Consider the following 144,179-nt stretch of genomic DNA (forward strand, 5'->3'; position numbering starts at 1 on the left):
TAAGCTGTAGTTCGTCGTTCCCAAGGTGTAACACGTAGCGATGTGTGCTGCCTCGGGAACGACGAACAACGTGCATCCTGCAACAATCAACGATTTTTTGAAAATGAACGACGTGTGAACGATCAACGTTAAGGTGAGTATTTTTGATCGTTAACGGCCGTTCATTGGTGTCACACGCAACGGATGTGCATCACGGAGTCCGTGACTCCGGCGATATATCGTTATATATGTCATTGCGTGTAACGGGGTCTTAAGTTGTCATTCTCAGCAATTTGCAGGTAAGTGCAGTAATGGCCTCTGGCTCTCTATTTCATGTGCAACGAAGGTCTCTATGGCCAGATACCCTACGATTTGTAAGTAATGCATATCATAGCCATAGTTAATACTTCCCAACTTTTGAAAAACAGAAAGAAGGACAAATATATAAGGCACACATACCAGAGTAAATTTTGACCATGACTGTAGTCACATCCACTATTTCTCTCTCCTCTGGCAAGAGGAGATGTCAGAGGGGCAGTGGCAGTGAGGGACATTCAGATGATTAACCATGACTGCAGGGTGTAGACCCAAATCCAGGACTGTCCACTGTGTCTAGGATGGTTGCGAGTAGATATTAGAGGACCGGAGTCCCTAATCATGGGACTGCAGTCTGTGGTATGGCTGTGGTTCATTGGTCTATGGGTATGCTTCTTGCTTAGGGTGCGAGATGTCCCGGGTTCACATCCCATACAAGCCTTATGCTTTCTTGGAGGGGAAACCATTTGTTTGACTATATGTACCGGGTTGCTGGACAGGTGGGTGCAAATCGCTTACCTTCCAACATCTCAGGTGCGGCTTTTGATTAGTCAGGACTGAATCTATGTCATCTGTGCTTCCTGCTAATCTTTAGTTGGGACCTGGAGATTTTGTTTTTGTTAATTCATTCATAATCATAGCAGCCAGAACGTTCCCATTTTTACGTAAGCTTCACTATATGACATCTCGCATTTATGTGTCTGTAAGGCCATGTTCGTATGTTGCATAAATACTGTGTTTTTTGTTTTCTGCAGGTGTCCACACCAAACTATGCAATAACATCTATATATATAATTGCCTTATTCTGTCTGTCTGTCTGTCTGTCTTGCTCCAAAATTCTGTCGTTACCGCGACAAGCGTCTCATTGGCCGCTCGCCTCGCCTCGGCTCCGCCCCTGCCGCACGGATTGGCCGCTCGCCCAGGCTCCGACCCCCACACGGATTGGCCTCTCGCCCCGGCTCCCTGCACGCATTGGCAACTCGGCCACACCCCGCCCTCCTCACGCATTGCGTGCTCGCTCTGGCCCCGGCCCCTTGCACGCATTGGCAACTCTGCCACGCCCCGCCCCCCTCATGCATTGCACGCTCGCTCTGGCCCTGACCCCCGCACGCATTCCCCGAACCGACACGGAGCCCCGACTCCCAGGTGAGTGCTGTACCCCCGGGAGCCCACACCAGTGTACGCCGGCAACCCAGCCGACACATACCCTCGCATTGCTGGGGTTGCCGGTGTACGCTGGTGTGGGCTCCCGTGCATGCGGGGGGCGGGGTACGCTGGTAACCATGCTACATAATATTACCCGATGTGTACCATGGTTACCAGCGTACCCCGCCCCGAGCAGGTGAGTGCATCAAGGTCCTGCAGCGGCGGAACACACACACACGCACACACATAAGAACAGACACACACACATCAGATCACACTCACACACACCTCACACACACATCAGATCGCATCCACACACTCACAACATCCGGCGATATCGCTTGCTTCTCGGCGGCGATACTGTGCGTGCAGTGACCTTCCAGGACCTGCCAGAGGATCACATTGCCGGAAGCATGTGGTATCTCCGGATGTTGTGAGTGTGAGCGCGTATGTGCGATATCGTCAATGTGTGTGTGCGTGTATACGATCGGGTGTGTGCATGTATGCGATCGGGTGTGTGCATGTATGCGATCGGGTGTGTGCGTGTATGCGATCGGGTGTGTGCGTGTATGCGATGTGTGCGTGTATGCGATCGGATGTGTGCGTGTCAGCAGAGGAGCACTGCGTGCAGCACAGCTGCTGGGACTGCCCACCGGAGGGCACAGGCAGAAGTGGGGTGTGAGTGTATGGAATCAGATATGTGCGTATATACTGTCTGATGTGGGACTGTGGAGCACGATGGGGAGTGCGCAGCATGGGGGATGGAGCACGATGGAGGGTGCGCATCATGGGGGATGGAGCACGATGGGGGGGTACGCAGCATGAGGGATGGAGCACGATGGGGGGGTGCGCAGCATGGGGGATGGAGCACGATGGGGGGTGCGCAGCATGGGGGATGGAGCACGATGGGGGGTGCACAGCATGGGGGATGGAGCACGATGGGGGGGTGTGCAGCATGGGGGATGGAGCACGATGGGGGATGCGCAGCATGAGGGATGGAGCACGATGGGGGGTGCGCAGCATGGGGGATGGAGCACGATGGGGAGTGCGCAGCATGGGGGATGGAGCACGATGGGGAGTGCGCAGCATGGGGGATGGAGCACGATGGGGAGTGCGCAGCATGGGGGATGGAGCACGATGAGCGGTGCACAGCATGGGGGACGGAGCACGATTGGGGGTGCGCAGCATGGGGGCCGGAGCACGATGGGGGGTGCGCAGCATGGGGGATGGAGCACAATGGGGAGTGCGCAGCATGAGGGATGGAGCATGATGGAGGGTGCGCAGCATGGGGGATGGAGCACGATGGGGGGGTACGCAGCATGGGGGATGGAGCACAATGGGGGGGTGCGCAGCATGGGGGATGGAGCACAATGGGGGGTGCGCAGCATGGGGGATGGAGCACGATGGGGGGTGCACAGCATGGGGGATGGAGCACGATGGTGGGGTGTGCAGCATGGGGGATGGAGCACGATGGGGATGCGCAGCATGGGGGATGGAGCACGATGGGGGGTGCGCAGCATGGGGGGCGGAGCACGATGGGGGGTGCGCAGCATGGGGGCCGGAGCACGATGGGGGGTGCGCAGGATGGGGGATGGAGCACGATGGGGAGTGCGCAGCATGGGGGATGGAGCACGATGGGGGGGTGCGCAGCATGGGGGATGGAGCACGATGGGGGGGTGCGCAGCATGGGGGATGGAGCACGATGGGGGGTGCACAGCATGGGGGATGGAGCACGATGGGGGTTGCACAGCATGGGGGATGGAGCACGATGGGGGTGTGTGCAGCATGGGGGTGGAGCACGATGGGGGATGCGCAGCATGGGGGATGGAGCACGATGGGGGGTGCGCAGCATGGGGGATGTAGCATGATGGGGGGTGCGCAGCATGGGGGATGGAGCACGATGGGGGTGCACACCTCCCCCCAAAACACACACACACTGCCACACGCGCACCGCACAACACACCACACACACACTGGGAACCACAAACATCGCCCTACACAGACACCCACACACACAGACAACGCCACCCACACAGAACACCCAACACACAAACACCGCAGCATACACAAATATACGCACATACCGGACAACACACACACATTGCACAAAACATACCTCCCCCCAAAACACACACACGCACTCCACACCCACACAAACCGCGCAACACACACAGCACCACACACAGACAACACTGCAGACACACAGCGCTCCACAAACAACGCAACACATACAACGCAACGCACATATAACACCGCTCTTACACACCCCCACACCCAGACAACACCCAGAACATTTACAGCGCCCTACACAAACACTGGCAACTACACACAACAACATCTATATATATAACAAAAATCATACATTAACTACACAATAACTTCTAGAATACCCGATGCGTTAGAATCGGGCCACCTTCTAGTTTTTCTATAATTATTGCATTTTTGTATCCTTTTTTATACCATTTCCCCATTATTTGATGCTACTTTGATGCAGAAGGGAAGCAACGCTTTTAATGTGGTTTTTATTGTACAGAATAGATTTGATTCTGCATTTAAAAAAAGTAACTGCAGTTTTTTCCATGCATTTTTTTAGGCTACACATAAAAGCCTCTAAAAAAAAATCACAAAGCAGCACAGATCAGCTGTGTCCCTACACGCAGTCCACAGTTTTCATGAATTCCCAGCCACTTTTCTTGGGTAGTTAAAGAGCAGAATTTCTGTGCAAAAAAAAAAAAAAGGACAAAAAACCCCACAACATTTACACTACATATGAACATGGCATAACTGTCCAAGCAAAGTGGATGTGATTTCAGGAAATCTCTGCCCTCAGTGCATCTAAAGACACCGATGATGTGTGCGGTTTTAGTGCTTTTTCTCTCCAAACGTCTATGGGAAGTCTAAAAAAAAAAAACCACAAACAAAAAAAAAGCTGTTGCATTTTTAAGCACCAAATCAAAGTTTTTTCTCTACTGTTAAAAGAGCATTAAAAATATTGCTTCACATCTGCATTCAAAATGCGTAAAATAAGGGGGAACACGTATAAAAAAAGATAAAAAATGCAGCATTTACGCTACAAGTGAACACGGCTTTAGCATTACATTTTTATCAAATGTTTTATGGGTTTAATAGAGAAAAAAATCAATCACGCCATTTTTTATGCCATTTACTGTTCATTTACTTTTAATTAATGGATTTCTTGAAGAGGAAGTAGGGTTTCCCTTTGAAACGCGCAGAACTTAACCACTTCTCATACATCACCAGTGTATTGGAGTTACATTTATCCACAGCAGCGCAGTTCTTTTTCCACGATTATATTCTGGTTCCAGTGCTTCTTTTTTGGCCTTAGGGCACATGCATCCTGCAACAGCTGTACTAGGCCTGTATTACTGGTTGTGTGTCACTCAACCACACCAGGTGAGTGACCAGCTCTCTTAATTTCTTCTCTATTTTTTGGGTAAAACCCTATTACGCTTGTCTATCCACATTGCTCTAAAGTCATCTCTACCTCCTAAATCAACTCTCCCTAGACTGCTTCCAGAGGACAGTGTACCTGTGCCACCCCCGTGTCAGCAGCCGGGCTGCTCGGATCCGGATCCGCGGTGGCTCGAGGGGCGTCCGGACCCTGGGGTCGTGCGGCCACTCGAATTAAGGGTGTATTTACAGGGGGTTGTGTACTTAGAGTTTGTGACGCCACCTGTGGTGTGTGGTAAGGTGGAGTACCACCGCTGCGGCTGGGAGTACCCGGTGACGTTGGATTGGGCAGCCAGGTGTTTAACCCCTCCACGGGTAGGGGAATGCCCCGGGACTCGGTGACGGGAAGCGACGTGCCATTGGGGACGTAGGGGTCACTTGCGTACTCACTCAGTTCATAAAGCTGACACCGACAACTTAGTAAACCAAAGTTCTGGACACTGCTGCGGGGGAGCACGTTTAGGTCCCATTTCTGCTGGTATTGCCTGTTGATCTGTGATCTTGGAAAGTCCTATCCCCCTCGTTGCGCTAGTACCCCGATTTTGGAGCGGGTGGAGAGCGGATCTTGAAGGCTCCGTTCTCGTCTGGTAAATTGTCAGGTTGCCTGAAGTTACTCCCTGACCTAGGCTCCATGTACCCCGTCATGCCCTGGCCCCAGCCCGGTGATGGTACAAGGCCGCCGGCTGTCCTCCACGACAATGCCGTGCCCCTTGTCATAATCCCCTGCGACCGGGGGTCCAGCTCCTACCAGGCCCAGACCAACGTCTGCTACCTAGTACTTCCAAGGAGCCCAGCTCCTGACCTCCTCTCTCTCTGAGAGCTACTTCTCACTCACTGTCTCCTGGCACTCCTGACCTCCTCTCAACCAACCCCCCAAGTGGGTGACCCTATTCCACTCAGGCCGTCAACTGGTGTGTCTGGTGGGTGTGGTGCAGAGTTTTCCTAGGATTTTGATTAGCTGATTTTGGCAACACCATAGGTTAGGGACCCACAACCAAGGAGGAGGTGGATATTGCACAGAAGGGCAGATTGCACAATACCCTGTGATGACCTGATAGGCCAGGGCGTCACATACCAAGCATCGCATGAACGGGTCTTATGAGGTCGGCCAATCACAGTAATGCCAGTATCAACATGGCTATGGCATTACCATGTATGCCAAACAATCCCCACATATTAATTGACTGTCTAAAAGCCGCAAAACATGCAGGGTGAGGACTTGAGCATGGCGCTCGAGCACCCGTGAGGATTGTTGGAGTAACAAGCGTACCTGAGCACACTAATGCTCAATCAAGCATGGTGCAGTGGCGAGCATGCTCGCTCATCACTAGTTATAACCTCTCTTGTCAGAATCAGCTCTCTGGCGGATTCTCAGTTAAAGGGGTTGTCTCATAAAAATTAGCAACTTTGTAATTTGCCTCTCTGTTCTCAAGAATTAAGGCACTTGCAGTTTCAGAGGAGTCTGCAACCTAGGCAAAAAAGATGTGGTACTTGAAGACTATGTGCTTAATACTTTAAGGCCTGCTCGTGTCGTTATGAACCTTGCTGGATCCACTCAACCTTAGTACCCCTGCATTTCTCTCATGCTGCACATGCAAAACGTCTTTTGCTCTCAACATTCTAGAGGGCTTAGTTTGGACTAGTGGTGCAACCATGCTGCTGGTCTAAACTGAACATCTTTGGGAGAACACCGCCACTGGCAAGGAGGGAGCAGTGCAGTTCTGAAGAAAAAATATGAGACAAACCCTTTATCCCATTCTAAAGTTAATACTAGTAGTATTCAGTACAACACAAAGAATATAAAAGTTAAATTGTGCACTATTTTTAATGAAACCCAATTGCAAAAAATATTTTTAGCCAACAACACATGCAAACAAGACAACTTTGAAAGAAACGTATCTGTATCCTTTAATCACTTAATAATAAATATAACAAATTTGTAGAATTGTCCATCAACAATAGTTTCAATTAATTTAGCCAGTAATCTAAATTTGTCAAAGAACATATAAAGAAATATAAACAAAGTGCAATTTCACAATACATTTGATTAGTAAAATTGATCACATATTCTTAAGACATTATACAAGGTGATTATTTTTTATTATGATTCCAACTTTCCTGAAATGTCAGACAGGCTCCTGGAAAACAGGGAAAACTTCGAGAAGAATTGTCAAATCGCCTCATCTTTTCAGTGCTTCCGGGAAGATTCCTTGCGTTTAGATGGATCCCCTGATGTCTCATTTCAAGACGCTGGCAAGCATAATTTATATACTGAACATACCATAGCATAAAAAACTTTAAGCTGGTGCTACACGGTGACTTCAGCTGTGACAGAGATCATGTGGCCAAAGATTTCTCTATGCCCCTACTACAGCGCAGCTTAATGCAGGCTTTATGCAACTGGTCACATTTGTGACACCTTGTGCGACTCCATTCACCTGCATTATGCTGCAACATATTACCGACATAGGGCTACCTTTGGCTTCGTGACTTGCAATGTTGCCAAAATCGCCATATATTCCCAGCCTTATATTTTTTGCGCAAACCATAAATAATAATTTCTTCAAATCCTTTTGTATTTTGACATGAGATGATTGCAGCTGGGACAGTAATGGTCAATATCCTTACAGCTGTCCATGAAGAATGGAATCAGGCAGCATCCTAACCAGCAACTATGGAAGAAAAGAAGAAAATACAATAAGATAATAAATAATTCCATCATTCAATCATAGATTGGTAGAGTTGGAAGAGACCTCAAGGGCCATCGGGTCCAATCCCCTACTAATGCAGGTTATCCTAAATCATCCCAGCTATGTTTATCCAGCTTCTGCTTGAAGATTTCTATTGATGGAAAGCTCACCACCTCCCGTGGTAGCCTGTTCCACTCTCTGTCGTCACTATCAGAAAGTTTTTCCTAATGTCTAATCTGAATCTCCTTCCTTTTAGTTTCATCCCATTGTTTCTTGTACACTTTTGTGCTAATGAAAATAGGGTAGATTCCTCTGTACTGGGACTACTTTTCAGATATTTGTAGACCACTATTAAGTCTTTTCTCATCCTTCTCTTTTGCAAACTAAATATTCCTAGTTATTTTAGCCGATCTTCATTTGACATGGTTTGCAGACCTTCTACCATCTTGGTTTCTCCAATATATCTTTCTTGAATTGGGGCGCCCAGAACTGTGCACAGTATTCCGGCTAGGGTCTGATTGGAGCAGTGTACAGGCGAATGATTACCTCTCTTGATCTAGACTCAGTGCTTGTCTTCCATACATCCCAGAATTTTGTTGGCCTTTTTAGCTGCAGCATCACACTGTTGGATTATGTTGAATCTAGGATCTACTATTATGTCCAAGTCATTTTCCTGGGTGCTATCATCTAGTTTTATTCCTTCCATACTATATATGCTTTTTACATTACTTTTGCCCAGATGTAGGACTTTGCATTTGTCCCTGTTAAACACTACTCAGTTTGCCTCGGCCCATTGTTTGAGTATGTCTAGATCCTTTTGAATTTGCTCTCTTTCCCCTCTAGTGTTGGCTACTCCTCCTATCTTAGGGGTACTTTACACATTGTGACTTCGCTAGCATCGGCTAGCGATGTCCAGCGTGATAGTACCCGCCCCCGTCGCACATGCGATATCTTGTGATAGCTGCCATAGCGAACATTATCGCTATGGCAGCTTCACACGCACTTACCTGCCCTGCGACGTCGCTCTGGCCGGCGACCCGACTCCTTCCTAAGGGGGTGGGTCGTGCGGCGTCACAGCGACATCACATGGCAGGCGGCCAATAGAAGCAGAGGGGCGGAGATGAGCGGGACGTAAACATCCAGCCCACCTCCTTCCTTCCACATAGCCGGTGGATATGGATAGCATATGCATAGCCGGTGGATAAGGAGATGTTCCTCGCTCCTGCGGCTTCACACACAGCGATATGTGCTGCCGCAGGAACGAGGAACAACATCGTATCTCCTATTGGTGCGACATTATGGAAATGTCCGACGCTACACAGATCACCGATTTATGATGCTTTTGCGATCGTTTATCAGCGCATCTAGGCTTTACACTTTGCGACGTCGTTACCGGCGCCGGATGTGCGTCACTTTCTATTTGACCCCGACGATATCGCAGTAGCGATGTCGCAACATGCAAAGTACCCCTTAGTATCATCTGTGAATTTTATTCCCAATAATTCCCAATAATTGCATTGTTCAAATCTTTTATAAAGATATTAAACAGCACTGGGCCCAGGACAGGGCCTTGCGGTTCCCTGCTTTTAGCTTTCCTCCAAATTGATGTTCAGCCATTTAGTATTACTCATTGTGCCAGATTATTAAGTCGGTTGTGAATCCATCTAAATGATATTTTGTCAATTACGTACTTGATCAGTTTTTCAATGAGGAGGTCATGTGATACCTTATTGAATGCCTTACTGAAGTCAAGGTATACTATATCCACAGCAATCCCCTGGTCCAACCATTCAGTGACTTTGTTGTAAAAGCAAATCAGGTTGGTCTGACAAGATTTATTAGTCATAAAGCCATGCTGGCTCTGGTTAATTCACTGAAAACACAGATCTTGGGTGAGGGTTTATTCCTCTGATGGTTTTGAACATATTATTTATTGATGACCAGATACAATTCCACGTTTGATGAAATGTTGAACAAATTCAATTCTGCAATGGCTTTTTGTTTTTTTTTTTTGTTTTTTTATTGCTTTCATTGTACTGTATACGGGACCTGGAAATATGATTTCATGGTCAGATTAGTTCGATACAAAAATGCATCGATTTTTCGAATTTTTTTTTTCTATTTGAGTGATGAAAAAAATTGTTAAAAATAAAAATAAATATTTTTGCTTTGGGTCTGTTTTTCAAGACCTATAACATTTTTATTTTTCTGTTGCTGGAGGGAAGTGAAGGCTTGTTTTTGGTTTTTTTTTGCATAGTAGGCTGATCACTTTGAATGCTTACACAGGTCTGCACAATTAAAATTCTGTGAAAAGTAAGAGATGATTTTTATAGACTGTCAATCACTGAGCTCAGTAAAAATATAAAAAAAATTCTATCACATACAGTTTTTTCACAAACCCTGATTCCATAGGTTTTCTTGAACTATACTTTGACCTCTTTGTGTCACCTAAGAAATGTAAGCTGCGCTGTGATTGGTTGTTATCGGAATTAAAGACAGTTCAGTTTTTTTAGACACAGTGTGGTAGTGTCCATAGCAACCAATCAGAGCTCAGCTTTCATTTTACCTCAGCATTATACAATCTGAATGCTGCACTGTGACTAGTTGTTAAGAGGAGCAAAGGCAGATTTTCTTTTAGAAAAACTTCATAAGAGTGTGGTGTTGTGTGCTCACCACAATTCCTTTCAGTATAAAGTGGTTGGGGTTGATTAGGCTTCTGTTTCTAACAATGTGATCAAAATGGCTACAAGGGCGTGTCGTTACATATATACAGTGTGTCCAGCCATATCCTGTCCACCGCCATTAACTTGAGAACGGCGGCAGCTATAGGCATAGAAGTGTTGTCTAGGTATAGTAAAGTAGCCATGCGCTACGCAATGAAACCACCTATAGCGCCACCTGGTGGAAAACAACAGAGTTAGCATTTTTATTTCGAAAATGGAACGACAGAGAAAAAAAGTGAATTACAAAGTTGTAGGGCATCATCAATTCAATACGAATCTACACCTTGCATACAGAAATGCTATGATTAGAACGTGTAAAACTCACAAGGCTGCAGACGTAAGCGATACCTCATGGAGACCTTACTACAAGTCATTGGGTATGGTGGCTGCATGGAGTGGCCTCCATGCTCACCTGACCTGACCCCATTTGACTTCTTTCTGTGAGGTCACATCAAACAGCAGGTGTATGCGACCCCTCCACCACCATTGCAGGACCTACGACGACGTATCACAGATGCTTGTGCAAACACGTCACCTACCATATTGCACAACGTGCAGCAAGATACAGTATGCTGTCCGGAGTTCAGATGTGCATTGCACTGATGGTGGCCACTTTGAGCATAGAAGTTAAATGAGCGCCATATGCGTGACCAGCATTCAATGTTTTGGGGGGGTCATGGGTTTCATATCATAGCATTTGTGTATGCAAGGTGTCAATTCGTATTGAATTGATGATGCCCTACAATTTTTTAATTCACTTTTTTCTCTATCTCGTTCCATTTTCAAGATAAAAATGCTAACTCCGTTGTTTTCCACCAGGTGGCGCTATAGGTGGTTTCATTGTGTAGCGCATGGCTACTGTACTATACCTAGACACCACTTCTATGCCTATTGCTGCCGCCATTCTCAAGTTAATGGCGGTGGACAGGATAAGGGTGGACACACTGTATAGTTGCATAGGTTGAAAAAAGACCTAGGTCCATCTAGTTCAACCTTCCTCCATCGATTATACATTTTGTCACTAAATCATTTATAACCAACAATGTTGTGTGTACTGAGAAAATCATCCAGCCATTTTTTAAAAGCTGTTATAGTATCTGCCATTACTACCTCTTGTGGTAGGGTATTCCACAGTATGGCTGCTTTAACTGTAAAGAACCCTTTCCTATTAAGCTGCCGGAATCGCTTTTCTTCCACTCCCAGTGAATGCTCCCTGGTTTTTAGTATTGTCTTTGAAAGAAATAAGTCATGCGCCAGTCCTTTATATTGACCACACATGTATTTATACATATAAATGAGATCTCCTCTGAGACGTCTTTTTTTCTAAGCAAAATAAATCCAACTTTTTCAACCTCTTATCATATGGGAGGCCTTCCATTCCTTGTAGTAGTCTAGTTAACCGCCTTTGAACTGACTCTAAGCACTCGCCCACCCCAGGGCCTTAGGTGACTCGGTATCGGGCCAGACTAGTCCTGGGTAGTCAGCGGTGGCAGGGACCGACTCCGTGACCCTGGCGGGGTCAATTAATGTGGTGATATTGGGGGAGATGGTGATAATGTTTATATAAGATTCATGACGCCACCTGTGGTACTTTGCAGCTACGGCGCCGCAGCTGCTGGGAGGAACCTCCGGGGCTGCTGTTATGGCAGCTGAGGTGTTTCTTGCTCTGCACAGGTAGAGCGGGTACCCCGGGGCAACCTTTGGTGCTTGGTAAAGTCTATGGTGTTTGTGGACAAGGTGCAGAATGAATCAGACGACACAGGGCTTGCAGTTAAGGTCTTTTACTCACTGTTTTCTGAATCCAGGTGCTAGCAAACCGGTTGCCCACCGTATGCTGGGATCCACTGTCAGGTGCCTCTGCCGATCCCGGGTAGTTCAGAGGTCAATACCGGTGCACCCCTCCTGTGTCTCTTTCCTGAATGACTTCCTAGCCTTGACCGTTGTAGTTGTGCTGGTCTTGGCCTCCACCACAGGGCCTGAACAAAGGGAGCTAACCGCAGTTGTATCTTGCCCCCTTCACAGGGGATCTGTGGCAGGTTGTGGCCCTGGGCGCTTGCAACCACCCCAGGCCTCTCAGTGTTACTTTTGAGGAATTGTCTTTCTTCCCTCTGTCTGGGGACCGTCCCCGAATGCAGCCAGATTCCTCCCCACCCGATCTTTCGGTGGAACAGGCCACGAGCCAATATGCCCTTACGTGGCCCTGGGATCCTTTCTCTCTCGGTGTCACCTGGGCCTAACTAGACCCCAGGATCTCCACCAGGAACTTCCTTCTGTCACTTTCTCCTCAGACCTTTCTCCTTCACTCTCCTGTGGTAACTACCTCCCTCTCCTTCTCCCTCTGCCTCTCCAGACTTGACTGAATTTGAACTTCCTGGTTCCCTTGTCTATCCACACTTGCTGACTCCTCCCACACACCCACTGACTAGGCCCCACCCACACTATTGGGACCAGTAATGGGACTTACGGCCCCATGAATACATCTATGGTGGTTGCTGCCACTATCCCTGACCCAGTGTATGCCTACCAATTGGTGTGTGCAAGTTTAGTCTGTGGACCGGTAGGTGACTCCATTCTTACCCAGGATGGGATATCACACCTCTGGCTGAGGTGCAATATCTCTGTGGCGACGGAAGCCTTAGGGGCGCTACACTAACATCTGAATTTCTTTTTTAAAAGGCGGAGCCCAAAACTGGATCCCATATTTCAGATGTGTCCTTACAAGTGACTTATAGAAGAGTAACAATATGTTGGGATCACGGGATCTAATCTCTCTTTTTATACACCCTAAAACCTTGTTTGCTTTAGCAGCTGCTGCTTCACATTGAGTGCTGCTGCTCAGCTTATTTGTAGCCAGAATACCCAAATCCTTCTCCTGTTCTGTAGTCCCCAGTTTACTTCCATTTAATGTTTACACAGCTATAGGATTACTCTGTCCTAGGTGCATTACTCTACATTTATCAACATTAAATCTCATTTGCCAAGTATCTGCCCATTCTGACATCTTATCCAGATCTTTTTGTCATATTGTACTATCAAGGTCTGTTTTTAATACCCTATATAGTTTGGTGTCATCAGCAAAGACTGACACTTTACTATCTATCCCATCCACAAAGTCATTAATAAAGAGATTAAAACTAATTGTGCCGCCCCTGCAGCGGTCGAACCGCTCGGATCCGGGGGTGGTTGCGGGTGGCTCGAGGGTCTCCGGACCCGGGGGCTCGCGGCCACTCTAAATAAAGAAGGGGGAATTATTTACAGAGGATTAGGTAGTTCATGACGCCACCTGTGGTGTGCGGTAACTGAGAGTACCGCCGCTGCCAGTGGGAGTACCCGGGGTGATGGAATGGGGGCAGCCAGATGACGTTACCCTCCACGAGTAGCTAAGGCCCCGGGACTCTGGATGGGACTGGGATGATTGCAGGGGGAGCAAAGGCACGCTGGAAGCAGGGTATGATCAGGTACTCACTCAGAAGGAAAGCAGACGCTGACAACGTGGTAAACCAAGTCTCTGAGTGCTGCTGCCCTCTTGGGGGAGCTCGTCCGAGTTCTGTCCCTTGCAGTACTGCCTGATGGTCCAGAGCCTGCCTCCGTGCAGAAATTTTGGTAGTGTCCAAATGGCCCGTAAGCTTGAAGCTGTCCGGGCCCCGCTCCCCACTTTTTGAGTGAAAGAGCTGTGCTCTCAGGAGCTCACACTTGGGATTTCAGTGGGCTGCTTTGGTTGGAAAGCCCCATCTCCCTCGTTGCGCTAGTGCCCCCGATCTCTGAGCTTCGTGGGGACAGTCCATAAAGGCCCTAGCCTCCGCAGGTTAATTGCTGGGTTGCTTGAAGCCTCTCCCCGACCTAGGGTCCAGTACCCCGACGTGCTTTCGGTCCCAGACTGGCTATTGGACTGCAGCTGCTGATCGTCCTCCTAGACCAAGCCAGGCACCCAGTCCCAATATCCCGCGACCGGGTCTCTGACTCCTCCGGGTCCAGACCACCGTCTGCAACCCAATATTCTCCTCCCCAGGAGCCACACACTCCCTCCTAGCTCCTCACTGCTCGAGGGCTACCACTCAACTAACTTGTCACCTCCCACCTCCCTGCCTGATCTCTAGGTGGACGGCCCTATTCCAGCTTAGCAGCCCACTGGTGTGCCTGACAGGGTGTGGTGCGAGAAGTGATTGGGATTTTTTGATGCTGATGGAGGCAGTGCTGCAAGTTGGGAACCCAGAAGTAAGAGGGGTTGAGTCCTGCACTAGAAGATAAAGAGCTTGCAGTACCCTGTGATGACCTGACTAGTCCAGGGGCGTTACATAATCGGTCCTAGCACAAATCCATCTGGTACTCCACTGCTGACTATAGCCCATTTAGAGAATGTACCATTTATGACTACTCTTGGCTTCCTATCTTTTAGCTAATTCCTTACCCACTTGCATATAGTTTCCCCTAGTTTCTGCTTCTGGAGCTTCATTACAAGACTGTTATGTGGCACAGTATCAAATGCCTTTGCAAAGTCCAAATAAATCACATCCGCTGCATTACCAATATCCAAATTTGCACTTATCTCCTCAGAAACCCAACATGTTGGTTAGACACGACTTATCTTTCATGAATCCATGCTGGTTATTATATTATTCTCTCTAATATATCATTGCATGTCTTGTCGTAAAATGCCCTCTATTCACCCAACAACGTTTGCTACATTTGTGGTTATTTTAAAAGAGGAGAAGAAACGAGTATATATGCAATACAAAAACTTTATTGATCACACGCAAGGACAGCACAAGGCTAAAATACTACCGAAATATCAATACATCAAGGGAGGTACATGGTGTAAAATTAATATTTAATATCAAATTTTCCTATCAATCTCAAATAGCCGTGGGAGAGGCAAATTTGATCAAAACAGATCAATCTCAGATAGCCGTGAGAGAGGTAACCTTGATCAAATAAATCAATCCCAAATAGCCGTGGGAGAGGTAACTGAGTCGACCATCAAGGCTTTCGATAGGGGGTTACTCTGGTGCCGGGACTACGGATACTTTACTGTCGATGGGGTTATCACAGGTGGCGGTCCCGGCTTCGTGCCCTGGGCGCTCACTCTGTGGCTGTGGAATGGGGTACAGGGATGATTTTGGGGATATACGTGACGCCACCTGTGGTGTCTGGTAAGCGGGATACACCAGCGCTGCCCGCAGCCGGCCTCTGAGGCGATGGTGACGGCAGCTTAAGATCTCTCAGCTCCCCACAGGTAGAGCTATTTTACCTCAGGGCGGCGGGTCACTGACCAGGAGGGAAGCGACCGAGCGGTGATGGCTGCCTTCTTCTCTGACGTCGCAGGGTCCTGTCGAATGGCGGAGAGATGACACACCGAGTCCACATCAGCTTAAATAAGTCCTTTTTACTAACATCTGGTTTGTTTTGCACAGTACACAGAAACAGTTCGGTTACCAGAAGGCCAATGGTCACAAATTTCGGAGGAGATTTAATGACAGAGTCTCTCTCTGAGGTAACCTTTCCTTTTCTCTTTCTCGGTCCCTGCTCTGAGGGCTCTGTGACTCCCTCTTTAACCCACTCGTTAGTCTCGTCACTGGTTTTCCCAGGGGTCTGATGCTGCACGGTTTCTTTATGTATCCCGCAACAGCGTTGTGAACTCGGCTTGGGGTTAGTAGTCAGACTCTTGATGTGTACCCGGACTCATCTTATTTAAGATCCCAGGTTAATGGTCAATGGTTTGGGGATAAACCTGACAAACCTCCTCGGTTCCGTTATACCGGTATCGACCTGAACTCTTCAGCCGGCTCTCGCCAGACCTAAAGCATCCCCTTTCCGTCTGGGTTACCCCTTTTCCTGTGTCTTTCTTTTCTTTCAGGGTACCCTCGCTCAGGACGTCGGGCCTATGTTATTTCTAGCCCTTCTTTCAGTTATCATTTTACTCTCGTCTCTGCTTGTCACTCTTTACTGACTGACTGTTAACTGACTGTCACCCAGTCGTCCTGGCAACCATGTCGCGTCTCACTCTCAGCTAGGCTCCACCCCCCTATGGACCTACTATATAAACAGTCCCAGGAATATGAAGGTAGGGGCTGCTGAGTCAATGTTACTCAATCTAATATAAGGCTCTGCATTTCTTCTCTCTTTCACCTGTGACCAAAGAGCACTGCACCTTTCTGTTAAGGTGCTGTATTCCCCTGTAGTGCCTAACCACAGGGGCGCCATATAACATTGATCAAAAAACACTCTCAGATAGCCGTGGGAGAGGTCGTTTTGCTCAAATAAGCAGAACAATGTAGAACAGTATAGAAAAAACAATAGTAATAGTAACATGAGTCATGGTCCATAATATGGTTCGATGGGGCTGCTATCATCAACCACGCAGTACCGAGGGGAGTATGACCCACGCTACAAGTAAACATAGGATGGATGTAAGATCGTGACAAAAATATACTGTTCAAAGTAATTATCAGTCTACCTGACCCAAGGTGTACCACAGGGGGCAGGGCAAAAAAAGCCTGGATGGATCACAATGTAGTTGAAATAGATAACGTGCAAGTGCGCATACCCATACTAACATCACAAGTGTGGTAAAACACTATGAAGGGTTAAAAGGCATTGCCCAAAACATAAGAGAGATTGAGATAGAAAATAAAAAATGCAGAAGTCCTAAGCCATAGAAGCACCTATGCACACATACCCAATGAATATGGATTACCACCAATGTGTGCATAGGTGCCTCTATGGCTTAGGACTTCTGCATTTTCTATTTTCTATCTCATTTTCTATGTTTACTTGTAGCGTGGGTCATACTCCCCTCGGTACTGCGTGGTTGATGATAGCAGCCCCATCGAACCATATTATGGAGTCTGACTCATGTTACTATTACTATTGTTTTTTCTATATTGTTCTACATTGTTCTGCTTATTTGAGCAAAACTACCTCTCCCACGGCTATCTGAGAGTGTGTTTTTGATCAATGTTACCTCTCCCACGGCTATTTGTAATTGATTTATTTGATCAAGGTTACCTCTCTCACAGCTATCTGAGATTGATCTGTTGTGATCAAATTCGCCTCTCCCACGGCTATTTGAGATTGATAGGAAATTTTGATATTAGAATATTAATTTTACACCATGTACCTCCCTTGATGTATTGATATTTCGGTAGCATTTTAACCTTGTGCTGTCCTTGCGTGTGATCAATAAAGTTTTTGTATTGCATATATACTCGCTTCTTCTCCTCTTTTGAATTACTTTGAGCAGTGCAGACGCGTTGCCAGTACAATTATGCTGGTAGCGTGTCCACCGCTTGTTTATTGGGAATTGTATTCATAATTTGTGGTTATTTTGTAGTGAAGAAACAAGGAAGGAACATTATGGACTTCGTTAGAAAAGTGTATTATGTGTACTTTGGTGTAAAACTAGGTGATCAGGACAAGTCATGGGCTCCATATGTAGTATGTTCTGTTTGCGTAAAAGAACTAAGATAGTGGTCTAAAGGGAAGAAAAAGAGGGAACCACAAAAACATAGTATTGACTGCTAGTTTTGTATGTGCAACGTGGACATATGGGCAATGCTGAAAAGGCCGGTTGGTGCGAGCAAGGTGACCTACAAACATGGCTCAGTTACACCAGTTCTGTCAGGAGGAATGGGCCCAAATTCCTACCAACTATTGTGAGAAGCTTGTGGAAGGATATCCAAAATGTTTGACCCAAGCCAAACAGTTCAATGGCAATGGTACCAAATACTAATGAAATGTATGTAAACATTTGAATTTGCAGAAAGTAATAAAAATGCCTTAAACATTCTCTCTCTCACTATTCTGGCATTTGGCAAATAAAAAAAAGTTTGGTTCCTAAATGACCTAAAATGGGGAAGATTTATTCTGATTTCATGTCAGATAGTGAGAAAAACGTGCAGATGTGTCTTTTTTGATAGTGTATGTAAACTTCTGGTTTCAGCTGTATATACACAACACTGTATATACACTACTATGATCTAAAAAGAGTAAATTTCTCCCTAACAATTAAAATTTACACAACTATTGTTCTCTTGGTTAGACGATAGATGTTTTTTTGCTTGACACAAATTTATTACATGTTATTGTTTCTTCAGAATTTCTTATTACTCCGGATATTTGACATTAAAACATTTCAACAAACATTTCTTATTTGTGAAAACAATTAAAGTATTGGATTTTTTTTTTACTTCATATCTGGAATCAGCACCTTTCAATTGGGTAAGATCAGCTAAAATACTTAGGTCAGCAAAACAATTTTTAAATTTAGTCCAATGAATTATTAGTGTAACATACTTGGGCTGGAATACTCTTTAAAAGCAATTTTTTAGCGTTCTCTTTTTTTCCATTATCCATGCAGGATTAATCATTTTACTCAATTTATTTTAGAACTTACCCAAGTATAATTAGGGTGCCAAAGATAAGCCATGTCATGAGCCCCGATTTAGGTTCTATACGTGTCACTATGCTCTGGTGACACACAGGACATGTGCATCTTACTGGCGTATCAGCAAATGTTGCCCCGATGATCACAGTTGGCACGACAGGAGTTGTAACTGCTGTGAAGTGAAAGATATAAATGTATAAATATGAAAGAACTTTTTACATAGAAAGAATAACACTAGGACAATAGCAGGAACACAGAGCTGTTATCGCAATCACATCAGTGAGGAAACTACATTAGGAAAAGTTTCTTCAGTGGGTTATAAGTAAAAACAGAAAAGAGACATTGAACAGGCCAATGTGTGTGGACCTAAGTATGAGCACAAATCCAGTAGAAACTATGGTGATCTGATAAAAGAGATCCTGTACTTGTTAAGTCTCTTCATACAAGACATTTCAGGGTGCAGCAGGCTCCTTTGTCAAGTAAAAGAGACAGATACCTAAGCTTTGGGTTTTAAACATTACAAAAAAATGAGCCAATACTGCACAATGAAAATTGTATCAGCCTCAAAAGAATAAAACACAATAAATTACATTGAAAAAAAAAGTAATGAAGGCACTTAATATTTACCCTGGTCTCGGAAGGAAGCCCTTAGTATTTTTACGGTAACCAAGTAACATAGGGCTGCGCACCTGCACTTGGTAGAATATGCGCATGCGCGCTGCATACTCATATATAATTGCAAGAGAACCGGAACACTGTCTTCTCCAGCTAACTAGGAAATATAATGGTATGTGCACATCAAATGGTGGGGTTTGCTTGAATGCCAGGATTCTAACTGCAGGCGCACATAGAACGATAGGATTGCCTAATAAGCAAAAGACATCAGTGCGATTTGTATACCAGGCAGAGCTACCAGTGCGTGAATGTAAACACTGAACAAGTGTCTCTGCCTATCATCAGAACTATATATTGCAGAATAATATAAACTACCGTCTGAGTAATTTACACACGGTATAAAGTCATTGCTCACTGTGTTCTAGGGACGCGGTAAGTGACAGCTCAGCCACAAAATAGATTGCAGAGGTGTACTGATCTGTCAGTATTGTCCAGCAGCCAATCACAGGCTGCACCTGCTGGGCTTTCTCCAGGTGCCACCTCTCAGGGTGATTGCTTGGCTTTTCAGCTGGCTGGCAATGGTCAGGCCCTTGTCACTCATAGATTTGCTCTGTGAGGGTGTTTCTTTTTGCTGTTCTGATATTTTGCTGCCTGACCTTGCCTTTGATTATTCATTTGCCTAGCCCCTGAGTCTCTATCTGCACTGTTTTGATCTGGACTGTTTTGATGATGGATGGTGACCTGTTTACTCTTTTGCCTTACCCCTCTGCATTTGATGTACACTCTCAGTGTTTGACCCTGGACTTGACACCTCTGTCTCACAGCTTGCGAATTGACGATAGCCAGCATCACTATACAACTATCTGAGTGATATGTAAATCTATGCTCTGAAGGACTCGGAGCAATCGCTTGAAGTGCAAATTTCCTATTATCATCATAATGGTAAATGCCAAAAAGTCTTTTTTTTCTCAACCCTTGAAGACAAATGAGTGTGCCGAGTGCTAATGTGTGCTAATGTGTATCTGGGGGTCTGGAGAGAGCTGCCTGCCAGAGGAACATTCAGCTGACAGTAATATCATGTGTAAGGTCATCTTAACATATTTTAGAGATATCTGTGAATCACCTATGTTGCCTTGTATTTTTCACAGACATAACGCATACCCATTATAGTCTGTGGTGCAGTTCAGATTTTCGTGTTTTTTTTCTCAGACCAAGTGCAAAACCAAATTCCCTAAGTCAAGTAACAGATCAATATTACGCATACAAATCTATGGGTAGTTGAAAATCACAGACAGCACTCAGTTGGCTTATACTTAATCCTTAATAAATCAAAAGGATTTAAAAATGTTGTTTCCATTTTTTCATCATCTGCATTAACATGTCTATCCATCATGTTTTATTCATAATACCATGTGTTTTCTTTCTTGGGAACTGCAATTTCAATATTGAGGAGTGTAATTACCTCTTAGAGCCCTTTCTTTAGTGCTTCTTTTAATTGGAACTTTGTGGAACCCTTTCTAGAAACATTAATTCAAAGAACCCAGTGACTCAGTATCAGATAACTTAATGGAGTCTTTCAAGTTTTCTAACAAATTAGTTAGAAGAAAAATGAATACTAATACAAAAAAAGAAATTAGACTGTGTGCACAACTATCATATCACTATCATACAACTATCATATAATGTGTATTTTGTATGATAATTTTATTATTTTACAACTACCAAAGGTTAATAAACCTGAAACCTGAATATTTAAGAGTCAAAGTAAGGTTTTGTATTTCTTAGAATAACAAATATGTGCAGAATAATTGGGCAACTATCAGTGTGCAGAATTATTATGCAAATTAAATGAGAAAAGTAAATTTTCTCATCTCAGTTGTTTGTTTTCATATGTTAAAGTGAGAATAATAAACAAAACTCAAAATGTACAAAAATAAATTAGATAGTTTTACAAAAATATCAGTAATCATCCTGTCTGTGACTGTTTTCCTTCCCTGCAAATCTCCTATTTAAGAGGGGTCCACAAGTTTTCAATAGAGTTTAGGTTCGTTGAGGAAGGGGCCGGGTCTTTATTCTTTCTATTCTTTAAAGGGGTGGTTCACTACTCTGCAATAGTGGCCACAGCCCTGTAAAACTATAAGGGAACACTTTTTCTAAATACCTTGTTCTGCCAATTCTGCCTCTGAGCGGCGCTATTGTGGTCCGCTCATCCCCATGAAGTGACCCCCCTAGACTCTGTGACCTTTGAGATCCGGTGATGTCACGTCACCTTCCAGTTGACCCAACATAACCCAGCCAGGCCCCAGTCCAGTGATTGGGCTGTGGGCAGCATTTCACCGCTCATCAAAGCCCAGGATGTCGCGCATTCTCTACTTTGCTGCAGCGCACCACAAGCAGGAGCAATGCTGGGCTGTGACGCTGGATGCGAAACACCGCTCACAGCCCAGTCACCTGCAAGTTACATGACATCACTAGATCTCAGAGGTTACAAAGCCCAGGGGTCACTTCATGGGGATGAGCGGACCGCACAGCGCCGCTCAGAGGCAGAATTGGGTGAACAAAGTATTTAGAAAAAACTTCCCTATCAGTTTTACAGAGATGTGGCCACTATTGGAAAGTAGTGAACCACCTCTTTAACGCTTTTTACTGGCAGACAAGCAGAGTGCTTCAATTACTGATCTGCATAAAAGTCTTGGTTTTCTTTAAAGATGCTGACTTTTTTCTGTTCCACTGCTTGAACAAAGAAGTGTCTTCTAAAAACAGTCAATAGGTTTGGGAGTTGATTTTGAGTCCATCTTCAACACCAAAATGTCCAAGCTCATATTTAATAATGACAGCCTATAGCAGCACCCCGCCTTCACCTTACTGGTGTCCGAGTCAAAATGGAGGTTTGTGCCCATTACTGATCCAGCCAAGGGTCATGGGCTCATCCATCTGGTCCATTGAGAGTCACTCCCTCTCAATATTCCATAAAATCTTTTAAAAATCTGTCTTCAGATATTTGTTTGTCCTGTTTTGACATTTCAACTTCTGTATCTTGTTTAGGCTACTTTCACACATCCGGATTTTTGCTCTGCGGCACAATACGGCGTTCTGCAGAAAAACCGCAACCGGCTCTTGTAACGCCGGTTGCGGGTTTTTTTTGCATAGACTTACATTAGTGCCGTATTGTGCCGCAGGGGCTTGCGTTCGGTCCGGTTTTTGCCGCATGCGGCAGATTTAGCCGATGCCGTGGCCAGATCGAACGTTCCCTGCAACGTTTTTTACTCCGGCAAAAAACACCGCATCCGGCCGCTGCGGCGCATTTTTCAATGCATACCTATGGAGGCCGGATGCGGCGCGATGCAGAAAAAACGCATCCGGTCGCCGCATGCGGTTTTTTCCACTGCGCATGCTCAGTAGCATGCCGCAACCGGAAAAAAACGGACGGGCCGCATGTAAAAACTTATGCAACGGATGCGGTGTTTTTGCCGCATCCGTTGCATAGTTTTCACAGCCGGATTGAGCTGCAGTGCTCAAACCGGATGTGTGAAAGTAGCCTTAGTGGTGGTCGAGTTTCTTCCTTCATTACCTTGGCCATATCTTTGAGCACTGATCACATTGCACTTATGGGCCTTCCAGAAAGGCTGCAGTTCTGGAATATGGCAGCCCTGGAGGATAATGGTCTCCTGATCACTTCATTTTTAATTCTTCTCAAATCTTTGGCAGTTAATGTGCGGCTTTTTTTCTTAACACATTTTTTGTGACTTTTTTGATTATTTGCAACATAGCTTTTGACTGGTGATGGGCGAATCCGAACTACGAGTACAAGCTTGCCTGGCAAGCTCGTGTTACAATTCGGGTCCAGGGGCTGTAAAAAAAAAAGCTCATTTTTAAATGTATTATTATTTAATTTATTATTTAAAAAATATAACAATAGAAACACAACATTTAAAAGCAAAAACTGACTTTGAAAGACCCAACATGAATCAAAACCTTAAGTGAACAGTTTATTTTTTAAGGTTCCCGAAAAAGGATATTCACCAAAAAGAAAGTCACCAACCACATGAGCAACTCCCAGAACCAAAACAAATTTAAACTTAGTATATATATTTTAAGGAGAGATGAGGAATCCCTCCATCAGAAAGGACTAAAAAGAATTTCTTCAAATGAGTCATTTTGATGCATTCATTAGGATCAAATAACATGTGAACAAATTAGAGCTAAAAATATTGTTTCAGAGACTTCTAGGAGCAGGAAATCAAGCATGGACTCATTTTACAGAGGCTTCTGTAATCAACTTCAATGATCTAGCAAATATCTTGTCCAAAAGTGACCATCTTGGGAGAAGATTTAGCACCTTGCACCTTTCTAGACTGAGAGAGCCTGGAATTTATATACCCTGGATTTCTAGTGTGGTAATAAGCACAGACAAATTCACTTAATGGCCGACTATCTTGAATCCAGCAGAGGAGCTGCTCCTGACACCAGCACACCAATTTGGCACAGCTTCCCTTAGTGCAGGGCTTAAGGCATACCTCCCAACTTTCAAAGAAAGAAAAGAGGGACAAACTGTGTGGCGCGCCACGCGTGCGCCGCGACGATTTTAGGCCACGCCCCTAACCTCACCCATTTCACAACTAGTCACACCCATAACCACTCCCCATCCACACCCATTCGCCCCACTGAAAATAAAACTGTTTAAAAAGTAAAAAATATACACATATTTGGGATCGCCATTCAGAAATGCCCGATCAAAATACAAAATCAAATAATCTGATCGGTACGCGGTGTGGCGAGAAAAAAATTCCAAACTCCAAAATTACGGTTTTTGGTTGCCGCAAAAATTATTTAATATGCAATAACAGGCGATCAAAACTTAGCATCTGCGCAAAAATTGTATCCCTAAAAACGCTAGCTTAAGATGCAAAAAATAAGCCATCAGTGAGCCCCAGATCCCGAAAAATGAGAACGCTATGGGTCTGGGAAAATAGCGCAAGAAGCCCAATTTTTTGAGGGACAAATTTCTGAATTTGTTTAACCCCTTAGATAAAAGTAAAAGTATACATGTTTGTTATCTATGAACTCGTACTGACATGAGGCGTCCTACTGACCTGTCAGCCTCACCATATATTTAACACGGTGAATAAAATATCCCAAAAATAATTGAGCAATTTCACTGTTTTTGCAATTTCACCACATTTGGATTTTTTTTCCCATTTTCCAGTAGACTATATGGTAAAATGAATCGTTTCATGCAAAAGAAAAACTCGTCGCGCAAAAAACAAGTTGCCATATGGCAAAATTGCTGGAAAAATAGAAAAGTTACGGCTCTTGGAAGAAGGAGAGGAAAAAATGAAAAATCTCCCGTGGTGAAGGAGTTAATAAATGCAATTAGAGAAGACTTATTGTTCTGCTGTAATCATGGGAAGCGTTACCATCACCTCTCCACAGTGAGGTCAAATGAAGCTGCAGAATCACCAGCAGGAGCAGTCTGTGATCGCTCTGAGTCAGCACACATCAGCGCTGCGCAGAACAGGCAGGTAGATAACAACTACTGGTCTGTGAATTCTTAGCCCCTTAAGAAAAAATTCCAAAAGTCCTGGACGGATAACCCCAATTAACCAACATCGCATTATTATTTGTGCTATTATTGGGGAGATAATACCTGTCACTTTAAGGCTATGATCACATTGTGTTTTTGCCAAACATCAATTGCTCCATCGGGGCCTTCTGTGTGAAGCCCTAAAAAATAGGATTTTAGCATGACCTGTGAAGTGGCTATTGACTTTAATAAGGCAGACCCAGGACCCAGGAGAGCTGAACTGGTTGGGCAGCCAGGAAAGAGCAGAGCTAAACTGGTTGGACAGCCAGGACCCAGCAGAGCTGAACTTGTTGGACAGCCAGCATGGAGCAGAGTGGAAGTGTTTGGGCAGCCAATATGGAGCAGAATGGAACTGGCTGGGCAGCCAGGATCCAGCAGAGCAGAACTGGTTAGGCAGCCAGGATCTAGCAGAGCGGAACTGATTGGACAGCCAGAGCAGAACTGGTTGAGCAGCCAGGATCCAGCAGAGCAGAACTGGTAGGGCAGCCAGGATCCAGCAGAGCAGAATTGGTTGGGGAGCCAGGATCCAGCAGAGCTAAACAGTTGGGCAGCCTGGACGCAGCAGAGCTCAACCGGTTGGGCAGCCAGGATGCAGCAGAGCCGAAGCAGTTGGGCAGCCAGGATGCAGCAGAGCCGAAGCGGTTGGGCAGCCAGGACACAGCAGAGCCAAAGTGGTTGGGCAGCCAGGATGCAGCAGAGTTGAAGCGGTTGGGCAGCTAGGACGCAGCAGAGCCGAAGCAGTTGGGCAGCCAGGATGCAACAGAGCCAAAGCAGTTGGGCAGCCAGGACGCAACAGAGCTGAAGCAGTTGGGCAGTCAGGACACAGCAGAGCCAAAGCGGTTAGGCAGGCAGGACGCAGAAGAGCTGAAGCGGTTGGGCAGCCAGGACATAGCAGAGCCGTAGCGGTTGGGCAGCCAGGATGCAGCAGAGCCGAAGCGGTTGGGCAGCCAGGACGCAGCAGAGCCGAAGTGGTTGAGCAGCCAGGATGCAGCAGAGTTGAAGCGGTTGGGCAGGTAGGACGCAGCAGAGCCGAAGCAGTTGGGCAGCCAGGATGCAACAGAGCTAAAGCAGTTGGGCAGCCAGGACGCAACAGAGCTGAAGCAGTTGGGCAGTCAGGACACAGCAGAGCCAAAGCGGTTAGGCAGGCAGGACGCAGAAGAGCCGAAGCGGTTGGGCAGCCAGGACATAACAGAGCCGAAGCGGTTGGTCAGCCAGGATGCAAAAGAGCTGAAGCGGTTGGGCAGCCAGGACGCAGCAGAGCCAAAGCGGTTGGGCAGGCAGGATCCAGCAGAGAAGAACCAGTTGGGCAGCCCGTCCAACAGAGATTAAAGGGAACCTGTCACCCATCTGACCATTCTGCACCGCACCGCCCCTTAGGTGAGTATTATAAAGTGATTTTTGCTTTCTACACAGCGGCCTGGGCTCTTATAAGCATGTTAGAATACTGTATATAAGAGCTCACTGGTGGTGGCCGCAGCTTATAGTCACCAAATCTGGTGACAGGTGCCTTTTAAAGGGAACCTGTCAGATGCAATATGCACTCAGAGCGGGAGGCAGTTCTGGGTTCATATTACTAACCCCTGCCTAACCATCCCTGTATACACTAGCATAGATAAAGAGATCTTTAGAAAAAGTATTTTTAAAGAGCTTATATCTTATGCTAATGAGCGCAGGGACTAGTCCCAAGGGCGTTACGTCGCTTGGCTAGTCGGCTCACATAGCGTGTTAGTACTCACACAGGGGCGTAATAACATGCTAACGCTATATGAGCCGACTAGACAAGCGAAGTAACGCCCTTGGAACTAGTCCCTACGCTCATTAGCATAAGATAAAGAGATCTTTAGAAAAAGTATTTTTAAAGATCTTATATCTATGCTAGTGTATACAGGAAGGGTTAGCCAGGGAATAGCAATATGTACCCAGGACTGCTCCTGGCTCTGAGTGCATATTGCACCTGACAGGTTCCCTTTAACTGGTAGGGCAGCCAGGATAGAGCAGAGCTGAACCTGTTGGGCAGCTAGGACCCAGCAGCTCTGCTCTACAGACAGGAGACCATGTGATCGGTAAGCTAATAGAAGCATCGGCAGATGCTAACTCTGCATAGGTTATTACTGGCCAGTGCTAACTGCAGGAGAGGAAACAAGCGCTGATTGCATGGTCTTCTCCTCAGGTTCCTGATTTCCCCTGTGTCTGCAGCAGTGAGAAGCAAACACACAGGGAGTCAGAGGAAACAGCTGGAGAGAAGCGCACAGGCTTCGGGGCTGGGGATGTCGGCTCCAGGGCTGGGGGGGGGTGATTCATACCTTAGCAGCAGCAGTCACAGGAATTTCATGTAGCGCGCTCGGCTCTGTAATGGATAGTAGGAAGATACAGCGAGGCGGTGCTACAGTGGGTGGGCGAAGCCACGGGATACATAGCTCCTGCTCGGGACTCGGGAGCAAAGACTCAGTAGCGGGAGAGTCCCGCTGTATCCGGGACGGTTGGGAGGTATGCTTAAGGCCCTGTCACACACAGAGATAAATCTGCAGCAGATCTGTGGTTACAGTGAAATTGTGGACAATCAGTTCCAGGTTTGTGGCTGTGTACAAATGGAACAATATATCCATGATTTCACTGCAACCACAGATCTGCCAAAGATTTATCTCTGTGTGTGACAGGGCCTTTAGTTTGCCATATCCACCAGAGGTATTTCTAACTGAAGTGGTGAGATGCCATCTTTATGCTGACTGGGTGGGTAACACCCTGCCACGGGTGGACACGGAGAGAAACGGGCCCCTGTGCAAGAATAATATATGGACCCTTTGCAGAACATGAGCTCATAAAAATGTAAAATTGCATCTGCTTTGGAGGTAGAAATAGGCCCCCTCACCTTTTTGGCACCTGTGAGGCACAAATGGTATGTCCGCCACTGCACTCGGCCCCTTCTGGTATATCATTACTAAATTGCCACCCCAGTAGATTGGGTTAATGGGACTTTCCTTACTGTCCTGAATGCAGGACTGTTGGTTCTGTCGGCTTCCCTCTACTGAGTGGCATGTGGTGCCTCTGACTGACGTACCCTGTGTAAAGGCGATGGGACCTCCCTGTGTGCAGGCCAAGTGGATGCTCCCTACACTTGCTGCTGCCTAGCTCTGGGCCTGATAAATAGAATGGACACCAGTTGAGACCACACCACGATTTATCTTGAAGGAGAGTCTCTCCCAATCCATGTGACACAATGAGAAGGGAAATAGAGGCACCTGATTTTTAGTTTCCTCCATCACAAGCTCAGAATTTTGAAAGCCTTATTATATCATGTCTTCTGCCTCTGTGGCCACGGGGGCTATCTTGTCACCATGCAAGTAGTTTCACAGGTAGGTTTATCATCAGTGCCTCTGCAATATCTCTTGTGGAGTTAATAGGCCACTGGATGCCTTAAACAATTCCCCATCAAACTCATTGCTTTGGTGCTCATCTCCTTAAAGCCCTACTTATCTACTACCATTTTGCTTACAGATTCTGCAATGGACATCTATTTCTACCTTTTGAGTTCTGAGGGTTTCATACTTTCCAGAAGTGGAAATTCTACTTTATTGGCTACTAGCTGTAGTACCCGGGTGTTGCCCGGGATAGTAACTGTCTCTCTGTCTCTCTCCCAGTCTCTGTCTGTGTGTCGCTCTCTGTCTGTTTCTATGTCTGTCTCTTTCCTTGTCTGTCTGTGTCTATGCTTCTGTCTGTCTGTTTCTATCTCTATCTGTATTTGTATCAGTCTGTCTCCATCTCTATGTCTGTCTGTCTCTCTCTACCTCTGCATCTGTCTCTTTGTGTGTGTCTGTCTGTCTCTCTCTTTCCAGGTCTGTCTCTTTCCCCGTCTTTCTCTTTCCCCGTCTTTCTCTTTCCAGGGCTGTCTCTTTCCAGTGCTGTCTCTTTCCAGTGCTGTCTCTTTCCAGTGCTGTCTCTTTCCCCATCTGTCTCTTTGCCCGACTGTCTCTTTACCTGGCTGTCTCTTTGCTTGTCTGTCTCTTTGCCTGGCTGTCTGTTTACCCAGCTGTCTCTTTCCAGGCCTGTCTCTTTCCAGGCCTGTCTCTTTCCCCGTCTGTCTCTTTCCAGGTCTGTCTCTTTCCAGGTCTGTCTCTTTCCAGGTCTGTCTCTTTCCAGGTCTGTCCCTATCACTTTGTCTCTTTCCCCGTCTGTCTCTGTCTGTGTCTCTGTCTGTCTGTCTTTTTCTGTCTCTCTCTCTATCCGTCTCCCAAACGACATCATATTACCTCACACATAAGCTTCTTATACTAACAGTTTATTTTGTTCCTATAGCAACCACTGACAGTTGCTATTAATAGCCTGTAGCTCCCATCTCCATTCAGTTTAATGGAGGCAGGATTTGATGAGTAACTGTAAAGCGCGGGGTTAAATTTTCCCGTCAAAACATAGGGAACGTCATAGACTGAGTCACATGAGGCGTCTGTGCAAAATTTCGTGATTGTAAATGCGACGGTGCGGATTCCTTTAGCGGACATACACACACACACACAGACACACACACACACACACTCACACACAGACACTTAGCTTTATATATTAGATTTTGATTTAGTCATAGCACAAGACTGCCATCTAGTGAATAACTAGTGTAACTACCTTCACAACTACTAACAACCACCAGTTTACTTCTTTGATGCCCCTCTAACATACCCGATTCTCCTCAATCACACTAAATTCAACTATCCTCCCTCTGATGGGAGCATAAATCTGATCAATGAAGGAAGGATGAGAAGAGGAGGTGGAAAAAAGAGATACATTGCAAACAATACAGAGAAACCCAACCATCTGGCAGTAGGCCACTGATGCCTATACAAATATAGCAATACTTCTCGCAGATACACAGGTTGACCACATTGTTCTCTAACTTTAGAAAATGAATTCTGACATTCCTTCTGCCTATCACTTCTTTGATTGGAATTAGCTAAAGAGAGAGACAAGTGCAATAGGTTCTTAACATAACATGCAACACATTACCCCAAAGATACCAGACGCAGTCACAGCTCACTCTCCTCCTTCCCGATGCGTTTCTTCAAATCCTTGAGTCATCAGGGGATAAGGAGGTTCATAGAAATGAGGCACTGTGAGCTCCACGCCACATGTCACGTAGCATATATGAAAGGAGATATTCCGTTGCTTATATAAACGAACAACTCCCTGGGATTTGAAGAAACGCGTCGGGAAGGAGGAGAGTGAGCTGTGGTATCTTTGGGGTCATGTGATGGCATGTTGTGGCTTCCCCTGCCTTTTAGGCTCTGTGCGCACTAGAAAAGTGATTTTTCTCAAGAAAATTTCTTGAGAAACTTCTGGGAGTTGAAGATTTCCGCACCTGCGGAAAAATCCGCGGGAAAAACGCATGCGGATTTGCCGCGGATTTGCCGCGGATTTACCGCAGGTTGCTCCCTGCGGTTTTCCAATAAATAATATAGATAATCGATAGACAGATAATGGATAGAGTGAAAGATGGATAGATGAATAGATAGATAGGCCTGTTTCACACGTCAGTGATTCTGGTACGTTTGTGCTTTTTTTTAAACGTACCAGAATCCCTGACATACGCAGACCCATTATAATGAATGGGTCTGCTCACACGTCAGTGATTTGTCACTGCACGTGTCTCCGTGCAGCGTACCCGCGTGTGCGTGATTGCCGCACGGAGACATGTCCATTTTTTTCTGGCATCACTGATGTCGTGGTCCGTGAAACACGTGCCAGAAAAAAACGTGCTTTTAAAATAAAAAACATTTTTACTCACCCGGCTTCAGCGGCGCTCTCTGCAGCCCGTGCAGCTTGCTGCTTCTGAGCCGGCTCATTACTGTCGCGCATATTCATGATGCACGACACAGCCGACCCGGAAGCAGCTGCTGCGGGGGTCACCGCCGGCCGGATGCTGCACCACGGGAGCAATCAGCACCATGGAGAGCGGGAGCGCGCACAGGTGAGTTGATTTCTAAGTGCAATCACGGGCCACGGAGAATGGAGCCCGGATTGCACTTAGAGAACCCACGTGTGCCGTAATTCACGGCACATGCAGGGACATGTGCATGTTTTACACGCCAGTGAAAAACGTCAGTGTTTTTCACTGACGTGTGAAACGGACCATAGATAGATAGATAGATGAGAAAGACCTATAGAATGTCCCACCTCCCTGCATTTTCTAAGCTGGCACCCTTTAGTGACTTTCATGTGGCACTAAGGCTATGTGCGCACGTTGCGTACAGTCACTGCAGAAATTTCTGCAGCGATCTGAAGAGCACATGTGCGCTTTAAATCGCTGCAGAAATGTCCGTAGTGAAAAAAAAAAAAGCCGATTCCATGCGCTCTGCCTGCAGCTCCTGCCATAGACAGAGCAGGAGCTGCCGGCAAAGCACACGGAAGAAGTGACATGTCACTTCTTAGAACGCAGCGCTTCGGCAGAAGCCGAAGCGCTGTGCTCTAAAACGCCACGTGTGCACGGCCCCTGCACAATCTCCATAGACTGTGCAGGGGACGCAGGACGCATGCAGTTACGCTGCGCTACAAAGCGCAGCGTAACTGCATGTATTTACGCAACGTGTGCACATAGCCTAAAGGGTGCTTAGCCTTGTATTTAGCCATAAAATAAATAAATAATTAAAAAAAAAACCGACGTGAGGTCCCCCCATCTTTTGTAGCCAGCTAGGGTAAAGCAGACGGCTGCAGCCTGCAAACCACAGCTGGCAGCTTCACCTTGGCTGGTAATCCAAAATAGAGGGCACCCCACGCTGTTATTTTACATTAAATAGATAATTTAAAACAAAAAACGTGGGGTCCCCCCCAAATTGGATCACCAGCCAATGTAAAGCGGACAGCTGTGGTCTGGTATTCTCAGGCTAGGGAGGTCCACTGTTATTGGACACTCCCCAGCCTAAAAATAGCAGGCCGCAGCCGCCCCAGAAGTGGCGCTTCCATTAGACGTGCCAATCCTGGCGCTTCGCCCCAGCTCATCCCGCGCCCTGGTGCGTTGGCAAACGAGGTAATATATGGGGTTGATGCCAGATGTGTAATGTCACCTGGCATCAAGCCCTGGGGTTGGTGAGGTCAGGCGTCTATCAGATACCCGACATCACCAACCCAGTCAGTAAGAAATAAAAAATAGACAACAAAAAAAGTTTTATTTGAAAAAACACTCCCCACATTCCCTCTTTAACCAATTTATTGAAAAGAACAATCAATTCCACGTCCGGCGTAATCCAATAAGGGGGGGGGGGGGCACGGCGATCCATACCATAGTCGCTGTCCCAGTCAATGAAGAACAGAATGTTCCCCATTGGCTGGGAGAGCAATGCAGTGACCTGAGCTAACATCAATAGGTCAGCCCAGTTCACTGCAGGGAATGACGAGCGCTGCTGCCAGGAGCATAGATGAGATCATTACCTGCTGTGATGATCTCCTGCACTGCTGACGTCAGCGCTGTCACTGCCTTCTATGCCCCCGCGTTGTCAGAAGTATCGCGAGAGCCCGTGACGTCACCGCTAGTGACAGTCTCGGGCCGCTCGCGAGACGGCCATAGACAGCAGTGACAGCGCTGACGTCAGGAGGCAGGAGATCGTCACAGCAGGTAATGATCTCACCTCCTGACAGCAGCGATCGTCATCCCCGCGGCTCCCAGCACTGCAGGGTGTCAGTGTCTGCCTGCGCTGCCGCGTGACAGGCTGCTGACACTGCGGGCAGACACTGACACCCTGCAGTGCAGTGTCACTGTCTGCCTGTGTCAGTGTCTGCCTGCGCTGCAGCGTGACAAGCTGCTGACACTGCGGGCAGACACTGACACCCTGCAATGCAGTGTCAGTGTCTGCCTGTGTCAGTGTCTGCCTGCGCTGCAGCGTGACAAGCTGCTGACACTGCGGGCAGACACTGACACCCTGCAGTGCAGGCAGCCGCGAGGCTGGAGCGGGACACAGACTGCACGGGCACCTGGAGGTTACACAGAAGCGCTTCTGTGCGGCGTCCAGGGAGTGTGACGTCTGTGTTTACTCTGCTCCGCCTCCTCTTCCTGGCATAATGACATCCCTCCCTGCAAAACCGCAGGCAGCGATGAGCATTACCGCAGGTAAATCGCGGCTATACCGGGGGTATACCGCACATCATTTGCTACCTGCGGTATACCCCCGGAATTTCGCGATTACATTACAGTGAATGGAGTGAAATTCCGGGGGTATTCCGCAGGTACCTGCGGAAAATAATGGACATGCTCATTTTCTCAAGAAAGTTTCTCGAGAAAATCTTCTCAAGGAAATTTCTTGAGAAAAATCCGCACAGTGCGCACAGCTATTTTTTTTCTGATAGGATTTGCTGGGAAATGTCTGCACAAAGATTGCAGACATTTCTCAAGAAATTTCTGCAGCAAATCCGCGGGTAAATCCGCGGGCAAAACGGCCTAGTGCGCACAGAGGCTAATGTGCAATACAGCTAATTTAGGGTATAGTGCAATAATATTTCTTGTCTACTCTCACACCTTATACATTTGTATACATCCCTGCATCTCAGTGGTTGCTGTTAATGCCTTTATCACATATCATGGCACCTTAGTATTTATAATTCTTGTACATCTGGTGCAGTATATCTTATATACAGGTATATTTATTTGGTGTTAGACCTATATTTTGGCTCTCACCCATACAGCAATTATACGGCATATGTCATTTTCATATCCATATATGTTGTATGCCTTATTGTCACATAGAGTGGTTTTTTGAATTTTGTCCTTTTAATATTTTCATTAAATATTATACCAATGCTATATCCTTTATTTTGTCCCACCTCACAGCCTCTTTTATAATATGATGGTCCACCTCAAAGTACCCTATATACAGTCATGGCCAAAAGTTTTGAGAATGACACCAAAATTATATTTTCACATGATCTGTTGCCCTCTGGTTTTTAATTGTGTTTGTCAGATGTTTACATCACATACAGAAATATAATTGCAATCATATTATGAGTACCAAAAGGTTATATTGACAATTAGAATGAGTTAATGCAGCAAGTCAGTATTTGCAGTGTTGACCCTTCTTCTTCAGGACCTCTGCAATTCTCCCTGGCATGCTCTCAATCAACCTCTGGACCAAATCCTGACTGATAGCTGTCCATTCTAGCATAAGCAATGCTTGCATTTTGCCAGAATTTGTTGGTTTTTGTTTGTCCACCCGTCTCTTGATGATTGCCCACAAGTTCTCAATGGGATTAAGATCTGGGGAGTTTCCAGGCCATGGACCCAAAATCTCTATGTTTTGTTCCATGAGCCATTTAGTGATCACCTTTGCTTTATGGCAAGGTGCTCCATCATGCTGGAAAAGGCATTGTTGGGCACCAAACTGCTCTTGGACAGTTGGGAGAAGTTGCTCTTGGAGGACATTCTGGTACCATTCTTTATTCATGGCTGTGTTTTTAGGCAAGACAGTGAGTGAGCCGATTACCTTGGCTGAGAAGCAACCATACACATGAATCGTTTCAGGATGCTTAACAGTTGGCATGAGACAAGACTGGTGGTAGCGCTCACCTCTTCTTCTCCTAATAAGCTGTTTTCCAGATGTCCCAAACAATCGAAAAGGGGATTCATCTGAGAAAATGACTTTACCCTAGTCCTCAGCAGTCCACTCCCTGTACCTTTTGCAGAATATCAGTTGGTCCCTGATGTTTTTTCTGGAGAGAAGTGGCTTCTTTGCTGCCCTCCTTGAAACCAGGCCTTGCTCAAGCAGTCTCCGCCTCACAGTGCGTGCAGAAGCACTCACACCAGCCTGCTGCCATTGCTGAGCTAGCTCAGCACTGCTGGTAGTCCGATCCCACAGCTGAAACAGTTTTAAGATACGGTCCTGGCATTTGCTGGTCCTTCTTGGGCGCCCTGGAGCCTTTTTGGCAACAATGGAAGCTCTCTCCTTGAAGTTCTTGATGATGCGATAGATTGTTGACTGAGGTGCAATCTTTGTAGCTGCGAAACTCTTCCCTGTTAGGCCATTTTTGTGTGGAGCAATGATGGCTGCACGTGTTTCTTTAGAGATAACCATGGTTAACTGAAGAGAAACAATGATACCAAGCACCAGCCTCCTTTTAAAGTGTCCAGTGGTGTCATTCTTACTTAATCATGACTGATTGATCGCCAGCCCTGTCCTCATCAACACCCACACCTTTGTTAATAGAACAATCACTAAAACAATGTTAGCTGCTCCTTTTAAGGCAGGAATGCAATGATGTTGAAATGTGTTTTGGGGGTTAAAGTTCATTTTCTTAGCCAATATTGACTTTGCAAGTAATTGCTGTTAAGCTGATCACTCTTTATGACATTCTGGAGTATATGCAAATTGCCATTAGAAAAACTTAAGCAGTAGACTTTGTAAAAATTAATATTTGTAGCATTCTCAAAACTTTTGGCCATGACTGTAGTATGATGGCCCACTCCACAGCCTCTATATAGTATGATAATCCACCTCACAATCCTTATATAGTGTGATGGTCCACTCCACAGCCTCTATATAGTATGATAATCCACCTCACAATCCTTATATAGTGTGATGGTCCACTCCACAGCCTCTATATAGTATGATAATCCACCGCACAGTCCCTATATAGTATGATGGTCAACTCCACAGCCTCTACAGTGCCTACAAGTAGTATTCAACCCCCTGCAGATTTAGCAGGTTTACACATTCGGAATTAACTTGGCATTGTGACATTTGGACTGTAGATCAGCCTGGAAGTGTGAAATGCACTGCAGCAAAAAAGAATGTTATTTCTTTTTTTTTTTTTTTTTTTTTTTTTTTTAAAATTGTGAAAAGTTTATTCAGAGGGTCATTTATTATTCAACCCCTCAAACCACCAGAATTCTGTTTGGTTCCCCTAAAGTATTAAGAAGTATTTCAGGCACAAAGAACAATGAGCTTCACATGTTTGGATTAATTATCTCTTTTTCCAGCCTTTTCTGACTAATTAAGACCCTCCCCAAACTTGTGAACAGCACTCATACATGGTCAACATGGGAAAGACAAAGGAGCATTCCAAGGCCATCAGAGACAAGATCGTGGAGGGCCACAAGGCTGGCAAGGGGTACAAAACCCTTTCCAAGGAGTTGGGCCTACCTGTCTCCACTGTTGGGAGCATCATCCGGAAGTGGAAGGCTTATGGAACTACTGTTAGCCTTCCATGGCCTGGACAGCCTTTGTAAGTTTCCACCCGTGCTGAGGCCAGGCTTGTCCGAAGAGTCAAGGCTAACCCAAGGACAACAAGGAAGGAGCTCCGGTAAGATCTCATGGCAGTGGGGACATTGGTTTCAGTCAATACTATAACTAACGTACTCCACCGCAATGGTCTCCGTTCCAGACGAGCCCGTAAGGTACCTTTACTTTCAAAGCGTCATGTCAAGGCTCGTCTACAGTTTGCTCATGATCACTTGGAGGACTCAGACAGACTGGTTCAAGGTTCTCTGGTCTGATGAGACCAAGATCGAGATCTTTGGTGCCAACCACACACGTGACGTTTGGAGACAGGATGGCACTGCATACGACCCCAAGAATACCATCCCTACAGTCAAGCATGGTGGTGGCAGCATCATGCTGTGGGGCTGTTTCTCAGCCAAGGAGCCTGGCCATCTGGTCTGCATCCATGGGAAGATGGATAGCACGGCCTTCCTGGAGATTTTGGCCAAGAACCTCCGCTCCTCCATCAAGGATCTTAAGATGGGTCGTCATTTCATATTCCAACAAGACAACGACCCAAAGCACACAGCCAAGAAAACCAAGGCCTGGTTCAAGAGGGAAAAAATCAAGGTGTTGCAGTGGCCTAGTCAGTCTCCTGACCTTAACCCAATTGAAAACTTGTGGAAGGAGCTCAAGATTAAAGTCCACATGAGACACCCAAAGAACCTAGATAACTTGGAGAAGATCTGCATGGAGGAGTGGGCCAAGATAACTGCAGAGACCTGTGCCGGCCTGATCAGGTCTTATAAAAGACGATTATTAGCTGTAATTGCAAACAAGGGTTATTCCACAAAATATTAAACCTAGGGGTTGAATAATAATTGACCCACACTTTTATGTTGAAAATGTATTAAAATTTAACTGAGCAACATAACTTGTTGGTTTGTAAGATTTATGCATCTGTTAATAAATCCTGCTCTTGTTTGAAGTTTGCAGGCTCTAACTTATTTGCATCTTATCAAACCTGCTAAATCTGCAGTGGGTTGAATACTACTTGTAGGCACTGTATATAGTATGATAATCCATCTCACAGCCCCTGTATAGTATTAGGGTCCACCACACAGCCCCTATATGGTATGATGGTCCACCACACAGCCCCTATATAGTATGATGGTCCATCCCACAGCCCCTATATAGTATAATGGTCCATCCCACAGCCCCTAATATAATATGATGGCCCACCTCCCTGTGCCCTATATAATATGACTAGAAATAGGCCCAATGCTATCGCATCGGGAGTGCGGTGAAATAAACATTTGTCTATGCTTAGTGGTGCTGACAGGAGCAGTGGTGAGTGGAGCTGGAGGCATACAGATCTGGTGAGGGGGGGCTGGAGGCATTCCATTTTGGTGAGGGGGCTGGGGGCATACAGATCTGGAGGGGGGGGGCTGGAGGCATACAATTCTGGTGGGAGGTGGGCTGGGGCATACAGTTCTGGTGGGAGGTGGGCTGGGGGCATACAGATCTGGTGGAGGGGCTGGGGGCATACAGATCTGGTGGAGGGGCTGGGGGCATACAGATCTGGTGTGGGGGTTGGGGGCATACAGATCTGGTCGGAGGGGCTGGGGGCATACAGATCTGGTCGGGGGGGGCTGGGGGCATACAGATCTGGTCAGGGCGGCTGGGGGCATACAGATCTGGTTGGGAGGGTTGGGGGCATACAGATCTGGTCAGGAGGCTGGGGGCATACAGATCTGATGGGGGGCTGGGGGCATACATATCTGGTGGGGGGCTGGGGGCATACAGATCTGGCGGGGGGGAGCTGGGGGCATACAGATCTAGTGGGGGGGGCTGGGGAGATACAGATCTGGTGGGGGGCTGGGGACATACAGATCTGGTGGGAGGGGCTGGGGGCATACAGATCTGGTGGGAGGTGGGCAGATGTGGTGAGGGGGGGCTGGAGGCATACACATCTGGTGGGCATACAAATCTGGTGGGGTGTGGGCTGGGGACCTACAGATCTCGTGGGGTAGGGGCTGGGGGCCTACAAATCTGGTGGGGTGGGAGCTGGAGGCCTACAGATCTGGTGGGGGGGCTGAGGATATACAGATCTGGTGGAGGGGGCTAGGGGTATACATATCTGGTGGAGGGGGCTGGGAGAATACAGATCTGGTGGGGGGGGGCTGGGGGTATACAGATCTGGTGGAAGGGGCTGGGGGTATACAGATCTGGTAGGGGGGCTGATGTCCCCTGCAGCAATGAGCATATTGTTTAGTAATGTGCTCCTGCTGGTTCCCTTCTGTCCCCTATTATCCCGTGTCTCACCTGTCCTCCGTGCCCGCAGAGCCTCCAGCTGCAGCACACAGACTCCTCCGTGATAGGGTCCGGTGTACGGGGCGGCCGCTGCAGGTTGATGTCATGGCTTGGCTTTACTGCAGTTGAATACTTTACGGTGCCACAAAGCATTCAACTGCAGTAAAGGGCTGCATGCACATAGACTATCCCTATAAAACTTAAATACTTTATTAAATCACTTAAAACCACACCGTGATTACTAAAAGTGCACAGGATATATTGCTAGCCCTCAATAGCTGCACCTATCTGTGCACTGCCTTACAGCGGGGGTTGGCACCCTAAAAATGCGATGTGGCGCCCCCACTCCGCGACGACTTTCCCTGCTGCCCCTGAAGTCCCTGCCGGAAAAAAGGTGCAGTGCCTAAGATAAGTGCAACAAATCAATTGGTGTGGCAGGTGGACAGTAGGGAGGAAAATTCAAAAACTTATCTCATTGATATGAATAAAATAGTAATTTCAAGCCTCAACGCGTTTCTCCCAGAAGTGGGTTCCTCAGGAGGCAAATAGTAAACTACAATGGTGGTTCAGGAGAACCCTCTGTAGCCTGATGGCTGATTCAAAGAGGGGATCCTGATGATAAATACCACACTGCAGACCCAAATAGTGCTGGTGTCCAAGGGAAAAACTCCATATTCAATGAGATCACCTGTATGCCCCCAGCCCCCCCTGCAGTAAAGGGCTGACAGCAGAATCGGTGGCGGCCCCGGACAGGCGAGTATACAGCAGTGTGTGCGCGCGTGCGTGTGTGCGCGTGTAGTGTATACATGCATGTGCGCTACGCTATGTGTGTGTATGTGCTCAGTGTCTGCTATGTGCGCTGCGCTGTGTGTGTGTCTGCAATATGTGTCTCTGCTCTGTGTGTGTATGCGTGCGTGCAGTGAGGACTCGGAAGCCGGAGCATCGTTCGAACTGCGACTGCGCAACGGACAATGCCGCGGTGCATCACGGAATAGGAGAACAGACAAAACTGGTGATTATGTAAGTAAATGGTCCATCTCATAGCCTGTTATATATTACTAGAAGGTGACCCGATTCTACGCATCGGGTATTCTAGAATTTACGTTTTGTGTAGTTAATGTATGATTTTTGTTATATATATATATATATATATATAGATGTTGTTGTGTGTAGTTACCAAGTGTTTGTGTAGGGCGCTGTACATGTTCTGGGTGTTGTCTGGGTATGGCGGGGGGTGAGAGCGGTGTTGTATGTGTGTTGCGTGTGTTGCGTTGTTTGTGGAGCGCTGTGTGTCTGTAGCGTTGTGTGTGTGTGTGTTGCGCGGTTTGTGTGGGTGTGGTGTGTTTTGGGGGGAGGTATGTTTTGTGCAATGTGTGTGTTGTGCGGTATGTGCGTATATTTATGTATGCCGCGGTGTTTGTGTGTTGGGTGTTGTGTGTGTGCGGCGTTGTCTGTGTGTGTGGGTGTCTGTGTATGGCGGTGTTTGTGGTTCCCAGTGTGTGTGTGGTGTGTTGTGTGTGTGTGTTGGGGGGAGGTGTGCACCTCCCATCCTGCTCCATCCCCCATGCTGCGCACCCCCCATCATGCCCCATCCCCCATGCTGCGCACCCCCCATCTTGCTCCATCCCCCATGCTGCCCACCCCCCATCGTGCTCCATCCCCTATGCTGCGCATTCCCCATCGTGCTCCATCCCCGATGCTGCGCACCCCCATCGTGCTCCATCCCCCATGCTGCGCACTCCCCATCATGCTCCATCCTCCATGCTGCGCACTCCCCATCGTGCTCCATCCCTGATACTGCGCACCCCCCATCGTGCTACATCCCCCATGCTGCGCACCCCATCGTGCTCCATCCCCCATGCTATAATAGTTCTCCTATTATACTCAGAGAGGAGTATAATAGGAGGACTATAATAGGAGGAGTAGTCCTGGGGGGAGAGGAGTATAATGCCGGCTCCCTGCACATGTGTACCGGGAGCCGGTGTACGCTGGTAACTATGATACACATCGGGTAACTAAGGGACCTTAGTTACCCGATGTGTATAATGATTACCAGCGTTCACCGGCTCCGTCACGATCCCAGCAGCGCAAGGTTATGTCTGGCGATGCGTGCGGAGGGCCGGGGCGAGTGGCCAATCCTTGCAGAGGGCGGGGCCAGGCCGAGGCGAGCGACCAATCCGTGGGGGGGCGGAGCTGAGGCGAGGCGAGCGGCCAATCCGTGCGGGGGGCGGAGCCATGGCGAGCCCAGCGGCCAATCAGCTTTGTGTCACCGTAAGGACACAATTTTGGAGCAAGACAGACAGACAGACAGACAGAATAAGGCAATTATATATATAGATGATGGTCCACCCCACAGTGCTCTATGTAACATGATGATCCAGCCCATAGTTCCTTAAGTAGTAGCATGGTTCCCCATAGATCTGAAAAATAAATCCTTATACTCACCTAATATAGACTCCTCATCCTCCAGTGTCTCTCTCCTCTTCTAGCCAGTCTCACTGTGGACGCTGGTGGCGCGATGCAGTGATGTCATCACAGCGCTGACCTCCCCTGTTTAGCCACAGACAGAAGGGAAGCTGCGGCCTCACAAGGTAAATGATGAAGCCTATGGCTCTGTGACAACTGTTAACAGTATTGGCCAATACTGTTAACAGCATAGCAGAAAAGGCGGCCAGACAGGACCTTCTGGCATTTGCCAGATAGCCAATCCCTGTTATTGACCGCCTGTACCACCTTATAGACTACGTGTACGAATACGTGTATGCTTCCTGGATAATGGGTTGTTTTGCAAAAATCATAATTTATATCTTCTATCTTACTGTCTATGGAAGTCTATGTGCTGCCTGGAAGATAAGCCTACCTCTGGTCTTCATTATACAGGATTCCTCCACCCTCTCTCTTCCCTAGTGTCCTGATGATGTCAGGCGTGCGGCTGGAAATCCGGCGTCTGCGCATTCTGCCTTCTGTCCCTCCCTGCACTGTCCTGCCCTTCTGTGGGCATACTGTTCCATTTTGTTGTGCACAAGTGCCAGGGAGTCATTGCTACTTCACAGTGCAGGGGAGAGACAGCAGGCAGAATGCACATATGCAAGATATCCGGTTGCGCACCTGACGTCACAGAGACACTAGGGAAGAGAAGGGGAGGAGGAAGCCTGTATAATGGAGACTGGAGGCAGGCTTATCTTCTGGGCAGTGCACTCCCGTAGCCTGGAAGATAGTAGATATAAAAGATGATTTTTGTAAAATGACCCATCATCCAGGAGGCATACAGGTGTGGCTAATTTCACCGCTATGCCACCTGTACGCCGATATAAATAACTGAAAAAACTGAAATAGGGTGACAGATTCCCTTTAAGAAGACTGGACAATAAGGAACAATTATGCTGATATGCAAGCATTTATTGAATATAAAATGTCATAAAAGTCTTGTAAATGTTAATATCAAAGCATGGCACAGCACTGTATGCCCTTTTATAATAGTATAATTATTAAAGCACTGTGTACTCCAAAAGACATACTGATAAGGAATTTAGATTGTGAGCCCCAATGGGGACAGAGTTGCCATGTATGTAAAGTGCTGTGAAATTAATAACGCTATGTAAATGAATTAATATTATTATTGTATTTTGGAATCGAATGCCATATAATATTCTGTATACATGATATGATTGATGGTAATATATTCAAGTCTTTATTGCTTTTCGTAATAAACCTAGTTATTCTACAATTGTAAACTATTTTGTGATTTCTGTTTTGTATACAAGTTTAATAAAAAACAATTTACTCTATCTTAAAGAAAACATTCATATATGTATAGGTAATTATTGCACTATACCTGAGGGTTGCATCCCTCCACCTCCATATGCTGGTGGGGATGGATATGCGCCTCCAACACCTGTATAGAAAACCAAACTGAATGGTTACCAGGACCTTGGAACAACCTAAAGTTAAAGGAGCATTCTTCTCTAAATTATCAGCACATATAACCTAGCAGCACCGCTAAGCATTATAATGAACTGGTTGCTCGGACAGTCCATATTTGCAAAAAAACAGATATAGGAGCTAAATTTATTTTGGGAATATTGCTGAGTAATTTCTTATATTCAATATATAGCAAACAATCCTGCTGAACCTAAAACCACCCTTTACTAATCACAACCTGCAGTGCCTGGTGTAAATGATGATTTTATTATTTGAAATTAATTCATGATTTGTGTAGTTGAAGGAAGGCACAGACACCGGGCTGAAGGGGTCCTGCATTCCTTCACCAAAGAACCCCCCATGTGCGTGTATGACTTCGGTCGGGGGTGAGACACTTACTGGTTTCTTCAGGCCAGTATCCATCGCCACACTGCCAGTCCCCGTCGTAGATGAAATAGCAAAACACGCAAAACCAGAGTTCTCTTGGCAAACCAATCTGGCACAGTTTATTCTTCACACCGCTATGACAGATATGGCCTCACTTCTATCACTTCTGCTGTTTCTGTTATTGTGGAGTACTCTCTCTCGACCTTACACCACTATCTTGGATCTCGTCCTCAAGCTGCTGTGAAAGATCCAAAAAGCAAAAACAAAAATACCCAAAGAGGGAATCCCAGAAGATGAGGCCTAAGGCAAGATACAGGACAGATGTGCAACCGACCTAGGGTCTGAGGATCCCCGACGTGCGTTTCGCATACTGCTTCTTCCTGGGGTTTTTTTTGTGGGTTTTTTGGTGCTTTCACCAGAGTTCCTAGTCATTTACCTGATACATCAGTAGTCTCTTCTTTTATGTGTCTTCTGCATATTTATTTCAAATTTTTATGTGTTAAGACTCTGATGAATTGTATTTAGTAAAATATCACTTTTGGATAAGTGATTGTGAACTACTACATCATCTTTATTTAGACTTTTTCCAGCACAGACAAATTTAGGCTAAGTTCACACACTGCATCTTTTATTGCGTTTTTTGGTGCATTTTTGAGGTCACAAAGATGCACTAAAATACATGCATTTCCTTCTCCCAGCAAAGTCTATGAGATTTCTATTTTGCTGTCCACACAGTATATCTTTTGTTGTCTGCATCTTGGCTGCGTTTTTGAAGACGCAGCATGTCAATTCTTTTTGCGTTTTTGAGCCCTTCCAGTCCATAGATTTGACTTAAAAAACACATTAGGCAAAATGTGGTAAAAATCTGTCAAAAATGAGGTAAAAACACAAAAAACGCATGCGTTTTTTGTTGCGTTTTTGCCACAGGTGCATTTTTGGGGCCAAAAATGCTAGATTTTTGTGGTTAGAAAAGATGCACTCTGGGAACATAGCATTATAGTTTTTTCTAGAATGTATTCATGCAGATTCTTTTGAACTACTTATTATCTGGTGTTCTTTTGACAATTTATGAAGTCTATCGCCATCTTGTGGACAGTTGGTTGAATCAGTGTTTTGCTTTTCCCAGTGAGCCATTAGCATGGATATAATGACTGTTTATTAAATATGTATTTATTCTAAAAAATAAATATTGTGCTATACAACTGTTTGAGTCTATTGTTAGAGACTTCTTCTTTTAATTTTATTTTAAAAAATGTTGAAATAAAATATTTTTTTTTCAAAACGTTTTTTATTGATTTTTCAAATTTGTAAAAACATGACAAATATCATTGCAAAAGAAGAACATTCGTCTGACAAAATGTGACATAGAGGTGGGTGATACCCCAATTTGGAGTTCAATGTTGCTGTTCGATTTAAGATAGTATACAGTAACATTAAACCAAAACAGAGGTAATGAAATATAATATAACATATGCAATACAATTCGTTAAATCTCTGTGTCATCCCTGAATGATTTCAATTTTGTAGCGTGCCTTGGTATTCCCAACCGTCTCGTCTCCCCCTCCCTCCAGAGCCCCCTCCTAGGTAATTCTCAGTTACCAGTATTGCTCAGGATATACCACTCCGAGTGAACAAAAGGTGCCATCAGGTTAATTATTTCTCCCTGTGTGAATTGGCTTTCAATAAAATGTCTCCATCTCACAAAAAACGTGGCTGTCAACCCATCTTTATCCCTCTCCGCTTCTAGTTTTTCCAACTTCAGAAGGTTGTGTAGTTCGCCCATAACCTCCTTTATGGATGGGCCCTCCCTTTGAATCCAGTGTTTTAAGATGCAACGTTTGGCTATCATGGCTATGTCATGCGTTATTGTGTATTTCCTCTTTTCCTGCGTGCTCGGTCCTCCTCCTACTCCTCCCTCAAAGGAGTGGAAAATCCACACCATTAAGTCTAGATTGCTGAAAATTCCCCATGTTGACTGGGCAAATAGTCTGACTTGGTTCCAGAACCTAGCGATTGTCTCACATTCCCATAGCCCATGCAGCATATCCGTTTTTTCTTTTTGACACTTAGGACACCACCTATCCCTACCTGGTATGTTGAAACCCATAATGGCCCTATGTAGAATTCTGAATTGAGTGTCTCTCCATCGCTCATTGGTAATATGTTTCCGCACTTGTACCCATCCTCTCAGTATAACATCTAACACTTCTTCCCTTCCCAATTGTTTCCCCCACGCTTTTAAAGTCCGACTATCCTCCCGTGAGATAAGCACCCCCCTTAGCGATCGATAAATTTTAGAGACATTTACACTTGTTACATCACATTCCAGTAACTTATCAATCGAACTTCTATTTAGCTCTCTTCCAACCACACCAAGGTCTCCTATTCCATGTTTCAACTTTTCATATTGGATGATATGTGAGCTATTAAGGTTGTACTTATCCAACACTTCCCGACCTGTCATCCACCTCCTGTCCTCCACATTCATAACATCTATCATTCTCCTGACTTCCCTCTCTTTCCATCTAGTAAATAGCTTGTTTTCTCGTCCCAGGGGAAAATTTGGGAATGCCCAGGGGTTCAAGTACCTGGACACTTTCCATGAGAGCCCCAGTTTTTTCCTTACCGACTTCCATGTTAGCATGGTGTCTCGGAATATAATTGAGTTCCTTATGTGCCCTTCAACCCTGGATAGTGGGGAGTGCAGAATGGACGTCAGATCCCACGGTGACGCATATTTAGTTTCCATCGCATGATCTGAGTGCCTACTCGTTCCTCTCACCCAATCAATTACATGTCTCATGATACATACAAGATTATACCCTAGGACATCTGGAAAGTTTAGACCTCCCTCCTCTGCTGACTTCATCAGCGTACGCAGCTTTATTCTGGGTTTCCTTCCCCTCCACACAAATTCTGTATACGCGGAGTTGAGCTTATTCATATCCTTTAGTTTTAGCAATAGCGGGATCATCTGGAAAGGATACAGCAGCCTAGGAAAGCTCATCATTTTTATCAGGTGGCATCTTGCCAGTAATGGAAGTGGCAGACCTTTCCATCCCTTTAATTGAACTATAATTTTCCTGATTAGCGGTCCATAGTTCAAGTTATAGATTGTTTCCACCGTTCTTCCTATATGCACTCCCAGGTATTTAATTGAAGATTGTGCTATAGGAATTTCACATAGACAGCCATCCCTTACTTGTCCCCCCATTGTCCCACGATGCCTCTTTAGGAACATGATCTCGCACTTTTTTTTTGTTCAGTTTGAAACCGGAGAATGAACCAAATTTTTCAATCAAGGCAAGAGTCTGTGGCAAATCCGCACCGGGGTCCCCCATATAAAGTATGATGTCATCAGCAAAAAGCGCTGTCTTTACTTCTGAACCCCTTATCTTGATTCCTTTAAAGCTATTTTGTCCCTAAAATATTTTTTTATACAATATTTTCTTTGGTAGGTGCCTATATTTGTATTTTTTATAGGTTGTCTTGTAGACCTGTCGCGGGCGGGGAGGAGGGTGTCAGCACACCGCGCTCACACCTTCTGCTCGGGTCCGGCAGCTGCTCAGTGGTGGCTCGAGCTGTGGGCCGGATCCCGGGGTTTCTCGAGCGACACTCCTCGCCCGTGAGTGAAAGGGGGTGTTTGTTGGGTGTGGGGATTGTTATAGTTCGTGACGCCACCCACGGTTGTGGTGATTGCACCACCGCTGCTCAGTATGGGGGTCCCGGGGATGGTGATGCGGAGCAGCCAGGTGTTGTGTTGCCCCTCCGTGGGTAGGGGTTGGTGATCCCGGGGCCCGGTGATGGGATGTAAAGTGTAGGGCCCGGTGGGCGCAGGGACGCGGGGGCAGCGCTGTGCCTTGCGGCACTGTGGTACTCACTCAGCCTGAGACACGGACACAGTTTGTACGGTAAACCAAACGGCTGGTAGGACGGTCCCACAGACGGCTGCACCTGCACTCCCGGTAGGTGACGGTGATGTCCCTCTTCCTTGCACCTTTGTTTGACTTGTGGTAGCGGTGGATTCGCTCCGGTTACCCGCTCCCCGGCTGCAATCTGGGCCGGAGGAGCTCTACACTTTGCCCGCAGGCGCTGGCCCTGAGAAACTGGTGCCGTGGCGGTGGCGGTGTCTCTCCAATACGGGTTGGGCTGTTGCCTTCAATCGGGACTTGGTTGTTGGGGGATCTGCGTCCCCGTCACTGACGGATTTGGCAAATCTGGCGACTCCTAGCCTTGCCGGGGTCCGAGAGGCCCCTGCCCTGGTGCTGACTGTCCTTCGGAACACTGCTCCAGACCACCGGGCACACAGCCAACGGGGTCCTTCCAGGAACTTCCAAACGGTCCCCCTCCAGACAGTCACCGCCGTTGCTGACCTTGCTGTTCTGGCCCTCCACAAAGCTGGACCCTTCAGGCTGTCTTTCTCTTCTGTCACTTCACTTGCTTTCCTCCTTTACTACTTTCACTTTCACTTTCTTAACTCCTCTGCTTAGCTCCTCACACTTGCCCTGCCTGGGCTATCTGCTGTTTACTCAAGCTCGTCCCTGAGCTATCTGCCTGGTTACTTCCTGCCTCCAGAGCTGTGAGCTCCTTGGTGGGTGGAGCCAACCGCCTGGCCCACCCCCTGGTGTGCATCATCAAACTCCTGGAGGAAGGCAACAAGGATTTGTAGGTTAGCTGTGATGTGCCTACCCGGAGTGTGGGGTGTGGTGGTGGTGTGACCCGTGTCCCCTGGCTTGCCCAGGGCGACACATTCCCCCTTAGCAAAATGCAGACCGTCCGCGGGCTGCCGTCCTACACCGGTTTTATTTTTCTGTAAAAAGGGGGTAACAAGGTTAAGAAAACATAATTAACATTTTTAATCAAAACTCTTCCCAAGACGGGAGGCACATTTACTTAAACGTTGCAACGGTGTACGGTCACGGTTTCCGCTCTCTCCCACCCAAGCAACCTGGCTCTGATGCTGCCACTAAAACCCAGGCAGCACCCCTTGACCCACAGTCCAGCACAAGTTACCCGAGCGGGATCTGTCCTTCCCCTCCAGAGGGTGGCCACCGGTTCCTTTGGTGGCTGGGCCCTAGCCTGCTCTGATCAGGGCCCTCCCTCCAACCTGCCTCTTCGGAGGCGGTATTGCGGAAACGGTAACGGTACCCAACATATTTACAAGCCACTTAACGTTTGTGGTGCCCTGCAAGTTCACGGGCTTGTCCATGGATAATCCTCCATGCAAATAAACTTTAAACGGTCCCCACAGGGACGACGGTGCCGGCTGCTGCCGGTTCAATCACTGCAGACAATCAGGTTATGTACTCGGTCATTTTCATTTTCCTTATCATTCTTTTGCAAACTTTTAAACAAACAACAACACTTTCACATTTGCGGACCCCTTTTACTCATAGAACGGTCTCCCTGTACCTAAGTGGGGGTCTACCTAGGTTGGAATGGGTGGACCTTCGGGGCCCGGTGTCAGTGGTGCTAGACAGTGGGGTAGAGGGAACAATCGGTTCCTCCTCCCTGCTACAGTGTGGGGCAGGCGGAGGTGTAGGGGGGCTGGGTACAGGTTCATCCCTGGGCACTGGCACTGGTTCTGGCTCACGGTTAACCGCTTCCACTACTTCTTCATCCACGGGTTGTGGGAACAGTATCACTGGAAGAATCACCGCGCCGTTCTGTGTAGGCCAGTCTGCTGGGAAGTCACCCATTACAGTGTGGATTACCTCTGCTGCCTTCTCCACTGGTGGAGGAACCGGTACTTCAGCCTCTGCCTTCAGCGCTGGGGGGCATTTTTTTAGATGGTCCCGGGAAACTGTGGCTAGGGTGCCCCCTTGGTCACGACTGATCTGGTAGGTTTTCCCATCTCCCCATTCTGTGGGTTGTATGACATAAGGGACTTGCTCCCACTGATCATCCAGCTTGTGGGTTTTTCTCTTCCGTTTCAGCACCACATCTCCTGGCTGGAAAGGACCTGCGGGCGCCTTCTGGTTGAACCGGTGCTCTTGCTGCTCTCGACTTCGACTGAGGTTTTTCTCCACATACTCCTGGATTTGCCGGTACTGTGCCCTCCTCCGACTTTCCCACTCCGCCGTTGAAGGGAGTGCTTCCGGAGCTTCCAACCCCATCTCCAGATCCACCGGCAGGCGGCCAGGCCGAGACCTCATCAAATACGCTGGGGTGCATTTCGTCGAGCTGGACGGGATATTATTGTACATGTCGACCAAGTCAGGTAGCTTTTCCGGCCACATGTTCCGTTCTTCCAGCGGTAACGTCTTGAGGAGCCCCAGGACCAAGTGGTTCATTTTCTCGCACATGCCGTTGGTTTGGGCGTGGTACGGAGTGGTCCGGATCTTCTTGCAGCCGTACAACTGGCAGAATTCGTGAAACACCTCTGCTTCAAAAGCCGGGCCTTGGTCAGTTAGCACCTTCTCGGGGTACCCATGGGGTCGGCAGAAATAAGCCTGGAACGCTCGAGCAGCGGTTCGACCAGTTAGGTCCTTAACGGGGACTACCACCATAAATCTTGAGTAGTGGTCTACCATGGTCAATGCGTAGGTGTACCCACTTCGGCTAGGGGTGAGCTTGACATGGTCCAGGGCGACCAATTCCAGCGGCTGATGGGTAACGATGGGATGTAACGGTGCTCTCTGGCTAGTCTCGTCCTTTCTCCTCAGTGTACAAGGACCGCACTCTCGGCACCAGGCTTCCACCGATTCACGCATCCCACTCCAATAGAACCGCTCCCTCAACAGCATCTCCAGCTTTTTCCACCCGAAGTGGCCAGCTCCATCATGGTATGCCCGCAGGACAGTAGCGACCTCAGCTTGAGGAACAATCAACTGGCATATTTTCTCATGGGTCTTTGGGTTGATCAGCTCACGGCACAGCCTCCCTTGGTGTAGGTAGAGCCGTTTTCGTTCTTTCCACAAGCGTTGGGCTTCGGCTGGAGCGCCAGGGTCTATTCCCATGGCGCCTTGTTCCACCAGAGTCTTGACAAGGCGGACAGCCGGCGCTTGGTCCTGGGCGTCCTGCCATTCTTGACTGGGCCGCGGGTCCAGATCTACCCTCTGCTGGCATACTTGTACCCTCTCAGTAGGCGGCTGGTGAAACGCAGGCAACTCGATCTCCTCGAGGTCGTCATCCTCACACCCCTCTTCCGACAAATGGGGCATCCGGGAGAGGGCATCAGCATTTATGTTGACACGACCAGCTCGGTACTTTATGGTGAAATCATAGTTGGCTAGCCGAGCTACCCACCGCTGCTCCAGCGCGCCCAACTTGGCCGTGTTCAGGTGGGTCAGCGGATTGTTGTCCGTAAACGCAGTGAAGGTTGCTGCCGCCAGGTAGTGGCGGAACCGCTCCGTGATAGCCCATACCAACGCTAATAGCTCAAGCTTGAAGGAGCTATAATTCTCGGGGTTCCTTTCGGTCGGCCGGAGTTTTCGGCTAGCATAGGCAATCACCTTCTCCTTTCCATCTTGGACCTGGGATAGGACCGCTCCTAGCCCCACGTTACTGGCGTCCGTGTGAAGGATAAACGGGCGCCCATAGTCAGGGTACGCCAGGACCTCTTCTCCGGTCAAGGCCGCCTTCAACTGGCAAAAGGACTCCTCATGCTTGTCTTCCCACGACAGTGGGGCTCCAATGGGTCTACCACCTTTGGTCTGTCCCACGAGGAGATCTTGCATGGGGGGCAGCCATCTTCGTGTACCCTTTTATAAAGCGCCGATAGTACCCTACCAGACCCAGAAACTGCCTTACTTCCCTCACTGTAGTTGGTCTCGGCCAGCTCTGGATGGCAGTAATCTTCTCAGGGTCGGGGGCGACACCATCCGCACTCACCACATGCCCTAGATATTGCACCCTGGGTTTCAGCAGGTGGCATTTTGAGGGCTTCAACTTCATCCCGTACTTGGCAAGGGACGCGAACACCTCGGCCAGGTGCTCCAGATGGGCTTCATACGTCTGGGAATAAACAATCACATCATCCAAATACAGCAGGACGGTCTCGAAGTTTAAATGTCCCAGACAGCACTCCATCAACCGTTGGAAGGTCCCGGGGGCATTGCACAGCCCAAACGGCATGCTATTGAATTCGCAGAGCCCCATCGGGGTGGTGAAGGCGGTCTTCTCCCGGTCCTCTGGGGCCACAGCCACTTGTATCCGCTGGTGAGGTCAAGGGTCGAGAAGTAGTTTGCAGTTCTTAGTGCAGCCAAAGACTCTTCAATACGAGGTAATGGATAGGCATCTTTATGGGTTATCTGGTTGATTTTCCGGTAGTCCACACACATCCGCATGGTACCATCCTTCTTCTTGACCAGGACCAACGGAGCGGCCCAGGGACTACAGCTGTCCCGAATAACCCCTGCCTCCTTCATATTCCTCAACATATCTTTGGCACACTGGTAATGTGCAGGGGGAATAGGTCTATACCTCTCTTTGATAGGGGGATGTTCACCCGTGGGAATGTGGTGTTGGACCCCCTTGATCTGCCCAAAGTCTAGGGGGTGCTTACTGAAAACCTGCTCTTACTCCTGCACCACCCTTTATACCCCTGCCCTGTGATGTGTAGGGGTATCATCAGTGCCTACATGTAACTGTTGGTGCCACTCCTTTGTGTCCCCCTGGGGTGGGGGAGTGCTGACGGTAGGTGGGAGTGTGGATGGACTGGCTTCATGGATAGTGTGAGGGTCCAGGGTGAGCAGCTTGGCAATGGTGGCATACCGGGGGAGCCTGACTTCTTCCTCCCCACAATTCAACACTCTCACGGGCACTCTCCCTTTCTTCACATCTACCAGCCCTCGGGTGGCTACTACAGTGGGCCAGTGCTCGGAAGGCATGGGCTCCATCATCGCAGGGTAGTCACGCCCCTGAGGCCCTACTGCGGCCCTACACCAAATCATCATTTCACTCCTAGGGGGCACAGTCAATGGAGCAACATCCATCACTCTCACTCCACCAATCTCCCCTCCGGTTGAGCTTACATGCTGGCGGTACATCAGGGCGCGGATCTCCCGCTGCACAGCCCTCTGCCGGCTCCCCGCCGCTGTGGCGGCTAGCTGTTGCAATAGGTTCAACACATCACCCATACAGTGTTCCATCACATTGGTTCCCAGCACTATTTTCGGGTTATGATCACTGGGTTCATTCATGATCACAATCATACCCTGGTGTTGCAGTTCAGCTTGCCCCACTGTCATAGCCACTTGTTTGTACCCCACCTGGGTCAATGGAAGTCCATTAGCGGCAATCAAATTTATACTATTGTCTGGAGGCGCCAGCTCGTCTGTGGCCCAATACTGCCGATACAACGTGTACGGTATGGTAGTTACCTGTGATCCAGTGTCCAAGAGAGCCATCACTGGTATGCCGTCCACAGCCACGGGGATGATAGGGTGGGCCCCGACATATCAGTCTCGCCAGTCCGGGGGGCCACGGTGTTCTACTCCTGAGGATTGGCCTGGGGCCCCAGGGGTTGCTCGTTTAACGGGCACTGTCGGTAATAATGGCCCGGCTTACGGCACTTGTAGCAGATTGGGGGTCTGCTCCGCGGGTTGTTAGCGCTTCTCCGCTGCATCCAGGGAACATCTTCGAGACTGTCAGCAAGCTGTATCTGCGCTGGAGGCTGAGATCTGGTCAGAGGTTGTAGCGCAGCAAGGATCTTGGCAAGGTCTCCGTCCAGGCAACGGACCTGGGCTGCCAGTTCTTCCACTGTGCTGCTCGGGGCTGCAGGTATTAAGGAGGTTGGTTTGGCTGGGGCCGCCACAACGGGAGCTGTCTCGACGGGCCACGGGACGGGTTCCAGGACTTCAGCAGCTGGGGGCTGTAGTGCCTTGATAGCCCACTCCTTTAACACAGCAAAGTCCACATCAGGGTGTTCCAGGGCCCACAGCCGGAGTTGTTTACGGTCCTCAGGGGACCTCATCCCCTGCGCAAATTGCTCCACTAACATCTTGTTGCTATCCGCCTCATTAATAGAGTTCACCCGCTTCAGCGTGCGGAGGGCGGTCTGCAGACGTAGTGCATAGTCCCGAATGCTATCCCCAGCTCGTTGCCGGCACTGGTAAAACTGCATCCTCAGCTCAGCTTCAGTCCGGGTCTCGAAGGCAGTCTGTAGCTTCTCAAAGATGGTGGCTACAGAGAGCCGGTCCCCCTCGGCCCAGGTCTCCGCTTCCTGCTTTGCCGCACCGGTTAACTGGCCTAGCACTATCGCTGCATGTTGCTTATCAGTCAGGGGGTACAGCTCTAGCAACGGGTTAAGCTTTTTCCGGAAGGCCTGTAGGGCATCCGGTTTCCCGTCGTACCGCGGTAGCCAGGCAGCTCCAGGCGCATAGGGCAAGGAAAACGGCATGACCTGAGCGAGCGTGGGGGCCGCGGCACCTCCCGCCAGTACGGCCGGGACCTGGGCAGGCCCATTCCCATCCGCGGGTTCCACTGCGGCTGCGACCACCGCTCCTCCAGCGGCTCCGTCGGGCGCAGACATCTTGTTTCCGTCCCCCTTAGCTCTTTCCGGCCCCTCCTCTCTCGGGGCGGGGTTTTGGCCTTCGCGCCTCTACTGCTCGAGAAGACGCTCGAGCGGGAACTTTTCGCGCCAAAGATGGCGGCTTCTGAAATTTTTCTGCCGGATGCCTCCGGCGGTAACAAGGCGCACCTCTACCTGACGGCAGAGCGGTAAGATCCTGTTCGTGACGCCAAGTTGTCGCGGGCGGGGAGGAGGGTGTCAGCACACCGCGCTCACCCCTTCTGCTCGGGTCCAGCAGCTGCTCAGTGGTGGCTCGAGCTATGGGCCGGATCCTGGGGTTTCTCGAGCGACACTCCTCGCCCGTGAGTGAAAGGGGGTGTTTGTTGGGTGTGGGGATTGTTATAGTTCGTGACACCACCCACGGTTGTGGTGATTGCACCACCGCTGCTCAGTATGGGGGTCCTGGGGATGGTGATGCGGAGCAGCCAGGTGTTGTGTTGCCCCTCCGTGGGTAGGGGTTGGTGATCCCGGGGCCCGGTGATGGGATGTAAAGTGTAGGGCCCGGTGGGCGCAGGGACGCGGGGGAAGCGCTGTGCCTTGCGGCACTGTGGTACTCACTCAGCCTGAGACACGGACACAGTTTGTACGGTAAACCAAACGGCTGGTAGGACGGTCCCACAGACGGCTGCACCTGCACTCCCGGTAGGTGACGGTGATGTCCCTCTTCCTTGCACCTTTGTTTGACTTGTGGTAGCGGTGGATTCCCTCCGGTTACCCGCTCCCCGGCTGCAATCTGGGCCGGAGGAGCTCTACACTTTGCCCGCAGGCGCTGGCCCTGAGAAACTGGTGCCGTGGCGGTGGCGGTGTCTCTCCAATACGGGTTGGGCTGTTGCCTTCAATCGGGACTTGGTTGTTGGGGGATCTGCGTCCCCGTCACTGACGGATTTGGCAAATCTGGCGACTCCTAGCCTTGCCGGGGTCCGAGAGGCCCCTGCCCTGGTGCTGACTGTCCTTCGGAACACTGCTCCAGACCACCAAGCACACAGCCAACGGGGTCCTTCCAGGAACTTCCAAACGGTCCCCCTCCAGACAGTCACCGCCGTTGCTGACCTTGCTGTTCTGGCCCTCCACAAAGCTGGACCCTTCAGGCTGTCTTTCTCTTCTGTCACTTCACTTGCTTTCCTCCTTTACTACTTTCACTTTCACTTTCTTAACTCCTCTGCTTAGCTCCTCACACTTGCCCTGCCTGGGCTATCTGCTGTTTACTCAAGCTCGTTCCTGAGCTATCTGCCTGGTTACTTCCTGCCTCCAGAGCTGTGAGCTCCTTGGTGGGCGGAGCCAACCGCCTGGCCCACCCCCTGGTGTGCATCATCAAACTCCTGGAGGAAGGCAACAAGGATTTGTAGGTTAGCTGTGATGTGCCTACCTGGAGTGTGGGGTGTGGTGGTGGTGTGACCCGTGTCCCCTGGCTTGCCCAGGGCGACACAGACCCATCCTAACTTTTTCCTTATGTCTAATCCTCCATTGCAAAATGGTCACATCGGGGGATATTTAGATGGTAGCTCTCAATATCATCCATAAACTAGTCCATTACCATAATGAATGTACAGTATATTAACCCAACAACAGTTGCCAATCCAATATCCTAATTGTCACATATCTTTCTTTGTTTATACTATATGCTAAAGCCCATTACTAAACCAACAGCCGGAATAAGAATAGAATCCAGTGATTAGAACTTGGTAAAGCCTCCTCATTTCCACAAATTACAAATTATTTCTAACTGAACTGTACTAACTGTGACACTACTCTGACTAAATGGCAGTTGTATTTCCTCAGTTAATACCACAGATAATAATTGACATAATTGTCTAATCAATGTATTGTGCCCTCTGGGACCTGCATCTGTCTACAGAACTGGGGTCCTCTGACCTCCCATTCCAAGTGGTGTCTTAGCTGCAGTGACAGGATAAGTGGCCACACAACCATAGGTCTGAAAGTTCTGTCACACACACAGATAAATCTGTGGCAGATCTGTTCTGTGGCAGATCTGTGGCAGATCTGTGGTAGATCTGCGGCAGATCTGTGGTTGCAGTGAAATTGTGGACAATCAGTGTCAGGTTTGTGGCCGTGTACAAATGGAAAAATATATCCATGATTTCACTGCAACCACAGATCTGCCAAAGATTTATCTCTGTGTGTGACAGGCTTTTAAGCTATAGATTGAACAATTTGCATGAAATGCATTAAAACTTGGTTCCTTTTTCCATCAAAGTCAAGGCACATTTGCGATAAATCTAGCACATTTGCAATAATAAATCTAGCCCTTTGCAACGTAAATTCTTATGGTTCACCACATCACATTACTAATTGTGACACAGCAACTTTTTTTGTTAGGGTTCATACAGCATACTTATTTTTGGCCAAGATGCTTTACTCGCCTCCCACCCAAAAAGGAAAGAAAATTATATACCCAATGCACAAGTAATTTTTGCACTGTACCTATGGGCTGTGACCCTCCGACTCCATATGGCGGTCCAGATGGATATGCTCCTCCAACACCTACGGTATATATATATAAAATATAAATATTAAATTTTGCAAGAAAGTGGTAATTTATCCATAATCCAATTAAATATTGATATTTCCTTGGTCAAAACTTCATAGTAGGCAGCTACAGTGAATCTGAGTGCTTCTGTACAGCATCCTGCACACAATTCCACAGGGAGCATTAACCTCTCCCCTTTATAATGACTTTCTGGATTCCACTATTGATTTATTGCTTATTGATTGTTTGAAATTAAACTTTCTACAAATCTTTTTAGGTCCAGTGATGATGCTGTTTATATCCAATCTTCCTACTGCCAACACATACACACAAATGTAAATAGATAGATAGATAGATAGATAGATATCATACACATATGGACAGAATTGTTGGTACCTGTCACACGAAGTATGGGGAAGTAACAAGCAAACTGTGAAAGGGAAGGGAAACCCTGCATCTAGGGAAGGGGGAGATGCTGACAGCTGACCAAACCTACTGTTGGTTCCTGGGGTCCCTCACCACCCTAGATAGGTTCTGCACCTATGCGCCGAGCTGGATATCTGACCTTAGGATGTCTCTAGAGCTGGGTCCTAGATAAGGAATGGATGGGATGAGCTCTTAGTTAGCCCCACTCTACACTAAGAAGACACAGGGAACACATACTTGGGGAAAGCACATGAACAACTTATCTCCAGAAGCCTCAGGAATAAGTTCAGCAAAGAACAGCAACGATCCTACAGATGAGTGCAAGCCACTTGATTGCATCTAGAGCTTGGAATGGAACTGTATATAACCAGAACAAGTCCAGGGAAAATGAGAATATTTAAAGCCAAGGGGAAATACATATGATTAGCAGCTGAAGGGAAGAGGAGCTCTGCTGGGTCCTAAAGGGAAAAGGATGAAAACCCAGCAGTGGAGATATCTAGTACTGAATACTGACAGCAGGAATAATAGAAAGTCCAGGAGCAGTTTGCATAGCAAAACACTGTGACCTTCTATTGGCAGACACCACAGAACTGTCTGTCACCCGTGACTCACCCGTGACAGTACCTTTCTGTTACAGTAATAAAAACTCACAATGATCACTTGAGAGTGACAAAAGTAATTTTCAATTAAAAATGTATTGAATAGCAACTAATGAAAATCAGACATTGTTTTTTTAAATACTTTTGTTGAGTCAAAATTCAAAAGCAAATTAATGAAAATAACTCAGACATAATTTTTGTCCAGGCAATGTTCTGCCACGCTGAATGCACTTGGCATAAAAATCAACAAGATCCACTGCTGGCAGTTCTATTTGTAATTGCGTTTCAATGACGTCTCCAGATTTCCTGAGATGTTACAGGCCATGGCAGCAAATTTAGGTCAAGCAGGCTGCTCACAGCAGCATGAGCCACATGTTGGTGTTGTCATGTTGAAAAAAAAATCTCCTGGGACCCTTTGGAGAAATGACCATACTACTGGTTTCACAACTGAATCAATGTAATTGTTATGCTCGCAGGGCAAGCACGGGGGTTAGTGGGTCCATTGGACTGAAGGTACCAATTACTGGCCTTGAGGAATGGACTAGATCAACCGCCAAGTCATCACTAAAGCCACCGGAGGTAGCAATAGGCACACATGCTGGTAGGCAGCCAACAAAAGGCATTCCCAGGGGATCAATGGTGCCTTGGCAGCTGGCATCATGGACACAATTGCACCTATATACAGTTTGGGCCCCCACATAGCCCCTATATACAATATGAACCCTCACATAGCCCCCTATATACAGTATGAGCTCACAAGCAGCACTCCCTATATACATTATGAGCCCACATAGTACCTATATACAGTTTGAGCCCCCACATAACCCCTATATACAGTATAAGCCCCCATATAGCCCCTATATGCAGTATGAGAGGGATAACCTAATTTACAATGCCCAACGTCATGGCACTGCGATTGCAGGAGCTGATGGGTTACTATGCTTGACAGGGAGTCTAGCTGAAGGCTGCCATCTTAGTTAACCTACCATACTTACTCTATATACTGCAGTATGCTTGTATTGCAGTATATAGTATATGCAATCAAATGGTCCCAGTTACGAGTCCACTAGGGGAACTGAAAAAATGAACTGAAAAATAAAAGTTTAAAAACTATAAACACATATTTAGATTTTTATATTTAATTTTTATTTTAAAAATTAAAGGTTTAAATCACCACCTTTTTCCACCCTCAAAAATGAAGAAGCTAAAAGATGGAAATAAAGAAAAGAAATATATTTGATATTGACGTGTTTGAAAGAGTCCAATCTATAAAAAATATAAAATTAATTAAACCATACAGTAAATTTTGAAAAGGAAAAATAAATCAAAATGCAAGAATTCCAGTTTGGTAGTTACACTCCTCTAAAAAAAAATATAAGAAAAAAGTAATCATGTTATATGTACCCAAAAATGGTGTCAGTAAAAACCACAGCTAAGCACGCAAAACTAAGCTCTCACCCAGCTCCATGGGCAGAAAAATAAAAAGTAACAGGTCTTGGTAAATGGCAACAAAAATGTTTTTTTTTTAACATTTTTTTTTAACCACTAAAATGTAAAAAAAAGCAACTTACAAGTTTGGTATAGACGAGTATGTACTGATCTGAAGGATCATGTTACCGGGTTATTTCTACAAATTTCACCTCACTTGAATTTTTTTTTTCATTTTTTAATACATTATATGGTAAAATAAATGATCTCGTTCAAAACTACTAAACATCCCACTACAATCAAGCCCTCATTTGGTTATGTCAATGGAAAAATAGTAAAGTTATGGCTCTTGGAAGAAACAATGAAAGTGCAAAAATGAAAAATGTCCTAGTCCTTAAAGGGGTGGTCCACTACTTTGACATTGATGGCCTATCCTTAGGATAGGTCATCAGTGTCTGATTGGTCAGGGTCCGACACCCCTCATCCCTGCCGATCAGCTGATCAAGGTCCCGGCGGCTCCAGCAGGCGGCTGGAAATGCACAGTTCCGAAGCTGCCCCGTCTTCTGATAGTGGCAGCTGCCGGGAACTGCACATTCGCCTTCTATTGATTAGAATGGGAGACGGATGGACAGTAACCGGCTGCGGAAGAAGACGGAGCAGTTCTGGAACTGAGCATTTCTGGCCCCCTGCTGCTGCCGCCAGGACCAAAATCAGCTGATTGGTGAGTGTGAAGAGTGTCAGACCCCAGCCGTTCAGACATCGATGATCCATGCTAAGGATAGGCCATCAATGTAAAAGTAGTGGACAACCCCTTTAAATAGTTAAGCTAGCTAATGACAAGGGATCACTTGAACTAACAGATGTGACCTGCACATTCCACAATAATATTTTCCATGTAGTATTTGCACGTGGTAATACAAAACTTCAAGAAATAAATAACCTGTCATTCATGTTCACACACATAAGCATACATACCTAACAAAACAATATGTAATTCTAATCCCTTCCCTCACCCTGCTGAAACCTTTCCGAGCCTCTCGCCTCAAACTTGAAAAAATGGAGAACCATATCAAAATATCTACATACCAAGGTAGAACATAGTTGTGCTTTCCCGTACTTGAAGTGTAACAGGTCTTTCAGGTTACTTACAAGAATAAGCTGTCATAAGTAGACGAGAAATAACGCTATTTCTGGCCATTACATGCCATGTGTCCTGCATTTTGCATCAGCTTTCTCCTCTGCAGACTGTAACTGATTTTCAGTTGTCTCTTACCTAGCGGGGAGACTAGCTGCTGCTGTATCTGTATACTTCACACAGGACACATAGAGATCTGTAATCCTGATCTTCTTTCTCTGAAGGTCTCCGACAGAAGCAGCAGCTCAGTATAGCAGTACTGAGCTGGGTGGCTGTGAATTCAGCATTAAAGTGTAATAAATTTGCTTGATCTGCCTGTGCCTGCCTGGTCTGTCAATGTGTTGAATGACACTCACCTCTCCTCTCGCCCTCTTTATAGACTTCAATATACTGTTCATTCTGACACCTCACACTGCTCGCAATCTGTCAGGATAGATTTGTGCTACTGTTCTACAGTGGTTTGGAAATTCAGTGGGCAGATCAGAGGGAAAGACATGGCTCATATGTGGAGAAATCAGCACATTTCTGTGATACCATGTTGTGTAAAGTTTCTTATCTTCAACTCAAAATACAGTGACAATTTAATATCACCGTTTTAGCCACTGGAGAAAAAGGGCAAATTTGGATCTTGTGAGCCCTTTCTATTATTAAAGGGGTTATCCAGGACTATCTTATTTTTAACCTTAAGAACTTATGTAGCACCCACGAATATGGTATACTCGGTTCCAGGAAGTACAGGTTTTGGGGAAGTCACGGTGGTGGACGTTACCCGATTCCATGCCCTGGGCCCTTTTTGTAATGAGGATATTTATAGGGGAGAATACGATAATGTTCACATGTGACGCCACTTGCGGTGTTGCAGCTAAGTGTAGGGAGCTGTCACTGCAGAATGTCTCTACTGTGGCTGGTGGTATTGGCAGCTAGAATGGTAGACCCTCCGCAAGTAGGGTTTTGCCCCAGAGGGTGTATGTGCAGTGCGTGTCAGAAGAAGGTAGTCCACACAGGTGTTCAGTGCAACTGGTTTACTCACTGCTGGTAGATGTTGACTGGTTGTCCGAGGCTGGCTGGTTTAACCTCCATGTCCTCATTGTCCCAGTGCCAATTTGATTCTCTGGTACCTTCTTCCCTGCACCTGTCTCTGGTAAGTGGGTCACCGTGGTATAGAACAACTGGGGGTCCCCATTCTGTGGTTTGTCAACTTCTGTCCGCCTGACGGTAGCATGAACCCTGTGGGGTTGGAGTCTCTGGTCCTGTCCCCAGTTCTTCCTTTGCTACTGAGTCTTCGGATTCTTTAGGGTCAGCAAGGTCCTTGATGGTCCCCTTGCTGTGCAGGTGTTAACAGGTCAGCCTGGAGCTCTTTCCTGTCCTAGGGTCCTGTACCCCGTCGGTGCGTAGTTCCAGGAGTATTCCACCGTACTTAACCGGCAACCACTTCTCCTGGGTACCAGGTCACCGTTTACCTGAGTCAGGCTGTCGCTTCGCTTCCACCTTCACTCTCTTACTCCTGTCGACTCACTCTGACTACTCTCCACAGTCTGCCCCTCCCACCTGGTCAACCAGTGGACTGGATTGGCTCCACCTGTAGGCGGCCATCCATTGGTCCCACCCTACCGGGTACCATTGTATAGGGAATTGTTGGGGAAAAACTGGGATTACCTGGGTTTTTGTTGGTACCAGCACTGGGGTTCTGAGTGCCTAAGGGGGTAGGCCCTGCATCCTTGTGGGTAGAGTTGAGCGTGGTTCGTGGTTCTCAAGTTCGTGGTTCGAGTGATTTTGAGGGCTGTTCTAGATCGAACTAGAACTCAAGCTTTTTGCTAAAGCTCGATGGTTCTAGTTACGTTCGAGAACGGTTCTAGCAGCAAAAAGCCAAGCTAATTACTAGCTGGCTTTCCGCTGTAATAGTGTAAGTCACTCTGTGACTCACACTATTATGAAATTTCAGCGTATAGTGTGTGGGAACAGCGCATTCAGATCACTGCTGCTGGGATAATGGCGATCACCATTTTTTTTTTCCTTGTCTTCCTTCCCTAAGCGCGCGCGTGTAGTGGGGCGGGCCAGCATGTCAGCCAATCCCAGACACACACACAGCTAAGTGGACTTTTAGCCAGAGAAGCAACGGCATGTGTGATAGGATGTCCATGTCACATGTCCCTGCACTATAAAAACGGGTATCTGCCTTCTGCGTCTTGGTGTCAGTCACCGCTGGCATAGCTCCTGTCTGCGATACTGCTGTGTACGCTCTACACACAGCGCTATACAGAATAGGGATAGAAGTTTCTTTTAGCCCTTGTAAGGGCTAATAACAGCAGGCTCAGAGCCATAGGTGACAGTCAGGTCCGTGGAAACAGATTTTAACAGCTACAGATAAGAGCGTCTGTGTAGCTAAGGTCAGGGACTTCCTCGCTGCATTTCAACATTAAGAGGGATATAAAGTGAGGCTTCCTTTCCTCTACACAGACCCACAACCGTGCCACTGTACCCTCCAGTCCTTTGCACACTCAAGCTCATTGTTACTAAGCCATTATACTAGCAAACACTGAGGAAACTTAGTGGCATCCTAAAAGTGGCTGTTGTACTCCATTTGTGCCCCACTGGTGCCAAGCTATTTGCAGCACCACTGCATTGCACACTCAAGCTCATTTTTAATAAGCCATTCTAATAGCAAACTATGCTGCCAGTTTAAGGGCCGTAGTTGCATTGTCAGGGATAGTTATTGTTGCTTATTCTGCTGTGAATAAAGCTAGACCACCGCTGCAATCTACACTGCCTCTCAATTTTTACTACCACATTTTAAGTGCACAATCTTGTCGCAATCAAAATGAGTGGCAAAATGATAGATGCTGGTGGAAAGGGGAAGAGGCGTGTTGGAAAAGGAAAAAAAAGGGTTTGTCCCTGGGGAAGGTGGCAAAGCTCCATTAACATCTGCTGAAGATAGACCATCTTCCAGCAAAAGTAAGATGTCTACTACTTACCGTGGAAAATCCGATCTGCTCCCTTTTTTACGGACACGAACAACTGATACAAAGGTAGATGATGGCCACCAAAAAAAGAAAATGCTTGAATGGATCTCAAGTGGTCCAACAAGTGCACTCTCCGCCACCTCAACTACCGCATCCAAAAAACACCAGTCCTCTGAGTTGTCATCCCAATCACACTTGCTTTCTCCCAGCTCTGAAGTCTCCATCCGCCCTGCACAGTATGGTGGAACTGAGATGGCTGAGTCTGCAGAGCTGTTCAGTCACACTATAGCCTGGGAATCAGAGGTCTGCTCCCAAGCTACAGTGAGTACAGACCAGGAAATGGTCTGCAGTGATGCCCAGAACCTTTGTGACTCTGATTCAGGCCGTGATGACCAAGTTTCTTAGCATAATGTTGACCCTTATTCACAAACTGTAACACCTGTTGTTATAGACAATGAGGAACATACTGATGACGATGAGACGCAGATACCAGATTGGGATGACAACTTAAATATTCAGTCAGGGCAAGAAGATGCTCGGTCTGAGGGTGACGGGAGTGCAAACACAACAATTGTTGAGGAAGTTCTAGATCCCACCTACTGTCAACCCACAGTCAGGCACTCGAGGAGGTCAACAGAGGCGGTGGAGAAGGACGCAACTGTCGACGAAGTTACCTTGCGCCTTCCTGGACAGAGTCGGAGTACTGGTAGCACGTCTACAACTGCATCCTCAGCCACCACTCTGCCTCTGAGCACTAGTCGGGGTGAATCAGCAGGTCGCATGCCCTCTAAGCCTTGCCTAGCCTGGTCCTTTTTTGACATAGCAAAAGATCGCCCAAATCATGTGATATCTAAAATTTGGCGTGATTCTGTTAGTAGAGCGCAAAACCTCAGCAGTTTGACAACTTCTTCCATGAATCGCCACATGAATAAATATCATATGTCCCAGTGGGAAGCTCACCATGCTGAAATGCGGCCTAGAGGAGCAAACCATACACCGCCTGCCCCTTCCAGTGCTTCCCGCGCTCTTCGTTCTCTAGGACTGTGGGGACAGCTGTCACACCTGGTTTTCCATGCACAACTTCCACCACTGTAACCGCAACAGGCAGTTTGCTTGGTAGGTCGTCAGTTGGTTTGGAAGGGGAAACAAGTGCGTGAGTACAGCTCTCTCAGACATCGATAGCACCAACGTTGGATGAAGGCAACATCATGTCTATGCCTGCACTTTCCTCACAAACCTGCATTTTTCCAGGGACACCCTACTCCACACTGTCTACACACAGCAGCCAGATCTCTGTCCCTCAGATGTGGAAAAATAAAAGGCCATTTCCTGCGACCCATGGCAAAGCTAAGAGGTTGACTTTATCCCTCTGTAAGCTCTTGGCTACCGAAATGCTGCCTTTCCGCCTGGTGGACACACAGGATTTTAGAGACCTTATGTCTGTCGCTGTGCCCCAGTACCAAATGCACAGTCGCCACTACTTCTCTAAGAAAGGTGTGCCTGCGCTACACCAGCATGTCGCACACAACATCACCGCTTCCTTGAGAAACTCTGTGTGTGAACAGGTGCATTTCACCACCGATACTTGGACCAGTAAGCATGGACAGGGACGTTACATGTCGCTGACTGGGCACTGGGTAACTATGGTGATAGATGTTGAAGGGTCTGCTGCACAAGTCTTGCCGTCCCCACGACTTGTGTGTCAATCCTCTGTCTGTCCAAGTTCCGCCACTGCTTCTGCTTCCTTCACCTCGTCTGGGTCCTCCACCTCCGCCCCAAGCCTGCCTGGTCAGGCCACCAGAGTTCTAACTGTGCAGAAGGAATCACGCACCCCTCATTACTATGCTGGCAGCAGAGCGCAACGGCATCAGGCGGTCTTTAGCTTGAAATGTCTTGGAAATAAGAGTCACACAGCGGCTGAGTTGTGGGCAGCTCTGGAGACTGAGTTTCGTAAATGGTTGTCTCCACTCAACCTGCAGCCTGGTAAGGCCGTGTGCGACAATGCTGCAAACCTGGGTGCGGCCCTTCGCCTGGGCAAGGTGACACACGTGCCTTGTATGGCTCACGTGTTGAACCTTGTTGTCCAGCAATTTTTAACACACTATCCAGGCCTAGATGGCCTTCTGAACAGGCCCGAAAACTGTCTGCTCACTTCCGCCGTTCAACCACCGCTGCTGAGCGACTTGCATCGCTCCAGAAGTCTTTCGGCCTGCCGGTTCATCGCCTGAAATGCGATGTGCCGACACACTGGAATTCGACTCTCCACATGTTACAGCGACTGTGGCAGCACCGTCGAGCCCTGGTGCAATACGTCATGACGTATAGCCTGGGCCAACGAGATGCAGAGGTGGGGCAGATCACCCTGATGGAGTGGTCTCAGATCAAGGACCTATGCACCCTTCTGCACAGTTTCGACATGGCGACGAATATGTTTAGCGCTGACAATGCCATTATCAGCATGACAATTCCAGTCATTGACATGCTGAAGCACACGCTAAACACTATTCGGAGTCAGGGGGTGGGACAACAGGAAGGGGAGGAACTACAGGAGGATTCATATGCGCAAGAGATAACAACATCACCAAGGTCCAGACGTTCATCATCACCAACGCGGCAGGCATGGGACCATGGGGGACAGGGATCAACAAGGGCGCATGGTAGCAGGCGAAATGTTGAGGAAGGTGCAGGAGAACATGAAGAAATGGAGGACGAACTGTCCATGGACATGGAAGACTCAGCGGATGAGGGAGACCTTGGTCAAATTTCAGTTGAAAGAGGTTAGGGGGAGATGTCAGAGGAAGAAAGAACGGTTAGCACCTCTATGCCACAAACACAGCGTGGACTTGGTCCGCATGGCTGCACAAGACACATTAGCGCCTTCTTGCTGCACTACCTCCAACATGACCCTCGTATTGTCAAAATTAGAAGTGATGATGACTACTGGCTTGCCACACTATTAGATCCCCGGTACAAGTCCAAATTTTGTGACATAATTCTAGCCATAGAAAGGGACGCACGTATGCAGGAGTATCAGCAAAAGCTGTTACTCGATCTTAGCTCGGCTTTTCCACCAAACAACCCTGGTGCAGGGAGTAAATCCCCCAGTTGTAACTTAACAAACATGGGACGGTCTCGTCATCTTCAACAGTCTACCCGTACCAGTAGCATCGTATCTGGTGCTGGTAACAGCAATTTTATTGAATCTTTTCATAATTTTTTTAGACCATCCTTTGCAAGGCCACCAGAGACAACAAGTCTGACACATAGTCAACGTCGGGAGAGGATGATACAGGAGTATCTCCAAATGAACATCGATGCCATGACTTTGCAAATGGAGCCTTGCTCATTTTGGGCTTCAAATCTTGAAAAATGGCCAGAGCTCTCCACTTACGCCTTGGAGATTTTGTCGTGTCCATCTGCCAGCGTTGTCTCTGAACGTGTCTTCAGTGCTGCTGGGTGTGTGCTGACAGATAAGCGCATGCGTCTGTCCAGTGACAACGTGGACAGACTAACGTTCATCAAAATGAACAAGCCATGGATCCACAAGGAATTTACTACCCCTGTGTCATCCTGGGGAGAGTAAATGCTTGTGGATTTGGAATGTGCTTGATGCAAATCTACCTGTGAAGTGTACAACTGGGGCACAAGTGCTGCCACTGAAGGGGTGGGTGTGTGTGTGGCCCAATTTTTGGAAAAAAGGGCGACTCCGCTTGGAGTAACCCTTGCTTGCTGTGTTTTTTAAAAGGAGCCAAGATGAACAAGTCATGGTTCAGCAAAGACTTTGCTACCTACCCCGGGGGCATCCTGGGAAAGGTTAAGGATGGTGTAATTTTGAATGTTCTTGATGCAAATCTACCTGTGAAGTTTACAACTGGGGCACAAGTGCTGCCACTGAAAGGGTGGGTGTGTGTGTAGCCCAATTTTTGGAAAAAAAAGGGAGACTCCGCTTGGAGTAACCCTTGCTTGCTGTGTTTTTTAAAAGGAGCCAAGATGAACAAGTCATGGTTCAGCAAAGACTTTGCTACCTACCCCGGGGGCATCCTGGGAAAGGTTAAGGATGGTGTAATTTTGAATGTTCTTGATGCAAATCTACCTGTGAAGTGTACAACTGGGGCACAAGTGCTGCCACTGAAAGGGTGGGTGTGTGTGGCCCAATTTTTGGAAAAAAAGGGAGACTCCGCTTGGAGTAACCTTGCGGTGTTTTACATGATTTTAGAAGAGCATGTCATGCCTATATCTGTGTCTCATCCTCTTTTCCTTGTAACGCTGTTTTGTTTTCGCATGAGAATTTGTTCTTGTCACTTTCCCATGTGTTTGTGTTGTGTTGTGAGTTGTTTGTCACCTTTTGGACACATTTGAGGGTGTTTTCTAGGTGTTTTTATGTGTTTGTGATTGCCTCCCATTGTTTCCTATGCGGTTTGAGTGGTTCGCCGAACTGGTTCGCTGAACAGAACTCGAACGAGACCTCCGTTCGGCAAACCGAACTCGAGCCGAACCACGGCCGGTTCGCTCATCTCTACTTGTGGGGATGCAGAACCTTGTAGCATCCACATTGTTTCAGGGGCACTTCTTCGGGCTACAAGGTAAAACTGGTTACACTTTTATTATCTTTTTTTTTTCAACAGGTAAACATTAATACATAACAGGTCTTCCCAAGCAGGGGAGGTTCATCACTTTAAACGTTTCAACTGAAGTACCCCTCTCTGCACCCACCACCCAAAGATCCTGGTCGCAGAACCCTCTAAGGAGGCAGGTCACCGGTTCCGTTAGTGACCAGGTCCGGACCGTTTCTGTCCCGGACATTTCTTGCACCCGACCTCTCCTTGGTGGTGGTGCTTTACAGGGTCCACTGGTGGTACTCTGGTGATGCACAACTGGTGCAACCTTTTACAAAGACACAAGTTTGTGTTGGCTGCTGCCAGTCCTACAGCCTGTGTCCATTTTTATATCAACACATAACTGGTTAAGGCAACATTTTAAACTTTTTCAGCCCACAACATTAACTGGAACAGACAACAGTAACAAACTGATAATATTTTGCAGGAGGTAGTTACCAGGGTATGGGAAAGGGGCCATCTGGTTCACTTGGCCTCCTGGGATAAGCACTTAGAGTCTGCATGCACTGGTCCCGTGCACCTGCATTGCCTCCTGGTGGCTCCGATGGCACATTGGATGGTATCTGAGAACCTACCTCATGCCAGGCCAGGAACAGGACAACAGTAGGCTTGTACGCAGGCTCCTCTGGCTTGGGTGCCCAGATGTTGGATACCGTGTACCTCATCAGCATAACACGGAGGAACTCGCCTCCTGAACGCGGTATCCAAGTCAATAAGGACCCCAATTATAGTGCTGTAAAATGGTCATAGTAAGGGCTAGGGGACTGCAAAAGGAAGCCAAATAGGGGTAAGAGTAGGACAATTGCCCTGCAAATAAATGTGGATAGGAAATAAATAAATAAAAAAATACATTGGGTTCTCCTTATTTTTGATAACCAGCGCAGGTAAACCAGACATTTGTGGGCTGCAACACTCAGCTGTCTTCTTTACCTTGGCTGTATAGCATAACTAGAAAGGACCCCACACCATTTTTTTTTAATTATTTAAATAATTTTAAAAACGGCATGTGTTCCCCCCATTTTTGTAAACCAGCAAAGGTAAATCAGACAGCTGGGGGGGTTGGTATTATCAGGCTGGGAAGGCCCATAGTTATTAGGCCCTTCCCAGCTTAAAGATAGCAGTGTGCAGCCACCCCAGAAGTGGCACATCCATTAGATTCGACAATTCTGGTGCTTTGCCTGCCTCTACCCGATTGCCCTGATGTGGTGGCAATTGGGGTAATACTTTTGGGGTTGATGGGTTGATATCAGCTGTGAATTGACAGCTGGCATCAAGCCCGGTGTTAGTAATAGAGAGGCGTCTATCAGACACCCCCATTACTGACTCACTAAGTGTGCAATTAAAAACACACACAGGGAAAAAAATATTTATTTGAATAAAGACTCCCCCGCATTCTCTCATTCACCAATTTATTAATTTAAAATAATTCTCAAAGTTGCAATGTAATCCAATGGTGTAATGTCCCACGACGCCCATCAAATCCTATGGAGCCTCGATCAGATAACGTTCTGAGCATGAGGCCCATTATGTCACTCCCTGTTAGTAGCAGGTATGTCATTTCTCAGGAGCGTGAGAAATTCCTGGTCTGCCGGTAATCGTCAGTGACCTTTGGAGCCTTATTTACAGAACGAGGCTTCATAGCATTTGATGGGCATCATGCACACAAGTGGATTACATTGGAACTTCAAAACATGTTTAAAATTAATAAACTGGTGACTGAGGAAGTGTGGTTAATTTTATCGACAGCCGTATACAGGTATCTTCCCCATGCCGAAAAGCTTGATGATTCTCTGTGCTGCAGCCTTTCTACAAACTTTCTTAGCATACAATCAGCACCTGAACTTGGACACAGACTTCCTTGAAAAGTCTGTGTTTGAGCGCCAGACTCCAGATGTCCGGTACGAACATTGCATTTTATTTGGGCAAAGTACAGCATGTTATCTGTGTTCTCTATGGCATAGTATTTATGGTTTAATATGTTTTTATTGAATATACTAATTATCAAACAGTATCCAACAAAATGTTTTGAAAGATTCATTTAGCAGGAAAGGTAAATTTGTATAATAAGAAAATATTTAGCATTGTAAGCATTACAAGTCAAATGGCATAATACAGTGGAACCTTGGTTAACGAGAACAATTTGTACTGTGCTTGATAACCAAGTTACTCGTTCAGCAAAGCAAGATTTCCCATAGGAAATCATTGCAATGCAGACAATTCCTTCCACAACTTGTTAAATGTCCCATCCTGGTCCCCTATTGTGCCATTCTACACATGTACAAACACACAAACACACACAAACACACACATATTATGCTCACCTTACATTCCGTTCCATCGCCGGTCTCCTGGGACTTGCTGTTCGCTGGTACGGGCTGTGTATCGGGTTACCATCACGACAAGGGAGGAACTTCCGCTGCCAGAGCGCTGATGTCAAAGGCAGGAGCCGCTTGCCTCTGATTGTTCAGCGTGCTGCCTTTGAGTAGCGGCAGACAGGGGAAGTTCCTGCCTCGTCGCGATGCTTGCTGAATGCCGATACACATCCTATACCGGCGAACTACAGGACCCAGGAGGCCGGCGATGGAATGGAAGGTACACATATTATGCTCACCTTACCTTCCGAAGGTTCCATCGCCGGCCTCATGGTCCATGAGGAACCATGAGGTCGGCGATGGAACGGAGGGTAAGGTGAGCATAATACTGTATGTGTGTGCGTGCATGTTTGTTTGTGTGTGTGTGGTTTGCGCGTCCTTGTGTGCATTTGTGTGGACTGCAAGTGCGGGTTAGAGCGCGGTAGATGTCCGGAACCGGAAGTGTGTGCGGTAAGTATTTTGCTCGTACAGCAAAGCTTTCTCGTAAACCGAGTTACAAATTTACAGAAAGCTTTGCTCGTTAGGCAAAATACTCGCTAACTGGATTACTCGTTAAGCGAGGTTCCACTGTATTTAAAAGAAGATTTGTATACAGTGTGGTATATTATCTGGGTACAGTATGATATTTTGGGGTACTGATTTCTATTATTTGTGTACAATATGGCATTACTATTACAGTATACCTGGGTGCTGTGCCCCTCCAACTCCATATTGTGGTGAAGATGGATAACCTCCTCCAACTCCTGTATAAAAAAAGTGAAAGTTTCAAGAAGATTGGACAAAAAGGGATGCATATGTTGGCATGACATGTTTAGGGATTCTATAAATTCCCACTACGAATCATCTGCTTAACCCCTTCAGCCCCCGGGCACTTTCCGTTTTTGCGTTTTTGTTTTTTGCTCCTTTTCTTCCAAGAGCCGTAACTTTTTTATTATTCCGTCAATCTTGCCATATGAGGGCTTGTTTTTTGCGGGACGAGTTGTACTTTTAAATGAAATCATAAGTTTTACCATATAGTGTACTGGAAAACGGCAAAAAAATTCCAAGTGCGGAAAAATTGCAAAAAAAGTGGGATCGTACAATAGTTTTTGGGATATTTTATTCACGGTGTTCACTATATGGTAAAACTGATGTCTGGGTGTGATGCCTCAGGTCGGTGCGAGTTTGTAGACACCAAACATGTATAGGTTTACTTGTATCTAAGGGGTTAAAAAAAATTCACAAGTTTGTCCAATAAAAGTGGCGCACGTTTTGCGCCATTTTCCGAAACACGTAGAGTTCTTATTTTTTGGGATCAATGGCTCAGTGATGGCTTATTTTTTGCGTCTCGAGCTGACGTTTATAATGGTACCATTTTTGCGCAGATGCTACGTTTTGATCGCCTGTTATTGCATTTTGCGCAAAACTTGCGGCGACCAAAAAACGTAATTTTGGCGTTTGGAATTTTTTTGCCACTACGCCGTTTACCAATCAGAATAATTGATTTTATATTTTGATAGATCGGGCATTTCTGAACGCGGCGATACCAAATATGTGTATATTTATTTATTTTTTAACCCTTTAATTTTCAATGGGGGGAAAGGGGGGTGATTTGAACTTTTAGGTTTTTTGTTTTTTTTTTTATTTTTTAAAACTTTTTTTTTTACTTTTTTTTTTATTTTACTAGTCCCCCTAGGGGGCTATAGCAATCAGCAATCCGATCGCTGATCGCTATCTGCTGATCACAGCAATACCGCTGTAATCAGCAGATTCACTCACTTTGGTTTTCCCTCTGCTCTCGGCCGAGGGAAAATGAAAGTGAAAGATCATAGCAGCAGGCGTCATCACATGACCCTGTGCTACGATGGCAACCACCGATAGTCACGTGATAACACACGTGACTTCCGGTGGGGGCGGCGGTGAGTAACAAACATGGCCGCGCGCATTTAAATCTTGCTGCCAGACTTTGGCAGCAAGATTTAAGGGGTTAATGGCCGCGGGTGGAAGCGATTCCACCCGCGGCTAGCAGGCACACATGTCAGCTGTTGAAAACAGCTGATATGTGTGCCGATCCACGCCGCCTGCCCGCGGCAGGGGGCGGGGCTTAACGGGACACGATCTATGACGGATAGATCCGTCCAAGGTCGTGAAGGGGTTAATCTAGGAATAAGTGCAGCACAACCTCAATAAACACTCAAATGTACAAATCACTTGGTTTCAAGTACAATTCATCCCCCTAGTTCTTCAGGAATTAAGTACCATGTTAAACAAAAGATGATTTCTAATATTTAAAACACCACTCGAGTGTTGTTGTTTTTTTTCAGCACTGGAGTGGTGGTTCTAACCTAAGGTCCCTGCCCCTATTATTACAATTACCAGCCGTCTTCTTCATCTTTTATTGGTGCCGATTTGGTCCCACGGCACCATCTTGTGACTGTAACTTCTGACTGCCGGATGTCAACGGTAACAATCACAAGCTCTCAATACAGGTCTATGAGAGCCAGAATGAGGCCAGAAAGAGGCTCTCATAGACTTGCATTGAAAAGTGACCTCCAGCGCTCTCCCTGAAATACTGTAAAGATCTGGCAGGCCACAAACTGCTGGAGACTAACAGAGTATATGAAGTTCAAATATTCAAAAATCATAAAAAAGGTGAGCCTAAAACTTTAGGTTTGTAAATTTAAAGGGAACTTGTCAAGTGCAATATTCACCCAGAACCACGAGCAGTTCTGGGTGCATACTGCTAAAACCTGTATAACTGTCCCTGTGTACAGTGAGATCTTTGGAAAAGGTATTTCTAAAGATCTTTTATCGTATGCTAATGAGCGAGGGGACTAGTCCCCTGGGCGTTAGTTCCCCGGCCAGACGCCCCTATTAGCATGTTAGTACACCACTATGGGCGTACTAACATGCTAATGAATATGCAGCGTCAGAAGATGATCTCACTTACCTCTCCGCGGCAATCACGTCCGACGGGGGTATTGGCTCAGGGCGCATGACCCCAGAGTTTGGGTCAAGCGCACTATGAAGGCAGGGATTAGCAATATGTACCCAGAACTGCTCGTGGTTCTGGGTGCATATTGGACCTGACAGGTTCCCTTTAACCTCTAGTGGGCATGTAGACTTTAAACAGGTACAAGAACATAAAAATGGACACTGTGATAAAGGAGCATAAATGGAGTCTAAAGGCTACAATAGGGGCAAGTTTGATATGAATAAGGGCTTATTCATACATCAGTATTTGGTCAGTTTTTTGCATCAGTTTTATATGGTAGCCAAAATCAAGATTTAAACCTCGGAAAAAAAAGACTATAACTGAAAGAGCCAAAGTTATCTGCACTTTGGAGCCAATTCTGTTTTTGTCTTACAAATTGCTGAAAAATATAGACATGTGAATAAAATTTAAAAATTGATAAGCAGAGGTAGATTTTTGAAAATTGTTTCTGACAGGAAAGACAGAGTGGGAAAGAGAACACAACAAAATTGCTCAATGGTATCAGTACGGATTAACTAATATTTTCAATCCAATATCCAAAGGCGAAAAAATTAAATTTTAATCAATCCAAAATAAACATATATTTTCAATTTAACAGATAAAAGTTAAGTAAGTCGTGCAAATCATATGCTAAAGTACACATTAAAATTACACTGTGCCTTATTGGTCCCACATACAAGTGCATCTCAATAAATTAGAATATCATCAAAAAGTTAATTTATCTCAATAATTCAATACAAAAAGGGAAATGCGTATATATTAGGGGGCGGCACGGTGCCTCAGTGGTTAGCACTGCAGTCTTGCAGCGCTGAGGTCCTGGGTTCAATTCCCACCAAGGACACCATCTGCAAGGAGTTTGTATGTTCTCTCCGTATTTGCGTGGGTTTCCTCCAGGCTCTCCAGTTTCCTCCCACACTCCAAAGACATACAGATAGGGACTCTAAATTGTGAGCCCCAATGGGGACAGTATTGCCAATGTATGTAAAGCACTGTGGAATTAACAGCGCTATATAAATAAATGAATTATTATTATTATATAGCGTCATCATTACACACAGAGGGATCTATTTTAAGTGTTTATTTCTGTTGATGATTATGGCTTACAGCCAACGAAAACCCAAAAGTCAGTATCTCAGAAAATTAGAATAATTACCACCTGCAAAGGCTTCCTAAGCATTTAAAATTGTTCTTTAGTCTGGTTCGGTAGGCTACACAATCATGGGGAAAACTGCTGACTTGACAGACGTCCAGAAGGCAGTCATTAACACACTCCACAGGGAGGGTTAGCCACAAAAGCCGGTGGCACTGCTGAGGTGTTAAGGAAGCCCAGGATGCTTTAAAAGCAGCCTTCAGCTTGTCTGCATTGTTGGGTCTGGTGTCTCTCATCTTCTTATTGACAATACCCCATAGATTCTCTATGGAGTTTAGGTTAAGCGAGTTTGCTGGCCAGTCAAGCACAGTGATACTGTGGTTACTAAACCAGGTATTGTTACTTTTGGCAGTGTGGACCGGTGCCAAGTCCTGCTGGAAAATGGAATTTCCAGCTCCAAAAAGCTTGTCGGCAGAGGGAAGCATGAAGTGCTCTAAAATTTCCCGGTAGACGGCTGCACTGACTTTGGTCTGGATAAAACACAGTGGACCTATACCAGCAGATGACATGGCTCCCCAAACCATCACTGATTGTGGAAACTTCACACTAGACCTTAAGCTGCTTGGATTATGGCCTCTCCACTCTTTCTCCAGACTCTGGAACCTTGATTTCCCCATGAAATGCAAAATTTACGGTCATCTGAACACACCACCTTGGACCACTGAGAAACAGTCTAATTCTTTTTCTTCTTGGCCCAGGTAAGACGCTTCTGGTGTTGTCTATTGGTCATGAGTGGCTTGACACAAAGAATGCGACAGTTGTACCCATGTCCTGGATTCGTCTGTGTGTGGTGGCTCTTGATGCACTGACTCCAGCAGCAGTCCACTCCTTGTGAATCTCCCCCTAATTTTTGAATGGCCTTTTCTTAACAATCCTATCAAGGCTGCGGTTATCACGGTTGCTTGTTCACCTTTTTATACCACACTTTTTCCTTACACTCAACTTTTCTCTAATATGCTTGGATACAGCACTCTGAACACCCAGCTTCTTTAGCAATGACCTTTTGTGACTTACCTTTCTTGTGGAGTGTGTCAATGACTGCCTTCTGTACATCTGTCAAGTCAGCAGTCTTCCCATGATTGTGTAGCCTACCGAACCAGACTAAGGGACCATTTTAAACGTTTAGGAAGGTTTTGCAGGTGTTTTGTGGTAATTATTATAATTTTTGAGATAATGACTTTTGGGTTTTCATTGGCTGTAAGCCATAATCATTAATAGTGATGAGCGAGTGCTAAAAAGCTCGGGTGCTCGAGGCTCGGGCCGAGCATCCCAAGATACTCGTGTACTCGGCCCGAGCACCGAGCCCAATGTTATCCTATGGGAGACCCGAGTATTTTTGTGAAATGACCCCCGGCAGCATGTAGAAACCCTAAAAATGGCACAAAAGTCTCAGAAGAGTGCTCAAATGACATGGCAACAGCATGGGGAAGACCCCTTGAAGCTTTTATCACTCAAAAGTCACAGCTGTGAACAATTTTGTCCGCGTTTTACGCCATTTTTACAGACTCACCAGAAAACCTTCAAAAATGACACCAAAATGAATTTTCATGGCGGAAATGTTAAGGGCACATACCCAATAGTGAGATAGAGCTAATGTATGTTACTTTTTGAGATTAATACATGAAAGATTTTACGTAAAACATTGTGTGGCACTCCGATGTCCCTGAGAAGAGACGTACATAAAGGCCTCTGAGTCTAATGTGCCCATTTTGAGGAAGTGAGTCTTTGTAGTATTTTCCTTTGCCAGGGCAGTCCAAAATTGTGAGGTTCACCAATGCCCCTGCATACAGACGTGCATGAGGGCCTGTAAACCTGAAGTGCCCATTGTAAGGAAGTGGGTCTATTGTAGTATAGCCCTTAGGCAGGGCAGCCAAAAATTGTGAGGCTCCACGTTGTCCCTGGATAGAGACGTGCATGAGGGCCTGTAAACCTTAAGTGCCCATTGTAAGGAAGTGGGTCTATTGTAGTATAGCCCTTTGGCAGGGCAGCCAAAAATTGGGAGGCTCCACGTTGTCCCTGGATAGAGACGTGCATGAGGGCCTGTAAACCTGAAGTGCCCATTGTAAGGAAGTGGGTCTATTGTAGTATAGCCCTTTGGCAGGGCAGCCAAAAATTGGGAGGCTCCACGTTGTCCCTGGATAGAGACGTGCATGAGGGCCTGTAAACCTGAAGTGCCTATTGTAAGGAAGTGGGTCTATTGTAGTATAGCCCTTTGGCAGGGCAGCCAAAAATTGGGAGGCTCCACGTTGTACCTGGATAGAGACGTACATGAGGGCCTGTAAACCTGAAGTGCCTATTGTAAGGAAGTGGGTCTATTGTAGTATAGCCCTTTGGCAGGGCAGCCAAAAATTGGGAGGCTCCAAGTTGTCCCTGGATAGAGACGTGCATGAGGGCCTCAAACCATTAAGTGTCCATTGTCAGGAAGTGGGTCTATTATAGTATAGCCCTTAGGCAGGGCAGCCAAAAATTGGGAGGCTCCACGTTGTCCCTGGATAGAGACGTGCATGTGGGCCTCAAAACATTGTTCCCATTGCAAAGGAGCGGGTCTCCTGTCGTTGTAATGTCCATTCTGCAAAGAATGGGCGAAAAAATTTAGCACTGGGGGTATACCTGAAACAAAGGCCTAACTATTGTAACGGTCATCATGGTGGCACATGAGGAGAAGGAGGAGCAGTCCAGCGATTATCCAATGTCCAGAAGTGTGTACCCATGGGTGAGTGGAGGTACATGGCAAATTCCCGTTACAAACTTTAAATTCCGCTCTCATTTGCTGGTGGTGTGGTGAAGTCTGGCCCAATCAAACCCTTGTTCATCTTGATCAGAGTCAGCCTGTCAGCATTTTCAGTTGACAGGCGGGTGCGTTTATCTGTAATGATTCCACCTGCGGCACTAAAAACACGCTCTGACAAAACGCTAGCGGCAGGGCAGGCCAGGACTTCCAAGGCGTAGAGAGCCAATTCATGCCACGTGTCCACCTTGGATACCCAATAATTGTAAGGCACAGAGGAATGTCGGAGTACAGTTGTTCGATCTGCAAGGTACTCCTTGAGCATCTTGGCAAACTTAGGATTTCTTGTGGCACTACCCCGCACCTCAGGGGCTGTGGTACGTGAGGGGCTGAGAAAACTGTCCCACATCTTAAAGACTGTTCCCCTACCTCTGGCGGATTGGACTTGTGCCTCTCTCGGCTGTACGCCTTGGTTGTCCACTGATTCCTGACCTATGCCGCTAGCGTTTTGTGAGGGGAATGCTTTGCCTACTACTGTGACTATGGCCTTCCGGAACTGCTGCATTTTGGTTGACCTCTCCGCCTCGGGAATAAGAGACATAAAGTTCTCCTTGTAGCGTGGGTCTAACAGTGTTACCAACCAGTAATGATTGTCGGCCAAGATGTTCTTAACGCGAGGGTCACGAGACAGGCAGCTTACCATAAAGTCAGCCATGTGCGCCAGACTCTTAACAGCCATCACTTCAGTAGCCTAACCAACACGATGACTGAACATGCTGTCCTCCTCCTCCTCCTCATCTACCCTGTCCTCTGGCCAGCCACGCTGAACCGAGGATATGACTGGTGTGCATGTCATATCCTCAATTTGGTCGGAGAGTTGCTCCATGTCTTCATCCTCCTCCTCATCATAGTCCTCCACTGCACGTTGTGATGAGACGAGGCTGGGCTGTGTGTTATCACCCACACCCACTACTGTTTCTTGCTGCAACTCATCGCGCTCCGCCTGCAATGCATCATGTTTGTTTTTGAGCAGAGACCGTTTTAGAAGGCAGAGTAGCGGTATGGTGACGCTAATAATGGCGTCATCACCACTCACCATCTTGGTGGAGTCCTCAAAGTTTTGGAGGATGGTACATAGGTCGGACATCCATCTCCACTCCTCAGGTGTTATGTGTGGAGTTTGACCCATTTCCCGACGGCTTAAGTGATGCGGGTACTCAACAACTGCCCTCTTCTGCTCACATATCCTGACCAACATGTGCAGAGTTGAATTCCAACGCGTGGGGACATCACACACCAGTCTGTGAACCGGAAGATGCAAACGGCGCTGAAAGCCGGCAAGGCCGGCTGAAGCAGTAGGTGACTTTCGAAAATGTGCAGACAGGTGGCGAACTTTTACCAGCAGATCAGACAGCTCTGGGTATGACTTTAGAAACCGCTGAACCACGAGGTTGAGCACATGGGCCACGCATGGAACATGTGTCAGCTGGCCTCGCCTCAAAGCCGCCACCAGGTTCCGGCCATTGTCACACACGACCTTTCCTGGCTTTAGGTTCAGAGGTGTGAGCCAGTGATCTGCCTGCTGTTTCAGAGCTGTCCACACCTCTTCTGCATTGTGGGGTTTTTCACCTATGCAGATTAGCTTCAGCACAGCCTGTTGCCGCTTCGCCGAGGCAGTGCAGCAGTGCTTCCAGCTTGGGACTGGTGTGGAGGGTAAAGTGGATGAGGATGCGCAGGAGGAGGAGGAGGCTGAAGAGCATGACATTCCGGAGCTGTAGAGTGTGGGTGAAACCCTGACTGAGGTAGGGCCTGCAAACCTTGGTGTGGGAAGGACGTGTTCCGTCCCTCGCTCAGACTGGGTCCCAGCTTCCACAATATTAACCCAGTGTGCCGTCAACGAGATGTAGCGGCCTTGCCCACAAGCACTTGTCCACGTGTCTGTGGTTAGGTGGACTTTGGGTGAAACAGCGTTGTTCAGGGCACATGTGATGTTTTGTGACATGTGGTTATGCAACGCGGGGACGGCACACCGGGAGAAATAGTGGCGGCTAGGGACCGAGTAACGTGGGACAGCTGCCGCCATCAGGTCGCGGAATGCTTCTGTCTCCACCAGCCTAAAAGGCAACATTTCCAGCGCAAGCAGTCGCGAAATGTTAGCATTTAGAACTGTGGCATGTGGGGCGTTGGCAGTGTATTTGCGCCTGCGTTCAAAGGTTTGCTGAATGGATAACTGAACGCTGCGCTGGGACAAGGACGTGCTTGATGATGGTGTTATTTCTGCGTAGGCAACTGCAGGTGCAGGAGCGGAGGAGGCTTGTTCACAGGCAGGCAGCATGGACAGGGGATTGACTCGCATGCACAACCAGCGAAGACGTAGCAGTGACATCAGCAAGCACTGCTCCTCGACTCTGTTGTACTTCCCACAAAGTCGGGTGCTTGGCTGACATGTGCCTGATCATGCTGGTGGTGGTCAGGCTGCTAGTTTTGGTACCCCTGCTGATGCTGGCACGGCAGGTGTTGCAAATGGCCTTTTTAGAATCATCTGGAGCCAACTTAAAAAACTGCCAGACTCGGGAAGACCTAACATTTGTACAGGCACCTTGTGAGGTGTTGTTGTTCCGGGGAATGGTTGCCTGACTTCTGCCTGGAGCCACCACCCTGCTTCTTACTGCCTGTTGGGATGCTACGCCTCCCTCCCCCTTTGCACTGCTGTCCTCGCTCTGCATATCCTCCTGCCAGGTTGGGTCAGTTACTGGATCATCCACCACGTCGTCTTCCTCTTCCGCACCCTGCTCCTCCTCCTGACAATTGTGTCTCATCATCGTCCACCCCTTGTTGAGACACGTTGCCAACTTCGTGAGAACGTGGCTGCTCAAATATTTGGGCATCTGTACATACGATCTCCTCATGACCCACTTCAACATGAGCTGGCGAGAGGCCAGAATGTGCGAATGGAAACGTGAACAGCTCTTCCGAGTGTCCAAGTGTGGGATCAGTAATGTCCGAGGACGTGTACTCAGCCTTGTGGTAGGAAGGAGGATCAGGTTCTGAAATGTGCGGTGCAGTATCACGGCTACTGACACTTGACCGTGTGGAAGACAGAGTGTTTGTGGTGGTGCCAATCTGACTGGAAGCATTATCCGCCATCCAACTAACAACCTGTTGACACTGGTCTTGGTTCAAGAGCGGTGTACTGCTGCGGTCCCCAAGAATTTGGGACAGGACGTGCGAGTGACTAGATGTGGCCCTTTGTTGTGGCGAAATTAGAGCTTGCCCACGACCTCGGCCTCTGCCTGCACCACCATCACGTTCACTTCCTTGTTCCTTGCCAACGCCCTTGCGCATTTTGCAATGCTGTGCTGACGTGTATTCACTAGACTTGTGCGTTATATCCAAGTTTGTGCAAATCGTGCACCTGTACGCTGCCACTGACAGGCACACACATGCGGTTTTTAAATGCAAGCACGGACGCACTAAGAACCTAACAGGTTTTTAGGAGCGACAATTACTGAGAAGTCTGACACTATCAGCCACTGCTGACTGACGTGTATTATACACTACACTTGTGCATTATATAATAGTTTGTGAAAAACGCACACAAGTGCACCTGTACGCTGCCACCGACAGGCACACACGTGCGGTTTTTAAATGCAAGCACGGACGCACTAAGAACCTAACAGGTTTTTAGGAGCGACAATTACTGAGAAGTCTGACACTATCAGCCACTGCTGACTGACGTGTATTATACACTACACTTGTGCGTTATATAATAGTTTGTGAAAAACGCACACAAGTGCACCTGTACGCTGCCACCGACAGGCACACACGTGCGGTTTTTAAATGCAAGCACGGACGCACTAAGAACCTAACAGGTTTTTAGGAGCGACAATTACTGAGAAGTCTGACACTATCAGCCACTGCTGACTGACGTGTATTATACACTACACTTGTGCGTTATATAATAGTTTGTGAAAAACGCACACAAGTGCACCTGTACGCTGCCACCGACAGGCACACACGTGCGGTTTTTAAATGCAAGCACGGACGCACTAAGAACCTAACAGGTTTTTAGGAGCGACAATTACTGAGAAGTCTGACACTATCAGCCACTGCTGACTGACGTGTATTATACACTACACTTGTGCGTTATATAATAGTTTGTGAAAAACGCACACAAGTGCACCTGTACGCTGCCACCGACAGGCACACACGTGCGGTTTTTAAATGCAAGCACGGACGCACTAAGAACCTAACAGGTTTTTAGGAGCGACAATTACTGAGAAGTCTGACACTATCTGGACTGTTTTAGACTGTGTACACCAGCCCCAGATATGATGAAGGCTGGTATACGGTCACCACTAGGAATGTCTATATACCCTGCCTGCCTGCCTGCCTGCCTGTATACTGCTACAATAGTCCTGACAAGGACTCTTCTGGTCACTAGCCTGTATTCCGACCTGGCTATACCCTGCCTATATACAGCAACAATAGTCCTGAGAAGGACTCTGCTCCTGTACTCCGACCTGGCTTTACCCTGCCTGCCTGTATAGAACTACAATAGTCCTGAGAAGGACTTCTGGTCACACTGTTTGCAGCCCTGCTACGGAAATAACTATAAAGGGCCGCAAACCTTTCCCTGAAGCAGCGACCCTCTCCCTGCACTGACTGTCTGGATGGCTGTGAGCAGAGCACAGCGCGCCCGCCGGTATAAAGGCTCGGTCACGCTGTGCGGGCCGGCCAATCACTGCAATTCCACAACTAACAGGGCTGTGGCATTGCAGTGGTCTGCCAGCCAATCCCTGCATGAGGGCTGGCTCTCAAAAGAGCGCCAACATGCAGGGATGAAGACCACGAGTACAGCACGAGTATCGCGAGATTACTCGGTCCCCGCCGAGTAGCCCGAGTACAGTGATACTCGTGCGAGTACCGAGTAGTAACAAGCATACTCGCTCATCACTAATCATTAACAATAACAGAAAAAAACACTTGAAATAAATTTACTCTGTAATGACCCTATATAATATATGTGTTTCCCTTTTTGTATTGAATTACTGAAATAACTTTTTGATGATATTCTAATTTATTTAGATGCACCTGTATGTTTAAATATGACCCAAGCGGTCAAATTACTATGTAAGTTGAGCCATTCAATATACATATGAATAGATCTACCCATTTGTAGCTACAAAGGTGTACAGCAACAATTGTTTCAAATTGTATATCAAGCATAAAGCAAAAGGGCAGTTGCCATAATCTAACCATCAAGGATTGTATGCGATTGTGCAGTGTCTAATGACTAAAGGAACAATGAGCTATTAAAATAGAAAAAAGCCTCCCCGACATGTTCCACTCTTATGGACTTCATCAAGGTAATGAGGCATCACCTTGGTTTTCACCCACTTAGGCCAATTTTTGCAACCAAATTTGAGAGTATATTGACACATTTTAAGCTATGATAACACAAATAAGTTATTTTCTCATTTTCAGAGTCAAAATATATTTTAATCACATAAGCAATAGGTCTAAAGCTGGATAAATTTACAGTTGACAATATTATCAATTATGACAATATAGTCCAAGATCTCATGGCTCATCATATAGGAACACTAACAGTGATACTTAAAACTGCTGTGACGGTTTGTTATATCATATGGTATGATTACAATGTTACAATACAATACAATATGATATCTTTGGCCACATATTTTTATTATGTGGCAACAACAAGGTATATTATTAGAAAAGAAATCAAATATGTATGAGTACCCATTGCACTATACCTGGCTGCTGGGGCCCCCCAAATCCAGATGATGGGTTGTATTGATATCCTCCTCCAAAACCTGTAAAAAAATAAAAATGAAAGTTTTCAGAAGATAGGGAAACTAGGGGTACTTATTGTCATGTTTGTCAGAGGCCACAGGCTCAAAAAGGTTGCCTGGTACGGACTTGGCACAAGCCTTTGCATCTGGCAGATTCCAAATGAGTCCCCGACTTTCACCCTTTAACACCCGTACAGTGATCTGGTCTTATAATGGGGTCCAGAAAATTGCTTCTACGGAAGGGCTGCAGTCTGGAGGAGCGAACTAGAGGGTTGCTAAGCAAAGTCAAGCGGTCATGTTAGGAACAGAGCCGTAAAACAAGAGGATAGTCAAAATTCACCTCAAGGTCACAAAACAGGAGGAATCAGGAAATAACAGAAGCAAGGACTAAGGGGTGCTTCACACATAGCGAGATCGCTACCGAAATCGCTGCTACGTCACGGTTTTGGGGACGCAACAGTGACCTTATTAGCGATCTCGTTGTGTGTGACACTGAGCAGCGATCTGGCCCCTGCTGTGAGATCGCTGCTTGTTACACACAGCCCTGGTTCGTTTTTTTATTGTTGCTCTCCCGCTGTGACGCACAGATTGCTGTGTGTGACAGCGAGAGAGCGACGAAATGAAGCGAGCAGAGAGCAGGAGCCGGCGTCTGGCAGCTGCGGTAAGCTGTAACCAGGGTAAACATCGGGTAACCAAGGTGGTTACCCGCTATTTACCTTCGTTACCAGCCTCCGCCGCTCTCACGCTGCCTGTGCTGCCGGCTCCTGCTCTCTGCACATGTAGCTGCAGTACACATCGGGTTAATTAACCCGATGTGTACTGTAGCTAGGAGAGCAAGGAGCCAGCGCTAAGCAGTGTGCGCGGCTCCCTGCTCTCTGCACATGTAGTGACGTTATTATCGCTGCTGCGTCGCTGTGTTTGACAGCTAAGCAGCAATCATAATAGCGACTTACTAGGTCGCTGTTACGTCACAGAAAATGGTGACGTAACAGCGACGTCGTTATCGCTGTCGCTATGTGTGAACCCAGCCTAAGACAAGCCAGGTAGCAAAACAAATTAACTGGCAGTGAAAGTCAAAGACCCAGGGGTTTAAATAGCAGTCAGTCCCACCGACAGCTCTCAGAAAGGCGTAATCAGCACAAAACAATTAAGGGTACATGCCCACGATGAGTGTTACTCGCATTTTTTATTCTGCATATCTTCGCTGACTCAAAAACACAGCATTTTACAATTCAAGCAAAGTGTACGGGATTAATAGAAATCTCATATCCATATGCTGCTTTGTTATGCTGAGTAAGCTCCCCAAACCGCCGCATGTTGATTTCACTTGTGGGGAAGCTGACTTTTCAGTGCTGAATTTCCTCATACACATGCATTAGAAGTGGAAAATCCACAAATGAAAAAAATGCATATGCATTTTTAGTCCATTTACTCAGCATAAAGGCACTAAAAACCGCATCTAAGCAAATTCTATCAAGTATCAATAAAATTGGTTGAAACTCAGGCAGCAGAACAAACAGAAGTTGCCCAAAGCAGAGTTCAAAGTCCCAATACAGACAAATACACATAGAGAGACACCATAAAAATATAAAGATATAACTAGATAGTTAAATATTAGAGAGAGTAGATTGAGAAATAGATATCATTAAAAAAACAATATAGGGTCACCCTTATTTTTGATAATCAGCAAAGGTAAAGCAGACAGCTGCTGGCTGACATTATCAGGAGGTTCGGAATGTGTTTGGTTACTGGCCTTTCCAGCTTAAAAATACCATCCCGCAGCCGCCCCAAAAGTGGCACAATACATAAGATCCTCTAATTCTGGAGCTTTGCCATAGCTCTTCCTAATTACACTGGTGCGGTGGTAATGGTTTATGGGGTTGATGTCAGCTGTTTAGTGTCAGCTGGCATCAAGCACTGGTGTTAGTAATGGAGTGGTGTCTATCATACACCCCCATTACTAACCCAGTAAGTAAAAAGTCAGTTTGGAAAAATGAAGACTTAATGGCGATCTTATTACAATGTACAAATATATTCAGAGAAAATACAAAGATCTCTATAATGATCTTTTTACACCTAGGCCTGCGATGACACAAAGGGAGTATCCTCTACATCTAGAGGAGATCAAGAATAATCATGATCATAGATGCAGATTCTTTACTGTAAGAAAAGTGAGACTATGGCTACATAATGCTGTAATGGTCAACTCAGTACAAAAATTCAATGAGGCCTGGATGCCTTTCATGAACATATAATAATATTACAGATTATGGGTATAAGATTCTGGTGGTGGGATGTTAACATAGGGATAGAAACCATATGAGATTTTTTTTTTTGCCTTACTCATTAATGGATCTGTTTTCTTTCAACCCTTAACTATGAAACTATGCTGATGTATAACCAGATTTCATCAGATTTATGTAACACGTAGATGTTAATATTTCCATATTATGATAAAATATATTATGGTTCTGTATGGTTTATTGAGTACAGAATTTCATTTTATTTGGGTGCAGTATGGCATATTCTTTGTATAGGGTATGATTTGTTATTTAGACACTGTCTATAACATAATTTGGGAATCAGATGCCAAATTAAATTCTATATTATTAAGACTTTATCAAATAATTTTGGAAGATTTTCTCATTGAAAATATTACCTCTGTAATGCATTGGATGCTATGGAGAAATCCACGATTTTTTTAGGGTTCTTATGTAATCTGAGGCATACAGAGACATAGCAAGGCCTATGGAATCTTAGGAAAAAATATATATTTTGGGGGAGAGCACTAAATATGTTTCTTTGCAGGGCGTTATATTTTGTGGATACCAAAAGACAAGAAAATGCAAAACATATACAAGTTATTAGTGCATGATACCTATGGGTTGTGGCCCTCCTCCATATGCTGGTGGGGGTGGTAGAGCTTCTCCAACACCTATATAGAAAACAAAAATAAAAGGAATATTTACAGTGATATGTAAGGATTTACTATTAGATGGCATCATATAGCCATCTGATGGATCTATAGCCATGGATAAAATGGTAATATGTTCATATGTCCTCCTCCCTGTACACATTGGGTTGTCAATCACATTACTGTAAGTGTAATAACAGCTCAATGCCGGGATGAGTTGCGGTGGTGTCAGACTAGTCCAGGTATGGTGCGTTGAACTTCAATTGTACAATATCTATAGTAACACTGGGCAACCCCAATAATATAGCTATCCTCAAAATCGACACCATTATTGCCTAGTCAATCTATGTGACAATCCCTCTAAGTGTTGCATAACTAATCCATATCAAAATTTTCTTACAAGAGGAAGACAACTGGACCTCCTGTGCCACTTATTGGATGTGGCCATCCGGAAAATCAATAGTGACCCTTTAGTGAGATTTGCCTCATGATTTAGAATAAGAAACCAAACTAGAAACGTCATTTGCAGACACTGGGGGGTATTCCTCTTCACTGCAAATATCTCCTGCTGACTTGGCTGGGTGAGAGGCCTCTGACAGGGGATATAAGGGATGATGTTTATTTTTGTGTAGCGTGCCATGTTCGTCTATAAGTCTTTTTATGCTGACTTGGCATGGACTTAGCATTTGGATAAGAGGCTTCGGATAGGTTGTCTAAGGATAAAGCTTATCTTTGTGGAGAGCGCCAAGTCATTTTATGAGTCTCCTTATGCTTATTTGGCACTCATCATATAGTTAATCCAGTAACGTAAAGGGGTTGTCTTCTGATGAAAGGCTGGAGATACCCTATTTGAGTGCAGACTTCTGAATTCTTACACAACGCGTGCCATAAGGATTACGGTATCCGGTGTTGCCAGTGAGAGCAGGTGATCACATAACTAAAGGATTTCCTCCTTGCTGACAAACCACAGCACTATACTTTGTATACCTAAGTCTGCACAAGAGCATGGGACCAAGATGATCTGGTATAGAACAGGGATCCTTGAGACTGGGCCACAATGGAGACAATTATTTCCAAAGTCTCAGTTAGGGTATGTGCGCACGTTGCTTTTTACCTGCTTTTTACCTGCTTTTTTGCTGCTTTTTCTTCTGCGCTGTTTAATGCCAAAATGGATGTGTTCTTCTATTCAAGCAAAGTCTATGGGAATTTGGGTTTCTTGTTCACACTATTGTTGTTCAAAATGCTGCCTTTTTGTGGCAGAACTTTGGTCAAAAACTCAGCTTTGCAGTGCAAAACCCAAATGGCAAAAACAATTGACATGTTGCTTCTTTGAAAAGCTGAGTTTTTGACCAAAGTTCTGCCACAAAAAGGCAGCATTTTGAACAACATAGTGTGAACAAGAAACCCAAATTCCCATAGACTTTGCTTGAATAGAAGAACACATCCATTTTGGCATTAAACAGCGCAGAAGAAAAAGCAGCAAAAAAGCAGGTAAAAAGCAGGTAAAAAGCAACGTGCGCACATACCCTTAATGTGAACCACCTGGAATCAAAGTAGTGCATGCTTTGATTTAAGCCCCATAAAACTTTTTTCTATTCAAATGGACAGCACATGAACCAATTTGCTCATCTGAATGAGTCCTGTGCTTCCTCCTGTCTTGTGAATTTTGTGATCGGTCACTCTTTTTTCTTGAGGTTCCTTACCAAGTTTGGCTTTTATAACATTAGTATATTTTTCCATTCAGGTACTACACTATTTTGAAGACATCTAAAAGTCATTTCTATTTTGTTGTTACATCATAATAATGCAAAACTACATAAACAACAAACTACAATTGTTGAGCATTGTTATTTTCAGTACTTGCAAGGACAAACATTTTAGCAGAGCTCAATCTTTACACATAGTTCAAAAATCAGTAGAAGGATTCTTTAAGAGCAACATTGGACAAAATGATCCACTGCTTTATTTTCTTGACTCCTAACATCAAAAATTCTCTTCTGACCTCTCTGAGCAATTTTTGGCAGTCAGGACAAAAATAAAAAAAATAAAGATGATCTTCAGTTTTTTGCTGATGTAACAAAATAACTCCAATATTTGTTTTTTTAGAATCTTGAGCATGTTTTGTATGGGATAAGAATGGTTAGAGTTTTCTTAAATTTTGCCTAAAATTGGCTTTGCAGGCATACAAGCCTATGTGTAAAAACTTTGCTAAAATTCACACCTTTTTTAACCCAAAAATGTGTGCAATATATTAGAGCTGAAATAAACGCTGGAATTAATAAGCACCGATAAACCTACCTGGTGGTGAGTAGACTGGAGCAGATGGTGGGTACCCCTTACCTTGTTCATACATGATAATTTATTTTCTTCTGCAGAAAAGAAAAATTAGGATGTCAAAAATCATCATTCCATGGTCACCAATTTCAAAGCGGAATAAACAATTACAAAATAATATCTCTTTAAGGCCATCTTGGTTAGACAATGCTTGTATAATCCCCTATTGGGGAGATAATTGGGGTCTTCCTAATCAACCTGTAGACAAATTAATTGGCTGCTGTGTAAATGCAATTACTAATTGCACTTAATGGCATTATTTTTTTATACCTTTAAGGCTGCTTTACACGCAGCGACATCGCTAGCGATTTCGCTCGTGACAGCACCCACCCCCGTCATTTGTGCGTCACGGGCAAATCGCTGCCCGTGGCGCACAATATCACTAGGACACGTAACACGTACTTACCTTCCTAGCGACGTCACTGTGGGTGGTGAACAACCTCTTTTCCTCTTTTGTAAGGAGGAGGTTCGTGCGCTGTCGCACAGCGGCCCGCCAATAGAAACGGAGGTGCGGAGACCAGCCGCATTAACGACACGCCCACCTCGTTACTGGAGGACGCAAGAATGCTGCTGTTCGTTGTTCCCGGGGTGTCATACATAGCGATGTGTGCTGCCTCAGGAACGATGAACAACATGCGTCCAGCAAAAGCAACGATTTTTTGAAAATGAACGACGTGTCAACGATCAACAGTTAGTTGAGTATTTTTGAACGTTAACACTCGCTCATAGATGTCACACACAACGATGTCGCTAGCGATGTCCCCCCAGCCTTCCAGCCTCTCTTCCCCAGCCTTCCAGCCTCCCTCCCCTCAGCCTCCCCCAGCATCAGCCTCTCTCTCCTCAGCCTCCCCCAGCATCAGCCTCTCTCTCCTCAGCCTCCCCCAGCATCAGCCTCTCTCTCCTCAGCCTCCCCCAGCATCAGCCTCTCTCTCCTCAGCCTCCCCCAGCATCAGCCTCTCTCTCCTCAGCCTCCCCCAGCATCAGCCTCTCTCTCCTCAGCCTCCCCCAGCATCAGCCTCTCTCTCCTCAGCCTCCCCCAGCATCAGCCTCTCTCTCCTCAGCCTCCCCCAGCATCAGCCTCTCTCTCCTCAGCCTCCCCCAGCATCAGCCTCTCTCTCCTCAGCCTTCCCCAGCATCAGCCTCTCTCTCCTCAGCCTCCCCCAGCATCAGCCTCTCTCTCTCCTTAGCCTCCCCCAGAATCAGCCTTCCTCTCCTCAGCCTCCCCCAGCATCAGCCTCTCTCTCCTCAGCCTCCCCCAGCATCAGCCTCTCTCTCCTCAGCGTCCCCCAGCATCAGCCTCTCTCTCCTCAGCCTCCCCCAGCATCAGCCTCTCTCTCCTCAGCCTCCCCCAGCATCAGCCTCTCTCTCCTCAGCCTCCCCCAGTATCAGCCTCTCTCTCCTCAGCCTCCCCCAGTATCAGCCTCTCTCCCCTCAGCCTCCCCCAGTATCAGCCTCTCTCCCCTCAGCCTCCCCCAGTATCAGCCTCCCCCAGTATCAGCCTCCCCCAGTATCAGCCTCCCCCAGTGTCAACCTCTCTACATCCCACCTCCAGTATTAGCTTATTTACCTCCCCCCGTAGCATTAGTCTTCCCCTCCCCCTCATGCCCTGTCTGTAGCTTTAGCGACAAGAAGGGGCGGGTGCAGGGCCCTCCTTGCATGATTATAGTGGAAAAAGGCATCGCAACAATCACCAACTAACCTGTAAGGTGCCCATAAATTCTAGGCTCTGCCTTAGCGCATACCTGCTCCGCTGCCGGCTGCCCTGCTCTGGTGATTATCCTCTTCTGGCTGGCTCCAGCTTCAGTCGCGTCCTCCTCCGCGGCGTGTGTCGTCTGCAGCATTGGACGCTGCAGCACGGGGCAGTGAGGTGATTGACGTGCCCGCGCGCCTCTGACCCGGAAGTGCACGCGCTGGAACTTCCGGGGTCAATCAGCTCACTGTGACTGGCACCTGCCGTGTTTTTGTAACAACAAATAAACAGAAGTGCATCTCTCCTCCCTCTCGACACCCCCCCGAGAGCACAGCGGATTCACTAAACTGTGTAATGGAGGGAGGGGCGGGGGATGTAAAAAAAAAAAAATAATAATTTTTTTTTTGCTGCCAGAAAGTGCCTCCCTCCCGCAACGTGCCGCCCCAGGCATGGGACCACGGGTGCCTAATGGCAAATACGGCCCTGGGTGTCTGAGTAGTTATTTTAGATAAGATGGGTGAATGGAGGGGTGGGTATGAAAAAAAGACGGGATTCAACAATTCCAGGGTCAAAGATGGGAAGAAAAATGCCAGACAAGAACATGCAGCTAAATAAAATACTAAACAAGGATACTAGATGCAGTAAAGAGGACAGAGGACAGGAAATTCACAAGGAAGCTAAGAAAAGGGGAGCAACTGAGCACAAACTAATTTTGTTTTACACAAACGTGCAAAGTGTGGTAAACAAATAGGGAGATCTAGAACTATTAATACAGAAGGAAAACTATGATGTCGTTGGCATCACAGAAACCTGGTGGACAGAAACGCACGATTGGAACATACAGATGGAAGGATATAACTTATTAAAAAAGAATAAATCTAACAAAAGAGAAGGAGGAGTTTCTTTGTATGTTAAAAAAGAACACATCTCCACAGAAATTAAACTTTCAGAGAATGAGAATCTATTAGAAGATATTTGGGTAAGGCTACTTTCACACATCAGTTTTTTGCCATCAGGTACAATCCGGAAAAAAAAGGATAAAACGGATCCGGTATCGCATCCGGTTTATCCCCATAGACTTGCATTGTAACCGGATTGTACCTGATGGCTTTGCGGTGCATCCGGTTTTTTCCGGATGCGGCAAAATAATTAAATGCGGCGGCCGGATAGAACGTATCATGTAACGTTTTTTTGCCCCTTAAAAAAACCGCATTCTGCTGGATCCGGCACAATGCGGCATTGTATACAATGGTTGTCTATGCATGCCGGATCCGGCGCAATGCGGTTTAAACCGGATGCGGTGACCGCATCCAGTTTGGTAAACAGAGCATGCGCACATTTTTTTTTTTTCATCATCACAAAACTTATAAAAGGATCCAGCACATTCTACACACCTCCTGCCGTTGGTTCCTGACTTCAACTTCTGCTGTCCTCCAGTCCAGTGCTCCAGGGAAGAGGTATGTCCACAGTACTGTCCACAGATAAGTGTTGTGAGCTGCGTACATGTACTTAGACATTTTTTTTTCTTTTTTTACAGGTGCAGTGTTGCGGTAGTATTTTGGACAGCCAGTTGCTGGGTACGGTTCGCTTCAGTGACAGTGCGAAGTTATTTGGAGGAGAGTGTTCCTGAGGTAATGTCCACAGTACTGTCCACAGATCACTGCTGTGAGCTGCGTACATGTACTTAGACATTTTTTTTTCTTTTTTTACAGGTGCAGTGTTGCGGTAGTATTTTGGACAGCCAGTTGCTGGGTACGGTTCGCTTCAGTGACAGTGCGAAGTTATTTGGAGGAGAGTGTTCCTGAGGTAATGTCCACAGTACTGTCCACAGATCACTGCTGTGAGCTGCGTACATGTACTTAGACATTTTTTTTTTTTTTTTTACAGGTGCAGTGTTGCGGTAGTATTTTGGACAGCCAGTTGCTGGGTACGGTTCGCTTCAGTGACAGTGCGAAGTTATTTGGAGGAGAGTGTTCCTGAGGTAATGTCCACAGTACTGTCCACAGATCACTGCTGTGAGCTGCGTACATGTACTTAGACATTTTTTTTTCTTTTTTTACAGGTGCAGTGTTGCGGTAGTATTTTGGACAGCCAGTTGCTGGGTACGGTTCGCTTCAGTGACAGTGCGAAGTTATTTGGAGGAGAGTGTTCCTGAGGTAATGTCCACAGTACTGTCCACAGATCACTGCTGTGAGCTGCGTACATGTACTTAGACATTTTTTTTTCTTTTTTTACAGGTGCAGTGTTGCGGTAGTATTTTGGACAGCCAGTTGCTGGGTACGGTTCGCTTCAGTGACAGTGCGAAGTTATTTGGAGGAGAGTGTTCCTGAGGTAATGTCCACAGTACTGTCCACAGATCACTGCTGTGAGCTGCGTACATGTACTTAGACATTTTTTTTTTTTTTTTTACAGGTGCAGTGTTGCGGTAGTATTTTGGACAGCCAGTTGCTGGGTACGGTTCGCTTCAGTGACAGTGCGAAGTTATTTGGAGGAGAGTGTTCCTGAGGTAATGTCCACAGTACTGTCCACAGATCACTGCTGTGAGCTGCGTACATGTACTTAGACATTTTTTTTTCTTTTTTTACAGGTGCAGTGTTGCGGTAGTATTTTGGACAGCCAGTTGCTGGGTACGGTTCGCTTCAGTGACAGTGCGAAGTTATTTGGAGGAGAGTGTTCCTGAGGTAATGTCCACAGTACTGTCCACAGATCACTGCTGTGAGCTGCGTACATGTACTTAGACATTTTTTTTTCTTTTTTTACAGGTGCAGTGTTGCGGTAGTATTTTGGACAGCCAGTTGCTGGGTACGGTTCGCTTCAGTGACAGTGCGAAGTTATTTGGAGGAGAGTGTTCCTGAGGTAATGTCCACAGTACTGTCCACAGATCACTGCTGTGAGCTGCGTACATGTACTTAGACATTTTTTTTTCTTTTTTTACAGGTGCAGTGTTGCGGTAGTATTTTGGACAGCCAGTTGCTGGGTACGGTTCGCTTCAGTGACAGTGCGAAGTTATTTGGAGGAGAGTGTTCCTGAGGTAATGTCCACAGTACTGTCCACAGATCACTGCTGTGAGCTGCGTACATGTACTTAGACATTTTTTTTTCTTTTTTTACAGGTGCAGTGTTGCGGTAGTATTTTGGACAGCCAGTTGCTGGGTACGGTTCGCTTCAGTGACAGTGCGAAGTTATTTGGAGGAGAGTGTTCCTGAGGTAATGTCCACAGTACTGTCCACAGATCACTGCTGTGAGCTGCGTACATGTACTTAGACATTTTTTTTTCTTTTTTTACAGGTGCAGTGTTGCGGCAGTATTTTGGACAGCCAGTTGCTGGGTACGGTTCGCTTCAGTGACAGTGCGAAGTTATTTGGAGGAGAGTGTTCCTGAGGTAATGTCCACAGTACTGTCCACAGATCACTGCTGTGAGCTGCGTACATGTACTTAGACATTTTTTTTTCTTTTTTTACAGGTGCAGTGTTGCGGTAATATTTTGGGCCAGCAAGTTGGTGTGCGAGGCCTGTAATAAAACAAATGTCGTCTTCTGGTAGCCCGCCCTCCGGTTCACAAACTGAGGTATATTTTTTTTTTTTGGGGTTTTTTTTTTTAAAAAAAAAAAAATTTTTTTAAATAAACGACATTTACACAGGTGGCCGAAACATCACAGGAGATGCTGCCAGAAGAGGACGGAAGGGGTGGAGAAATACACGGAGCGGGCGGTCATAGTGTAAGTTTCATACAGGAATTGTTTACCACAGCACACCAAACACATAAGTAAATAATGTTTTTTTTTTTTTTTCTTCACTAAAGGCTTCAACTTCTAGGGCTCACGATAGAGCTCCCCCAAGACCGTCCCAGGGTCGTCGTCGAGGTGGCGGTGGTCATAGTGTAAGATTTTTTTTTTTTTTTATTTTTTTTTTCCATGTCAGTGTGAATTTATGTCTATTTTTTGTTTTTTATTTTTTTTTTCTTTCTTTGAACAGGCATCACAGCGTGCTCCCGATTCTGACGGTGAGGAGGCCGGATTTATCAACATCGACCTCCTCATCGATGAAGTTAGAGAGAGGGAGCCGCTGTGGAACATGGCTGACCGCCGCCACGCTGATTCGATCGTAACCCGTCGACTCTGGGACGAGGTATGCCACGCAGCGGTAGAAGGTTGGGGGGAGCTCAATTCTCGTGGCCAGAAGAAACAGCGTAAGTATTCACAGTTCAGTAGGTTATGCTGCAGGATGTAATGTGTTGTATACTAACCACTTTGTGCTTTCCACTTTCAGGTGACAAACTTCAGAAGCGGTGGCGGTCTATCAGGGATCGCTTCAAAAAGGAGTTGAATCAAGAGATGCAGGCCCCGAGTGGATCCGGAGGACGCAGATCGAAGTACCATTACTTTAGAGCGTTGTCGTTCCTCCGGACAACTATGGTGTGCAGAAGGTAAATATTCCACACAATATGTACAAAGTATAATATTTTATGTCTGATTTTTTTTGCCTTTTTTTTTTATTCAGTGGCACTGTATAGCAATTAAATTAATTATTGTTTTGTTTTTCCTCTTTTTACCAGCACCGTCTGCAGCACTCAGGAGCCTGCATCGAACCCGACAGGAGCGATCCCTGAACAGTCCGCCACTGGGGAACACAGGCACAGACCCCACCCATCTGAACCTTCCCTTCCATCGACATCTGTCCCATCCACCTGCGCTGGAGCTTCCCGTGAGACTTCATTACCTGAAGCTGCTGGTGATGAGATAGCTTTTCCCCTACCCCACCCCTCTGACACTGCTGCCCTCAGTAGAACACCTTTGGGTTCTGGGCGTCAGCGTCATAGGGGTCAGGAAAAGAGCTATGCGCCCGAGTTCTTGCATCTAAATGCAGCCTTCCAGAACGCCATTCAATTATTAGCCGAACAAAATCGTTCATCTTTTAGCTTCATAAATGCCAATATGGAAAAAAATACACACGAATTGTGCACGCGTCTGGACAGGCTGCATTTAGATGCAAGTAAATCACCCAATCATTGTTTTTTTCAAGCCGTACTAGAGCGCATGGAAAAGCTATCTCCTGACCAGCAGATGCATGTAATGCAAGCCACACGGCAGGCTCTGGCGCAGGTTTCCTCCCAACCACCTCCACCCACCCCTCCTCCAGCACCTGCCCCCCCTCCAGCCATTGTCCCTACTCCCCCTGCTGCCCAGTACCAGCCTGCTGCCCAGTACCAGCCTGCTGCCCAGTACCAGCCTGCAGCCCAGTACCAGCCTGCGGCCCAGTACCAGCTCCCAACCACATCTGCCCCTACACTTCCTTCCCACTACCACATCTCGCCTTCCACACCCATCATGACCCCAACTCAAGCCACTAATTCACCCGCCACCTCTTCTGTCTCCCAATCCCTCCACTCCACCCCTCAATCCTTACCAAATCCCATCCCATCTCCTGGTTTCCCTCTTGGTTTCTCAACCACACCTTCACCTTCTGTTACTTCCCCACCACCACCACCAACACCACTTTCCACCCTCAATACTCCAACTGTGCGTGTGTTCCCACCTGTCAGCCCCTCCAGTACTATCTCCACCCCAAGCCCAAGATATACCAATTTATAATTTATGTATGTAATAAAATAAAAGTTTTTTGTTGAAAAGTATTTATTTGTTCTTGTTTTTTTTGGGGGGTAATATTATTTTGCAAGTTAAGTTAATAATAAAGGTAATACAAAAACATAACATGTTGTAATTTGACGGTGTAAAAATTTCAAATTTTTAAAGCGAGTGAAAGATTAAAATTAACAAGGTTAACAAGATATTTTTTAATTTATTTTTAACTATGTTTATTTGTTATAAAACTAAACAAAAATCTTATACCATTTGATCTTGCCAATCTACTCTACCTTCTGGGGACACAAAATAGTCAGCATATTTGTCACGGATTGTTGAACAGGCAACACTACTCCTAAATCCAGGACTGGTGTAGTCAGTCAAAGAGGTGGATTCCAAACTCTGGTCATCCAAGGACAAAGGTTCCTTTGTTAAAACAAAATTGTGCAGTACCACACATGCTTTCACTATTTCATCAACAGTTTCAATGTTTAAATTAATGGCTGTTAACAACACTCGCCATTTGCTGGTTAGTATCCCAAAGGAGCATTCCACCATTCTTCTGGCTCTGGACAATCTGTAATTATATATTTTTTGTGTTTGCGTCAATCCACGGCTTGCATATGGCTTCAATAGATGTTGGGAGAGTTGAAAGGCTTCGTCGGCCACAAAAACAAAGGGCATTGGGGGCTCACATGTGCCAGGAAGAGGTCTTGCAGGAGGGAAATCAAAATTATTCCCATAGATTCGCCGCCCCATTGGGGACATTTTAAAGACCTGCGAGTCATTGGATCTCCCATATGCGCCAATGTCCACTGAAATAAATTTGTAGTCCGCATCCGTTATTGCCATTAGGACAATTGAGAAATACTTTTTATAATTGTAGTATTCTGACCCCGAAGCAGCAGGTTTCACAATTCTTATATGTTTGCCGTCCACTGAGCCAAGGCAATTTGGAAACTGACAAATGTTATAGTATTGTTCAGCAATTGCAAGCCATCTGTCCCTGGTGGGCTGGGGGATGAAATCCTCATGGAGGCAATCCCACAAGGCTTGGCAAGTGTCTCTAATGATTCCCGAGATGGTGGAAATTCCTAGTCGAAACTGGTAGTGGAGGGACGAAAGCGACTCTCCAGTTGCAAGGAATCTGTAAAGGAAAGACAATAATTATAAAAAAATAATAGCAAACACATTACAGTTAAAAGTCAATTTACAGGAGGATACAGTTCGAAAAAAAAAAACTTACCTAAGCGTAACCAGCAAACGCTCCTCGGGTGTTATAGAGTAACGGCAGAAGGTGTCCGTTTTACGTATGTTGTCCGCAACAAGGCCAAGGAGGACGTCAAAATTATTCACTGCCATCCGGACATAGCTTGTGAATTTTTCATGGTTTCCACGGAGCTCCAGGTATAGGGTTGAAAACACCCCACGTGTCAGTCTCTGGGCAGTCAGGGGATGGATCCAAAAGCGTCGATGTCGCTGACGCCTCAGTCGCTGTCGCTCCTTTTCTCTGACGATGATAGCCAAGCGATTTGCCTCAAATATAAAATCTGCAGTGATCTTTGTGTAATTTGCAAGAATAGCATCCATGGTTTCTGATTGTCTCTGTCTTCATTCTGTAATATATGCTTCAAAATACTGTATATATACTATATTTTCCCAATAGCCAATCAGAATACGGAACTCGTTAATTGTTTGTTTAGTGTTTAAAAAACGGATCCGTAAAAAAACGGACAGAACGGATGCAAAACGGATGCAAACCGGACCCACCGGATCCGTTTTTTTCCGGATCCGTCCACAACGGATCCGCTTAAAACCGGATCCGGTGGGTCCGGTTAGCTCCGGTTTGCACAACAAAACCGGAAACGTTGGATACGGCAAAAAAAAGGACTGTACCTGAATACAGAAAACTGATGTGTGAAAGTAGCCTAAGGCTTCCTGGAAACAATAACGGAAAGGACTTCCTGATAGGCGTTTATTATAGATCACGGGTCAAGCAGAGGATATGGATGAGATGTTTTCACATCAAATGGCCATATTCTCAAAAAAAACATGAAATAGTGATCATGAGAGATTTCAACTACCTGGACATTCATTGGGAAACTCTCAGAGGTAAGAGTAAAGGCTTCATCCAATTTCTACCCTCCCTTGCAGTCAACTTCATCTTAAAGCTGGTAGAAGAAAACACAAGGGGAAGCTGCCATCTTGGACCTAGTCCTAACTGACAAAGAGGATATGGTTAAGGTATTAAGGGTAGCAGGGACTCTGGGACTAAGGGATCATGCTGTCCTTGAATTTGGAGTTAGAAAAGGAGGAAGCCCTGAGAAGACACAGATATCAAGGCTGGACTTTAGCAGAGCAGATTTCAAGGAACTGTAGGCAAGGGTTGGTAAAATTCAATGGAACATAATTCTTAAGCACAAAACTGTACATGAAGGATGGGAAATCTTCCGTAAGGAAATCCTTAATGCAAAGATATAACAATACCTAAAAGGAAGAAAAATGGAAAATACTTAAAGAAACCAGGGAGGATTATCAAAAAATTACAAAACCTGCTAAAAAAGCACCAAAAAGGAAACATACAACAAGAGGAACATGGGGATTATACCTAGGGAAGAATACATAGCAGTTTGCAGACTCTGCAAGACAAGCGTCAGATTAGCTAAAGCTGAACGCTAATTGAGGCTTGCAAAAGAGGCCAAGAGTAAGGTAAAAGGATTTTGGTTGTATGTTAAAAACAAAAGAATAGTGAAGGAGACCATAGGAGTCCAACAGAATGAAAAAGGTGAAACAGTCAACAAAGTGGAACACCAGGTGAAGCTACTAAACTCGTATTTCATATGTCTTCTCCAGGGTCGCACTGGGGTGTCTGGAGCCCACCAGGGTAAATAACTCTAGAGGCCCACCCTACAGCTAGATTCAAATATCTATTAGCTGCTATGCCCGTTATAGTTTAGAGCTGACTGTAAAGCACAGGTGGTTCCTGCACATCTCCTGTGCACACACAATAACTCTGTACAATTACAGTAGTTTACAGTAATGGGATCTTTGGTGACAAGTTATCACCGATCCACAGGTTTGGTTGGTGATAACTTATTGACTGGTGGACCCAGACCAGTGGAAACCGCACCTTTCGGGAGAATGAGGAACTTTTGTCCCTGACAGGGCACTTATATGCCCACTAGAAGGTGGCCCGATTCTACGCATCGGGTATTCTAGAATTTACGTATTGTGTAGTTCATGTATGATTTTTATTATAGATATAGATATATATATATATATATATATATATATAGATGTTGTTGTGTGTAGTTACCAAGTGTTTGTGTAGGGCGCTGTACATGTTCTGGGTGTTGTCTGGGTGTGGCGGGGGGTGAGAGCGGTGTTGTATGTGTGTTGCGTTGTTTGTGGAGCGCTGTGTGTCTGTCGCGTTGTGTGTGTGTGTGTTGCGCGGTTTGTGTGGGTGTGGTGTGTTTTGGGGGGAGGTATGTTTTGTGCAATATGTGTGTTGTGCGGTATGTGCGTATATTTATGTATGCCGCGGTGTTTGTGTGTTGGGTGTTGTGTGTGTGCAGCGTTGTCTGTGTGTGTGGGTGTCTGTGTATGGCGGTGTTTGTGGTTCCCTGTGTGTGTGTGTGTGTGTTGGGGGGAGGTGTGCACCTCCCATCGTGCTCCATCCCCCATGCTGCGAACCCCCCATCATGCCCCATCCCCTATGCTGCGCATTCCCCATCGTGCTCCATCCCCCATGCTGCGCACCCCCCATCGTGCTCCATCCACCATGCTGCGCACTCCCCATCGTGCTCCATCCTCCATGCTGCGCACTCCCCATCGTGCTCTATCCTCCATGCTGCGCACTCCCCATCATGCTCCATCCCCCATGCTGCGCACTCCCCATCGTGCTACATCCCCCATGCTGCGCACTCCCCATCGTGCTACATTCCCCATGCTGCGCACCCCCCATCGTGCTACATCCCCCATCGTGCTACATCCCCCATCGTGCTACATCCCCCATGCTGCGCACTCCCCATCGTGCTACATCCCCCATGCTGCGCACCCGCCATCGTGCTCCATCCGCCATGCTGCGCACTCCCCATCGTGCTACATCCGCCATGCTGCGCACTCCCCATCGTGCTACATCCCCCATGCTGCGCACTCCCCATCGTGCTACATCCCCCATGCTGCGCACTCCCCATCGTGCTACATCCCCCATTCTGCGCACTCCCCATCGTGCTACATCCGCCATGCTGCGCACTCCCCATCGTGCAACATCCCCCATGCTGCGCACCCCCCATCATGCCCCATCCCCTATGCTGCGCATTCCCCATCGTGCTCCATCCCCCATGCTGCGCACCCCCCATCGTGCTCCATCCCCCATGCTGCGCACTCCCCATCGTGCTCCATCCTCCATGCTGCGCACTCCCCATCGTGCTCCATCCTCCATGCTGCGCACTCCCCATCATGCTCCATCCCCCATGCTGCGCACCCCCCATCGTGCTACATCCCCCATGCTGCGCACCCCCCATCGTGCTACATCCCCCATGCTGCACACTCCCCATCGTGCTACATCCCCCATGCTGCGCACCCCCCATCATGCTACATCCCCCATCGTGCTACATCCCCCATCGTGCTACATCCCCCATGCTGCGCACTCCCCATCGTGCTACATCCCCCATGCTGCGCACCCGCCATCGTGCTCCATCCGCCATGCTGCGCACTCCCCATCGTGCTACATCCGCCATGCTGCGCACTCCCCATCGTGCTACATCCCCCATGCTGCGCACTCCCCATCGTTCTACATCCCCCATGCTGCGCACTCCCCATCGTGCTACATCCCCCATGCTGCGCACTCCCCATCGTGCTACATCCCCCATCGTGCTACATCCCCCATCGTGCTACATCCCCCATGCTGTGCACTCCCCATCGTGCTACATCCCCCATGCTGCGCACCCGCCATCGTGCTCCATCCGCCATGCTGTGCACTCCCCATCGTGCTACATCCGCCATGCTGCGCACTCCCCATCGTGCTACATCCCCCATGCTGCGCACTCCCCATCGTGCTACATCCCCCATGCTGCGCACTCCCCATCGTGCTACATCCCCCATGCTGCGCACTCCCCATCGTGCTACATCCCCCATGCTGCGCACCCCCCATCGTGCTACATCCCCCATCGTGTAACATCCCCCATCGTGCTACATCCCCCATGCTGCGCACTCCCCATCGTGCTACATCCCCCATGCTGCACACCCGCCATCGTGCTCCATCCGCCATGCTGCGCACTCCCCATCGTGCTACATCCCCCATGCTGCGCACTCCCCATCGTGCTACATCCCCCATGCTGCGCACCTCCCCATCGTGCTACATCCCCCATGCTGCGCACTCCCCATCGTGCTACATCCCCCATGCTGCGCACTCCCCATCGTGCTACATCCCCCATGCTGCGCACTCCCCATCGTGCTACATCCCCCATGCTGCGCACTCCCCATCGTGCTACATCCGCCATGCTGCGCACTCCCCATCGTGCTACATCCCCCATGCTGCGCACCCCCCATCATGCCCCATCTCCTATGCTGCGCATTCCCCATCGTGCTCCATCCCCCATGCTGCGCACCCCCCATCGTGCTCCATCCCCCATGCTGCGCACTCCCCATCGTGCTCCATCCTCCATGCTGCGCACTCCCCATCGTGCTCCATCCTCCATGCTGCGCACTCCCCATCGTGCTCCATCCCCCATGCTGCGCACCCCCCATCGTGCTACATCCCCCATGCTGCGCACCCCCCATCGTGCTACATCCCCCATGCTGCGCACTCCCCATCGTGCTACATCCCCCATGCTGCGCACTCCCCATCGTGCTACATCCCCCATGCTGCGCACCCCCCATCGTGCTACATCCCCCATCGTGCTACATCCCCCATGCTGCGCACTCCCCATCGTGCTACATCCCCCATGCTGCGCACCCGCCATCGTGCTCCATCCGCCATGCTGCGCACTCCCCATCGTGCTACGTCCGCCATGCTGCGCACTCCCCATCGTGCTACATCCCCCATGCTGCGCACTCCCCATAGTGCTACATCCCCCATGCTGCGCACTCCCCATCGTGCTACATCCCCCATGCTGCGCACTCCCCATCGTGCTACATCCCCCATCGTGCTACATCCCCCATCGTGCTTCATCCCCCATCGTGCTACATCCCCCATGCTGCGCACTCCCCATCGTGCTACATCCCCCATGCTGCGCACCCGCCATCGTGCTCCATCCGCCATGCTGCGCACTCCCCATCGTGCTACATCCGCCATGCTGCGCACTCCCCATCGTGCTACATCCCCCATGCTGCGCACTCCCCATCGTGCTACATCCCCCATGCTGCGCACTCCCCATCGTGCTACATCCCCCATGCTGCGCACCCCCCATCGTGCTACATCCCCCATCGTGCTACATCCCCCATCGTGCTACATCCCCCATGCTGCGCACTCCCCATCATGCTACATCCCCCATGCTGCACACTCCCCATCGTGCTACATCCCCCATGCTGCGCACTCCCCATTGTGCTACATCCCCCATGCTGCGCACTCCCCATCGTGCTACATCCCCCATGCTGCGCACTCCCCATCGTGCTACATCCCCCATGCTGCGCACCCCCCATCGTGCTCCATCCCCCATGCTGCGCACCCCCCATCGTGCTACATCCCCCATGCTGCGCACTCCCCATCGTGCTACATCCCCCATGCTGCGCACTCCCCATCGTGCTACATCCCCCATGCTGCGCACCCCATCGTGCTACATCCCCCATGCTGCACACCCCCCATCGTGCTACATCCCCCATGCTATAATAGTTCTCCTATTATACTCAGAGAGGAGTATAATAGGAGGACTGTAATAGGAGGAGTAGTCCTGGGGGGAGTGGAGTATAATGCCGGCTCCCTGCACATGTGTACCGGGAGCCGGTGTACACTGGTAACTATGATACACATCGGGTAACTAAGGGACCTTAGTTACCCGATGTGTATAATGGTTACCAGTGTTCACGGGCTCCGTCAAGATCCCAGCATCGCAAGGTTATGTCTGGCGCTGCTGGGATCGTGACGGAGCCGGTGTACACTGGTAACTATGATACACATCGGGTAACCAAGGGACCTTAGTTACCCGATGTGTATAATGGTTACCAGCGTTCACGGGCTCCGTCAAGATCCCAGCATCTCAAGGTTATGTCTGGCGCTGCTGGGATCGTGACGGAGCCGGTGTAGAAGCAAGCGATATCCCAGGATGTTGTGAGTGTGTGGATGTGATGTGTGAGGTGTGTGTGAGAGTGAGTGTGATCTGATGTGTGTGTACTCACCTGGGAGTCGGAGCTCCGTGTCAGTTGGGCCAGAGCGAGCGTGCATTGCGTGAGGGGGCGGGGCCTGCAGAGAGCCGGGGCGAGAGGCCAATCTGTGTGGGGGGGGCGGGGCCATGGCGAGCCCAGCGGCCAATCAGCTTTGTGTCACCGTAAGGACACAATTTTGGAGCATGACAGACAGACAGACACCGTGTAAAACTGTAAAGGGGAAAAAAGCGCAATAGGGTCTTACCCGGTATGAGGGTGGACAAACAAAACAAAGAAGCACTCACCTGGTGAGGTTGTGCCAGTCACAACCCCTTATGATAGCCTGTGAGTGCCTGGTGGTTTAGCTGCAGCCCCGGGAGAGGAATTTTGTATCACACAGGTAGAAGAAAAGACCGGGTTTATGCCGCGCTAAAAACCACTGATGCGTGTAAATTAAAAGATTTCCTTTTTATTGGATAGTTCCTACGCGTTTCAGAGACATCCGTCTCCTTCCTCAGGAAAAGAAATCATCTAGATGATTTCTTTTCCTGAGGAAGGAGACGGATGTCTCTGAAACGCGTAGGAACTATCCAATAAAAAGGAAATCTTTTAATTTACACGCATCAGTGGTTTTTAGCGCAGCATAAACCCGGTCTTTTCTTCTACCTGTGTGAGACAGACAGACAGACAGAATAAGGCAATAATATATATAGATTATACAATTCAGCGGCGAGTGGGATGTGTGACTGCAGCTCCATTCATCCTCTGTGGGGTGTGATGTGTGACCGCAGCTCCATTCATCCTCTGTAGGGTGGGATGTGTGACCGCAGCTCCATTCATCCTCTGTGGAGCAGTCAGATAAAAACAAGCACAGCGCTCGCAGCCACTGAGGGAATGAATGGATCAGGGGTCGAGTCGGACATGAGCTCCAGTGTAATGAGGATAAAAGTTGCACATTTTGCCGATCAGTTCAGGTCCCAGCAATCAGACCCCACTGATGAATAAGTTATCACTTATCCTTAGGCCACGTTCACACTTTCAGTATTTGGTCAGTATCTTACATCAGTATTTGTAGCCAAAATCAGGAGTGGGTGAAAAATGCAGAAGTGGTGCCAGTCTTTCTATTATACTTTTCCTCTCCTTTTACAATTCCTCGTTTTGGCTTCAAATACTGAGGTAAAAAACTCACCAAATACTGTGTGCACGTGGCCTTAGTAAAGGAGATTACTTGTTTTCACTGGAGAACCTCTGTAAGTGCATATTTGCTGCAGTGCAATAGTCATAGGACAGGGAGGGGTTAAACATTCAAATATTTAAACTATTGGAAATAAATAATCTTCCCCATATTGATAGAGAGAAAAAGTGACCTCCATACACAACACAATCCACTATACCAAGACCAATAATACCATATACAAGGGGGAAACACCGCCACACCATGACCAGACAACATATTACCACCACATACTGTAGTGACTGAATACAATCACATACAAGAGAGAAATACCGCCACACCATAATTAGACCACATAGTAACCAAATATTACCACATACAAGGGAGAAATACCACGACACTATGACCAGACTACCAAATAATACTACATACAAGAGTCAAATACCACCAAACCATGAGAAGATCACATATTACTACTACACAATGCCGAATACTACAATAAATGATCATAAATAAAAACCACAATACTAATAACATTAATATTATCAGTGCCATTATACACAGGAGCTCTGTATATAGTGTCAGTGTACAGGTAATACAGTGATCACAGATGACTTTATAAACAGGAGATCTGTATATAGGTAACGGGCCCCCTCATCCCTGTGCCGTGTAGCAACGGGCCCCCCCATTCTTGTGCTGTGTACCAACGCCCCTTATCCTTGTGCAGTGTAGCAATGGTCCCCCCATCCTTGTGCAGTGTAGCAATGGTCCCCCCATCCTTGTGCAGTGAATGAATGGGCCCCCCATCCTTGTGCAGTGTCCCAACGGGCCCCCATCCTTGTGCCATGTACCAATGGGCCCCCATCTTTGTGCAGTGTAGAAATTGGTCACCCCCATCCTTGTGCAGTGTAGCAACGGTCCCCCCCATCCTTGTGGAGTGTATGAATGGGCCTCCCATCCTTGTGCACTGTGTGAATGCCCCCCCATCCTTGTGCACTGTATGAATGGGCCCCCCATCCTTGTGCAGTGAGTGAATGCCCCCCCTTCCTTGTGCAGTGTGTGTGAATGGGCCCCCCATCCTTTAGTAATGCCCTCATTCCAGTCCCCTTCCTGTCCCCTATTATGCCGTTGTTCACACACACACGTTAGGCTAAGTTCACACACTGCGTTTTTTTGATGCTGCGTTTTTGTGCGGCAAAAAACACACAAAAACGCACCTGTGGCAAAAAACACATGCGTTTTTACCGCGTTTTGGTGCGTTTTTTGCTGCGTTTTTGCTTATTGCGTTTTTATGCGTTTTTTTATCAGTGAACAATGCCATTAAATTATGTTGGAAAAAAAGAAAAAAGGTCTGATGTCATTTCCTTCTTCAATATGTTCTTCATTCTCCACTAGTGTATGCAGGAGAGCAGACAGCTGCAGAACTACAAGGCTCAGCATCCTCCATCCAGGACTGTATGCAGGAGTTTTTTGCCCCCCCCAAAAAATTACGTGGGCTTCGCCATATTTTTGTATGCTAGCCAGGTACAGCAGGGGGGTATGGGCTGCCCCCAACTCCCAGCTGCCTATTTGTACCCGGCTGGTAACCAAAAATATAGGGAAGCCCTTTTTTTTAATTATTTCATGAATTTCATGAAATAATTAAAAAAAAAAAATTACGTGGGCTTCGCCCAATTTTTGAATCCAGCCAGGTACAACTAGGCAGCTGGGGATTGGAATCCACAGTGCAGAGTGCCCAAGCTTTCTGGGCACCTTCGCTGCGAATTGCAGTCCGCAGCAACCCCAGAAAATGGCGCTTTCATAGAAGCGCCATCTTCTGGCGCTGTATTCAACTCTTCCAGCTGCCCTGATGCCGGGTGGCTCACTGGGTAATGATGGGGTTAGGGATAGCTGTATATTATCAGCTGGCCCTAAGCCCGAAATTCATGGTGTCATGCCAATATTAGGCTTGGCCACCATGAATTTCTAGTAAAGATAAAAAAAACCACAACACACAGAAAAATACTTTTATTAGAAATAAAACACAACACAATTAGTGACTCCTTCTTTATTGAAATAAAGAACCCCCCTCTGCAGTAATCCTGGGTCAAGGATCCCGCGCCATCCAATCCGGATCCAATATCATCTGATCGGTTTGCTGGAAGGCACAGCGATCAGATGATGTGTTAGGTTCAAGGGCCTGAATCACGACACATCAGCTGATTGTATAAAAGCCGTTTATACAATCAGCTGATGCATCAGTGCAAAAAAAAACAAAAACTCACTAAGGCCTCCAACACACATCCGTGCCGCCGGTACGTTTTTGCTCTTTTTTTGCACGTACTGGCGGCACGGAGACATGTACACCAATATTACCCTATCTTAACAGGCACACACACGTAAAACCACACGGAACGTGTGTCCGTGTCGTTTGTACGTGTATGTGCGTTTTTCCTCACGCATAACATGTCCGTGTTTCTCCGGTATCACGCAGGCACGGACCCGCTAAAGTCAATGGGTCCGTGCCTGCACGTACGTGACACATAGCATGTCCGTGTGCTACACGTGCCATCCGTGTGCATTTTTAATCGAAAAAACACCTACACATGTTACCAATCCTGCAGTTCAATTAGGTCCAATTTGACACACCAGTATCTGATGATGATGTTTTTCCAACGTTATTTTTAATGAAAAATGGTTCATTTCAAACAGACAGAACACGGACATTACACGTACATATGTCACACATACACGGACATTCCACACGCACACACGGCGAGCATACGCCATCACACGGATGATACATGTACCGGCAAAACGGACATGAAAAACGAAACACGCACCCGAAAAACAGAACGTGAGACATGTATGTTTTTTATACTAAAGTGTGGCAGAGGCCTTATGTGCAGACTCCCGTCCGATCGCTGCAGGAGCTGCCGGTAATCAGCTGATGAAGTCTCCTGACGGCATCAGCTGATAGTTTAAGTCGGCCGGGCGGTAAAAAGCCGGCGTCACCGCGAGACTTACGATCAGCTGATGCGTCAGGTGCCGCAACAGGTGATCACCGCCAGGTCCTGCAGCTTTCGGATGTGCCTGGGAGCCGGCACACAGCCGGAGCGGGGGTGGCGGTGCCCGGAGAAGAGCTGGGAGCAAACATGGCACCGGGAGTCTGCAGACAGGTGAGTATGACATTTTTTTTTCTACTGTTCAAGTTTGATTTTGCAGCTGCTTCCACCTCCTGCCCGGATATGGCGCAGTACGGAAGCGGACATAGCGCAGGACGGGAGATGGAAGCAGCGGTGGCGGTACTGGGAGGATTCACGCTTCTGTGTTTACCAACAGAAGGAATCCTCTTCCTGTACACGTCACTGTACTACCCACCCCTTGCGTTTATAGCTGCGTTTTTAGTCATAGAAACGCACTAAAACGCAGCTATATTTGCAATTTGCGTTTTTGAACATCTCATTGAACTCAATGGGAGGAAAACGCAGTGAAAAACGCAAAAATAATTCACATGCTGCGATTTTGTGGGCAGCACAAAAACGCAGCTAAAAAAAAACGCTATGTGCAGACAGCAAAAATGAAAACTCATAGACTTTGCTGGGGAAGTCATGCAGTTTTCTGAGCAAAAATGCACCCGAAAAACGCAGTGTCTGAACTTACCCTAATTCTCACCTGTTCCTCTGTTCCTGTGCTGTCCTTACCTTATCAGTTCGCAGGCTCATAGACCCCTCCATGATCTCATCCGGTGCACGGAGCCGCCGCCGCAGGATGCCATCATGGCTTTACTGCAGTTAAATGCTTTGCGGTGCCATAAAGCATTTAACTGCAGTAAAGCCATGAATTCACCTGCAGCGGCGGCTCCGTGCAGAAGACGGGATCACCGAGGGGTCTGTGTCCTGCGGTCTGGAGCACCGCGGGAACGAAGGAGAACAGGTGAGAATGATTTTTTTTTCTTCGGCTCTTCCTGAGCGTTTACCTGCATCCCTGCGCATCCTCTTTTCTGCTGCCCCGGCGGTAGTGTGATGATAGCCGCTGTGTCGGTGTGGGGCTGAGCAGCTCCTCCGCCTCAGTCCTGACACCGGCCACACTGTTCAGATGTACGTGCGTCTGAAAGATGCGCGTACATTTGAATAGCGGCGCGGTCTCCAGGACAGGTCTGGGACTTCCGCAGTGCAGGACCTACGGTACACTGCTCCGCACTACATAAGGCACATGGGCTCACTGAGGGCCCGGAGCCTACCGGGGGATTCACCGCTATCCCGGTGGGCCAGACCGACCCTGGTCTTCTCCCAAAAAACTAATGCAAGCATCAACAATAATCATGATAGAATTGATGGTTAGGAGGAATCCCAGTTAACAATAAGCAAAAGATTGATAGACCAAGTTAAAGGAAACCAAGTCCCCAGGTCCAGATGATTTACACCCTAGAGTCTTGAAAGAGATAGCTGAGGAAATAATAGTACCGCTTGCTATAAATTTCATTAAGTCATGGGAAACAAGATTGGTCCCTCTATATTGGAAAAGGGCAAATGTGGTTCATATTTACAAAAAGGGGAAAAGGAGAATGCAGGGAATTACAGGCCAGTAAGCCTGACCTCTATTGCAGGAAAAATCTTCGAGCAAATTGTGAAGGAACATTTATTTAGGTACCTAGATATGAAGGTTTTAATTACCCAGAGCCATCACAGCTTTATTTTCAATAAATCTTGTCAGACCAACCTGATTTTCTTCTATAACAAAGTCACTGAATGGTTGGACCAGGGGAATGTCATGGATATAGTATACCTTGACTTCAGTAAGGCATTCTATAAAGTATCTCATAATGTCCTCATTGAAAAATTATCAATTATGGAATCGACAAAAAATCAGATGAATTCACAACTGTCTTAATAATGGGGCACAATGCGTAATACTAAATGGTTGCACATCGAATTGGAGGAAAGTCAAAAGCGGGGTGCCACAAGACTCTGTCCTGGGCCCAGTGCTGTTTAATATCTTTATAAATGACCTGGACAACAGAATTATTGGGGAACTCATAAAATTCACAGATGATACTAAGATAGGATAAGTAGCCAACACTAGAGGGGAAAGAGAGTGTATTCAAAAGGATCTAGGAATAAGGATCTGGGCCGAGGCAAACATGGTAGTGTTTAACAGGGAAAAATGCAAAATCCTACATTTAGGTAAAAGAAATGTAAAAAGCACATATAGTATGGGAGGAATAGAACTAGGTGATAATGTGACGCCCTGACCTATCAGGTCGTCACAGGGTATTGTGCAATCTGCCCTTCTGCACAGTATCCGCATCATCCTTGGCTACGGATCCCTGCCTGTTGGTGTTGATAAGAGCCATCCAGTCAAAATCCTAGGAACACTTTGCACCACACCCACCAGACACGCCATTGGGGGGCCTGAAGGGAATAGGGCCACCCACTTGGGGGGTTGGTAAGGGGAAGTGAGAAGTGTCAAATAAGGGGGAGTTGGGAGGTGACTCTTGAGAAGAGAGGTCACAGGTTGGGAGCTGGGCTCCTCAGTACTAGGTGGCAGACGTTGGTCTGGGCCTGGTAGAAGCTGGAACCCCAGTCGCAGGGGATCGTGTCAATGTGCACGGATCTGCTGAGGAGGGCAGCCGGCTGCCTTGAGCCATCTCTGGGCAGGGGCCAGGGCACGACGGGGTACGTGGACCCTAGGCCGGAAAGTAGCTTCACACAGCCCGGTAATTTACCCGATGGTGGTGAAGTCTTCAGGATTCATCCCTCACCCGCTCCAAAATCGGGGTACTAGTGCACCGATGGGATAGGACTTTCCCAAACAGTCCAGAAAATCCCGAGCGTGAACCATGAGAGCAAGCTCACTCAGTTAGCCATACGGGTGAGCAGGACCCGACTAGTTCCACACTACATGGTTCAAATAGTGAAGAAGGTGTCACGGAAAAGGTCACAGGCTAACAAGCAAGACCAAGGGCATGGATCCAAGCGTGCTCCCTCCTTGCTGCAGCGGTGCTCAGTATTCTGGTTTACAAGCTGTCGGTGTCAGTATTCTTGGACTGAGTAAGTACGCAGAAACCCTTTTCTCCCCAACAGCACCCCTTCACCACCATCACCGGGCTCCCGGGGCAAAAAAACCCTACTCATAGAGGGGTTAAACATCTTGCTGCCTTACCATCGCCACCAGGTGTCCCTAACCGCAGCGGTGGTACCATATCTTACCACGCACCGTGGGTGACATCACGAACTTCTAATCCCACTGTACATAGCCCCCCCTTCATCGAGTGGCCGCGCGACCCCTGGGTCCAGAGACCCCTCGAGCCACCGCGGATCCAAGCAGCAGCTCGGCTGCTGGCATGGGGGCAGCACAATAGCATCAAGGAAAAGGACTTGGACATAATAGTGGATCCCAGATTCAACATGAGCCAACAGTGTGTTGCTGCAGCCAAGATTAATAAAATTCTGGGATGTATCAAGACAAGTATTCAATCTAGATCAAGAGAGGTAATTATTCCCCTATACTCTGCCCTGGTCAGACCCGGAATACTCTGTGCATTTCTGGGTACCTCAATTTAAAAAAGACATTGATATATTGGAGCAAGTTCAGAGAAGAGCAACCAAGATGGTAAAAGGTCTGCAAACCATGTCATATAAAGACCGACTGAAAGAACTAGGAATGTTTAGTTTGCAAAAGAGATGGCTGAGAGGAGACCTAATAGTGGTCTACAAATATCAGAAAAGTAGTCACAGTGCAGAGGGAATGACCCTATTCTCATTAGCACAAGGAAGTGCAAGAAGCAATGTGATGAAATTCAAAGGAAGGAGATTCAGATTAGACATTAGGAAAAACTTTCTGAGAGTGAGGGCAGTTAGGGAGTGGAACAGGCTACCACGGGAGGTGGTGAGCTCTCCATCAATGGAAATCTTCAAGTGGAAACTGGATAAACATATAGCTGGGATGATTTAGGAAAGCCTGCACTCGCAGGGGGTTGGACCCGATGGCCCTTGAGGTTCTTTTCAACTCTACCATTCTATGATTCTATGAAGTATGCACCTCTTATTAAACTAAGCATATCACATTCCAGCAGACTGGTATAAAAAATAATCAAAACAATCAAAAAGAATATTGTAAAAACCACTGTTCTTACTAAATTCCCCCAGCAGTGTGTTGCAAATGAAAATTGACAATTATAAACTCTCCATAAGGATAACTTGCCCCTGCATGACAAATAGTGCATGAATACAATAGGTGACTACTAGCTAAATAGTCGTAATCATGGGAAACTCCACAATGCTACTATTATACAAAAACAATAATATATCAAAGACCCTCATTGAAATACCATTTATAGTTAATTTAAGTCGTGAGAAAGAAAAAAAGCAACTCTGATTCATTAAGCATCATTAACCAATTCCAATAAACAGAATATGTTACATTAAACAGGTAACTAGCCTATCAATCACAAAAAAACAGGAAAGAAATAGTAAAATAGTAATTGTGGATTAAATAATAAAGCTCTGTTGATCACATGTAACAGATTCAATCATATCTCTGGGAGAGGTAGGCACAATGTCCTTACTTTAACACACCAACTAATATAAGCTAAAAACTAAAGCAAGTGACAAAGTGACTATATACCATGTACTATTTCTATATAATTAAATAAATAATTAAATACTACAACAAACTAAGGGTATTGGAGCTTGTACAACATTACAAAATTAGGGTTACGATTCAATGTATGGCACAACCCTCACAAAGTTTCAAACTACTTTGTCATATAACAATGGAATATTTTGAACAGTCAGTACAAATGCGCTTGTGTATTTTAGGCACAAACGTATATAAAATAAAAACGAAATAAAAAAACCTGAAAATTTAAGCCTATAAAACAATCTGTATCAGAAGCCCAATATAAATACCTGCAAAGACTAAATCTTGCTGCTGTATCTCCTTGTAGTGAGATCAGTGCACTTGAACTTCAACTTCAAAAGTTAAGGTTGCAGTATCGATGGAAAACTGGTTAAACAGGACGAGGGTTTTGAAGATAAATTTGCATAGATTTTCAGTAAGTTGTCGTGTGGCCCTAAAACATATTGTAAGATAAAGCACTTTGTTGTCTCCTACTCTTCTCCCTAGTAGCAGCAATAGTGCCCCCTTCCGCGTTCCCTTCTCTTTTAGCCGTATTTCCACTGTCCCAGTAGTACCAGCAGTGCTCTCATTTCCAATCAATGTCCATAGTAGTTACTTCAGTGCCTCGTCCTCGCAACCGCGACTCAGAAAATTATAGAAATTAAAGACAAAAGATATAGCTTTTGCTTTTTTTTTCTTTTGTTTCATATATTTTTTTACCTGTTTTTAATTTGTACCATTTTTTACTTTTTAATGTCACTTTTTTGTGTGTTCAGTTTCGGCTTTCCAGTTTTTATTTCACCCAAACCAAAATTTACAACTTTTCAGAAAGTTGCATTTTTTTTTCCACAAATGTACTCCAGTTCCCAAAAAGTGATTTTATGTACACCAAAAATATTTGCAATCATTTGCAAATGGTGCAAAAAGTTGCTGAAAGGTTTAAAGACATAAATAAAGATTATTTTTTTGACTTTGCACAAAATACATGAACCACATGAATGCCGAACAGTGTGTTGTCTAATTCGGCATATTGCGGATCGGATAGACAGATTGCTGGGTGGGGCTGGGGAAAACCCAGCGGTCATGGTGCACATTGGTACTAATGGCAAAGTTAGAGGCAGATGGAAGGGCCTTAAAAATGATTACAGGGAACTAGGAGAGAAGCTGAAGTCCAGGACCTCCAAGGTGGTGTTTTCAGAAATACTACCGGTGCCACGAGCGTTACTAGAAAGACAGTGGGAACTTAGGGAGATAAACATGTGGCTTAGAAATTGGTGCAGGATGGAAGGGTTTGGGTTCATGGAGAACTGGGCCGACTTTTCAGTTGGCTACAAGCGCTACGGTAGGGACGGGCTGCACCTCAATGGGAAGGGTGCAGCTGTGCTGGGGGAGAAAATGGTCAGATGGATGGAGGAGCTTTTAAACTAGAATCTGGGGGGAGGGAGGGTAGTGGAGCAAATAAGGGGATAGATAGAGCAGATAGAGACAGTGAGACGGTAGCGGTCAATAATGAAGGATTGGGGGGGATGGGACATGCAAGGAACATAGGGAGGCTAGGAGTAATAAATGTGTTAACCCCTTCACGACCGGCCGATTTTTCGCTTTCCGTTTTTTTTTCGCCATTCTTTTTCTGAGACGTAACTTTTTTATTTTTCAGTCAATATGGTCATGTGAGGGCTCATTTTTTGCAAAATGAGCTGTACTTTTAAATGAAACCATCAGTTTTACCATATAGTGTACTAGAAAACAGCAAATAAATTCCAAATGCTGTAAAATTGCAAAAAAAGTGCGATAGCAGTATGGTTTTTGAGATATTTTATTCACTGTGTTCACTATATGGTAAAACTGATGTGTGGGTGTGATGCCTCAGGTCAGTGTGAGTTCGTAGACACCAAACATGTATAGGTTTCCTTTTATATAAGGGGTTAAAAAAAAAAACGGAAGTTTGTCCGAAAAAAGTGCGCACATTTTACTCCATATTCCGTGACCCGTAGCGTTCTCCTTTTTTGGGATCTATGGCTCAATGACAGCTTATTTTTTGCGTCTCGAGCTGATGTTTTTAACGGTACCATTTTTGCGCAGATGCTACGTTTTGATCGCCTCTTATTGCATTTTGCGCAAAAGTTGTGGCGACAAAAAAACATCGTTTTGGCGTTTGGAATTTTTTTGCCGCTACACCGTATACTGATCAGATTAATTGATTTTATATTTTGATAGATCGGGCGGTTCTGAACTCGGCGATACCAAATGTGTGTATATTTTTTATTTTTTTAACCCTTTAATTTTCAATGGGGCGAATGGGGGGTGATTTGAACTTTTAGGTTTTTGTATTTTTTTTTAATTTTTTTAATTTTTTTTTTTTACTTTTTTTTTTTATTTTACTAGTCCCCCTAGGGGGCTATTGCGATCAGCATTCCGATCACTCTGCAGTATCTGCTGATCACAGCTACAAGGCTGTAAACAGCAGATACACTCTCTTTCTCTTTTGCTGTGCCGCTGGCACAGCGAAAGTGAAAGCAAGTCAGGTGTAGTACAGGAGTCATCACATGACCCTGTGCTACCATGACAACTATCGTGAGTCATGTGATCGCGTCACGTGACTTCCGGTATCGGGCGGTAAGGAAATGTTTACCGCGATCGCGCTTATAATGGCGCTGTCACATATTGACAGCGCCATATAAGGGGTTAAACAGCATGAGCAGATAACGATTCTGCTCGTGCCTAGCAGGCACACATCTCAGCTGTGAAAATCAGCTGAGATGTGTGCCGATCGCAGAATGATGCTGCCGGCAGACCGCGGGCAGTAACATTATGACCGCAAGGACGTAATTTTACGGCCCACGGTCGTTAAGGGGTTAATAGTATTAAATGTCTACTGGCAAATGCAAGAAGTCTTGCAAACAAAATGAATGCATTGGAGACTCTTATGTTAACCATGGAATATTATGTGGTGGGCATTACGGAAACCTGGCTGGATGAAAGCCATGACTGGGTGACAAACATACAGGGTTATACTACATTCAGGAAGGACAGGAAAGACATAAAAAGGTGGTGGGATGTGTATATTTATAAAATCTAACCTAAAACCTGTGTTGAATGATGACATTGGGGGGAACTGCAACAATGTAGAGTCATTAAGAGTAAATGTACATGGGGAGGGGAATAATGGAAAAATTCTAATTGGAGTTTGCTATAAGCCTCCTAACATACCTGAACAAATAGAGGGTGAAATGCTGGAATAAATTGAAAAGGCAGCTAATAATAATAATAATAATCGGGTTCTTATTATGGGGGATTTCAACTATCCAGACATACAGTGGGACATAGAATCTTCTGGTTGTGCTAAAAGCTATAAGTTCTTATCTTCAATTCAAGACAATTTCCTCTTTCAGATGGTAGATGAACCGACAAGGGGAGATAATTTGCTAGATCTGGTCCTGTCAAAAAGACCGGATACAATTTCAGATTTACAGGTCCGGGAACACTTGGGCACCAGCGATCATAATTTGGTAAGCTTGAAAGTAATATTCAATAGAACATTTCAAAGGGGAAATGCTAAAACCTGGATTTTAGGAAAGCTGATTTCAACAAATTAAGGGAAGAGCTTAAATGTGTACATTGGGACAAAGTCATGGTAACTGGGGATACCGAACATAAATGGCGTAAGTTTAAGGATATACTACTAGAGTCCTGTAAAAAACGTATACCCTCTGGTATTAAAATGTCCAGGAATAAAAGGAAATCACTATAGATCTACATATAGGTCTATTGTAACGTGTATATGTATTCTGTATGTAACCCCCTCATGTACAGCACCATGGAATCAATGGTGCTCTATAAATAAACAATAATAATAATAATATAGATAAATAAGACTATACAAAGTATAATAAAACAAAAACAAAGGGCATTTAAAATCTTAAAGGCTGAGAATACAGAAATAGCATTTCAGAAGTATAACGATATCAATAGGAAATGTAAAAAAGAAATCAAGTAAGCAAAATTAGCTACTGAAACAAAAATCGCCAATGACGTTAAAATAAATACCAAAATCTTTTATAAATACATTAATGCCAAAAGGAAAACAAAGGATAGTATTGGCCCCTTAAAATATAATAACAAGTTAGTTATAGAGGACAAACAAAAGACTGAGATATTAAATAGGCATTTCTAATCAGTGTTCACCAAGGAACTGACTGTACCAGGGATCATTCAACAAGTGAAAAATCAAAGTTCACCACTCGGTATAATTAATTTAACACAAGAAGAAGTACGCCTACCTCTGAGTAAATTAAACATTGATAAATCCCCAGGGCCAGATGGCATTCATCCACAAATATTGAGGGAATTGAGCTCCGTAATCGACAGACCGCTGTATCTCATCTTTTTAGATTCTCTTGTAACAGGGTTGGTGCCTCAGGATTGGAGGATTGCTGATGTGGTATGGATATTTAAGAAAGGTAAGAGGGTAGATCCAGGCAACTACCGTCCAGTAAGCCTGACATCAGTAGTATGCAAAGTTTTTGAGGGCATTTTAAGGGATAACATGCAAAAATATATTGCAGAAAATAATATAATAACTGACAGACAGCATAGATTCAGAAAAGATAAGTAGTGTCTAACCATCCTGTTGGGGCTCTATGAGGGGGTAAGTGCAAACCTAGATATTGGTAATGCAGCTGATGTTATTTATTTGGACTTTGGAAAGGCATTTGATACTGTACCATATAATAGCCTTATACTAAAGCTCCAGAAGCAAGGACTAGGGGAAACTATATGTAACTGGGTAAGAAATTGGCTAAAAGATAGGAAACAAAGAGTAGTCATAAATGGTACATTCTCTAAATGGGCTATAGTCAGCAGTGGGGTGCCGCAGGGATCTGTGCTAGGACCGATTCTTTTTAATCTCTTTATTAATGACCTTGTGAATGGAATTCATAGTAAAGTGTCAGTCTTTGCTGATGACACCAAACTATGTAGGATATTAAAAACTGACCTTGATAGTACAATATTACAAAAAGATCTTGATAAGATGTCAGAATGGGCAGATACTTGACAAATGAGATTTAATGATGATAAATGTAAAGTAATGCACCAAGGATGGAGTAATTCTATAACTGCGTATACATTAAATGGAAGTAAACTCGGGACTACAGAACAGGAGAAGGACTTGGGTATTCTCATTACAAATAAGCTGAGCAGCAGCACTCAATGTCAAGCAGCAGCTGCTAAAGCAAACAAGATTTTAGGGTGTATAAAAAGAGAGATTAGATCCCGTGATCCCAACATATTGTTATCCCTCTATAAATCACTTGTATGGCCACATCTGGAATATGGGATCCAGTTTTGGGCTCCACATTTTAAAAAGGATATTCAGAAGTTAGAGTCAGTTGAAAGGCGGCTAACTAGACTACTACAAGGAATGGAAGGCCTCCCATATGATGACAGGTTAAAAAAGTTAGCTATGGTTAGCTTAGAGAAAAGACGTATCAGAGGAGATCCTATTTATATGTATAAATACATGTGCGGTCAATATAAAGGATTGGCACATGACTTATTTCTTGCAAAGACAATACTAAGGACCAGGGGGCATACACTGCAAGCGGAAGAAAAGCGATTCCGGCAGCTAAATAGGAAAGGGTTCTTTATAGTTAGAGCAGTCACACTGTGGAATGCCCTACCACAAGAGGTAGTAATGGCAGATACTATAAAAGCTTTTAAAAATGGCTGGATGTGTGGTGCTCCTGACCTGCTCAGGCACCACTGAGTACTGCACACATGCTGGGGGCAGTACAACACAGGTAATCCCAGAGGCTGACTAGGGTGTGGACACACGGAACACTAGTAACCAGAGCACACACACACCTAGAGGGGACCCCTGAGCAGACTCAGGGAGGGGGCGTGGCCCTCACCTCCCAGCTAATGGTGGGTGGTGTCACTGGGAACTAGGGAGTTGTGCAGAGGCAGCCAAAGGAGAAGGAAGTGGAGGAGTCGCGTCTGGAGGGCAGAGTAGTGGAGCAGGGCCCTTCCAGACACTGCACCGTTCATGGCTGCTGGCGGGGGAGAAAGACTACTGTTTAGTGCTGCCTGAAAACCACCTAAGGCCGGAGTGCAGAGAGCTGGCTGAGTAAGGGGACTGTCAGTAGACCCAGCCCGCACGGGGTACAGGTCCCCAGAGCAGGGGCCCATTCAGTTGGCCTGCCCAACCTGCCGGTGAGGGCACTTTATGCGCCTCACCAACCTACACCATGTCCGCAGCTACAGCAGCAACGAGGGGGCCCGTAAGTGACTGACGGCAAGCAGCCAGAATTACTTGGTCCACGCTGCCCGCAAACGAGCCAGAAAGGGGAGAACGGCGTATGCAACTTCCCTGGGTGATCCCAGCAAGACTTCAGGTCGGGGTCACCTCAAAACACGAAGGGCTAGGAAGGCGAGTCAGCAGTCACCCCTACATCAGCCGAAGGGATACCTGGTTCCACCTGGTCCACCGTAGCATCGCCCGGGTTAAGTCACCCCTGCCACCTGAAAGTGAGTAAAAACCCTGAAAGACATTGCTGTTTGTGTGTGAGTTCTTCTGCGACCTGTGCTACTACACACTTACACTGGGCCCTGGGGCCAGCCTCACTCTCGGGAGGCCACAACAACTGACTGCATTTAACATCAGCCCCAGGCATCCCCTAAACTGCAGTGGCAGTCGCCCCTGACCGCAAATACCGAGAGTGGCATCACGAATCCCCCATTGACGTTAACCTACCTGTGACCAGAAGATTTCCAGGCCCGTGGAGACATTTTGTGATAAAATGTAGAATTGGTGGAGGAAGGTTGAAGTAGATGGACCTCGGTCTTTTTTCAACCTGTGTAACTATATGTATGTAACAACACCCCCTTGTAGCCATATCGATCACATTGTTAGAAACAGAAGCTTAATCCACTCCAACCATTAAATACTGAAAGGAATTGTGGTAAGCACATCACAACACTCTTGTAACCTTTCTGCAAACATTCCCAAGCCAAAGCTATGGCAAAAAAAAATAGCTGTGCGCACACTGCGTTCTTTTCTTTCAGTAGATTTTCTTAAGAAAAAGAATGAACATGTCACTTTTTTTCTGCAGCTAACTGCGTTATTTCACTCCATTGACTGTAATGTAATCATGAAATAGCGCAGGAATAACGCAGGTAGCAAATGACGTGCGTTATTCCCGCGTTATTTTGCGTTTTTCGTGACATAGTGTACATCCCTGCCCTGCATTTTGCAGGGAAGTGATGTCACTAGGAGAGGAAGAGGAAGAAGAAGAGAAAAAAAAAGCGTGTGCTCCGCCGTATTTTAACCGTCCAGCAGAGGTAATCACACAGCGGCGGCCCGGTATTCTCAGCCTAGGGAGGGCGAGGGCCATGGTTAATGCCCCTCTTCCCCCGCAGCCCAGAATATCATGTATTCAATAAGGAAAGAGAGGAGTCTTAAGGGGCCAATCATGATATAATCAAAGAAACATAGGAAGCCTTGTGCATATCAAAATATATCAATTTATTGAGTGATCAAACTACACAAGGACACAATACATAGACATTAAAAACCTTCATAAAGTGCAGGAGGTGAAGCTCAGAGAAAGAAGTTCCCATACCTAAGAATCTCTTCCATATTTTTTGAAATAACAAATGGGGGTCTAGCAATGCTCCCTATTAATTACAAAAGGAGTCATGGAAGATGTCATGGAAGCATTGCTACTTACCCATAGTATGAAGATCAATAAAGGCAAGTGCCAGGGCAGAGATCCGGTACCAGCGGGAGGAAGCCCCAACGCGTTTCGCTGCGTTGCTTCTTCAGGGGAGAGTGTGTCATTTGTTATTTCAAAAAACATGGCAGAGATTCTTAGGTATGGGAACTTCTTTCTCTGAGCTTCACCTCCTGCACTTTATGAAGGTTTTTAATGTCTATGTATTGTGTCCTTGTGTAGTTTGATCACTCAATAAATTGATATATTTTGATATGTACAAGGCTTCCTATGTTTCTTTGATTATATCATGATTGGCCCCTTAAGACTCCTCTCTTTCCTTATTGAATACATGTACTTTTGGAGTGGCCTTAAATTATTATATTTTATTCCATCTGTCATCCATAAATCGTGTCTTATAGCCCAGAATATCAGCCCGCCGCAGCCTCGGGACTGTTGCATCCATTATGCGACAGTACCGGAGTGTCCCCGGCTCTTCCTGTTGCCGTGATGCGGTGGCAATCAGGGCAATATGGAGTTAACAGCAACCAATAGCTGCCGCTAAGTCGAAGTTTAGTAATGGCAGTGTCTATGACACGCTGCCACTAATCTGTAAGTGAAAGTAAAGAAACACTCACACACAACGAAAAATCCTTTATTTGGAATAAAAGACAAAAAGCCCCTCTTTCTCCACTTTATTAAACCTCCCGAACACACAGCTCCGACGTAATCCACAGCGATGTCCCGTGGCGTCTGTGAGCGACTGCACAATGCAGCTCCCTGAGCGATGCTTCAGTTAACAGGTCATTTCTCACGGTCGGTGATGGGAACACATTACCGGCCGTGAGGACTGCAGTGTGTGTGGGGGTTGGGGGAAACACAAACATCATAAATAAAGCTGGAATATCTATCCCTCTATTATCTATCTATTATCTATCTATCTTATCTATTATATCTCTATATTATCTATCCATATTATCTATTATCTATCTATATTATCTATTATCTATCTATTATCTATCTGTCTATTATCTATATTATCTATCTATTATCCATATGATCGATGTACCGCCCTGTGCTCGGCCGCAGCCGAGCCGCTCGGATCCGGGCTCGTTGGTGGGTGGCTCGAGCGCCTCCGGACCCGGGGTCACTTCACTCTGAAAGGGGATGCTGGCGCTTTTGGTGGGGGTTAGGTAGGTGCACGGCCGGAGCCGCGCTTGAGTTCGTGACGCCACCCATGGGCTGTGGTGAAGGTAGACACCACCGCTGCATTTACGGGGCACCCGGGGGAGATGGTAGTGCACCAGATGTTAACCCCTCCGTGGGTAGGGATGATGGCCCCGGGACCCGTTGGGGATAGCTGGGTAGTGCAGGGCGATGTGCGCAGCCGGAGGGCACTGTTGTAGTCACGATTAGTAACACACACAAGTCTCTGGTAAACCAAGATGATGGTGGTCAGTGCTCACAGCCGGCTTCGGTCGGGTCCCCCACCCGGATGGTGGTTTCTGCCTTTCTCCTGCACCGTGTTGTGTAGCTGTAGACTGCCTGCGTTTCAGCGACGGGAGTCCGCTCCCCGGCTTTATGTATGTCGGGAGAGCCCGTTTGCCCGCAGACGCTGGCCCGTGGGATCTCTCTGCCTGTGCGGTGGCTTTCTATCCCCCTCGGTAGGCTGTTGTCTTCAGTCGGGACTTGGGTGGGAAAGGACCTATAGTCCAGACCACAATCAGTTAATTAACTCAGTCCAGTGGATTCTGGACCTCATTTCAGGGTCTGAGTACCCCCCTGTGTGCTCCGGTTTCCGAGTCGGTTCCCCGGGTCGGTACCGGCGGGCCACTACCCTGTCCCGGTCCACCACGGTTCCACCAAGCCGTCTTCCCGACTCCTGCAGGCAGAGGCCTCCGTATGCCTCCTAGCCAAAGGTGCCCGGGCTCCAACCCCGGCACCTGTCAGACTTCTGCAGACCTGGGCACAGGCCTGCTTCCACTCTCTTTCACTCCTGTCACTAATCTGACTACTACTGATCTGACTGAGTTTCCTGCCTCAGGCCTTCTGAATTTCTCGGTGGGCATGGCCAACCACCTGGCTCCGCCCCCTGGTGTGTTCATCAAGCACTGAAGGAGGTGACTAGGGTTTTTGTGTTTGGCTGATGACTCCTTTTTAGGGAACCGGTGTTATGCGGGGCACTACCTGTGACTACCTGGCTAGTCCAGGGTGTCACATCTATCTATTATCTATCTATATTATCTATCTATCTATTATATATCTATCTGTCACGCTCCCCGGTCCCCGTGCTGCGCTCCCCGGTCCCCGTGCTGCGCCCACCGGTGCCCGTGCTGCGCTCCTCGGTCCCAGTGGCACGCTCCCCGGTTCCCGACGGCGCGCTCCGCTCACCACTCCCGCTCCCGGTTCTCCTGCTCCCTCTCTCTCGCCGGTATCCTCCAGGCGTTCCCGCTCCAGGCACCCCTCTTCATCGCAGGACACTCTGCCTGGCACTCCTGCTTCCTCGGCGCCGCTTCCTTCCCTGGTCTCAGGCAGTCAGGCCTCGCGCATGTGCGTTAGGGCGCGCGCGCGGTAATTGACCCTTTCTTAAAGGGCCAGCATCCAGAAACAGGATATTGGCAGGTACAGGGTATAAGAGGATTCTTATTCCAGGTGCGCGGGGCCTGTTCTATGTGTTTAGTAAGCTAGGAGTTCAGGTCCCCCTTTGCCTTGTCCAGTATTAACCCTTGTCTGTCTCGCAGAGCCCGTCCTGCCAAGCCATCCGGTCGTAACCATGACTGCTGCGTAATTCCTGTCGGGGGTTGTCGGCTGAGGACTCCACCATCTTCTTCAGTCCAGACCCAGCTCTGATTCTCAACGCCACATGGTGACCTCCGTCCTCTCGTCCAGCTGGATCCGGTTCCACCTGTCATCTCCACCCGGCACCGGAACCAGAGCCTTGTTGTTGGGACTACCATCTGGACCCTTGTGACCTCAGGGACATCTTCCTTCCTCCTTCCGGAACGGACTGTGCCCACACAGCTAGTGCTTTGGCTACCGTGCATCAAGGCCCTCTGACAGGGTGACCGGACAGTCCCTGTATAGGGGTTAGCTCCGGGTTGCTCCGCTGGAGGAGTCTGGTGCACGGCCCAGCGTTTCCACCACCAGAACCTTACACTATCTATCTATTATCTATCTATATTATCTATCTATTATCTATCCATCTATCTTATCTATCTATCTATCTATCTATCTATCTCTCTATCTATCTCTCTATCTCTAATTTTTTTTTCTTTTTCAACGTGCTTTAGTGCTGTAAAAGCATTAAAAAACGCAGGGACCAACCTAACAAAAACGCACCAAAAACGCACCAAAAACGCACCTGCATTATTGGTGCATTTTTTAACGCAGGTGCGTTAACAAAAATCATTTTTCTAGTGTGAACATAGCCTAAGAGCTTTTAAAAAAGGGCTGGATGATTTCCTCAGTACACACAACATTGTTGGTTATAAGTGACTTAGGGACAAAATGTAGAATTGGTGGAGGAAAGTTGAACTAGATGGACCTAGGTCTTTTTTTCAACCTAAATAACTATGTAACTATGTAATTATCTGGAGTAATATGAGGCTGCATTAAGTTATGTGGAGCAATATGGGTGCATTATGTTATATAGAGGAATATGGGGGCTGCATACTGTTAGGGCCAGATGGACGGGTAGACCCTGGAGGTGGATCCACTGGGCCGAACTCCCGGATGAGGGAAAGGAGTCCGGTAGCCGGAGCACTTTAGGTAGCAGGGCAGTCCGTGCACTGGGAGAAAATGGAGAAGTCCCTGGGACCACGAGGTCACTGATGGTGGTCCGGGTGACGGAGCTCAGGTTCGGAAGCCGTGATGGTGTCAGGCAGGGTCCGGAACCGTTGGAGCGAGATGACGGGTCACCGCAGGGATCCGAGATGGTACGGACTGTCAGGATGGCAGATGGGCAGCGTTCGGGGTTCGAGGTACCGCAGGACCGGATGGCGATGCAGGATCGGCTCTAGAAGACAGAGAGGTAAGTATCTCACAGAGTACAAGGAGACCTGACTCCTAGCTTGGGAAAACACGAAGAACAGGCCCCGCTCCCTTGGACATTAACCCCCTATATACCCTGTACCTGTGTGCATCATTTCCTGTTAGTGGACACTGGCCCTTTAAGAAAGGGTCAGTGACCGCGCGCGCGCCCTAATGCGCATGCGCGCGGCCCGGGTGCCAGAAGCCAGGGAAGGAAGCTGAGAGGAGGACGCAGGGGAGCCGGCCAGGACCTGGGAAGCCGTCGGGCGCCGGGAGCGGAGACCAGGGGGCCTGGGAAGGATGGGCACCGGAGGCTGGAGAGCGGGGAGCGTGGCAGGTGAGCCGGGGAGCGGAGCTGAGGACCCGGGGAGCGGAGCAGAGGACCCGGGGAGGGGAGGCGAGGACCCGGGGAGCGTGACAGTACCCCCCCCACGCCCCCCTCCCCGCAACCGGGACATGAAGGCACGGATCAGAAGAGTGCCCACGTTCTCCCTGGGCTCCCAGGACCTATCCTCAGGACCATACCCCTCCCAGTCCACCAGGAAGAACTGCCGACCACGTACGGTCTTCATGGCCACGATATCCCTTACCGCATAGATGTCGTCCTCAGCAATAGGAGCAGGAGCCGGGCTGGCGGCAGCGGAGAAGGGACCAAGGACAACCGGCTTGAGCAGAGACACGTGGAAGGAGTTGGGTATCCTCATCGTGGCCGGGAGCTGTAGTTTGTAGGAGACCTCATTGATCTTGCCGAGGACTTTAAACGGCCCGATGTAGCGAGGTCCCAGCTTGTAGGATGGTATCTTCAGTCGGATGTACTTGGAAGCAAGCCAGACGAGATCTCCCGGAGAGAAACACGGAGGATCTAGGCGTCTCTTGTCCGCGTGTCTCTTCATCCGCAGGGTTGCCCGTGCAAGGGACGCCTTAACTGAGTCCCAAATGGTAGTAAAGTCACGGAGTACTGCATCAGCAGCAGGGATGTCCGAGGACGAGGATACAGGCAATGGGACAGACGGCTGAAGTCCGTAGACGACATGGAAGGGAGAACTGGAGGAGGACTCACTGACGTGGTGATTATGGGAGAATTCTGCCCAAGGAAGAAGCGTGGACCAATCGTCATGATGGGCGTTCACGTAGTGACGTAAGAAAGAGGTCAATATTTGATTGACCCGTTCCACTTGGCCGTTCGACTGAGGATGGTAGGCCGAAGAGAAGTCCAGGGTCACTCCCAGATGTTTGCAGAGAGCCCTCCAGAAGCGGGAGGTGAACTGAGTTCCTCTGTCGGACACTATGTGTGATGGAAAGCCATGCAAGCGGAAGATGTGCTGTATATAGGCGTCCGCGAGTTCCTGAGCAGAGGGCAGTCCAGCCATAGGAACGAAATGGGCCATTTTAGAGAACCGATCCACCACGACCCATATGACTGTGTGTCCGGAGGACAAAGGCAAGTCCGTAATAAAGTCCATCGCTATGTGTTGCCATGGAACTGAGGGTATGGGCAGAGGCAGAAGACGGCCGTATGGCAGGTGTTTGGGTGTCTTGTTCCTGGCACAGGAGGAGCAGGCAGAGACAAAAGAGGCGACGTCCGTGCGCAGGGATGGCCACCAGTAATGACGTACAATAGCGCTCCATGTTTTCTTCTGACCTGCATGACCGGCTGTTTTCGAGGCATGGCCCCAGTGTAACACTTTTTGCCTGTCAGTCTCAGAGACATAAGTCTTCCCAGGTGGTATCTGGGCCAGGGTGACAGGAGCCACCGGGATAATCTTACTTGGACAGATGATGGGTTGAGATGTCTCTTCCTCCTGTTCCACGGGCACGAAAGACCTAGACAAGGCATCAGCGCGTACATTCTTGTTCGTGGGTCGGAAATGAAGCTGGAAGTCGAACCGGGCAAAGAACAAGGACCACCTGGCTTGCCGTGGGTTCAGTCGCTGAGCAGTCCGCAGGTATTCCAGGTTTTTGTGGTCCGTGTAAACAATGACAGGGTACACTGCTCCTTCCAGAAGATAGCGCCATTCCTCCAGAGCCAGTTTGACCGCCAATAGCTCTCGGTCACCGATGGTGTAATTGCGTTCAGGCGCGGAGAAGCTCTTGGAGAAGAAACCGCACGTCACCATCTTCCCGGAGGAGGACTTCTGCATGAGCACTGCTCCGGCTCCCGAGGAGGAGGCATCCACCTCCAAGGTGAATTGGCGGTTTAACTCTGGACGGTGGAGTACAGGAGAGGAGGCAAAGGCTCGCTTTAGAGCGCCAAACGCGGCATCGGCCGCAGGTGACCAGTCCTTTGGATTAGCCCCCTTCTTGGTCAAGGCGGAGAGAGGAGCATTCAGAGCCGAGAAGTGAGGAATGAACTGGCGGTAATAGTTAGCGAATCCCAGAAAGCGTTGGATTGCCTTCAGTCCAGAAGGAGGAGGCCGGTTGAGAATGGAGGAGACCTTCTTGGGATCCATCTGCAGTCCGGTTTCGGTGATGAGGTACCCCAAGAAGGGGAGAGAAGACTGTTCGAAGACGCACTTCTCGTACTTGGCGTAAAGACGATTCTCTCTCAGTCTTTGTAGAACCAGTTGCACGTTCTCTCGGTGGGTCTGGAGGTCCGGAGAGAAGACAAGGATGTCATCCAGATATACCACCACACAGACGTAGAGGAGGTCCCGAAACACATCGTTCACTAATTCTTGGAAGACTGCTGGTGCGTTGCACAGGCCGAAGGGCATCACGCAGTATTCATAGTGCCCATCGCGAGTGTTGAACGCGGTCTTCCATTCATCCCCTGAGCGGATACGGACCAGGTTGTAGGCACCCCGAAGATCCAACTTGGTGAACACACGAGCTCCTCTGAGCCGATCAAACAATTCGGGGATGAGCGGCAGGGGGTACTTGTTTTTCACGGTGATTAGGTTCAATCCCCGGTAGTCTATACATGGGCGTAGGTCACCCTCTTTCTTCTTTACGAAGAAGAAGCCTGCTCCAGCAGGAGAGGAGGATCTCCGGATGAATCCCTTAGCCAGGCTCTCTGTGATGTACGTAGACATGGCCCTTGTTTCGGCTGGAGACAGTGGATATATCCGTCCTAGAGGTGGTGTAGTTCCCGGGAGCAGGTCAATGGCACAATCGTAAGGACGATGTGGCGGAAGTACTTCGGACTCCTTCTTATCAAAGACGTCCACGAAGGACCAATAGGCTGAGGGCAGTCCCGGTAGGGACTCGGGAACCGGAGGTCGCCGGATAGGTTGTATGGTCTTCAGACACCTCTCATGGCAAGAAGACCCCCATCGAGTGATATCGCCAGTGCCCCAGCTGACTGAAGGCTCGTGTGTCCGCAACCAGGGAAGACCCAGCAGGATTTGATGTGACATATGTGGGAGGACGTAGAGAGCGATGTTCTCGGTGTGCAGAGCACCGATACGCAGTTCAAGCGGCTTGGTGATCCAGGAGATGGTGTCAGAGAGGGGTCTCCCATCCACAGAGGCAATCACAAGAGGTTTGGCGAGTGGAGTAACAGGCACCTGATACTTGTCCACCGTGGCCTGCTGGATGAAATTGCCTGCTGCCCCAGAATCGAGGTACGCCTCAGCCGTAAACCGCATCTCTCCCGTTGTCACTTGCACAGTCCATGTAACTGGGTCTGAGAGAGTCCCAGCACCTAGGGTGGCCTCTCCTACCAACCCTAGGCTTTGGAGTTTCCCGGCCTCTCTGGACAGGCGCATAGCAGGTGTGTGCCCTCTCCGCAGTAAAAGCAGAGACCCTTGGCGAGCCGCTCTGCTCGACGTTGCACATGGTCGATCTGCATGGGCTCATGGACGGAGACACCAGAGGCCGTTGACTGGAGTACGGCGGGCTTCTGTGGAGGAGAGGAATGCCGTACCGGACGTCTCTCACGGGACACCTCTTTGGACCGCTCCTGAAAGCGTATGTCCACTCGAGTCGCTAGGGTAATCAGGGCATCCAGGGTGGACGGTACGTCACGTCCAGCCAGCTCATCTTTGATTCGACCCGATAGTCCTTCCCAGAAGGCGGCGGTTAGGGCCTCGTTATTCCACCCGAGTTCTGAAGCCAAGGTGCGGAAACGGATGGCGTATTGACCCACCGTCAGTGTTCCCTGACGTAACCGGAGAAGAGATGACGCAGACGCGGAGGCGCGTCCGGGTTCGTCAAAGGTGCTGCGAAAGGCCTGCAGAAACTCCTGGAGGTTCTTGGTCATAGGTTCCTCCTTCTCCCACAAGGGGTTCATCCACGCCAGTGCCTCGCCCTCTAGGTGAGACATGATGAAGGCGACCTTGGCTTGGTCGGAGGCAAACAGATGTGGCAGCTGCGTGAAATGGAGGGAGCATTGGTTTATAAACCCCCTGCAGGTCTTGGGATCTCCGGCGTACCGGGGTGGTGAGGCCAAACGCAGTCTGGAAGCATCCGAAGAGGCAGCCACGGGAGCGGGGGTCGTGGCTTGACTAGTGGAGGCCCGGGTCGCTGCAGATGTGACCGAGGCTTGTAGCGTGTTCAAGCGGGCGTCCACGGAGGTCATAAAATTCAGCATGCGGGTCTGGACTTCACGCTGGCGTTGGAGTTCCTCCTGCAAGGCCGCTAGTGCTTCAGCGGGATCCATGGCCTGTTCTTACTGTTAGGGCCAGATGGACGGGTAGACCCTGGAGGTGGATCCACTGGGCCGAACTCCCGGATGAGGGAAAGGAGTCCGGTAGCCGGAGCACTTTAGGTAGCAGGGCAGTCCGTGCACTGGGAGAAAATGGAGAAGTCCCTGGGACCACGAGGTCACTGATGGTGGTCCGGGTGACGGAGCTCAGGTTCGGAAGCCGTGATGGTGTCAGGCAGGGTCCGGAACCGTTGGAGCGAGATGACGGGTCACCGCAGGGATCCGAGATGGTACGGACTGTCAGGATGGCAGATGGGCAGTGTTCGGGGTCCGAGGTACCGCAGGACCGGATGGCGATGCAGGATCGGCTCTAGAAGACAGAGAGGTAAGTATCTCACAGAGTACAAGGAGACCTGACTCCTAGCTTGGGAAAACACGAAGAACAGGCCCCGCTCCCTTGGACATTAACCCCCTATATACCCTGTACCTGTGTGCATCATTTCCTGTTAGTGGACACTGGCCATTTAAGAAAGGGTCAGTGACCGCGCGCGCGCCCTAATGCGCATGCGCGCGGCCCGGGTGCCAGAAGCCAGGGAAGGAAGCTGAGAGGAGGACGCAGGGGAGCCGGCCAGGACCTGGGAAGCCGTCGGGCGCCGGGAGCGGAGACCAGGGGGCCTGGGAAGGACGGGCACCGGAGGCTGGAGAGCGGGGAGCGTGGCAGGTGAGCCGGGGAGCGGAGCTGAGGACCCGGGGAGCGGAGCAGAGGACCCGGGGAGGGGAGGCGAGGACCCGGGGAGCGTGACACATACATCTATACCCCCTAGAGCTGTATATCCCCTCCACACCAGTGCTGTATACCCCCATAGCTCCATGTCCCTTCCACCCCAGTGCTGTATATCCCCCCACCACAGAGCTGTATGTCCTCCTCCACCCCAGTGCTGTATACCCCTCAGAGCTGTATCCTCCCTTTGGAGCTGTATGCTCTTCCATTGCTGTATGCCCCCTCCTCAGTAAATGTGTATGCCCCCCAGTAATGTATATGTCCACAACCGCTCCTGTGATTTATATACAGCAGTGTCAGTGTGCTCTGTGTGTAGCCATGTCTGACAGCCACCAATCAGCGCAGCACAGCCACATGCCCTGGAGGAGCTGGATGGGGAACAAGCGGGGGAGGTGAGAGAGGCTGCTGCCAGATTCCTCGTATTACCTCTAATTTGTCTGTATGTATGATGTGTGTCAATGTATGTCAGTGTATATGACTGTGTATGGATTTTTCTGTTTAGATGTGTTTTTCTGAATTTGTCTTAAATATGTATATGTATGTAGCGCCCCTGAACCCCTCAGGGCACTACTAGGTACTGCATCCTGACAAAGATGCAGGGCCTAACTCCAGGGACCTGGAAGACCAGTGCCGGTACCACCTAAACACATAAAATCCCCAGTTTCCCACTCCCCATTAGGGATGACTGACTAGTCCGGGACCCAATGGATGGCAACCCAGAGGTGGAGCCAGTCCAGTCCACTAGAAGGCAACCCGGTGGGGGGGGAACAGACACACAGACACAGACCGTCAGACAGTAGGAAGTCTGGTACTGACAGTTGAAGGGGACAGATGTGTCTCCACAGGGGGTCATGTAACAGTGACTGAGGTGGCAAAGGAGAGTTGTTGCCAGGGAGGGTACAGCCAGGTACCCCTGGAACCAGAGCACTGACGAAGCACAAGGCTCTAGGTCAAGTGACAGCTTCAGGCAACCTGACAAATACCTGCACAGTAAGGGGACCTTCAAGGACCTCACTGACCCAAGAATCTGGGGGCACCAGCAGTAAAGATTGAGCCAGGGAGCGGGACAGAACACCGATCCTACAGAGTTTGCACTGCCCACCGTAAAGACGAGAGACTGCCGACAGACAGTAAGGGACCCACGAATGCTCCAGGCTACAGGGTCCCACCAACAAGCGAGAGGTGCCGGGGAAAGAGACTACCAGGTCACGATGTGCCGCCCCCTCGACAGCCGACGGGCTGCTCGGACCCAGATCCACAGTGGCTCAAGGGGTCTCCGGATCCGAGGCGGGGTCGCGCAGCTACCTCGGTAATAAAAAGGGGAATTTTGGTGTTTTGGGTGGTGAATGGGATAATGTTCGTGATGCCACCCACGGTGCGTGGCAATGGGAGAGACCACCGCTGCTGTTAGGGGAACCCGGTGACGATGTTGGAGCAGCAGGATGTTTAACCCCTCCGTGGGTAGGGGGTTTGGTGTCCCGGGGCCCGGTGATGGATGGAGTGGGGAACCCGTCGGGGGTGAAGGGATGTCGGGTACTCACATAGTCCAAAGTCACTGACGCTGACACCAGGTAAACCAAACTCTTGAGTACTCTGCTTCTCTTGGTTGAGCACGCTGGGTCCGAGCCCCTGTGGTGTTGCCGGTTGGTCTGAAGCCTTGTCCCTTGGCACTGTGTGTAACTTGGTGGATCCCTTTCGCCTAAGACTACTCGGGTCCCGGTCACCTGCGTGGCTAGCTACAGGAGCCCAGCTCCACAGCGTGACCTGCACTGCTCAACTCTACTCAACTCAACTACTGACATCTCTGCCCTCCCTCTTCCATCCTCCATATGGGTGGCCCTATTCCCCTCAGGCTGCTCAATGGGTGATTGGTGTGTGTGGTGCAGAGTGTTCCTCAGGATTTATGCACACCTGTTGGTAGCAACACCAAATTGACAGGACCCATAACCAAGGAGGAGCACGTATCATGTAGAAGGGCAGATTGCATGTCATCCTTGTGACGACCTTGTGACGACATGGACTCTCATGGGTTAAAGTTTCTTAACATTAAGCCAGACGTATTGTTCTTTTGTGCTAACTCATGTTTGCTAAACTATTGTTTCGCCAGACCCTTCCAGTAATCATTGTAATGTAGTTGTGTATTGCTAATGTAATTACCTTAGTAGCCATTGTCTAGTCGGTGACTTGCAGACTCCATGTAGATATCCTCAGTCTTCCTACCCACATCATTTAAATGAACATTATCCATGCAGCTTGAAATTCATCCAATGGGAGAAGCAATCTTGTCCTACCAATCCGATGAGGATGCAGTGTATCCAAAGGGAAGTGTAACGCCTGTCTGGATCTACAGACTCAGATGGGCTGTAAAGGGGAAGCTAGAGGGAAGCCACTCACCAAGTAGGACCCCCAGAAACCTGAAACCCTTTAACCCCTTTACAGGGATTTGGAATTACACCGGGAACTGGAGATCACTACCCGCGGAAGGCGGCAGTCCGATGAGAGTAGTAGTCAGGCAGGGTCAAACCAGGAATTGCGGAACAGGGACAGAATCGGCAGGCAGTGACGTAGTCAGTAAACGTAGCAGAGGTCAGATCCGGGTCGGGCAGCAAGGTACAAAAACAGTAGGCAGAAGGGTAGTCAAAACACGCAGAAATCAAAACACAGGAATCACCAAACAGAATAGGACATAACAGAAGCCAGGAACATCAGAACTATCTCTTGCAGAGGCCAGCAGACAGGAGGGGGAATAAGAAGGGTGTGGTGTCTTCCCATTAGCTGTAGCTGAATGATGGTACTTCAGCTGGGAGACACCCGCCACCTACAGTCAGCCAGCGGTACTGCAGATCCCAAGATAACCCAGCCCAGTGGATGATCGGAGCCTGCGCCCACCGGTGCTGCTGGCATCGACTCCTCTCCCAACACCAGCACCATCCACGCCAGGAACACTGCGTCGCCTGGCGATCGGAGCAGGAGTCGCTGTAGCAGACTCCAGCGGTGACGTAACAGGAAGGTTGTGGCTATAAAAGGGGATTTCTTTAAGTCACCAGGTTGCTGTTGTTGTTGTTGATGGATGTCCATGATTCAGTCTAAGCTCTTAGGAGCTGGCTAGAGGATCAGGATACCTTGTGGCTTCAATCTAGGGACTCCGGTTCCGATTGGAGACCATATCCACAGTCTAGGGATTTCGACTCCGGCTGCCAGGATTATACCATCAAACTAGAGACTACTTAAGGAGGAAACCCAGGTTGGGACAATTCAGTCACCTGGTACAGACTTTGCAGACCTCAGCCAGCTTCCTAAATCTGGCGCTATTCCTTTCTCGGTGGGTGCCCCCTGAAAGCGGGGTGCTGCTGGATTGGAGTAAGTGGCCCTGGAAGCTCTGAGGCAAGGACATTCTGATCCCTGGTGAGCCAGCGGAAGGGTGAGACTCTGTTGCCTGTTACATTTGTGAGTTTTGCTGGTTATGTGTTATGTGCCGTTAATTGTTTGGGGATCCAATAAAGTCTAATTATTGTGGTTCCCTCACCCTGTGTTGTCTGAGTAGTGTTCCGACCACGGTTAAGGAGGCCGGCGTTCAGTTGGGATGAGCCCTGAGCCACGCTGTCTTTCTAAAGGCAGCTGGTTCAGTGGACAAGAACACCGACTGAGCCCTGTGTCTCCACAGACCTGATAGGCCAGGGCGCCACAACCACACCGGCACTGGGACAAAAGGGACCAGGCGTCTGAACCAGTCATCCTCAGGCCACAGCTCAACATCACTGTGAATAAACAGAAGTTGCACTGCATCCCCATCATGTGGTCTCCCTTCTTTCTGCGATGGACCCCTCCATTCACTCCCTGGGGCTCAGCCCTACTTGCAGAGGGCCTACCATCCAGGCTGCCACCACCATCAACAGATGGTAACAGACTGTGCAGCAGCGGTTCCATCATCATAACTGCAACCCCCAAGTGGCGTCACAATACAAACCTTGTATATAACCCCTTTTAAAAAGCGTCCCCAGGGTCGCGGAACTGGGCATCGGCCATTATACAAACGTGACAGCATCCCCGTACATATACGGCCCTGGACCGAGTACCCCATAGCCCTCGGCGACACATGTACGTATCTGTGTATGTGTACGTATCTGTGTATATGCGTGTCTGCTTGTGCATGGGGCCCACTGAAACTTTTTTGCCCGGGGTCTTACAAAAACCTGGAGCCGGCCCTGACTGCAGGCTAGTATTTTTTGCCTGGTAAGGACGCAATAACCTTGGACCCACTCAGCCTGATCAGATCAGCTCATACCTGTCTGCTTTACCTTTGCTGGTTATCAAAAATGGGGGGACCTCTTGTCGTTTTTTTCCATTTAATTATTTTTATGGCTAAGTAGAAAGCTCTACAAGCTATCTATCATCTATCTATCTATCTATCTATCTATCTATCTATCTGTCTGTCTGTCTGTCTATTCTATTGTTAACACATAAAAAACATTAACTTCAGTCTCATGTATTTTTTTCTGACACGTGTTACACAGATGTCACAGAGATGTCACATGTGAAGCCCCGGGGACGCTGTGTCGGTGCATTACCTTCAGGGACTCCACGTAGATGGATCTGTCTGGTCACAGGTAGGAAACCTTCTTTGTAGTTTGTCGTGACGCCACTCTCAGATTTGCGGTCAGTGGGGGACCGCCACTGCAGGTTAAGGGATGCCTGGGGCTGATGGTGGGTGCAGCCAGTTGTAGTAGCCTCCTGAGAGTGAGGCAAGCCCCAGGGCCCTGTGTAGATGCGTAGAACTACAAGGCGCAGAATGACTCAACACAGGCAGGATGTCTTTCAGGGTTTTTACTCACAGTTGATGGCAGGGTGAGTGACCCGGGCGTAGCTGGGATGAACCAAGTGGGAACCAGGTGTCCTTCAGGCTGACTTGTGAGGGTGACTACTAACTCGCCTTCCTTAGCCCTTGGTGGTTTGGGGTAACCCCGACTTTGAGTCCCTATGGGGGTCACCCAGGGAAGATGCTGCAGCCTCTCTCCCCTTCGTTTGCCGTTTGCTTGTCGCCTGGACCAGGCCACTCCAGCTGCTTGCCTCCTGTGACCTATGGGCCCTAACTGTGGCTACGTGGCTGCGGCTTTTGTGGTGTTGTGGCGTGGGCTTTGAGAGCCCCACACCGGCAGGTTTAGCAAAAGAAAGCTGGATCTATCTCCGCTTCGGGATCTGCCGCCCGTTTGGGCCTGGTACTCTCTAGCAGTCTCCTTACTTCCCACTCCGTTGCCCTCTCTCTAGCTGAAGATGGATTTCGGGTAGCACTCCTAGTTGACCGTTCTCCCCCGTCGGTAGCCACTGCGCGGACGCTGTCAGACTACAGCAGCCCACGGGATCTGCTCCTCACTCGAGCTCCCTGGACTCTGCACTGAACCGGCTCACATCTGGGACCTTCACTGCTGCTCCTGTCTGAGCTTCACTTTCCTGCTCCTCACTCCTCCACACTCTGCTGCAGACTCTAGACTGTTTACTCCTCCTTCTCTTTTCCCTTTTGTGCCTGCCTACGCCACCTAGCAACCAGACTCTCTTACCACACCCCTTGAGAGGAGATGGAGGCTTTTGGCCCCCTCCACTATTCCAGTGAAGGTGAAGGCTTTTCCCCCTCCTGGGATCCCCAGGGGTCCTCTCATGGGTACATGTGTGAGACCTGATCACTATGCGCCTGTGTTCCACACCCCGGTCAGCCTTCTGGATTACCTGTATTGTACTGTCCCCAGCATGGGTGCAGTACTCAGTGGTGCCTGACCAGGTCAGGGGCGCCACATTCCCCCTTAGTTATCACCAGCACGTCCTCGGGCTGCAAGACAACATTTTAAAATGCATGCATAAAACATTAAAACATGTTAAAACATTTTAAGACCACCAGCTATCATACATCACCACCCTCCACCCACAAGTCCGTTAACCCACCCAAACCCTTTCAGGAGGTAGGTCACCGGTCCTTTTGGTAACCAGATCTGGGCCATCTACTTCCCCAGACCTTTCCTCCAATCTGCCTCTCCCGTTGGCCGCGCCTTCAGCCACTTCTGGCAGGATGTAGAGGCGGCTTTCATGGGCTGGTGGTTTCAGGGTATACCTGGCCTGATGGATCCGCGCCTTCAGCCTCTTCTGGCAGGATGTAGAGGCGGCCTCCACAGTTGGTGCTGACCAGGTACCCTCTTTGTGGTGGAGAGCCAGGCCCCATAAACAGGCATGCTCTCTGGTCGCAGGTGAGCCAAGGCCCTATATACGGACGGGCTCCTCCTGGTTGCAGACGAGCCAAGCCCCTAAACAGGCTGGCTCTGATGGTGGTGCCACTGGTGTAACTATTTACACTGCGAGAGTTTGTGGCTATAGCCAGTTCATAGCCTTAAGGTTTATGGTTTTCTCACACAAGTTTATGTGGGCACATACTTAAACGTAAACGTTGCAAAACTTCCAACTTTTCAAAACTTTAACTTGCTGTATGCTTTACTTTATGCAGATTCCTCTACTCTTCCATACCAGGGCTTGGGCCTGTAGGGCTGCGGCACCTGTTGGTTTCTTGATCTCTTTCTTCGTCTGTGGGTTCGTTGTATTTTCTTTCTTCTTCAGTGTCTCTGTCTTCATCTTCTGTTGTGACTGCAGGGCTTCTGCAAGGACTTCTAGAACATGGTGCAACATCTAGGGCATACCAGCCTCTTTCTCCTTGATGCATAGTGAACTCCACTGAGTCTCCTATCTTCAAATTTCTTCCAGGGTGTCCTCTGGGCAAATGAGCTCTCACATCCCTTCGATTGACGAAAATCCCTTCCTTCACACCAGGTGATACTATAAAGCCGTATCCTGATTTGAGGCTGAAATCTTCGACAATTCCTCGACGCAGTGGTCCTCTGATCTGTGCTTTGGCTCTTCTCAGGAACCGTTTTTCTTGTAGGTCTCTGGCCGTGACTTCTCTCTGCTCTGGGGATGGCGGTGCAGGGAAAGACTGGGTTCTACTGCGGCGCTGTGTCTTGCGGGCTGGATTCTGCGAAGTGCAGCTTACAAGCTCCCAGGTGGGGCGGTTGGGCAGGTCTTCTTCAGCAGGAGGTGTCAGGTCTTCCTCGTCCCAGCGGGAATATGGCAGCATCTCCGGCTCTGGGACTAGCACTGCTGCTGGCTCCGGGGGCAACTCCTCAACTTCTTGCCCTCCTCTCCCCCTTAGTTCTTCGCTGCACTCTGGTCGTGGCAGCGCTAGGGATGAGTGTTCCTCAGCTGGCCCAGGCGGTGGACTCTTCGGCGTGGTTGCCGCAGGGGTTGCCTTAGGGGTGTGCGGAGGGAGCATGTACTGGTCCACCATCTCCTGTGGAAACTTGGCCTCCATGTCAGCCTTCAGCTGCCAGTACGCGGGGTCTTCACCTATCAGGGATTTCCTTGCAGGGACCTCCTTAGACTGGGGAGCGGTGTCTGCTCTGGCCTTGCAGGCCGGGGTAAATGGTGATGTAGTCTTTTCTTGGCGGGCCGCGCAGGGCATCGCTGCGGCGGCCTGGTCTTGGCGGGCCGCGCCTGGCATGGCGGCGGCCTGGTCTGTGCGGGCCGAGCCTGGCGTGGCGGCGGCCTGGATCTGCGTCGCTGTTGCGGCCAGTTCTTGGCGGGCCGGACTGGGCATTGCAGCCGCGGTCTGAATTGGCGTCGCATCCCCAATGGGGTCCGTGCAGGTGGAGCTGGGCGTCGCTGCAGTGATCGGGGCTTGACGGGCCGCACCTGGCGGGGCTGCGGCCTGGTTCAGCATCTCACTTGCGGCTCGGACGAGCGTCGCTGCTGCGGTGGGGTCTTGGCGGACTGGGCTCAGCAGGGTGGCAGCCTGGGTCAGCGTCACACCTGCGGCACGGATGAGTATCGCCGTGGCAGTCGGACCTTTGCGGGCCAGGCGGGGTGTCGCTGTGGCAGCCTGGATTTGGCGGGCCGCACCTAGTGTGGCTGCGGCCTCGCTCAGCGTCGCCGCGCCAGGCGCCTCTTCTGGGACCGCGGTCGTAGCAGCAGGGGTCGGAGCACTTGCGCTGGCCGGGGCAACTCTGGACTCACCCATCGGTGGCACCATCGGGATCTGAGTCGTCGCCGCTCGATCTGGCATGCGTCGCGCGGCTCCCTCTTCGTAGGTCCGAACCGCCGCAGCCATCTCCAGAAGCTCCGTGCGTCCCTCACTGAGCTGTCGCATAATCCTGGCCTCCAGCTGATCGCAGAAGATAGCAAGCTCCCGGCACCACCAGGCAGCAGAGCCTGGTTCTGGGTATCCACGTCCGGACTCCATTTCTTCTCTCTGCAGCAGCAGGCTTGTGGCTCTCTGTCCTTCCCGCCGTCTCTGGACGCTTCCGCTTTCTTCACAAGCGAGGTCAGAACTCTGCAGGGGATCTCTGGGTAGCCACACCTCTTCGTGGGCGGTAACTTCTTCCAGCGCGGGCTGCTGTTGTTTTTCAGCGCGCTTTTCATGGTGGCAATATGGCGGCGCTTCCAATTTTTCAAGCGGACCGCCCAGGCACATGGTCACCTGTCTGGACAGGTCTAGTCCTTATCCTGTTCGTGACGCCAGATGTGAAGCCCCGGGGACGCTGTGTCGGTGCATTACCTTCAGGGACTCCACGTAGATGGATCTGTCTGGTCACAGGTAGGAAACCTTCTTTGTAGTTTGTCGTGACGCCACTCTCAGATTTGCGGTCAGTGGGGGACCGCCACTGCAGGTTAAGGGATGCCTGGGGCTGATGGTGGGTGCAGCCAGTTGTAGTAGCCTCCTGAGAGTGAGGCAAGCCCCAGGGCCCTGTGTAGATGCGTAGAACTACAAGGCGCAGAATGACTCAACACAGGCAGGATGTCTTTCAGGGTTTTTACTCACAGTTGATGGCAGGGTGAGTGACCCGGGCGTAGCTGGGATGAACCAAGTGGGAACCAGGTGTCCTTCAGGCTGACTTGTGAGGGTGACTACTAACTCGCCTTCCTTAGCCCTTGGTGGTTTGGGGTAACCCCGACTTTGAGTCCCTATGGGGGTCACCCAGGGAAGATGCTGCAGCCTCTCTCCCCTTCGTTTGCCGTTTGCTTGTCGCCTGGACCAGGCCACTCCAGCTGCTTGCCTCCTGTGACCTATGGGCCCTAACTGTGGCTACGTGGCTGCGGCTTTTGTGGTGTTGTGGCGTGGGCTTTGAGAGCCCCACACCGGCAGGTTTAGCAAAAGAAAGCTGGATCTATCTCCGCTTCGGGATCTGCCGCCCGTTTGGGCCTGGTACTCTCTAGCAGTCTCCTTACTTCCCACTCCGTTGCCCTCTCTCTAGCTGAAGATGGATTTCGGGTAGCACTCCTAGTTGACCGTTCTCCCCCGTCGGTAGCCACTGCGCGGACGCTGTCAGACTACAGCAGCCCACGGGATCTGCTCCTCACTCGAGCTCCCTGGACTCTGCACTGAACCGGCTCACATCTGGGACCTTCACTGCTGCTCCTGTCTGAGCTTCACTTTCCTGCTCCTCACTCCTCCACACTCTGCTGCAGACTCTAGACTGTTTACTCCTCCTTCTCTTTTCCCTTTTGTGCCTGCCTACGCCACCTAGCAACCAGACTCTCTTACCACACCCCTTGAGAGGAGATGGAGGCTTTTGGCCCCCTCCACTATTCCAGTGAAGGTGAAGGCTTTTCCCCCTCCTGGGATCCCCAGGGGTCCTCTCATGGGTACATGTGTGAGACCTGATCACTATGCGCCTGTGTTCCACACCCCGGTCAGCCTTCTGGATTACCTGTATTGTACTGTCCCCAGCATGGGTGCAGTACTCAGTGGTGCCTGACCAGGTCAGGGGCGCCACATCACACATACACACGGATGGTCACACACGGATGGACAAAATGGATTGTGCCACTCATGCGTGTTTTGTGTGCAGGTATAAAGGGGACCTAATACAGTGTTAGAAATATTCACTGATACACACTCATTGGATTTTACACTCTCTATTCTCATATAGTGCTAGAGCACCACACAGTGGCAATAAAAGTAATATATATCAATGGTATTCCAAAAATGCTAGGAATACAAGGGAGGTAGAATTCAAGGGTGAAGGTTGTCCCATGAGATTATTTTACATTAGTGGTTTTCCGAGGTATACTAGCAAAGTCATATTGCTGGTATGTGCTGTTACTTACTGATTGGTGGAGGTCTGAATGCTGAGCTACTGACAATCACTAATTATTCCTCAAAACCAAATTGCCTATCTGGTACAGTGCAGGTATTGCAATTTAACCCTGTCCACTTTATTGCACCTTAGTTGTAATTCTCAGCAATTTGCAGATAAGTGCAGTAATGACCTCTGCCTCTATTCCATGTGCAGTGAGGGTCTCTATGGCCAGATACCCTATGATATGTAAGTAATGGATATCATAGTCATAGTAAGTATACTTCTCAACTTTTGAAGAACAGAAAGAAGGACAAATATATACAGCACACATATCGGGGTTAATTTTGAGCACGATCGTAGTTACACACACTTTTTTTTTTTGTAAATTCTTTATTTAGAATGTTTCTCAGTATTACAAAAATGGAATAATAACAGTAATCATGAATAAAAGATATATTTTTAACAAGTACAAGAAAAGAAAGGAGAAGAAAAAAGAAGACGGAGAGGGTGGGGAGGAGAGGTGGAATTATAAAGAGTAAAGGTATAACGAAAGAGGGGTAGGGGGGAGATATGAGAGGGGATAAAGGATTCACACCCATTGTTGAATGAAAAAAATATATATATTATATACTAATTATTATGGGGTACTTTGCACGCTGCGACATCGCAGGCCGATGCTGCGATGCCGAGCGCGATAGTACCCGACCCCGTCGCAGCAGCGATTTCCTTGTGATAGCTGCTATAGCGAACATTATCACTACGGCAGCTTCACATGGACTCACCTGTCCTGCGACCGTCGCTCTGGCCGGCGACCCACCTCCTTGTTAAGGGGGCGGGTCGTGCGGCGTCACTGCGACGTCACACGGCAGGCGGCCAATAGGAGCGGAGGGGCGGAGATGAGCAGGATGTAAACATCTCGCCCACCTCCTTCCTTCCGCATATCCTACGGAAGCCGCAGTGACGCCGGTAGGAGATGTTTCTCGCTCCTGCGGCTTCACACACAGCGATGTGTGCTGCCGCAGGAGCGAGGAACAACATCGGACTGTCGCGTCAGCGTAATCATGGATTACGCCGACGCTGCACCGATGATACGATTACGACGCTTTTGCGCTCGTTAATCGTATCATCAAGCCTTTACACACTACGATGTCGCATGCGATGCCGGAAGTGCGTCATTTTCAATTTGACCCCACCGACATCGCACCTGCAATGTCGTAGTGTGCAAAGCCCGCCTAAGGGTACCGTCACACTTTAGCGACACAGCAGCGATCCCACCAGCGATCTGACCTGGTCAGGATCGCTGCTGCGTCGCTGCATGGTCGCTGGTGAGCTGTCAAACAGGCAGATCTCACCAGCGACCAGTGACCAGCCCCCAGCCAGCAGCGACGTGCAAGCGACGCTGCGCTTGCACGGAGCCGGCGTCTGGAAGCTGCGGACACTGGTAACTAAGGTAAACATCGGGTATGGTTACCCGATGTTTCCCTTAGTTACCAGCGCACACCGCTTAGCTTAGCGTGTGCAGGGAGCAGGAGCCGGCACTGGCAGCGTGAGCGCTGCAGAGGCTGGTAACGAAGGTAAATATCGGGTAACCACCTTGGTTACCCGATGATTACCTTGGTTACAGCTTACCGCAGGCTGTTAGACGCCGGCTCCTGCTCCCTGCACATTCAGGATTGTTGCTCTCTCGCTGTCACACACAGTGATGTGTGCTTATCAGCGGGAGAGAAACAATAAAAAATGAACCAGGGCTGTGTGTAATGAGCAGCGATCTCACAGCAGGGGCCAGATTGCTGCTCAGTGTCACACACAGCGAGATCGCTAATGAGGTCACAAAAAACGTGACTCAGCGGCGATCTCAGTAGTGATCTCGCTGTGTGTGAAGTACCCCTAAGGCGGGCTTTGCACGTTGCGACATCGCAGGCCGATGCTGCGATGTCGCACGCGATAGTGCCCGCCCCCGTCGCAGGTACAATATCGTGTGATAGCTGGCGTAGCGAAAACAATCGCTACGCCAGCTTCACACGCACTCACCTGCCCTGCGACCGTCGCTCTGGCCGGCGACCCGCCTCCTTCCTAAGGGGGCGGGTCGTGTGGCGTCACAGCGACGTCACACGGCAGGCGGCCAATAGGAGCGGAGGGGCGGAGATGAGCAGGATGTAAACATCCTGCCCAGCTCCTTCCTTCCGCATATCCAACGGAAGCCACAGTGACGCCGGTAGGAGATGTTCCTCGCTCCTGCGGCTTCACACACAGCGATGTGTGCTGCCGCAGGAACGAGGAACAACATCGGACCGTCGCGTCAGCGTAATTATGAATTACGCCGACGCTGCAACGATGATATGATTACGACGATTTTGCGTTCGTTAATCGTATCATCAAGGCTTTACACACTACAATATCGCATGCGATGCCGGATGTGCGTCACTTTCAATTTGACCCCACCGACATCGCACCTGCGATGTCGTAGTGTGCAAATCCGCCCTAACTCTTTTTTCCACTCCTGAAGAACCTCAAATAGATGAGGGGAAACACGTTGGGTGGTTTCCGTTAGGAACCGCTAGTTTATTATTGAGTGTTATTTCTGGGTCATTGTACCCCACTATGTCTCCAATTTAATCATATTGGTTATGGTGTATTTGTATTATCTATATGAGATCTGATTGTTGGTTCATTGTTGGAATTTAATTCCTTGCAGCACTATCACCTTCATATCTGTTAAGCGGGCTTTACACGCTACAACATCGCTAGCAATTGCTAGCGATATCGAGCGCGATAGTCCCCACCCCCGTAGTGTGTGCGATATCGTGTGATCGCTGCCGCAGCGAACATTATCGCTATGGCAGCGTCACACGCACTTACTTGGTCGTCGGCGTCGCTGTGAATGCCGAACAATCCCTCCCTCAAGGGGGAGGGACGTTCGGCATCACAGCGACGTCACCACGACGTCACTAAGCGGCCGGCCAATAAAAGCGGAAGGGCGGAGATGAGCGGGACGTAACATCCCGCCCACCTTCCTCCTTCCGCATTGCGGCCGGCGGCAGGTAAGGAGACGTTCTTCGCTCCTGTGGTGTCACACACAGCGATGTGTGCTGCCGCAGGAGCGACGAACCACATCGATAATCAACCATTACCGATTTTTGGTTTTGGGACAACCTCTCCATGGTGAACGATTTTCACCATTTTTGAGGTCGCTTAAGGTCACTGGTAAGTGTCACACGCTGCAATATCGTTAATGACGCCGGATGTGCGTCACTAACAACATGACCCCGACGATAAAAGATTAACGATATCGTAGCGTGTAAAGCCCCCTTTAGGGTCACTCCAGGGCCTGAAGGGATAGTCTTCGTTGAGCGGGGGCACCAAATGCGCAGGCTTTTAGGGCGCTAACCTCCGCAGCAAGGAAGGGGTGAGTTCAGGGCGATATAAGGGTCAAGCCCCTCCCTTGTACTCTTGGATATCTAATTTTATCTTCAATTTTTGATGTAGATGTTGGGATTTTTCTTCCCTTTTAATACTGAATAATAAAATATTGTTTTTTATGAGTTTTTTTGCTTTAGTTTTTCACGATTGCACTTCTAAACTATTTTGCCCAGAATAAAATAACTCCCCTGTCTGGACTGATTTATTACACTGTGCCTCCACGTAAACCCTCACCTACCCCTGGAGAAAAGCCCTGCTCACGGAGGGCTCCACCATCAACGCTGCCCCATCCATCATCCCCAGCGGGAACCTGCAGCGGCAGCCCTACCATCCCTGGCCGCACACCGCGAGTGGCGTAGTCAGACTATTTTTATTTTATTTTTCCCTTTTATTTAAAACTGGTCGACGGTGCCCCCGGATCCGGAACCCTTCGAGCCACGGACGGTCCGGATCCGAGCAGCCCGGCTGCCCCGGAGCGCAACATAACCATAATGGCTATGGTGACAAAAGCCCTTTAAGTTATTTACCTATACCCATTTGCGTGCAGGCAAGTGTCATGCTCTAACCTCCATTTAGGTTCCTGTTGCAGCCCCCTAGCTCTTTCTATGACCATTTTACAGCCTCGAACGTCAGCTTCCTATTGACTTGCATGGGGTTTGATTTTCAAGGTCAAGTTTGGCAGCCAAACCCGATTTTTTTTTTTTTCCATCTGTGATTGTTTGGCGAACCAGAACATCCACAGGTTCTCTTATCACTACTCCTGAGGATCCAGAGGTGAGGCTGCAAAGCACTGCTTACAAGAGTAGAGGAAGGAGTGCAGAAAAAAACGGAAATCCAGTGTGAGCTATACTAATGTTGAGATAAGAATTAAGTAACCAAAAATACTTAATTCAGCCACTTCATAGACTCAGGTATATAGTTTATTTGATGTAACCTAACACACATATTTATGAATGCTTTTTCTTCTTGCTAACACACACATATATAAATATATATATATATATATATATACACTGCATATTTAGTGATTTTCCTTAATACAATATACCAGCACATGTAACTGAAAGATGGCTCCTACATCCTGGACAACTCCCAAAGAAGTTGAGGAACAAAGGAATTCCTAAAGTTCGGAACAACCAATCCAGCAGAGACTATGCAAATTCCTCTACATCCTGAGTTCAGCCTGCGATACTTGATTGGACTATATTTTGTCTACACCCTTCACTTCTCTAGAGCTATAAAAAGTTTCAAACAGTAAAGAGAATCAGAAGCTCTGGCGTCTGTCATGGAGATAGTTATAACTGACTCGTAGTCCGTTATTTTAGTCTCATGTGCACTCATGACAATATAATTTGAAATCGGCAATTAGACCTTAAGACCCTTTATAGTCTCATTCTCAACACTAACACAGGTACAAATAACTTGAAAAGATAAAGAGGCTGGGAAGGAAACCACAGACAAATAGCAGTCCCTTTACTGGTGTTTTCTTGCAAGGAAAATCCCAACTATAAGGAGCTGGAGATCCTAGGAACAACCTCACAATGAAATTTAGCTATATAACCAGTAAAGAAAAAGCAGTGAACGGAAAATATATAGCCACACCCAGGCTGTGATAGGAGAAAGAAAACCAAAACAATAACATCTGAAGAGTAGAGATGGGCGAAACCGCAGATGTTCAGATTCAGCGGGTCACAGCTTTGGTGCGTTTTTAGCCAGGAGGTGCATATTTGGTGCAGAAATTTCTGCAACCAAATACTCAATGTGCACACATTGCCTAATCCGGCATTGAGTTCAATGAATTCACCTCATTTCAGTTCACCTGAGACCACACCTAGGGTACCGTGGGAACCCCAGCTGTGACCTCAGGTAAAGTTATGGAACTCAATGCCGGATTACCGGATTAGACAATGCGTTCACATTGAGTATTTGGTTGCAGACATTTCTGCACCCAATCTGCATTTCCTGGCAAAAACAATACAACAAAACTGCATCAAAACACATGCAGTTCTGATGTGCTTTCATTTTTTTGCCAGGAGATGCGGCTTTGGTGGAGAAATGTCTGCACCCGAATACTCAATGTGCACACATTGCCTAGTCTGGCAATCTGGCATTGAGTTCAATGACTTCACCTGAGGTGAGGTCACAGAGTTCAATGAGCTCACCTAAGGTCAGTCCACCTGAGGCCACACCTGGAATACCATGGGAACCCCAGCTGTGGCATCAGGTGAACTCAGTGACATTACCGCTCACAGCTGCGGCTCAGTCAGTGTGTCCCTGATGCAATAGTGAGCGGTCTTGTTTGCTAAGGTAATAACAGGAGGAAAAGGAGTCATAAAAAGCACAATGAGGATATAGAACCAATTTTTTTGAAAAAATATAAAAACAATTTTTTATTGACATAAATATGAATAAAATTGGAATATAAATTGATCCATATAGCACAAAATGACATACAGGGGTCTGTGCCAACACCAGTAATTAGTGATCCATTATACATGAAAATAAGTGTTTTAGTTAAGTACACGGACCAACTGTTAATAGATGAAACCCAGGTGGTAAGTAACTGGGGCGGTCTGATCAGTGGTCAGAATAGACTGTGCAAAAAATTGCCTATATCCTACCAACAAGAAGGGCCTGGAAGATCAGTAACAAGATAAATGCCTGTAATACCCAAAATAATATGCATATATCAGGTAGGCCCCCATAATTGCATAGACTAGGCAAACAAATTACACATCATGTGTGTAGGTAGCAAAAATACCCGACCACAGTCCGACCAAAATAACTCCAATATTCACAATACCGGGTTGTGGTGGAGGACCATAGATCACCCAATGTCAAGGAAACATAGAGACCTAACGTACATTTCACATCTTTAAAAACAAGCACAGTACATCGCTTCCTCAGAGGTCACACCTTGTTTGCTAATGTGACCGTGCTAGATAGTAACAGAGCTGATATTGCTGTGGGACCTCGTGTGGATTACGTCTGACCTGCATGCATGTGTTAGAGGTTAATAAATTGGAGAAAGAAGGTGT

General features: G+C 47.7%; 2 protein-coding genes across 2 annotated transcripts; one reads left to right on the forward strand and one right to left on the reverse strand.

Annotated features, from left to right (window-relative positions):
- Positions 1–6,734: 6,734 nt before the first annotated feature.
- On the reverse strand, positions 6,735–110,867 carry LOC142246081 (uncharacterized). Its single transcript, XM_075319102.1, has 9 exons — positions 110,793–110,867; positions 87,116–87,186; positions 84,782–84,838; positions 81,865–81,924; positions 69,916–69,975; positions 55,651–55,710; positions 42,223–42,282; positions 18,717–18,879; positions 6,735–7,583 (listed from the first exon to the last, which is right to left on the reverse strand). The coding sequence occupies exons 2-9, from the start codon at positions 87,168–87,170 to the stop codon at positions 7,475–7,477; spliced, it is 624 nt and encodes a 207-aa protein (XP_075175217.1). The 5' UTR covers positions 87,171–87,186; positions 110,793–110,867; the 3' UTR covers positions 6,735–7,474.
- LOC142246664 (uncharacterized) lies at positions 93,174–94,430 on the forward strand. The gene is made up of 2 exons (XM_075319729.1): positions 93,174–93,265; positions 93,395–94,430. The coding sequence occupies exons 1-2, from the start codon at positions 93,174–93,176 to the stop codon at positions 94,428–94,430; spliced, it is 1,128 nt and encodes a 375-aa protein (XP_075175844.1).
- Positions 110,868–144,179: the final 33,312 nt, after the last annotated feature.

This window comes from Anomaloglossus baeobatrachus, chromosome 7, assembly GCF_048569485.1.
Source record: "Anomaloglossus baeobatrachus isolate aAnoBae1 chromosome 7, aAnoBae1.hap1, whole genome shotgun sequence".
In the NCBI taxonomy this organism is placed as follows: Eukaryota; Metazoa; Chordata; class Amphibia; order Anura; family Aromobatidae; genus Anomaloglossus; species Anomaloglossus baeobatrachus.

Coding starts and splice junctions, on each gene's coding strand:
- LOC142246081 (XM_075319102.1), bottom strand. CDS start 87,170: ATGTATGAACAAGGTAAGGGGTACCCACCATCTGCTCCAGTCTACTCA. Junction 18,880..42,222: donor TGGAGGGATGCAACCCTCAG/GTATAGTGCAAT, acceptor TTCACTTCACAG/CAGTTACAACTCCTGTCGTG. Junction 7,584..18,716: donor GGCACCCTAATTATACTTGG/GTAAGTTCTAAA, acceptor TTTCTTCCATAG/TTGCTGGTTAGGATGCTGCC.
- LOC142246664 (XM_075319729.1), top strand. CDS start 93,174: ATGCAGGCCCCGAGTGGATCCGGAGGACGCAGATCGAAGTACCATTAC. Junction 93,266..93,394: donor ACAACTATGGTGTGCAGAAG/GTAAATATTCCA, acceptor TCTTTTTACCAG/CACCGTCTGCAGCACTCAGG.